The following is a 144179-nucleotide window of genomic DNA, read 5'->3' as shown; positions in this document are numbered from 1 at the left end:
CTGCTATTTTCTTACTTTTCTCGGCTAAAACCCGACGTCAAATAAAGCATTTATTTTTGCAACAAATCGGAACAACAATGATATTTTTGAAGGCAGATGTTTTTCATGACCTTCCAATTCTTTTGTGGAAATACTCCGTTTTCTACCTAAGTAGACCCCCAACAGCGAACGCAAGGTAAGTGACCTTGTCAATATCCAAACTGTGTATTTTTTTCTTTCTCTCTCTCGTTCATGTCAAACAACTGCATATTGCCATGTTTTCTTATAGGATTATAATTTAGCCACCTATTTATCAGCGGCACATATTAATTTGTGATGCATTAAAAATATTATGTAAAAGAGTGTAGAATATGAATCTATCTATCTGAATCTGTTTCGCCACACACGCAATGTAAATCAATCTACTGAAGAGAAAAGTGTCTGATAGTCAACTAAAAGTAATTTTGAATACTCTTGGTCCCGACATTCATTTTAAAATGTAAGACTTCTATTTCATTTCACTACCATGTATACTTGATTAAGGCTACCGATGTAGTTTGTGTCTGGATCTGAAAAATGGGTACTCGAATCGGAAAAAAGAGCACCTCCGTGGCTAAGCGGTTAGCGTACGCGCCTCTGGCGTGGGAGACCCGGGTTCGATTCCCGGCGAGAGCTCATGTGGTTCGGATTCCACGTTAATCAGTAGGTCCACGTCTCATATAGCCTCGCTGCTGAAAAGGGACGTTAAACTCAAAAATCAACTCATCAACTCGAATTGGAAAAAAATGAAATGAAATCTTTAAGTTTTACGTCCCACTCTTATGCCGGTTAGGCGAAAGTAGACGGTGATGATGAGTAATGAATGAAATAGTGGAATGAAGAGAGTGGGAGGAAACGGGAGAATCCCGAGAAAACCCACGCACACGGTGTTTGTCCACAACAAAGTTCACTTCGCGGGTGCTGGAATCTAAACCGGGATACTTGAATCGGATATTCGGTTCCAGAACCTAGAATCGAGAATACGGTTCTAACACTTAGGATCGGGTACCAAGTTCCAGAACCGTAAATCGGGTACCCGGGTCTGGAACAGGCCAGCCCAAAAATGTAGGTGGGCGGTAGAAGTTAGGGGGGCTAGACTGAACCATATTATAGTTCATTTGCAAACCTACCATGAAAATTTTGAGGGGGCCTCAGGGGCGGATCCACGACCGACTTCTGGGGGGGGATTTTCATATTGCTACTTTTAAGGGCTCCAAACTTTGGGATGGATTTTATTTATATAAATATATAATAAGAAAATTTCATCTTCTTGGGGGCGATCCGCCCCTGGGGCCAGTAACAATTTTGGAGGCCCGGGCCTCTAGATCCCCCGTGGATACGAGCTTGATCTGGATTCGAGAATCGGGTACCCGGTTTCAGAACCGAGAATCGGGTAAACATATTCGGAACCAAGAATCAAGTACCCGATTACATTACCGAAAATCGGGCACCCGAATATCGAGTACCCTGATCCATTATTACCCGCGATTCGAATTTATCAGGAACCGGTTCTGGATATCCACAGTGTATATTAATCTTGTATGTGTTTTCAACTACAAGTTTTCAATGAAGAGGAACATTATTTTACTTGGAAGACTTGTAGATATAAGACATAATAAAATTTGTATTTACATAGCAGCAAATGAGTTCCATTTCACAGTGAAAGTACGGTAGACTTCCAAAATGAATGAATAAAGGGATAAAGGGAAAATTAAACCTATTCTTGAAATGCTGTATCGACTTAAAAAACAAAATCATTCCCGATATCTCTCATGTTTTTGCTATTTGGATATCAGAATTAAAACTTGAATTACTAGAAAATTTCCAGCACATTGCGTTAGAGTATTATGAGCTACGATTATAACTAGGTGTATATATATATATACCTTTTAGCAGTGCTGGGTAAGTTACTTGTTAAAATGTAACGCGTTACAAGTTACTTTACTTTCTCTTAAAATGTAACGCGTTACTTGTCCCAAAAAAGTAAGTGTTACTTTACTTCGAAAGTAACGCGTTACTTTTAGATTCGAAACTTTGAATATGTGAAAAAATCTTATTACTTCAATTTTCCGCACTACTATTACTACCGCTATTATTATTATTATTATTATTATTATTATTATTATTATTATTATTATTATTATTATTATTACACGTTCTAAATCGGTTTATGTAAATGCAAGGACAAATTTATACTCGACAGCTACAGTATATGAACATTTTCATATAAGGCAACATTGACTAAAATGCCATACTGCGTTACTCGTAGGGATGGGTACGAGCGAGTTCGAGCGAGTTTTCTTTGAAATTTGATTCGACTAGAAGCAGACATCTTTGAGCTCGACCCGAGAACTCGGCTCGAAAATTTTCTCCAACTCGAGTCTAATTCGGATCGAGTTTCGAGTCGAGTCCAGTCAAATCCGTTGTGTGGTTTCGAGTACTCTCTTCAAGTGCCTTACATAGACAGTATAATTATTATCAATGATACTACTACTACTACGTGTATAAACATGAAAGATAGGCGGTTTGTATTTGTATACTAAAAAACTAGTTGATTGCCAACCTCAGTAGTCTTGAAGTCTAGGAGTCAAGGACATTGTTCACGAGCTTCTGAATTTGGGTTGAGGGTTTAGGTTGAGTATTCGGGCACAAACTTTGTTAAAAGTTATAGGCCAATAAAACTGCTCGGCTTGAGTTTAGAATTGTCAACGACTCGAGCTGCTTGGCTCACAGCTCATTCACTATCGACCCGAACCGAGAAGGAAGCCAAGCCAATAGCTCACTCAAACGAGTCGGCTAGAGCCCACGGCTCATTTGAGCCGAACCGAGCAGATGGCTCATCCCAATCAAGCCAGCTCGGGCCGATGGTTCACCCCAAGCGAGCCGGCTCGAGCCATCGGCTCAGTTGAGCCAAGCCGAGCTGAGCTTGTTATAAAAAGTCTCTTGTGGTCTCGCTATCGAGACGAGACGAGATGCGAGCAGTGTCCCCTCTTGTAAGTAACACTAAAAAAATGAAATCTTTAGTTTTACGTCCCATGATTATGCCGGTTAGGCTAAAGGAAACGATGATGATGAGAAAGCAACACTAAAAGTATTCCATATTACTGCTTAGCTTACATTTTTCATGGCTTTCGCTTTCCAGTGTAATCAGGTCATGATTTCAAAACGAGTTAAAACAAGCTGAATGAGCGAGCCATTTATCAAACTCGACTCGACTCGAAACTCTACGCCAGAAACAGTGAATCGGCCCGGAACTCGACTCGAGAATATTACCTTTGACTCGACTCGAAACTCGACTTGAATTCGAGTTGAGTTTTAGCTTGACTCCTGCCCATCCCTATCCGTTAGAAAAAAAAATCTGCTCAACTAATTATATAATAATAACAATGTTGTTATGTAAAATTTAAAATACAAAATATAGGGAAGCATTACACTACAACTAAAAAAAATGAGAACACATGAACTGTGGGTGAATCAAAACTTGAGAGTAATTCTAAAATCGATACATGTTTTTTATAGCTAGTTGTTCCAAACTCTATAATCAAGGGAACTTTAGGATACGCAAATTCATCTAAAAGAACTCTAATATTACATACCATCAAGGACGCCCATGTTGTGGTTTCCAAGGGGGGGATATAAGCGACATTTCAAATGCAGTCTCAAATTTTGCGGTAACTATTCTAAAATATCTATTGGATTTTCGATCTTCCGAAGCAAATTTCCTCTAAAGGTTGGGGGGGGCAAGCGCCCCACCTTGCTCCCCTTGATGGGCGCCCTTGCATACCATCATCATTACATCAATAAAGTAGGCCTGTGAATCAGAACACAGTTTATTCATATTAACCCCTTACTGTATATCGTTAATTATGGCACCCTAGTTGTTGATAAATATTTCCAGCAGGGGCACCACTTTACTTTTAAATTCTGTCCACCATCATCTTCAGCTTTGAAGAAAAAAGTATTCTTTCAAATGTTCGAACGATAAAATCTTTTATTCTCCATCTTTAAAAAACAACACCAATCCAAGTAAAATAGACTACATGTACCATTGCACTCGTAGTTCACTCACTGAATGTATTGATTTGGAGCTGTCAAAATCTACAAAATCTTCCAGGTGCTTGCAATCGATACACATGATTTCCCTGAGGCTGTCCTCATTTTCCAAAAACAGCAAGTGGTACTATGATCTTATTTGTTTCTTTGTGTGTCGGTGACTGTCGTTCACTGACATACGTAGTTCATGATCCATAGTTCCATTCTGAGAAATTCACTTACAGGAAAGAAACATTTGTTTCCGAAAAAAATACACATATATTGTAGTTACTCATTCGAAATGTAACGCGAAAAAAGTAACGCAAACTAGGTACTTTACTTAAAAATTTGTAACGCGTTACCGTTACAGTTACTTGGGAAAAAATGTAACGCGTTACTAGAAAAAGTTACTTAAAAAGTAACGCGTTACATGTAACGCGTTACTTGTGTTACGTTACTTACCAAGACTGCCTTTGAGACAGTATATCCGTTGCTGAAAACATTTGTCGCTGTTTATTACCATTTCTGTTCTATAGCTATAAATGCGTAGAAACGAAAAGGTTAATTTGAACAATTCCCGGCTTGTACGGACGATTAACGGAAGATGTAGAACCTATTTATGGCACTCTGCGTTGTTTGCACAAGATCGCATGTCGATCTCTTATTGTTTTGCTCTATGGGAATCAGAATTAAAGCCGGAACTGGTAGTAAATTTGAACCACTTTCGGTTGCAGTAGTGTTGTGAATAATAACGATACGTTATCTTGGGACACTGAATCGTTCGAGAAAAAAAAATTGCTATCTGTTTCTGTTTTCGTTGGTCATAAATGTTGAAACTGGAAATGACTAATTAGAACCACTTTCGGTTTGAATAGACAGTTTGCGGAAGAAATGGCGCCTACCCTTGGGATGCTGAATTGATTGTAAAATATTGCATCTCGATAGTTCTTACCATTATCGCTCTAATACCTGTAGACAGACGGACGGACAAAGCCGTTCTATGACTTCCGACACTTATGCATAACATAGTCTGGAAGTCGAATAGTAACCAGTTCGTGCTTGTGCTGCAAATTGCATGCCGTTAAATATAGTTTCTAGTGTGCTAGTGTGCTCAAATTTCGTTAAACAAATCTAATAAAGTGTACAATCTTATTGCAAATTCATATAAATCTCTTATTTTGATGAAGAAGCGTTTATGAACATCAATAAGATTTCACTAACACACTTGAAAATTTACTTTGAAAATTAAACTGATGGTTTCAAGTACTTTCAGGTTCGAATAGTAGGGCTATACATTAAAATTTTATATGATCTACTCAAATTATTCACGGGTAACGTTTATCTTCACTGATAGTTTCGGTCAAAATTAGAAATGAAGTTTACTGAACATTTTATTTCTTAGTATAAATGAAATGAACCCAAATTTATTTTATAAACCCATATCGACTGCAATCATATCGGCTTTTAAAGTAGGTCGCGTAGCTCACTAGTAGAGTGTTCATCTCTAGTGATTGAGGTCTTTGGTTTGATCCCAGTCCGCTAACTGAATTTTGTGGTGGACAAACACCGATTGCCAGGGTTTTCTCGGGGTTATCTTGTTTCCTCACCCTTACCTCATTCAACTGTTATCATCCATCTCATCATCATCGTCTCATTTAAGATCGTTGCAAAATGACGGTACATTGGAGTAAAAAAAACTACTTTTATTTTATTTTTTGAAGGATGATAGAATACTTTACACAGTAAGCAAAGCATTTACCCGTTTTATTTTATAATACTATATAAAGCTTACTAAGCGCCCCAATTGCGTCTAATAAAAATAAAAGACATAGCAAAATCTAAACAGTGGTATATTGCTAGTATTTACATGAAGTGCTTTTACTAACAGTATATTTTTTCTTTTGTTTTTATTATTGTTTTTAAGTTTGTTCCATGTTGAAACAGAAAAATTCGTTACCTTAATATCAACAAGAACAACGAAACAATGATGACTTAACGTCAATGCTAGAAGTTAGAAATCTAGGCCGCAAAAGATTAAATGGAAACGAGTAAAGCAGTGCCTAAAAGTCCTGAAGGATAGGCTCCTTAATGATCATCTTGATTTGAACCGTTATACTGATACTTTCAGCATGAATTAGTCCTAGAAGCGACAGTCCTATTAGCAACAGGGACTCTTATCTATATTATGAGCTCATTCCTTCTCCTAAAATATGTTTGCCTCTGGCGTTATTAGCGTCCGAACAACCTTGCTATGAAAAATGTACGTGCCAGTGATACTATTCGTCAAATATGTTTTCCATCTACTGTGAGTGCAAATAAAAAATATCTTAATTTTGAGTTAAATTTGACATAAAACATAAAATAACGAGATAACAGGAATATTTTCATGAAAGTGTATTCTTATGTCATTAATTATCCAACTGTTATGTCTCCTTCCTTCCAAAGCTCTGCTTTTTGTACTTAATTTAATTACTCACTAAGCAAAGCAATATATTTTATTTTCTTAATCTTAAACGCGTAACAGTTTTGCCAACTATCTACTTTTTCTAAGACTTCCTCTAGACGTCTACTCTAGACTTCCTAAGACTCTATGAATAAAATGACAAAAACATTTCAATATTAAAAGAGACCCCTTACATCTAATTGGATATTCCCAACGAATCCCACCAACTACAATGCAGTGCACTCTACACAACCCAAAAGGTAAACTCTTTAAATTACCTTCCCCTTGTTATAAGCTACCAAAACATAAATTAATTTCTTAATTTGTCTTCTCCCTTTGTTTTGACTTATACATAAAAGCTTGTTGCATAGCAATCTGTTATAATCCTTTGTAGCTAGATGAATTCTGCGAGAGATTTGTAGCTTGAGTAATGATCTCTTCGGATTTATCTCTGTACTGTATATTCTTTTACCCAATAGGAGGAAAGAAACGTACAGTAAACTTTTTGAGCATCTGGATAATTCTCTACCTTTGTGGAAACCAAAATCCGTAATAATAAAAACAGGAGCTGTTTCAAGCTTGAGGGCTGTATTTTAGGCAGTGGATGTCAATGGTTGCAATTATCATTTTAATCAATGCATTTGCGGAAAAGTGCAGGATATTGGTTTGGTAAGGCAGTACAAGAAAGACGCCGAAGTCAGATATCATATAAGAATGTGCGCTGCTTTGGCATATTTGTCACCTAATAATTGCTCTGAAGAATGAAACGCCGCCAAACAATCTTTTGTATGACAGCAAGGTTCTGAATTTGGAGGGAAAAAGAAGGAAAATGATATATAATGATAGACCACAGGATATCTTCCACCTTGATGAATACGAGTATACACTGGATGTGAAGAAATGTTTGCGGTCACTTGCGTATGTGCAAAAGCTCCAGTAATATTTTGTCCTTGTATATGTGATAATTTTGACAGAACTGTCAGTATATGCTAATGAGTGTAACTGGAAAAACTGTATTCTATAATTTTGAGAAAGACTGCTTACCGTAGGTTTCGAAGTGTGATAAGGAGCGTAGTTGATTGTACCTTCTGTACAGAGTATAGTATGTGAAAGATACAAATTCAGATAAAAACTGCAAACTATAAGTTGATAATTTTGACAAGGAGGTGGCATATGTGTATGTAGAAGTGAATAAATGAAATGAAATCTTATGTTTTACGTTCCACGGATATGCCGGCTAGGATAAAGGAGACGGTGATGATGAGAAATGAATGAAATAGTGGAATGAAAAAAGCGGGAGGGAACGGGAGAGCCCCGAGGAAACCGACGCACACGGTATTTGTCCACCACAAAGTTCACTTGGCGGGAGGAGGGTTTGAACCCGGGTCCCATGCACCAGAGGTGAACGCTCTACCACTGATGTAGAAGTAATTTTGACAGAAGATTGCTCTGTATAAGTTCTTAAGTATGATAAAGGCAGTTGCTCATGTGTGTGTATATTAGAGAGATTATTTATTCTGAAAAATCCCACTTACCGCAACTTTTAAATACGCCAACGCTATGAGCAATACGTTGTCAGTCCGAATCATGGATAAACTATGAAGGGTAGTTAAGGAAAAATATACATTACATTATTTAATGGTTTATTATTATTACTACTTGCATGCAATGCTTATTACTTACGCTTTATACTTATGAATGTAAGGAGAAGGTTACATCGTAAATTTATGATTAAGCAAGAATGTTAGGAAGAATTTACGATCCTTGTAATTGTAAAACGGCTGGAAGAAATGAGATCTCTAGGAACGTAAATTTTTCATAGTACATTTTGTTACGTCCTAATTCACACTAGCGTGAAACAAGTTAACGAAGAAGGAACCTTATGTTTTCCCATTATCTTAGCATGAACGAATAGATGACTCATAGGCCAGTTAACAGAGCGAATCGGTCACTCATAGGCAGTCGCAAGTAGGATTATACCTTCACATATAGTTAGAGGATTGGTTAATGTAAATGTTGACCATTTTACCATTCTCAACTTGGTCTGCAATACCTCTGCATATGCATTTTTTAGGTGTTCAATTTTATTTGTTAAAATCAGTTTCATAGATAAATGCGTATTATATCCTCATAGTTATAGAAGTTGTTTATAAAGTTTAGACAGCACGATCTTTTAATCACTGTAATAGAAAAGGCTCCTTTTTTGCAAGCTGCATATAATAATTTTAAGTTTGATTAAACTGATAATTCAAGAATCATATTAGTTATTTATAATGTACTCATAGTTGTAGATTATCTTTCTAAGGTTCACGTGAGATAGTCTTTTGATTACCGTAGAAAAAGCTTTCTTTCTGGAAGCCACACTTACTGATTTGCCTGGCGTGATTGTTTGTTTACTGGCATCATTCTTTTCAAATGATTTGGTGTGCAAATACGAGTCGTTCCTATTATAAGAATTGCAATTGAAGAAAGTGATGTAAGCGATTATCCACAATTTCATGAGAACGAGGTTCCAGTCCCATGACCGGTAGTCCTGACACACTATTCTGCACAGTCGGTAGCTTACCTCGACATGCCACTCAACGATCAGCATAGCGTTTCATGAAAATTGGCTCCGTAGTGGTCAATTTGCCTCTACATTTTACGTGAATCTTTTGCTCATTGTATACGTTTGGAATAGGGCAAACAGCTATTTAAGTTTTGTCAGTTTATTATGTATACATGCAGTATTTTATGTCTTGAATTCAATTTGCTTGCTGAAGTAAGTGCTCACATTTGTGCATTTTTTTAGTTTACATAAATGGCCTTTTGACTACCTTAACAAATAAGGTTCTATTTTTTTTCGACACTATGTAATTCGTTGCATTTTGCATAGGCTTTGAGGTTTATTACCGTAGTCACAAGGAGTCTACTTCACGTTTAATAGCTTAGTCTGCATATATGAACATTCTTTATGTATTAAGTTTGATTATACTTTCTAAATTAAGTTAGTTTTAGTGATGAACGTATATAATAAGTCACCTGACGTGACTGTTTGTGATTGTCTAAAGACCGATTTTCACATAATTATGTATTATTTTTAAATTGGTTAGTTGATCAAGTAGAAGTTGGAGTTACATTCAGCAGCGATATTATATAGGAGGTGGGGGCCGCGGTGGCTCAGTGGTAGAGCGTTTACTTCTGATGCATGGGCGCTCAGGTTCAAACCCTGCTCCCGCCAAGTGAACCTTGTGGTGGACAAACACCGTGTGCGTGGGTTTCCTCGGGGTTCCCCTGATTCCTCCCACTTTATTCATTCCACTATTTCATTCATTATTCATCATTACCGTCTCTTTAAGCCTAGCCGGCATAACCATGGGACCCAAAACTCAAAAATTTCATTTCATTTCATTTTTATATAGGATGTGGACCTGCAGTTTGACGTGGGATCTAAACCACATAAGCTTTCACCGCAAATTTAACCAGATCTCCGCTGTCAAAGACGCCTACACTAACCATATAACAACGAGAAAGTGGATGGAATTGATACAAAATATTAGATTGATTTGAGAAGTTATCTTCTTGAAGATTAACCATATGTAGTGTGGTAGAGTGGACTATTCGAAACCTTGAACGCTAGAAACCCATGACGGGTGGTGTTGTCCACAAGACGAAGTTTCGGGATGTTTATTCTTGGAATAGTGTCGTAAAAGTGCTTTTTCGTCACTAAAATTCCGTCTCGTCTCATCTTGTCTCGTCTCGTAAGCAATAACCTCAAATCATAAGAATTTTTCACCACATAATGCATTTACCTTATCAAGGCAATACCGGAAGTATATAAAATAATAAAGTCATTATAGCTTCCTCTTCATCTCTGGCCGTCTTTAATAGAAAAAATTAATTACTCTAATTAGTTGCTGATGAAAATTTTTCAAGGCTAAGACGCTGAAAACAGGAACTTCAATAAAATATTTCGCTCTCATCTACAGTGGTGCCATTCTAATTTAATTATTATTATTTATTGAGGGTTTTTTCTTTATTCTAGGTAAGTTAAGTGCAAAACTAAATCCAAATTACTTGTATTGACAATGGAAAAGGCAGCTACATGTCCCCTACTTAAGATTTCAGTACATCTTTCGTTATGTATCGTCTCTAAAGAAACGTTATTCTTTATTGTGAAACTTTGGTTGTCAACCTCAGAGACGTAAGAATATTAACTAACCACTTTAGTTAAATTCAGAGAAAAAGTTATTGACCGACTTTCTCTCCATAATCTTAGAAAACAAGGAAAGGAAGTTGTTTCTTGCTAGAAATTGTAATTACTCGTTTCACTTCCAAGTTAGCAGATAAGACATAGGACAAATTCCGTTAGAGCAAAGGTTCTCAACCTATGGTAAGCGTAACACTGGTGGTACGCGAGTCGATGTTGAAGGCACGTACGACATATGGTAGTATTGATTAATGATATGCTTTCGTGGTACGCCGATGGAAAAGGTTGAGAAGCCCTGCGTTAGAGGATTTAGCAGCAAGCTTTATGATTTGAAGAACCTACGGCTTCAAAGAAACAGAAACAAAAGACCAACTCTGTTTCCTATTCAGTACTATGTCCTTGTTATCTTTCATTCGATATAAATATGGTAAATGTGTAATGGACAGCATTATATCGACAGATATAAGATAAATATTTTACTAAATAGTGCTATGGTACTATTTTCAAACATGATACTAGATAAAAATACTCCATACACTTTTCCATAAATTGAAATTTTACTTAGAACCTATGATTAGTATGGTGAACAAGGGCGTCCCTAGAGATCCTTTGTAGCTATATGGTTAGCTTACGCATCATTGCTACTATGCGTAAGCTAACAATACTATGATTATTACTATATTACAGTAGCCTATGCCAGTATTTTTAAGCAGCAAAATCGTATGTGAACAGACCACTTCATATTTTTTGATAAGATTACCATAAGGCATACACGGAGAATTAATTCGGAAACGATAATACGGCATATATGTAAATTAATAATAATAATAATAATAATAATAATAATAATAATAATAATAATAATAATAATAATAATAATAATAATAATAATAGTAATAATAATGAGCTTACGTTAAGAAGACGTTCTTAGAAACTGCTCTGATCAAAGATAAAAGATTTTAAGTACTGCAGAATATTTTTTTTAAAATACTACACGCAACGACTTATTAGCAATGTGTGATTACCCAAAAAAAAAAATGAAATGAAATTTTTGAGTTATACGTCCCACGGTTATGCCGGTTAGGCTAAAGGAGACGGTGATCATGAGTAATGAATGAAATGGTGGAATGAAGAAAGTGGAAGGAAACGGGAGAACCACGAGAAAACCCACGCACACGGTCTTTGTCCACCACAAAGTTCACTTGGCGGGAGCAGGGTTTGAATCCGAGACCCCTAGCACCAGATGTGAACGCTCTACCACTGAGCCACCGCGGCCCTGTGATTAGCAAGTTTCGGGAAAAGTTGTAAATAGAAATCTACGAAGATTAAATAGAGTGCCAGACCTAGTTCTGCATTAGATATCACAACCTTTTAAGAAAAAAACAATTTAGACACTTGGACTTGTTTTGTAAATTGCCTGTTTCTAATGGGATGTATTGTTCTGTGAACACAATATCCTTGTGTTCTTTTCAATTCCGATTAATTTCAAACTTTTATGGGGTTTTAGGAACTGCCAGCCAATTTAAACGTTTCAATGACAATATGCCATATGCAGTGAGTGTTCCCCTTATCTCAAAATTAAGAAGTGAGGGAGAAGATGTGCCACGAAGCGCCTTAGGCTAAAAAAAGGAGATTTCTTCTGTAAGATAATCGTGAACAGTATCCAAATCGTGTTAAACTATGAATCACTTCTTGCTAGGAACCAAGTATTAAATACTATGACTTACAAACAACATCATTAACAAGGCAACCAACTAAGCAAGTGTTTAGTATATGTCCTCCAGTTGTTTGACATCGTGTTTTGTTTATATTGAATATACTTTTTCCTTAAAATATATAATAATACAGTGGTAGCAAGCTCACGTGAAATCTTAATCTTATGTCCGTTTGAAACTTGTGTCATATCATCGGAGTTTGTCCACCTCTAGTTGCTAAGAACGTTCCTATCATTAACCAAATATATTTTCCATTAATTTTCAGTTCTTGAATGTTCAGTTTTCGAAATTAGAACGATATTAGAACGAAACTGCCGTTATTGTAACTATATACAGAGGTGACCATCAAACATGTCAGCAGAATATTTTCCAGTGAATTGTGAAAAACCTAGGTGAATGGATAGGCCAAACGCACGACAAAAAAAATCACTATTTACTACAATTTAGGTTTGAGAATATGGAACTGCCTATGAAGATTATCCCATTTTAGATTTCCATGTAGGACATTGTTCTCTCTGTATCAGGTCATGGCATGATAAGATCAAGCTAAAATTCAAGCTAAAATTCAGATAGGAAGTTACCACTACTAAGTTTGAATACTTAAAATATCAGCCTGAAATCAATCTTGACATATGAACTTTTAAATCAAACTAATACCAAGTTGAAAGTAGCGTTGTTGTATCAAGAGAGTGTAGTCAAGCACAAAATAATAGTAAATTATCAAGATAAAATAATAATAATAATAATAATAATAATAATAATAATAATAATAATAATAATAATAATAATAATAATAATAATAATAATAATAATAAGTTTGACATATCGGGCAACTTAAAATCAAACATATTCAGACATGAACAAGTATACTATTTGTGATATATTGAATAGCTGTTTATTAAATCCATGTTAAATGTTTTGTTATTAAGGTCGTTTCTATCGTTTTCGATCATAATCATTTCTGCGTAAAATATAACATGATGAAATTCTGTGCAAAGTAATACTAAAACTATTTATCGTATTCAGTGCAAAATTTCTCCAGACGCTAGAGTCAATACTGCACATTCATTTGTTTTTTCAAGTTTTAAACTAGTGTTCAAGTACATAGTATTATTTTAGATAAAGAAATATGACCTCGCTGGAGATAATATACGCAGCATTTGGTGAATGAATGACGTGTCCTTTCTTGACGGTGGGGGGTGCAGCAGGTACAAAACTGATCCTCACAGAGAAATCAAAAGTGGAGCAACAACCACTGCCTCCTACATTCGCTCCATCGAGGAGGCGGTGGCAAGAACACATCGTATATCTAATAATTCGAAGTATGCATACTTTTAAAGTGACAATAGCTTAGTTCCCAGGCATGAGAAGACCGTGAGGCAAGATTTCGAAGAGAAAAGTTTGGGGGAGACAAGACTGATTGCTATCAGAAGTAACAAGAAGTGTCATTTTTCAAACATTTTTGAACCTCTTTTACCGTAACGCAATTAAACGTTTGTTAAACTGTGGTTTGCACATCTCAAGTAGTTCTCGAGGTCCCCTTAGTTGAATATTAGCACCAAAAAAGAAAGAGAAAATAAAATGCAGATCAGTTGTGTATCACTATAATTGAGAATCTCAAACAGGTATAGATTATACATTGAACTAATAATAACGGACGCCAAAAGGGAATGAATACTTGTCCATGAATAGGAAAATTTAAATTACTCACAGCTCATGCGGAAATTTGTAAAAAATGAAAATGAAATGACATCTTTAGTTTTAGGTCCCACGGTTATGCCGGTTAGGCTAAAGGAGACGGTGATGATGAGAAATGAATGAAACGGTGGAATGAAGAAAGTGGGAGGAAACGGGAGAACCCAGAGAAAAACCACGCACACGGTGTTTGTCCACCACAAAGTCCACACGAGCTGGGATCGAACCAGGGACTCCAAGCACCGGAGGTAAACGCTCTGACACTTAGCCACCGCACCCCCGAGCGGAAATTTTTATAGTATACAGTAAATGCATTGTAAATACAAGCCAATATCGAAATGCTGTAATCTATAAGGAAACAAATATATCACCTGAATTTATTAGGCTTACTGAAATAAATGCAGTTAGTGCGTTTCAAACATCAGTGTAATAAGATAAACACCGATGGGATATCAAAAGTCTTTACTGAAATGCAACATTATAGTGGGGTGCGATATGTCTGAAATTGCACTTCCTTGTGCATTTGTCGTTAAAATTGAACTAACACTTGATTTTTGTACTTTAGGTGATGCTTGGAAATTCTGACACGGTAGCCATTTTTTCATTCATCCAAATCCAATATGGCGGCTATCAAAGGTGGCCGCCTTCGCGAACGCACAGCGCTATCTTTAAAAGCCTATATCTCCCAAACTACTTGACTAATCTTCACGCAACAAACACCAAATTAGAAAGTAACATTTTTTAAAAAACTTGACAAGGAGTATTAATTATCAATGCAAATAAGAACGTGAGAAATAAATTTATTTCAAATTTTGAACATTTTATTATGAGTTTTCTTTATATATATATTTAAAAATAACAAGTAAGGAACTATATGAAGCAATTTGAAGCTATGCTGCGCTACATTCGGGCCACAAAGGAGGTCAAGTAGTCCCTTCACCTTCCTGCTCAAGAAGACCTCATAAAATATTTTTTGCAAATGATCAACTAAGCTACGCCAGAATGACCACTCTGTATTGTGGAGAAATGGGAAATCTGCAGAAAAGCAAGCCTGAAGTACTATTTGAAAACTTAAAAGAAGAAAACTTTTGCTTCAACAAGTCCAGTCACCCTTTTACATCGATTGACTCAGATCACGGGATAGAGCATCAGCTTAGATCACTGAAAGGGTTGCGGGAACTTTGTGCCCGGGAAATTTGCGCCCTATTCCTAACAGCGGGGAAAATGCGCCCGCTATAGATTTGTATCGGGATGTTTGCGCCCTACATTTCGTTATTATATCGTGTAAAGTAGCTTCCCCTCACACATGAACCAGACTTGTGTCTATCAGAAAAGTGAACCAAACCTGTTGTTCCTTTTTCTAGCGTGTTTAAAAGCTCAAGCAGGAAACTCTTTCCCTTGTCATTTCTTTATTATGATTATGATTATTATTATTATTATTATTGTTGTTGTTGTTATTATTATTATTATTATTATTATTATTATTATTATTATTATTATTACTTGGTAAAATTATGTAGGAAACTCTGTCCTTTATCATCGTTTGTTATTCTTTATTCAATTATTTCCCTTTTCATCCTTGTTACTGTGTGTTTATATTGCTTCCTCCTTTTCACTCCAATTCTTTGAATGTAAGCTAGACTTCTCAGACATTGAACAATATCTTTGAGCGAACTTGTTTTATATCTGTGCAGTTTTATTTTTCAACTCTGTTGTCTAGTCGTACTCGTACATATGACTTTTTCCTTCCTCCCCTTCCAAGCCGAGACAAATCCTATCATAATGAAAAGCACTGGGTTCAGCTTCCTGTTTCTGTATTTTAAGCACATAGAAATTCGGATGCTAGTTAATCCTGTTCTTGAGCTGGTTGTTCCACCCACCAACTGCATTATTTGCTCGATGCCGTTCACCTTCGCAGTTCCAGACGTAGATCAGTACATTCACATTTTGCATCCATTCGTTCACAAAGTAATCTATAAATGCTGTAACTTAATCTTCTATTGGCATAGTACTCAGTATTATTAGATAATCATCTTCAACGTATTCCCGGGAAATAATAATTAAAGTGCTTCACGTGCGGATAATTCTACAATTTCATTTTCTTTGTACTCAGATGCCAAACCTAGTTCTTGCAGTTTACGCCACAAGCATTGGCTCAAATGAAAATTGCAACCCTTAATCGTTCAATCCGGGAAGTTGGAAACAAGCGGAAAAATACACACCTCTTCAAAGTCAAGCATGATCTTTTGTGGAGCCCAACCCGGTAAACACTTCTTTGATTTATTGAAAAGGATGTCGTAAGTTCTCTTTCATTGTTCAGCAGGAAGAAAAAAGCTAGTGATATGATATTTATTTCAGTCTTCATACTGCCAACATCTGCGTAAAACGTATACCTGTACAGTTGGGCGAATTGCTTGCTGCACAATTTGAAAGTTCCATCCAAAAAGAAGTGCTTTTTTGTTTTTTTTTTTTTTTTGGTTAATGCTGCAATCGTGCCCTTCATCCAGCAATAGAAAGCTTGAATTTTCCAGCAAAAGAAGGAAGAAAGAATTGGGAAAGAAAGGAAGCAGCCTGGGATTATTATGCTAGATACCATCCCGGCATTTGCCTAGTGTGAATGAGGGAAATCCAGGGAAAACCTCATTCAAGATGACTGGCCTGAAAAAGCTGTTACACATTTTCGACCGAGTGTCCCCACCGGGAACCGAGAGCGGGACCGCTCGCACCAAAGGCGAGAGCGTTAGCGACTACAGTCTTGAATCTGGGTCTTGAAGATCTCCTCGCTCTTGTCGCCTCACATATAATTAATGTTTTTATTGAAGCTGTTGTACTCGGGAACTTCCGTCACAAAATCCAATCCACGATTAAACAGTGTACCCATTTCTTCGTGGTAGATCTTCGATAGAGACTCATCACTTTCTTTGGCTCTCTTCTTTGTTGCCTACCGTTGAACTCGAACTTCTGCTTTAGCGACGTCTGGTTGACATTTGTGTTCCGTTGACTTCTTACTTTTCCCTTTGTAACTGTTTCCTTCACTTATCTTTCTTCTCTCTCACCCACAGCCAAGTTGTTGTCTCAGTACTTTACTTCTTCACATGATACTTGAATCTTTAATACGCCGCACAGAGCTTGTCTTTCGTCGTCTCAGAAGTTGTCACTTCATCCATTATAAAATCCGAACTAAACGATAATAATAATAATAATAATAATAATAATAATAATAATAATAATAATAATAATAATAATAATAATAATAATAATAATAATATAAATTTTAGTTAACTAAAGAACAATCCATATGGATACAGTTTTTCATTATACTACAATATATACCATAAAAGTGTACTTAATGATACATATAAATTAATATACGTATATTAATATAATTAACTAAACTAACGATGCGAGTGTAATTTAATCTACACAAGGCTGTTTGGCACTTCCCAGATATCTATCCACAATCCTTACGAGTTGTTTGGCTTTTTAGGATACAAAATATAGAAAAGTAAATGTAAAGTAAGTGTAAAATTATGTCAGTAATATTCTCAAGAAAATCGACCTATATACAATATGTTTACTTGCTGGAATTATTCACTTCAAACACACCGTTGCATTAATCCGTTGTGTTCGTTGGGTTTATAATTGAGGTTTATTCTCCTCTTATGTAGTCCCAAACTATCACAATCAGACAATGAAAATAAATCACAGGTGGCACGGTGGTTAGAACTTCAAAAACTCGAATGCTGCAAAATGCAGATGAGTTAAGAACGATTTTAATTCACTGTGGTAATCCTTTTGCTGGAACAGGAGAGCTTGTAAACATCACAACCAAAGCAGTTGTTCCCGAGAAAATAAAAACAGATATTCTTCTCTGTGATGACAAGGAGAAAGAGCAAGCAAACCAATTCGTGATATCTCGACTTCACAGTTCCGCGCAGACAGTGTTTGATAAAATGAGGAAGCTTAATTTGAGGTCCTTCAAACATCTGTCGAAAAAGCTAACAAAACTGTAGCCGGTAAAATCATCAAATTGAATGATGAGAGAAGTTTGTTAGCGCGTTTTTTAATCATCTGTCGTACACGCATTGACATAAAAATGTGATTGGAGAGTTTGAGCTATCTACAATTCCTCGAGCACTCTTTGCTGCAGATGGTTCGCTCCTATTGGGCACAGTTAAAGCCACTATTATTCACACTTTGGAAGGAATGCTAGATTCACGCAACAGTACCGAGCCAGGAATTGATGAAAATTCGGAGTGTTCAAAATAAAAAAATATCATGATAATTGATGGAATGTCAGTTGTACAAAGCATGAAGAAGGCCCCGACGGTGAAAACCTGCGGTGATTTTACAACCAAATTTGTAAAAAAAAAAAAAAAAAAAAAAAAAAAAAAAAAAAAAAAAAAAAAAGTGGTTCTCACGATCATCAGACGAAATTCGCATTATATTCGAGAAGTACATAGAAAATTCCTTGAAAAAAATGCCAGCTAAGCGAAGTTTAGATACATCACTCGAGTTCCGTGTGGATGCCTCCACAAACATCTGTAATGTATCTATGAGCTATTTTCTTCCACATTCCAGCACAAAACGACATTTAACAGCATTCTTAACGAAAGAGACCATCGATTACTTCCGAAATATGTCTTCACAGAAGCAGGTAACCATTGTGTGAGAGGATTGCGCAGAAGCAGCATCAGGTCTGCTAGAAGACGAGTTGAAAAATCAGTCATGAAAAAGCGGATATACTCATTATTCTCCATTCAATTCATGCTCGAAGAAAATACTCTGACGCTCACATGACAATATATTCATCAGATTCAGACGTAGCAGTGCTTCTGTTACATTACTTTGAAGACATTGGTCCGCAAGTCACTTTTGTAGGTGATCTATAAGGAAGACGCGTAATTCACTTTTGGGATCTCTATTCAGCTCTCGGAACTGATTTGTGTAGAGGACTATTGTGAGGTGCAAGTAGCAATAGCACTAAACTATGCATACTAATGAAAACACTAACACAATAATGGTAAATAATATATGGTGGAGTGGCTAGGGATATTCAAATTACTCTGTAAATTACTAAATATGTAAATAAACTTCTTCTGCATATACAGATCCCTGTTTGGAGTGATAAGGGTGATCTCCGTTTGAAGCCGCCACTGCCACAATTGATAGTCGGTAGAGCATAACAAAATAATGCAAAAAACAAAAATCTCAGGGTTTTCTGACAACAGTTATGGTCTTGCAGCTACTTGTAAAGAGTTTCAGAATGTAATAAGGTTAATATATATATATATATATATATATATATATATATATATATATATATTTCAAACAAAGAGGTAGCAGCCTGTTACTTACTCTTTACACTCATAACTGTGTCTTTATGTTCTCTGGGCCTATTCCTTCCTGGGCCCCCATTCAGGAAGGTGGTCAGATGTACAAGAGTAAGGAGAAATGTTTCCTTAACCCTCACTCCTGAAATAAAAACATAGGGATTAGCATTCGGGTACTCACCACTCAGGAAAACAGACACCCTCGCTATACTGTTGAAAGATGGATATTTATTCCTCCTCATGAAACAATAGGTGATGGAAGGCAACACTCACCACTCTCATATTTACAACACACTTAATAGAAATTTTCTTGAAATGGTGCACCACTCACACTACGTGATATATAGGGTCTATATATATATACATTTCACACCGCAAAGATACACAAGATTTATATATTTGACACTCGAGATCTGTCTGACCTCTTAATGTGATCTGCCAAAAAGATACACAAACAAAATTTTTCTCCTCGTGTAAATGAGTTCAGTGTCTCTGACAGTTCTTGTACAGAGAGGAGGATTTGAAATAAAAAAATAAATAACACAAATTATATGATTAAATTCAAATTTATGTATATATGATGCAGTTTCCTGGTGAATCGATGTGCCCTAATGTCCATTTCACTGGTAGTCTCTGCTGTAGGAGGGGTGGACAAAACGTCTATGATGGAATCACACAAAATGGTATTTCCCACATTTCCATTCCACTGAAAGCGAATTGTTCTTGAAGGTAAACCAAATATGACGGTCAACTATGGTGATGCAACTGACCCAAGGTATGTCAGTTTAAGTTAGCAATGCTAAATGTCTTGCTATTCTCCTTAGTTAAGAGTTCAAGCAGAGACACTGTCACATAAGCGTGACAGGTCTAGTACTCTCAAAAAGAGATTGGTGCAACGATTGTACTATTCCATAACAGGAATGAAGATTAGTGCAACTGCACTGTTAACAAGCTTTGTCCGCAGAATAACTGCTACTTATAAATGCTGACACAGTCATAGCCAACTAGCCATGGTTCAGAAAATATTGTCAAAGATAGGTTAAAAAAATGATCACGACGTGGTTATCACTTTTCTGGAATATCACTGTTCTGCAGCACTGGTAGTATTTCCACTACAAATTTAATATTTATAAGCACTGTCCATTAACACAATCGTTGCCCGATCCATGACTGTCCATGTATATATTACACAGGACTCCATGGGAAGCGCTCTTCACACTGTCCTGGGTGGATACTTCTCAACTCTTGAGAAGTTTGAGGGAACTTACACACTGTAGTTTAGATATAAACTCTTCCGCGTTTAAGCAACAACTAGTCTCAACTAAGACCACGAACGGGTTATTAAACTTCACATTTTCCTGGAAAAGAATCGAGTCGCTCTTCTAAGAATTCCAGAACAAAAGGTTTGATGCCTCCGGCAATAGCTGTGTGTGGTCTCTTCACCTAGCCACACCGAAAACCAGCTTGCGTTTGCAAACCAAACATACACCTCTTGATAGGTGCTGCCACCACTGTAGAGAGCGGCAGATTCGAAAGCTTCTGCCCAAACAGAAGTCTATCACAACAACACGATAAAATTTTGCTATTTTCACTGAAATAACCACTACAAAGAATAGTTACACTTGATTAAACATACATAAATATAGTAAATTATTTACAGAATGCAATAGTATTTACAGATACAGCTGTTCTCTGCGAATATGTGTAGGAAGTCTCTTTTCCCCTGGCTTCCCTCAAAACTGTCTGCTACCAACCCATCAGCCATTACTCCAAGAGAGAGATAGAAAAATTTTTGTTATGATTAATTTTGACAATATACAAGTTCTAAATGTCTTGAACGATGGGAAACACGTTGACAAATATAGTCATGAATTTTAAACGGTCTTTCCAAGAACTGGTGAGCGTAATACGTTAATATTAATAATTTACACATAAAATAAGTCAAAATAAAATACACGTTTTCAAAAGTGCAGTGCATCATGGGAGAAATACTTAGGTCCGTCGGCTGACGGTAACGAACTTGGAGTGAAGCGAAGCCAAGAGCTTGGGACGTGTGAGATTCTTTTAAAAGGTGTTAAATCGACACCTTTAGAAATCAGAAATCTATCATGTTGACGCTAAAAACTTTATGGCTTTTGAAACAAAGCCTGGAGAGCGTTTGTAAGCAATGTTGCCACCTAGCCATTGCTATACAAGAGGAAGTTACCGGTATACTTCCTATACTCAATGTTTCATCCTTCCTTGATCATTCAGGGATTTCTCCACTCATGAGTTATCATAGACCTCACATGAAGTTTCAGTGCAGACTGATGTCGCCAAGAAAAAAATCTCTGTCCAAGCTATCTCTGTAGCCACGAAGTTCAAACTGCTATACATGAAGCAAATGCATATGATATGATTTCTCCTTTATTTAATCATATGTAGAATAGTATGTTGTCTATATAAATCCAATAATGCATGTAATATATACAATATAAAGTCCCATTACTGAGATGCACGCAAACATTAAATGATGTTCATAGCCTATAAAGGAATAAAATACATACATGAAATACAATATACATCAAAATTGTATTAATACTCTCGTATTACGCTCGGTATTTACACAATAATATTCGTAGAAGTTATATAATAATTAAAAAGAATGCTAATTACTAAGCAATTAATTTGATCACAAATTACCATATATTTAAATATTGATATGCAAATGCACTCATCTGCATTTTGATATGCAGATGAAGGAGAAGGCACTCGGCCGTCTACACTATTAAGCATCCATGCATTCACTGGCACAGGTGTTTCTGGAAAAATTGCTTTAAAAAAAACAGCATTTAAAATCTATCAAAACAGCGACAAAAAGTATTGGAGTCCTTTGCTTCTTTAAGACAGACTGTGGACCTACCAACCGAGGAAACATGCAGTAATTTAGAACGATTTGTTTGTGGTATGTACTCAACAGGCACTGACTCCAGTAGCGATCTCTCATAGTTGCGATGGCAACTCTTCTTATGGAAAAATGCCGAAGGGGAACGACTTCCACTAACATGCGCAAGTTTAAGACCTCACATCTGGAGAGCCCATGACGTGTGCCTTGTGTGGAGAAACGGTCAACTTTCCCATCCCGAAGTTCCAACCTCCAACAAACTATGGATGAAGAGAAGAACAACATCGTTTCCAGCCTATTCTGTGTTTGCAGCCAACGGCGCCGGACGCAATTTTGTTGAATGTTCACTGTGTCTGTAATACTGGATGCAATGCGTGCCGTTGCAAAAAAAGAAAAACAATGCAAAGTACCTTTCACGGAATTGTGTCAGTGTGGAGATGACTGCGAAAATTCAGCAGATCATGTGTTAGACTATGAAGGAAGTAATTATGAAGAAGAATCAGTGTAACTATGAAACAGTTTCACACTGTTTGAAGGGGAAAAATCCAGAGAGTCTTTGATAAACACTACGGTCACAAACATTCGCTACTCTACACTTAAGTCTCCACATTCATGTATTTTGCATTTTAAAATATTTTTTATAATTAGACAGTGTTGTGAATCAAGTAAATTGGCGGTATTTTTATAAATAAACATATTGATGCATATCCTACGTGCGCTAACTTTTTTCTCTTTGGAAACAACAAATGGTGCTTATTCCTGATGATGCATGTTACCATATTGCGCATAACGGCTGTTGTATAACGCTGAACAAAATACTTTCTATTTCAGCGTTATCCTAGCAAAATATATTTATAATATACAATTTAATTATTTAATTATAATATACAATTTAATTTATAATATTAAAATTCCCCACTGTTTATGAAATTTCAGCAGAAAACTGCTCTATATTTAGGGCCGGGTTCATCCAGTTAAGCAGAGAGTACAAAGTGGATGATTAATTAGGTTGTATTAATTATTTTAGCATGTTGATGTGAAGTTCCACTTTTTACATTTTATTAGAAATATTCTTAATTTGCTGTAATTATAATAACAATAAATTTGCTGTAAGTTTAATAAACATAAAACAGACTAACACCCAATTGGAGAGAAAGGAGTTTATTTTGGGTGTTAAGCCATCATGTGCCTCACGTGAGTAAACTGCCTTTAACTTTACCTACTCGTATCAAGACTTAGGTCTCAAAAAAGTAGCATATTTGAAATATACTACTACTACTAGTACTACTACTATTACTATACTACTACTACTACTAATAATAATAATAATAATATGTACGCAAATAATTATGGAATATGTATGTATCTATTTGTTATTAATGCTTTCAAAATCTTGAAAGAACTTTTGGTTTATTTTTTGTTTGTGACAAGTCTGCATCCCGTAAAACATTCATGTCCCCTAGAATAACTTGCTGGATACATCTCTAAATGGCTATATTAGTATTGTGTATATGTATTGTGTTGTATATCACGTTTTTAGTCTAGCGTTATTTGTTGATTTTTTTTCGTTTATACATGTCGATGTAGTAATTATACTGAATAAAATTTTCCTTTCAATTTTATATTTACTGCGCTTCAAATGTATACATCCCTTTCCTACATAGACCCTATTCTGTGTATTTAATGTTTATTTCCGTTTCATTGTATTATGTTCAGTTCAATTTGGCAATCTTATAAAAGTCGGATCTCTCCCTCGTAATCACGACGTTGTATAAGGACGCAAAACTCAGAAAATAAAAAAAAAATAAGGCCACGCTAACTAACTAACTCTATGGCCTATGGAACCCGGAGGTTCAATGCCGCATTCACAAAAGCTCTACACTGACTTCTATCCTTAGCTAACTGCATCCAGTTTCTACTTTGTATTCCAATCTCTGCGAGATCCATCTTAATATTTTCCTCCCATCTACGCCTAGGTCTTCCTAATGGTCGTTTTCCGATTGGTCTTCCAGTCAAGACTTTGAAAGCCTTTCTACTTTCTTCCATTCTAGCTACATGACCCGCCCACCTAAGCCTCCTATACTTGACGACCCTAACAATGTTGGGTAGACCATATAAATTATGTACATCCTCGTTATGAAGTTTCCGCCATTCCCCATTCCCGTTCCTCTTGGGTCCGAATATTCGTCTCAGGATCTTGTTCTCAAATACTTTCAGTCTATGTTCTTCCCTCAGAGTAAATGACCATGCTTCGCAGCCATACAGAACAACAGGTATAATTATCGTTTTGTATATTTTAAGCTTCACATTCCTCGACGACAAGAGATTTTGAACCGAATAGTAACACGAATTCCCTGCTTTTAGTTGACATTTAATTTCTTCGTGAATATGATTTTCCTCTGTTAATATTGATCCTAGATATTTGAAACTATCCACTTTATCAAAAGTATTATTTAATATTTTAACGCATCCATAATTTGCTGTATTCCGGTCCCGACGCACTTCCATGTATTTAGTTTTCTCTGCATTTACTTCTAAACCCATGTGCCTGCAAGCGTTTAATAGGACCTCTGCATTTCTTTCTATTGTTCTCCTATCATCCCCTATTAAATTTACATCATCAGCATATGCCATAACATGGTGAATACCGTTCAGCTGTAGGCCCTGGTTGCTATCTTTGATTTTCCTTATAGCGTATTCCAGAACGAAGTTAAATAATAATGGCGACAACGCATCTCCTTGTTTCAGGCCATTCTCGACGTGAAAACCCGTGGACAAAAATTTTCCTACCCGGACTTTACTTTGGGATTCATTTAAACATATCTTAATTAATCTAATTAGCTTTCTCGGTATTCCAAGTTAGTGAAGGACGTTGTATAATGTTTCTCTCCTAACCGAGTCGTACGCCTTTCTAAAATCAATAAATAGTTGATTTACCGGAATATTATATTCCCACTTTTTTCGAGTATTTGGCGAATGGTAAATATTTGGTCGATAGTTGATCGATTTCGTCTAAATCCGCACTGATAATCTCCAATAATTTCATTTGCGTATGGGGTCAGTCTTGCTAACAGAATATTTGACAGGATTTTATAGGATGTTGACAGAAGAGAAACGCCTCGATAATTATTACAGTCAGTTTTGACGCCTTTCTTGTGAATTGGAACAATGATTGATTCTTTCCACTCCTGTGGCAATTCTTCCTTGTTCCAGATGAGTTTGTGTATCTTGTTCCACAATTTTTCGCCTCCAGCTAAAATTAACTCAGCCGGAATTTCATCTACACCCGGTGATTTGTGTTTCTTTAATTTCTTTATAGCGGTTTGTACTTCTATTCGGTTGGGTTCTGAAATATACGGTTCTGCGGTGTGTATTACCTTTTCTCCACGCACATTAGTTTTTGGTTGCGTGTTAAGCAAATCGTCAAAGAAATCTTTCCATCTATTTAAGATGCTATCAGTGTCAGTGAGAACTGTACCGTCAGATTTCTTTAATATATAGCACAAGGTTGATAGCCTTTCTTAAATTCGTTGATTCCCTTATACATGTCCCGGATGTTTCTATTTTTACTATTATCTTCAAGTTCCTTAATTTTTGCTTTTAAAAAATCGCGTTTCTTTGTTCTAAAAGTTTTGGAAGTTTCCGGGCTGATATCTGCGAAATTTTGTGTAGTTATTTCATTGGGTTTTGTAGCCAGCGTAATTTTGCCTGTTTTCTCTTCTCTGCTAATTTTATGCATTCCTGGTCGAACCGTGGTTTGTTCCTACATATTTCCGCGTGTCCCAATTTTTCTTTTGCTGAAATTTTAATGCTATCTCTAATTTCAATCTAGGTATCCTCAACACTAGTGCACTCCGAATGTTCTAAGGCCGAGAATCTATTCGAAACTTCAATCTGGTATTTCTCTCTTACCTGGCTCTCTTCTAATTTCTTTAAATTGAATCTCTCCGTTTTTGGACAATGAATATTACCTCTATTCAACGATAACCTCTCTCGTATTATCGCTGCTACCAGGTAGTGGTCAGTGTCACAATCAGCCCCTCTAAACGACCGGACATCAATTATGCTAGATTGCCTTCTTCTATCTTCTAAAACGTGATCAATTTGATTGTGTGTTTTCCCGTCTGGTGATGTCCAGGTGTATTTATGAACGTCGCGATGTGGGAATTTTGTACTTTTCACGATTAGGTTTCTGGATGTTTCAAAGTTCACGAGTCTAACACCGTTGTCATTACTTTCCTTATGCAGACTTTCGTTCCCTATAATCGGTTTGAAAATATCCTCTCGTCCTACCTTCGCATTGAAATCCCCTAATAAAATTTTCATATGGTATCGCGGGAGTTGGCCAAATATCCGTTCCACTTCTTCGTAAAAACTGTCTTTTATATCGTCATCCTTATCTTCAGTTGGGGCATGTACATTTAAAACAATAATATCACACCAGCGTCCCTTAAGAGTAATAAAAGAAAGTCTATCAGTAACAAATTCAACCCGTTTAATTGCTGGTAATATACGTTTATGAACGAAAAACCTTGTTCCTAACTGGTGATTTTTATTTCCTTCCCCGTAAAAGAACGTAAAATTTCCGGAGTTCTCAGATCCATTTCCATCCCACCTAACTTCCTGAACTCCTACTGCGTCCATCCTGTATTTCTCTAACAAACTCATTACGGATTTTAACGCGCCTGCCCTATAAAGATTCCTAACATTCCATGTTCCAAATCTCATGTCCATTTTCTTTTGCTGAGGTCGTGCCAAGTTACCAGTCTTTATCCGAGGCTTTTGTGAATATTTCTGAACAAGTGCTTTTTTTTTACTGGATGAGGTTGTTAGCCCTACCCAAACCCCCAAGCTGGAGGACCACTCGTAGTCGGCTGTCCGCGACTGCTTATTCAGTATATTCGCAGCTAACCTCTATATCTAGAGGCCTTCTCCTCGATCCGCAACCTGAGGACGCGCCATGCCGTGGTGACTGGAACCCACCTTCTAAACTATTTCAATGGTTCGTACCTCAATACATTTTCCCCAACCAGGGTTGGGAAGTAATTAAAACGTGTTGTTCTTGAATTAATTAAAATTCTTTTAAACATATTTTTAAGTTTCTCATTCATTTCAATTAAGTTGCTTTCCAAAGGTCCCCTATATAGACTATAACCTATGAAGTCTGTGGGCACCCGTGCTACAAATTACAGATCTAAACATTCGATAAAGCATTTCATTAGTAAGTAGTTACCACAATACTGCTACGAACGTAGTAATTCCAGCAGTAACAGCTATACGTATTAGTAATAATAAAACTATTATTATTAATAATAACGAGCATGCCAACTATTTCTTACAGAAAGACTTGAATACAATAAATATATGTGTAAAAATAATGTACCTCAGCACAAAGAAAACAAAATTTATGACATATATAACTAAAACACAATATTATGTTAGTAAACACGAGGTCAATGGTGTGGAAATTTTCCCCTCTAAAAAAAGTGAAGGATCTGGGATTCACATTTGACAGGCAGTTAAAATTTTGACACCATATAAATGCTATCATAAAAAGAGAAGGAAAGGACAGCAGGTTAGGCTTTATCTTTTTTCTAATTTTTTTTCAGAACGATATAATGTGTACTTCTTCAAATTGCCTGTAAGACCTAACCTAGAATTTGATTCTGTAATATGGAGCTGTATATCTAGAACTTTGACTAACAAATTGACAGTATTCTTGCCATGGACGCGATGGTAGCGCCACAATAGATTTTTAGGTCTAGTGCCGTTTAGATCTTGTGCCATCAAATGATTTTTAGGTCTTATGCCGCCAAATGTTTTTTAGATCTAGTGCCGTTTAGATCTTGTGCCGTGAAATTAGTTTTAGGTCTTGTGCCGCGTCCCCAGTATTCTCCCTATCATGGTATCTACTTTTAGAAACGTTTGTAATTTATCAATTGTGAACACCTCCTTCGCCCTCCCTCGATATATGTAAAGATATTCTGCTACAGCGTATGACCTTCAATACTTGATGCTAGTGTCACAAGAGGTTTACAGAATTACTGCACTCAGGGCTTGTGTATGTAGGATTATTGACTGAATACATTTTAGGACTTCTGCATGTTGATTGTTTTTTAGAACCTCTGAACTTTAATACTTGTGCTGTGACAGGCACGTAGCCAAGGGGGGGGTCCGGGGGGTCCGGACCCCCCCTTCGAGACCAGAAATGAAAAAATTAAGGAAGGATAAAACATAATGAAATGACGAAAAGAAGGATCAGCGTTAAAAATTAAAAAGAAAACTACAGGAAGCTTTTGCTTACTCTTTCTTATGAGGAGATTTGTATTACTTGCAATATGGTAACGAGGTAAGCGAGATATTCTGAAAGAGTCAGGGAATTTGAAATTTCAAGAAAAGTTATGGAATTCTCAGAATTTCTGCTACTAGTCAGGGAGATTTCAAGCTTTCGAAAGCATAAGTGCCGTTGTGTAACAGCGTGGACATTTTAAATCATAATTTTTCGTCATCGCATCCTTGCAGTATCAAACATGTTATTTCAAGGACAATTTTCTATTGCTCCTTTAACCTGTCATTTGGAGCCGACAATAGTTCACGAAATAATAAAAACAAAAATTTATGTTGAAAGAAAGTTCTGTTAGCATTTGATTCAACAGAGAAAGGAACGTATATATTGTAAAACTAGTTGAACATACACATGCTTCGCACAGGGGCTGTATTTGGAAGTCAACGCCTGTGGGAGTATCACCATGGATCTCAGCGACGGCGAAAACTATGGATTTGATACTAATATCGGTCATTTTGGGCTATTTTTTACATGTCTCGATATCCACCCCCCGCTGACTCCTGGCCCGTATACAATTGTAACTAAATTTGCAAGTCATCGCTAATGGAAGTGTCACCATTGATTTCAGCGACCGCGAAAACTATGGATTTGACACTAGTATCGGTCATTTTGGATTACTTTTATACGTCTTGGTATCTCACCCCCTACGGTGACCCAAGGCCCGGAGCCGAATAGCGTGAATTTGGAAGTTAATGCGATCCGAGTTTCACCATTGATTTCAGCTACCGCGAAAATATGAATTCGACACAAATAGCTCAAGTGGTAGAGCGTTGGCTTCGCATTCGGGAGGTCGTGGCTTCGAATCCATCCTAAGTGAGATTTTCCAGGGTTTCCCTCAGTCCTACCAGGCAAATGCCGGGATGGCACCTACTAAACAGGCCCTGGCCGATACCTTCCTAAATCCTTTCCATTGTTAATGTTGTTGGATATCCAGTGTAAAATGTCCTCTGAGCTGTATGTGGTAATTGTTAAATAAATAAATAAATAAATATCGGTCATTTTCTACTACATTTACATGTCCCGGTAAACGCCTCCTGAGACCCCGCCTGGTTCGAATTTCGAGAAAAACGTTTAACTCTGGTCTGGAGCCTGGACCAAGGTATTCGTGACTAAAATTTGGTAACCCTTGGTCAATTTGTCTGGTTCCCAAACCGGTTCCGGTAAACGCCCCCCTGAGACCCCCCTGTTTCGAAATTTAAAAAACCGCTTCGTCTTGATCTGGGGCCTGGGCCAAGGTATCCCTATTCAAAATTTGGTAACTCTCGGTCCACTCGTCTGGTCCCCAGGCCGCACACAGACAGACAAACACACAAACAAACTCTTTATTTTATTTATATTAGAAGATAGTTTACAAGACAGTATTGAGTATGTACTTTTTATAGTAATTGAGGTCATAACGAAAGGAAAATTGTTATATTTGAATAAACAGGAGAAGGACGTAAATATTGTAAAATCTTTTTCAATACTTTTTTTTTATTATTATTTTGCTCGAAATTTCTTCATAGTTTGTTATTAAAATACTTGCCAACATATCCTCATTTTATTGGGCTAACAATCCAATATATGTTGATAGTAAAGGAATTTAGATTGATCGAGCTTCTGGGCCTTCAGAATTTCATGTCACTTCCCCCCCCCCGTTACGAAATCCTGGCTAAACGGACCAATATATGTTCCAGTATAATAGTTTAGAATGATCGAGACCCTTTTGTGATGACCACAATATTTCATGTCACGGACCCCCCCCTTCACGAAATCCTGGCTACGTGCCTGGCTGTGAGGCTCAGTACAGTTTTGATCTTGTACATTTTATAGCTTCGACATGACCACCATACATATTCACTTCCATATGTTCACCTCTGAACTACATCGAAGTGTTTCTTATTAGAGACTTCATTATATATACCTATCAGATCACTTCAATGAAAACTACATTGATTTTAAAATTACATGGTTACAATATGTCAAATAAAATAATTAAATACCAATAATACAAATACCCTTCTGTGCGGGAGAACCTGGGTTCGATTTCCGTTGAGGAGTTTATATAGATCTTACTCCATGTTAAGTTGTGTGTCCACGACTCATAAAGCCTCGGTGCTGAAAGGAATGCTAAATTCCAATTCAACCAATCCAAGACGATTATTTGGTGTAGAAAATTCCTCAAGCCTAAAATAAATTCGGTAGTTGGTAAATCTCTAAAGTCTTGTCTCGCATATAGATAACCCATAAGTATATGTTTTTTTTTAAAATGAGTTGGCTCCTCACTTTGGAGTCTGATAATGCACCATTATTACTCCCACTTTTTATTTTTTTTTTTACATATTTTCTTTTCAATTGAATCATACAGTTCGAACGACTTGAATAAAACAAATACACGAATTACGAAACACACGACACGGAACTTCTGAATATCGTCAGCCACCATCTGCTTCAAACTATACATATGGCTGTCTTCTCAGAGAAAATGCTTATATTGTATAGGAAAAAATATTTACAAGTGAAAAACAGGTTTTGGTGTTACCAGCGGTCAAACAGACGGCACGTCCTTATTATCATTGTTTTCAAGATAATGCGAAGCACTATCAGGAGGTCTTGCAGGTGGGGAAAGAAACCAAGAAATCTGCCTGTCTTGTTCGAGAAGGAACATCAATCATTCTGTTGGCAAATAGGGCCAAGTTTAAAACAGCTATCAAACAGGAAGAAAATAATTTTTAACTATCATGCTCTAATATTACCCTAGTGAGAAAAAGTAAAAGTAAAGAAAATATTTAATAAACACCTGGATGAATTTCGAAATGTAAATAAAATAAAATAAAATAAAATAAACAAATAAATAATTTCCGTAGTATTTTTGAAATACATCTGCCATGCTATTATATATGGAAGTTCTATCGTATTCTAGGTGCTGGACAAAGCCTAAAATAACCTTCATCAGACCAAAGTAATAATTTGAATCAGTGTAATAGTTTCAGCAGTTATCTCTGTTTTTGTCAGACATTTTCAGTTTTCTCGGAATTTAATTTACATCTTAATAAACGTCTTTATTTTAGGCGATGACGGAATACAATTCTTTTTTATTTTTACCTTATTCTATTTAGGCTAATATTGATCTAAGGGATGGTGAAGGTGGTGATTAGTGCCTTATTGTAAGGAAACATCCTAGCATTCCGCAGGTAGAACTGCGGTAAACATGAAAACCTGAGTCAGGATGATATGATTGAGATTTGAACTACGACCAACCTCCTGAATATAAACTAACGTTATATCATCTGAAGGCAAAAATAGAGAAGCAGATCATAGGGTTAGAAACATATTACTCAATAATAGTAGAAGTTTATATCTGGCATTCGAGCGTTGATCTCAGTGGTTTCGTGGTAGGTGCTCAGGTAGGCTTGGAACGGTGTCTTCTTACTTTGCCTAATTCTCATTTTGCCTAACACTTTATCAGCTGTCGATCACAGAAAAACTACCATCCACCATTTTAGATGAAATGGCAATTGCCATTACGCCTAACGATCTTACCAGAAGAAAAATATCACCCATATGGAAGATCCGGCAGTGTTTCCATATTTATATAAATAGGTGATATAAACTTATATATAACCCTAACAGCACAAGATGTGCTAAGCATGTGCCATTTAGGTGCCCCAGCTTCATTTTAGGTACCCGACACTTGGTACATATTGTATTGATGTGATAAGTATGTACTTCAGCTACCTAAAGTTTTAGGTGCTTGTTACACCTAATTTGATATTTGGGACTATATACTACAAATGTAGCATTTATATACCTGGCTCAGTTTCTCACTCTGATAGTCATTTGTTTTTATGTCGTCACTTGGGACACATATTTTTCATGTTCGGGGTACTTCCTTTAGGTGCATACTTTTTCAGATACTTATGGCACATAATTGATATCTGAAGCGACGCACGAATGACAGTCAGCTGTTTGCTGCAGCTGCAGCTGCAGCTACTGCATTTGCTGATGCGCAGTAACATGCCACGGTTTCTCGAGCTTTCTGTCCCGATTTCTCTCCTAGTATACAATCGCTTAGAAAAAAGAAGCAACAAATGCATCTAATTTTTGAGATTAATTTAAAAGAAATGACATAACTGATTAACAAAATTAAGATGAATCTTTCATACATATGTGAACAATTAATTATTTATGTAGTTAGGGTTACAGAATTGTATTTTTTAAATACCTACTGTCGCCGATTATTTGAAAGTGAATATGGAAGAACCATGAAGTAAAGAGACGTGCGTCATTTTGTTACAAAATTACATGGCGAGCAGATTTTTTTTGATCCCAAACGGTTATCGTCGAATATACAGGGTTACAAGTGCACTCTGATTAGCCAAATTAAAAAAAAAAAAAAGAATTTATCCTTCTACAAGCGATATTTTCCTCATCACCTCCGTGGCCAAGTCGGAAGGGCACACGCCCAGTAATCAAAGGGTTGGTGGTTCGCGTACAACCCCGCCTATCTTTTTCTGTTTACTTGTTTTAGGTGTTGTTTAGACTCACCTTCATGTAAACAAATTATGCATAAAAGCGATTTAACATATTTTAGAGGAGTTATTTTCGCTTACGGTATGGGGAAAAACATAACTAGAACATACTAGGTAAGTTCCCCAGGTACATGTCAGGCATGTGCCTAGGGGTGGACATAGACTGTGACTATCACTTGTCATCCATGTGATTTCTCTCTCATAGGTACATAAGGCACATACTGGGCACATTTCCATGTACCTGAGGGAACATGATAGGCATACGCCTGCTATATAATTCTGCTGTTAGAGAAAAACCCTTGTTGACAAAATCAGTGATTATCTATTTCATATGTACACATCTATTTCATATAAAAAATAACTTACATCAAATAACTTACTACAATCAGTAGAAGTAATTACTATGGAATTACTAGGACAACTTGCTGGCTGCGCTTTTTCTTTTGCTTTGGCTTACATATTTTAACTGTATTACGACATAGTGGTACATTTTTTAATGAAATAATTATACTAAATAAGTTGAATATCCTTTGAATTTTATATTTTTATCCCATCGGCTTTTATCAGCGATTTTATCTCCAATTTTGTTTTTTTGCAGCGTTACTGAACTTCACTCACATCTACACATGTTAATAGTTTGTGTAATTAGTCAAACAAGCATATTAAACGCTAAAATGAGTACTTTAAGGATAAACATTCACGGCCTTCTTGTGATATGTAGGCTTTTTGCCATATATTTTATATTCTAAACCCGTTTTGTTATCTGTTTGAATTGCAGCCGATGAACAAACACTGAAATCAACACCAGTTAACAAAGAATGAAAAAGAACTAAATAAAAGAATAACAGCGCCGTAACTTAGATTTTTCTGGGGGGTGGCAAGCATTATTTGGGCCAACTTGAAAAAGTTGGTTTTCTAATTCTTGGGCACCCTCTTTCCATCTTTCTTTTACTATTCATTGGCCCCCGGAGCCTGTGGGGTCATTAGTTACACCTCTGCTCCCGTTTCATATATTACAAATTAATTAAGGGAACAATATTGACAAATCTCAAAACCATACGAATAAATATTATTTCTAATACCCTTAATACTAGGCATTTTTTACTGAAATGAACCCACGACTCATTTTTGTTTTATTTACCTTTTGTGCGCTGTTTCGTTTATGTAATGTAGTGGACCTGTTTGATGCTTCATTTATAATTTCATGTTCGTATCGTATACGGAATAAGAAAATTTTGTCTAAAAATACGCCCCCTTGAATGGCGGGGAGCTTCCCTGTGGGACAGTTCCCCCTACTCCCCACAAGTTACGGCTCTAAAGAATCACTGGAAAATTTTCGCTTTTCTAGCTTCAATGGTTTCGCTAAAATAGTGAAAAAACTTAATTTGGAACGCTACCACAAATGTGAGTAAAATGTACGGTATAAGTATTGTATTTTGCTTTCTTACTCTATCACTGCACACTCATTGAAGCAGGGATGTACTGTATATTGTTGAGGAAATTTGTTCTTTCTTTTTTTCCTTTTTCCACTTTTTCTCATCTTTTAACATGTACCTGCAACTGTAGGCACTGCCGACAATTGTGAAGTCTCTTGTTGCAGTTAGCGTTAAATTTTGCAGTCGGTCCTTCCATAGATAGTCTTGAAGTGAAAAAAGAAAGAAGATAGAAAAGAAAAATATCCAATGTTGAACCCGAGAAATATGTTACAGAAAAAAAACATGTTACAGTTATTCTTATCAAATACCAAGGTTACAACAAATATCTTTTTTCCCACACTCTTCGTCTCCACCTTGGAGAGCAGTTTCACAGATTTTCAGAATACGTTAAAATTGGCGTCAACTCTACAATTTAAAATGTTGCTTATGAAATACCTAGGTTACAATTAATATCTTAAGTTTTCCTTTGTGTCGGTGCATTCTCCTGCATTCCTATACCATCTTCTCCAATCACTAAACATAGTGCAAGAGCAGATGAATTTTTTTTTTTTGGAATTTGGAAATAAAAAGAAATCTCTACACGTACTCTCATGCATGGTGTTTAGGCACACCTTGTGTAATATTTCGTTGTTCTGGGTTCAATGGTTTCGTTAAAATGGTGAAAAAACATAATTTGGGCATAACCGCGACCACAAATGTGAGCAAAACGTACAAGTATTGCAATTTGCTTTCTTAATCTATCATTGTTCACTGATTGAAATAAGAATATATATTGTTGAGTAAACCTTGTATTATTTTCCTTTTACCACTTTAACTCATCTAACTCGTGTATGTCAGCAACTTTGGAAACTGACGACAATTAAGAAGTCTTCTGTTATAGTCTGAGCTAAATTTTGCAGCCGTTCCTTCAATAGTTTTGGAGTGGAAAAAGAAAGAGAAAAATGTGCAATGTTGATGTCTCAAAATGCAAGATAAGTTAAAATTGTCGTCAACTGGAAAAAATACAGTTATTCTTATCAAATACTATACCTATGTTACAAATGATATCTCACGTTTTCCATTGCGTTAATGCACTCTCCCATATTCACATTCCACCAATTCCATATCCTTTTACTTAACACAATGCAGCAGTACTTGCATCTAATACAAAGGGTCTCAGAATTAATCACCTCTAATATGTCCCCAAGTTGGGAATCATGGGGTGCTGCAAAAAGGAAAGTGGAAAAGGTTGAATGACAGGATCAACGGGCTGAAAGACAAATTACGAAACGAGGAACTTTATTTTCTTATATAGACGTTATAGGAATTAGATTTCTGGGCTATCGGTATCTAAGGCCATTTATCCCGTCACGTGTATGAGGGATGACGTCCCTCGGCGAGCACACTATCCCTCCTCGGCGAGCACATGAAAGCAAAGCAAGGAATGAGGAAGGAAGGAAGCGGAATGGGATCATTATGGTTGGTACCATCCTGGCATTTGCCTGGTGTGAATGAGGGAAAACCAGAAAAAAACTCACTTAGGATTGCTGGCCTGAAAAAGCTGTTTTTACGCGTTTTCGATCGAGTGTCCCTACTGGGAATCGAACCCTTGACCGCTCGCATCAAAGACGACAGCGTTAGCGACTACGCCATGCAGGGACACATATAGATGTTATATCCTATTATGTGTATATGTGTGATTCAGAAGAGTTCACCGCGTAGAAGTGAATATAATATATCGTAAATTTGTGATGTTATGTTTTTGACAAAGGCTAACTACTGTTATGTCTGCTGTTATATGACTGTGTGTGTATATTTACACCGTATAGCTACAATATTATATGTTTAAAATATCTCTTGTTATAGTTATTTGAAATGAATATTCTGTGTTTTAGCAAACTTAATTTTTAATGTGACTAGTAATTTGGTTGATGTAGTCGAATTTATTTTTTTGTATATTTGAAATATTTTAGGATATAGTTATTTGAAATATATGTGGTATTTTTATGTAAGTTTTCGTCATTCATTTATGTATGAATATGGAAACACTGCCAGATCTTCTATATACGGACTGTTTCCTTCTTGAGATCATCCTTAGGCGTAATAGAATTAGGTCAAATGGGATTGGCATTTCACCTAAAATCGCGGTTGTGATTTTTTCTGTGATTGACAGATGATAATGTGTTAGGTAAAATGTAAATTAGGGCAAATAACGAGTAAATCGCTTGGAACACAGGGGCGGATCCAGGACCGACTTCTGGGGGGCGAAGGTGGGTTGTCATACTGCTACTTTTAAGGACACCAAACTTTGGGATGGGTTTTATTTATATATATAAAATAAGAAAGTTTCCTCTTCTCGGGGGGGGGGGAAATCGCCCCGAATGCCCCCCACCCTGGATCCGCCCCTGTTGGAACATCATGTTGGATTCTTTCTCAATGTTAACTACGTTATTTCTTTCTTTTTATCTCCTTTTAGGACTTCTACCAGTACATTGATGCTCAATTTCCTAAGAAACGAAAATAAATTAGTACTCAAAATTGGGAACAATATTGAATGAACGTTGTTTCTCAAAAGTAAGAGGAATTGAATTTAGTAAAGGGAAGTTGAGAAAGAGTACACTTGGTATACATAGAAATGCTACTTTCAATTTTGAGAAATGTAATTTCATTCATACTCGCGGAGTACTCTTACCCACTTCACATTTATTTCATTTCTCTCTCTCTCTCTCTCTGCTTTTTATTTTTTAGAAAACGTTGGTTTTAAATATTTGAGAAAAAATATATTCTGAGAAAGCAATCTTTTACTTTCTCATAATAAAATATTTTCTTACAATAATAATAATAATAATAATAATAATAATAATAATAATAATAATAATAATAATAATAATGTACATCTTGAAAGTTTAGAGCAGAATTTGGGATGATGATAAGTTTGCGACTATAAAATATTTTTTTTTCACAATACAACTTTCCTTTGAAAAGAAACGAAAGAAAGAACTTAGGAGCTTGTAAAATGTGTGATTTTATAGGTTACTACATTTATTATCCCTGATTTAAAGAGGAGCTTGTTTCCAAAATGTACTATATCACACTTGGGATTTTCTTCACGAAACAGAGAAAACTAATATGATCATTAAATTTTGCTGTAGAATAGTGATTCAATTTCATTTAGGTAAAATATTTTATAATTAATTTTACTGATACATAATTCGGTGCATACATGTACTTGGTAATTTATAATAAAATATTTTAAATTTTAGAAAGTATATATAAGTACCTTTTGGGTTTATATGTGGATATACGGTGTAGTATGTTTTGGCATAAGTAGAATTGAAATAGTATGTTTTGGTAGTAAATAGAATGAATACACTGTCTCAAAACTAAAATTATAGAAGAGGGTAATGCAAGATTATATTTTAAAAATACTTTCTTACTAAATAGTTCACTAAAACCATACACTGTGACATTAATTTTTATTACACGAGATAAATGCATATAAGTTCACAATCTATTTGTGTCGTTTACATGAATGTTCTGGTAGTGTTTCAGCACAATAGTCCCACTCGTCTTGATCACTATATTCTTCTTCCTCACTCGATAATACTAGTAGCAAAGATAACTTGCAAACCGCTTGCTGTAAGCTTGAATTGCAAGTCGGTGAAGCTTCCATCCAGCTTGATTGGAAAACGTGCAAGCATACCGCAAATTGGATTCCAGTAGTGAAGTTACAGGGGGGTACCCTTGCATTCAATGTTAAATTCAAGCTTGACGCAAGCGTTTTACAAGTCAAGTCAAAAGCTAATGAACGGACAGAGATACTGTAACTCTCTGCGAATGGTCTAAAGCATCGCTTGCAAGTACAACAAAAGGTAGATTGTATGAAAGCATGCATTTCAAGTGCAAGCGTAGAAACCCAGAAGCCACGCGCGCGCCAACTGGCCGAGAACTTTCTTGCTACAAGGGAACATTATGATATTTATTAAACTAGCTTCAAACAACAAACATATTACAGAAACAACTCGAAAAGTGTAATTGTTGACTTAAACTAACGTGCAAAACTAGTTAAAAGCGAGCACTGCTAGCAATAGGAGTGACATCAACCATAAATAATAACAATAATGTTTACTGCGTGTTGTAAGGACGTTACTAAATGCAACATTCTCAAATGAAAGCATGAATCCTTTCAGTACAATTTACAAATGAAATACTGTCACATTTCCTACTCAGAATACTTAAAAAGGAGCCTAAAAGAACTGTTTGCCTGTTTTAGTTGGATATAGTACATTTTGAGATGAAAAAAAAGACATAGGTATTAAGACAATGCAGGATACAGTACATTATGGAATGAAGAAAGAATATAGTATGTTTTGCAAAATGCAATTTCTGGATATAGTACATATTGGAACAAATGTGTTTCTAAAGTTCGATTTTAACATGGTTTCAGAGCGTTCTGATACAAATTATCATCATATTTATGCAGAAGTACCACTAATCTTTCTGTTCCCAATAAAATTTCAAATTCTGAAAAAATGGATGTAGTATCTTTTGGAGACAAGCTTCCTTTTTATTGCAAAATAAAACCAAGGTAATGCGTCTTTTCATAAATATACTTAAATTGTATAAACAAGTAGGCCTACATTCATAAAAGTGTGTAGTTTAATATTAACTGAATAAATAAAACTCAAATTGACCGTCAATCGCCCTATACTCAGGAGGTCCTGGGATCGATTCGTACGGCCAAACATCCTGACTGGGGAGTCGGAGAATATCATTAAGATCTACGCCCTGGCTACTACATTTATTATTCCGACCTAATCAGTAGACAACTAGAGATCTAAAATAATCAAAGAAGAAAAAGAAAAGAGAAACTAAAATGAACGCATCCACAGAAATCACCGACAAAATTTTCTGTCCTGATGTTTTCCATATGTTCGATTTTTCACTGGAACGTTTGTATGGTTCTTTCAATTGGAGCAACACCTATTTACCCTAATCCTTTCCCCCTTTTTTAACTTATGCTCTAGAATGAGAAATTCTAAATATTGTAAATAGTAGGCACCAAGAGGGTTGCTTTCAGTCTGAGGTAAAACTAAGCCCAACCCTGTTCCCTTCTGTGTACAGACCTACTTCTTAAACAGAAGAGTTTAAAACTGGTATTCTCAAACCATTCAAGATTGAAATACCACCCACAAGTAATACCAAGTACGCTATCACAATAAAATTGAACAACACTAATAATTAAAGACATATACTTTCAAAATATAAGATTAATCAGATTTTTATTTTGAATGTTACTTTGAATTTCAGTGATACTATACAGATGATAGGCGCTTGTATCTACGCTCAAATAGCCCTCGTGATCGTGCTTTGTTCTTAAAGTATTTCGTAACTGAAAATGCTTTTTAGGATAGTTTTCGCCGAATATAGGCCCTAGCCTATATGATTTAAAAGGGACACTCCACAGTACAGTATTTGGAAACCTTTTGTGTTTACTGCTGCCCCAAATAGTTTGTACCCGCAGAATACCTGTCCTTTGTACGGGCGCCCCAAATACTTTGTACTAGCAGAATACCTGTTCTTTGCGCGGGAAGTATAGTTTCATTTTGGACATAAAGGAGACCGTAACTGTCACCAATCAACTTAGGCACCCAAAAACTATGAATTCGACACTAATATTGGCCATTTCATTTTTTTTTTACGTGTCGCCATCCTCCCCTTAGGGACATTAATGGAGATTGAATTTGGGTTTAAACAGTATCAGAAGTGTCACTATTCATCTCTGGAACCTCATAAACTACGAATTTGATATAAAATCGGTCATTTTGTGTCTTCCCCTACCCCTCCCCAAAGTTTCACCGTCAGGTTGAAATAATAACCAGGCCCGAACCTAATCCACAATGAAAAATTGATGTTGATCGCTCGGGTGCTTCAAGAGGTATTAGTTCACATAGTCACTTTCATTTATATATGCTTAGTAATTCGTATTTTCCAACAATTGTTTCAGCGTGAACGAGGACTAAATGTTTATCTTTTCTCGTTCACACGAGCAGCCAGTTTAATATAATCTTCAATTAACTTGATTTTTAGTTAAGGTCAGATTGGATAGAAAAGGATGTTAAGTAACTTCATTTCCTTTCAAAATACGGAAAAGTCGTTCAAATTGGAAGATTTTGAATTTCCAACTATGTACTTTTAAGACAATCACACTTAACTCAGCTAAGACTCCTGAAGTGTGTGCAATTTGTGGGAAATGATGCAGTAAATTTCTACTTGCTGTTGAAAGAAATCTTTCTAACTGTAACCGAAATGAAAATTTAATTTGTTTCATGTCACAAGTTGTGTTTTATTCTGTCTGGACTTGTTTATTAAGTTCTTTTAGATACTGAAAGAGGACTACTGTGAAAACAATATTAATCTTGGGATCGTCATAAAATAATTCATAGAAGATTTCTGAAGATATGTGTGCCTTGATTGCTTCGAACACTTTCCAGACCGTTGCAAAAGCCAAGACTTAACCAACGAATATCCACAAAACGATGAGTTCTGAATATGATGCTGATAAATCATGGAACAAAACTTTTAGCATTCGTTCGTTAAGAGGTCTTACAATAAGAAAGGTTTTTAATTTAGCAATGAGATTAAAATGTTCTGAAATTTCATGAACATATTTTATTTGACTGGCTAGGTTTTCAATATGAATTAAGCAATGACAGTGAATGAAAGGAGAAAATCGTTTATCATGTTTTAAAGGACTGACAAATCCTCTGTATTTACTCACCATATGTACCAATACTCACAAGCGTCGGTATATTAATGTCGTTTTTAATTAAAAAAAATTGGTAATTCCTCTTTATATTGTTTCACCTGAAACTGGATCTAAGTCCATTAACACTGCTAGATGTAAATTATCCATACTTTCGTGGTCATTGACAGATTGCAGAAGTCCCTCTATTCTTTCACCAATACCAACTATATTGATTTATGTTTCCTTATTTATATTCACTTTCATCAGACTAATTCCAGAATAGTAACAACACTACACTTGCAGGTTACTACATCCCAAAGATGCTCCTGTTTCCTCCCATATTCTCATTCCACCAATTCTTAAACTATCATTAACTTGCCTTAATTAGCCGTCTCCCTTAGCCTAAAAGGCATAATTATGATACGCTAAACAAATATTTCATTTTAAATTTTCATTTTTTTACTATTCCGAATCTATAAATAAAACATATAATTATAGACATAGAATTCATTTCAATTTAAGTCAAACTAGCATCTATGGTGCATGCTGTGAAGAAATGGTGAAAGCTAGCGCTTATGGCCATTTTAGTATACGAATTATCCTGCCATTCTCCCGGCGGTACTGAAGATAACCGAAGTCGAAATGAAAGGATCAGGATTTCAAAATGGACTTTCAGATCGGACAGTAACGCTCTAACAATTCAGTTATGCCCACTTGGTTGAAGCCTAGAATGATTTAATAAGTCCTGAAGGATAAATGCTGAAATATACTAGATATATTTCACAAGTATTATTTCACCTCCTACGAAGGAAACCGAGCGGTCGTTGCTCAGTTGGTAGATTCCTGGTTTCACACTTGGGAGCACCTGGTACAAATCTGGTCCGGACGAGTGTTGTATTCCAGAGTTTTCCTTAGTTCCTCGAGTTGAATACCAGTATCTGCAGTAAAATGGCACTTTCTTAGCTCCCTCAACCCTTTTCCACGGCATAAACTATAGATGACAGTGTTTAAAATAAAGAATAAATTCAATTCGTACAAATGAGCTTTGAATTTTTTTAAAATAATCTCTGGAGCGCTCGTTAGCACTTTTTAGTACAAATAAAGGTCAAAGGGTTGTGAATATATGGGTAAGAACAATGAGTTGCAGTGTTGTGCCAAAACATGTTATCTTGCCTTTTCCCACTTTTTTTTAATGACACCATTATTCACCAGAGCCTGAGGAATCACTTCCTCCATCGAAGGAGTCTACAGGAAAAGCGAGTTTGCAAATAGCCAAAGCCACTTCCAATTCTTAGCCGTGGTCCGGGCAACAAAGGGACGGTGGTCTTACAGTATGAATTTCGTCTTGAGACCTCATAAGGATTAATAATGACTTACCAGTTCCACGCTCCGTACAACTTCTTTGATAATAAATTTCGTCCCTTGATAATTGATAATTGCAGTGCCATCAATGCGAAGGTCATTTTAAATGTAGCAATTTGAGCATAGTATGCAATGAAATACAGATGGACAATATAAGTCCCTCTAAGCTCTGTTTTCGTCCAAATTAAATTAGCCTAATGCTTACGTACAAAGACTGATTGCATATGTCTTATGAGGACGTGCTGCCAGGGTATACAGTTTAGAAAGAAATAGTTTACACAAGTTGAAGCCTACTTCTTCTGACGACAGAAGATGAAAATGATTTGCAGAAATTATTATGAATGTTGTGTAAATGTGAATAATTATAATTCAATAGCATTTACTGACTTGAGGATTTGGTCTACCTCTAATTTTAATATATAAGCGTTCTAATGAAAAGAAGAATGCACAAACCATTCCTTTTTTTGAAGTTGAATTGATTTTATACATTTTGTTCCCTTAAACTTTAATTCTGTATTTGTATATGTTAAGGACCTAGTCAATACCTTAAATCAAGCTGTCTCTTTATAAAGCGACAGAGTATACAGAAACAAATCATTGATAAAATAGACCTATAATAGTACTAGCTGAAATGAACGTTCTCCTCATGGGAAGAAAAAGTTTATGGGAAACGTCGTAATCACTTCCCCCTTACAATACCCTATCTATTTCAATGAAAGTATAATCATAAATATAAAAAATATTTGTTTGACATACATTATAAAACCCCTTTAATACTTTTAGTATAATTTATATTAATATGATTCAAAATCCACTTTGAAGTTGGTACCAACTATTTTCCAAAATACTTTAAACAGGTCAACATTTATCCGACACCGAAAACTATAATTTGACAAAATCTGTTATTCTTCTAATTTTACTATTCGCCTCTTCTACCACCTAGTGCCAATTAAGATGATATTAGACTAAAATAGCATTGTGCGCGTCACTGTTCATTTCAGTCCCCGAAAACTATCGATTTCACTTTAATATAAGTCAGTTTGCATTAATTTTGAATGTCAATCCTTCTATCTTCCCTTGAGTGTCCTATGCCACAATATTTTGTATATTGTCATTGAAAGACATTTGTCTACCAATTTTGGTTAAAATTGCTCCAGCAGTTTCAAGTCATGCTAGAATATACATTTATACTGTATATACACCATTCCCGAATATACATAGATGTGCAAGCAACGCTTTTGGCGCTTCCCTTGTAAATTCCCAATGCAATTGAAATGCTCATTCATGCATAACTTGGGATTAAATGTCATAACGATTGACACCTAATACCTTGATGAACCCAACCTATAGAATCGACTCAAATCTGTCATTTGAGACATTTTATGTTTCACCCATTTTCACCTCGAACTTAAACGCTTCCAGATAATTATTAATTTCAGCAACATCGAGAAGAATGGATTCAACACTACGGTAGACCGTTTTCAATTATGTTCACATATCAACCTCTTCCAACCATCCCAGGCATACTAACGGGAGTTTAAACATAGATTTAAATGGTATAGGGATTTTCGATAACCTTTTTAGGGGCTTCAGAAACTATGATTAAGATACTAAAAAGAATCGTTTATTGTTATTTCTCCTCATATGCATCCCACGAGTAATAATCTATTTGAACTTAGACTTAAACGGCATCGAAAGTGTTGTTGTTTATCTCTATTACATCCCTGAAGCTTGGACTGTAAAATAATATCCGTCGTTATCGACCATTAAGTGTGTTACTCTCTTCGATTCTCCCTAGGTGGGACAGGTGTCTTAGCCTTACTGGTGACTGAACTCAGAGGTCATCAGAATTGCTGCCTATCAATTTCGAAAACTATGGAATAGATATTAACCCAGTCATTTTCGATTATTTTTCCATTCACAATTTCACCCCTTCTCCAGGGTGCTAATAATGGTTAAAAGTGAACTTAAATAGCCTCTGGAGCGTCACTCTATATCTAAGTGACCCGAGAAACTATAGATTCGACATTAATATAAGTAGTTTCTTATCACTTTCATATCCCCTCGACTCCCCGTAGAAATACTAAGTTGGTTATGCTATCTCTATGTTGGACGTAAACGGCATTACAAATGCAACAAATGGAAACTAATGATTAGCAACAATGCAGCTAATGATTCGACACTAATATCAGTCAATTTCGATCATTTTTATGTCTCTCCTAGGAGTGATAGAGTATGTCATCTTCTGACATCAGAACGTTTACCTAGAGAGCACCTAAACTGTTACAATTCAACTTATGGATGCAGAAAACAATAGACTCGACACCAATATATTTTATTTTTAATCATATTTACCTGTCACAGCCCTCCACTAAGGAATACTAATGAATTTGGATTTGGACGCCATTGTAAGTGTTCATCTCATGGGCTCCGAAAAGTATGGATTCGACACCAATATCGACAGTTTTAATTTGTTTATACGTCACTCATCCTACTAAAATTGCACTTCCATTTAAATAGGACGCCCAATTGGAAAAAAGACCATTAGGAAGACCTAGGCGCAGACGGGAGGAAAATATTAAAACGATATCCCAGAATTAGAAATACAAAGTAGAAACTGAAACCAGTTAGCTTGGGATAGAAGTCAATGAAAGCTTTTGTGAACTCGGTATTGAATCTTCGATCTCCATAGAGTACATTGTTAGTTAGTTTATTCCTGCTACTCCCCTATGTGTGCTGGGGGGTATTACTTTCACTGGAAGATGTACTTGGACATTAAGTTCATGGGAACTGTTACCAATGGACTCCAAAAACAATGCATTTAGCACTAATATCATTCGTTTCCGATCATTTATATTTATCTCTCTTCCCACTTTCCCAAGGTGTGTACTCTCTAACCGCAGGAGTACTTTCCTCTATACTGTAAGCACTATATATATCAAGCTTGGTTGAAACTGCTACAGAGTTTCCAAAATTATGCTGGAGGCACACACACACACACACACACACATACAATCATCAACACACATCCCACACACATACGTACATTCATACATACATTTATATATATACATATATAACGATAAATCATGAAAACGCAAGGCAAATTGTATTTTTCTGTGCACCAAGACTGCCATCAATGTGATTGTGTACTAGCACACAATGAAATCGACTTCCTTCTCTAGAAAACTGAGCGCCAAATTTGGCAACGTTGCAGGACGTCAAAATGGTGGTTTTCGTATCAAGTATATCATCACTGGACGCCGAATGACGGTGTATATGCACCGGAAGCCAAATTGTAGAACTTTCGAAAGGAAGTCAAAATTATTTTGTTTTGGAGTATATTTATGAGTTTCGTGATGTACATAGTTGATTAACTGTATATACTCCGAACGGTATAGAGCTAAACATGATATAGCAAGTACAGTACTGCATTAAAAAGGGACGTCAAATGACGTTGTTTTGAATGGACGTCAAAATGATAGAATTCTGTATATATATACTTTTTGACAACTGTCCCGTCGGCAGCGTATATAGCTATAATATACGAGATACGTGGAAAAGTGCCCCTTTGGTTCAGTAGTTTGTCTGCAAGAAGGTGGGAATGAAATGCTATGTATAATGGACTCAAGCGTATAGGCAAACACTATATGCTATAAAAATAAACTTTCAAAGAAAGGAAAAGTGAGAAAAATTGTTGGGAATCGAACCCAGGTCTCCTGCTCAGTAGCCTCATGGATTCCCCTACACTACTGAATTCCTTTGATTTTCGACTTCCTACTTACTGCTCACATAGAAGTGGTATGTAGCGGGGCGATATCTTTGGAATTATATACCTCTAAAGTCGGAAACACACTTAATTGTTTGCATACTTCCACGAAACATACAAACACCAAATTTTGCATACTTGTTCGTCATGGGATGTGAGTAATGGGAAAATTCCGATATCACGAAAAAGGCGACATTTTCCATGTAAATGAAGTGTCGAAATTTTTCGTCGTTTCGAAATGCTGAATTTTAGGGTAGTTCCGCACACCATAGAAACGTCATATTTTGTCAGGCAGTGAAGCTAGGCACATAGTTTATGATAGAAAAAAGAGCATTAAAATTCGTTTTCGTTTCGCGGCGCAAATCGAAAAAATATGAAATTTTTAATGGCTGTATCTAGGATGTTGAAATTTCCAGGTAATGTTTATTCTGATGCGTAGTTTGCGAATCCACCCTTAAACTTGAAAAAAATAGTCATGTTCGGTGTAAGAAAGTGCTAGGAATGTCATAAGGGGGCGTCTAATTCTACACAACTTGTACTGTAGATATGGTGGAATCACAAAATTGCGTTCAAGTGTGTAGAGTACAACGTATGTGTGGGAAAAAATCCGAAATGTGGAAAAGTCGTCATCTTCGATTCAAAATTTCGGCTCTAAAATTTGTAACCATGAAAATTGTAAGTTGTGCTCTTGGTAGGTAAGCCAGGTTTCGCTATGTTATTAAGGACGTAGTTCAGTTTAAGTGAAGAAACAAATCATTGGAGAAGTCGCCATCTTGAATTCAAAATTGCCATATTTTTGAATTGCCTTCATTTGGACTCTTATGTGGTATATTGAGGAGAATAGAACAAACATATTTCAACGTAGTAAGTTAGTTCCCCGGTAAAGTGTCTGCTTTCTGATTAGCAGGTCTGGGTTCGAATCCCCTCAGACCTTGTTTTATCTTGCGTTTTTTTCTTATCACGTTGCTTCATTTTACCAAATAGTTCCTGTTGGCATTGCGTGAACAAAATATTTTCGTTATTACAGACATAGACGGAAAGGATATATTTATACGCTAACTGTTGAGATGGTCTCGAAACTAGCAGTATGTTCGTGTAAAGTTTCGAGACGATACTGAAGTATTTAAAATCAAACATATGTAGCTTTGGAAATGGAGATCCCCAGTGTCTCTATCGGAAGCAATGTTCAGGGGAGGGAGTATTACCCCGGGATCACTGCTGATAACTTTCTATTTGTTATTGTATTATAAACGTGTAATTTAATCTTGCCAGGGGCGCTACGAGGAGGCAGTGTCCCCCCAAAAGAGTCTGAAAGAAACATTGGGCATCATTTTCACGATATAGTGTCCATACAAGACAACAATACATTTTGTCTCGCAACAACAGTGTCTGCTTCAAACTGGAAACGATTGCAAAATATCTCTCTCCCCTTTTATGTTCCTAGTTAAGATACATGCGTATACGAAATTTGAAGTGAATACCACAAATGGAAAGTATAAAATATTAATTTTAAGAAAATGCACTCACACACAGGGACGAACGCAAGGGGTGGGTCCTGGGGGTCCGAACCACCCCCGAAATTCCAACTTTTGAGTAAATTTAGTCTAATTTTTCGGACAAGTTTAGGAATTTCAATATAAAATACACTGATATTGTGTTTGGCCCCTCCCGAAATAAATTCCTGCGTACGCTACTGCGCACACACGCTCATACACACACACAAATGGGCACCTTTTGAAAATTGTCTCGTCGGCAGCGTACATAATTTTAATATATAAGATATGTGGAAAAGTGCCCTCTCGATTTAATAGTTTTAGTTGCGGGTCCGGTTGGAGTGAATTGCCGTATATAATAAAGTCAAGCTTATTTTCAATCACCTATGCTATAAAAATAAACTTTCAAAGAAAGAAAAAGTGAGAGCAAAACTTGCTGCAAATCGAACCCATTCCTTTTGCACAGTAGTCTCACGTCGTTCCCCTACACTACTCAATTCCTTAGATTTTGGACTTCCTACTTACTGCTCGCATAGTACTGGTACGTAGCGGGCCAGCGTCTGTGGAATTATATACCTCTATAATCGGAAAAACACTGAATTGTTTGCTAACTTCCACAAAACATACCAACACCAAATTTTGCATACTTGTTCGTCATGGGATGTGAGTAATGGGAAAATTCCGATATCACGAAAAAGGCGACATTTTCCATGTAAATGAAATGTCGAAATTTTTCGTCGTTTCGAAATGCTGGTTTTTAAAGTAGTTCCGCACACCATAGAAACATCATATTTTGTCAGGCAGTGAAGCTTGCCACATAGTTTATGATAGAAAAAAGAGCTTTAAAATTCGTTTTGGTTTCGCGGCGCAAATCGAAAAAATGTGAAATTTGTAATGGCTGTATCTAGGATGTTGAAATTTCGAGGTGATGTTTACTCTGTTGCGTAGTTTGCGAATCCGCCCTTAAACTTAAAAAAATAGTAATGTTCGGTGTAAGAAAGTGCTAGGAATGTCATAAAGGGACGTCTAATTCTACACAACTTGTAGATATGGTGGAAATACGAAATTGCGTTCAAGTGTGTAGAGTACAACGTATGTGTGGGGAAAAATCCGACATGTGGTAAAAGTCGTCATCTTCGATTCAAAATGGCGGCTCTAAAATTTGTAACCATGAAAATTGTAAGTTGTGCTCTTGGTAGGTAAACCAGGTTTCGCTATGTTATTAAGGACGTAGTTCAGTTTAAGTGAAGAAACAAATCATTGGAGAAGTCGCCATCTTGAATTCAAAATTACCATATTTTTGAATTGCCTTCATTTGGACTCTTATGTGGTATATTGAGGAGAATAGAATAAAGATATTTGAACGTAGTAATTTAGCTCCGCGATAAAGTATCTGCTTTCTAAGTAGCAGGTCTGGGTTCGAATCCCCTCAGACCTTGTTTTATCTTGCGTTTTTTTTCTTATCACGTTGCTTCATTTTACCAAATAGTTCCTGTTGGCATTGCGTGAACAAAATATTTTCGTTATTACAGACATAGACGGAAAGGATATATTTATACGCTAACTGTTGAGATGGTCTCGAAAGTAGCAGTATGTTCGTGTAAAGTTTCGAGACGATACTAAAGTATTTAAAATCAAACATATGTAGCTTTGGAATTGGAGATCCCCAGTGTCTCTATCGGAAGCAATGTTCGAGGGAGGGAGTATTACCCCGGGGTCACTGGTGATAACTTTCTATTTGTTATTGTATTATAAACGTATAATTTTGATCTTGCCAGGGGCGCTTCGAGGAGGCAGTGTCCCCCAAAAAGAGTCTGAAAGAAACATTGGGCATCATTTTCACGATATAGTGTCCATACAAGACAACAATACATTTTGTCTCGCAACAACAATGTCTGCTTCAAACTGGAAACGATTGCAAAATATCTCTCTCCCCTTTTATGTTCCTAGTTAAGATACATGCGTATACCAAATTTGAAGTGAATACCACAAATGGAAAGTGTAAAATATTAATTTTAAGGAAATACACAAATACACAGGGACGAACAAAAGGGGTGGGTCCTGGAGGTCCAGACCACCCCCGAAATTCCAACTTTGGAGTAAATTTAGCCTAATTTTTGCGACAAGTTTAGGAATTTCAATATAAAATACACTGATATTGTGTTTGACCACTCCCGAAATAAATACCTGCGTACGCTACTGCGCACACACGCTCATACACACACACAAATAGGCACCTTTTGAAAATTGTCTCGTCGGCAGCGTACATAATTTTAATATATAAGATACGTGGAAAAGTGCCCTTTCGATTTAATAGTTTTAGTTGCGGGTCCGGTTGGAATGAATTGCCGTATATAATAAAGTCAAGCTTATTTTCAATCACTGCCGTATATAATAAAGTCAAGCTTATTTTCAATCACCTATGCTATAAAAATAAACTTTCAAAGAAAGAAAAAGTGAGAGCAAAACTTGCTGCAAATCGAACCCATTCCTTTTGCACAGTAGTCTCACGTCGTTCCCCTACACTACTCAATTCCTTATATTTTGGACTTCCTACTTACTGCTCGCATAGTACTGGTGCGTAGCGGGCCAGCGTCTGTGGAATTATATACCTCTAAAGTCGGAAACACACTTAATTGTTTGCATACTTCCACAAAACATACCAACACCAAATTTTGCATACTTGTTCGTCAGGGGATGTTAGTAATGGGAAAATTCCGATATCACGAAAAAGGCGACATTTTCCATGTAAATGAAGTGTCGAAATTTTTCGTCGTTTCGAAATGCTGGTTTTAATATAGTTCCGCACACCATAGAAACGTCATATTTTGTCAGGCAGTGAAGCAAGGCACATAGTTTATGATAGAAAAAAGAGCTTTAAAATTCGTTTTGGTTTCGCGGCCCAAATCGAAAAAATGTGAAATTTTTAATGGCTGTATCTAGGATGTTGAAATTTCGAGGTGATGTTTATTCTGATGCGTAGTTTGCGAATCCGCCCTTAAACTTGAGAAAAATAGTAATGTTCGGTGTAAGAAAGTGCTAGGAATGTCATAAAGGGACGTCTAATTCTAAACAACTTGTAGATATGGTGGAATCACGAAATTGTGTTCAAGTGTGTAGAGTACAACGTATGTGTGGGGAAAAATCCGACATGTTGGAAAAGTCGTCATCTTCAATTCAAAATGGCGGCTCTAAAATTTGTAACCATGAAAATTGTAAGTTGTGCTCTTGGTAGGTAAGCCAGGTTTCGCTATGTTATTTAATACGTAGTTCAGTTTAAGTGAAGAAACAAATCATTGGAGAAGTCGCCATCTTGAATTCAAAATTGCCATATTTTTGAATTGCCTCCATTTGGACTCTTATGTGGTATATTGAGGATAATAGAACAAACATATTTCAACGTAGTAAGTTAGCTTCGCGGTAAAGTGTCTGCTTTCTGAGTAACAGGTCTGGGTTCGAATCCCCTCAGACCTTGTTTTATCTTGCGTTTTTTTCTTATCACGTTGCTTCATTTTACCAAATAGTTCCTGTTTGCATTGCGTAAACAAAATATTTTCGTTATTACAGACATAGACGGAAAGGATATATTTATACGCTAACTGTTGAGATGGTCTCGAAACTAGCAGTATGTTCGTGTAAAGTTTCGAGACGATACTGAAGTATTTAAAATCAAGCATATGTAGCTTTGGAATTGGAGATCCACAGTGTCTCTATCGGAAGCAATATTCGAGTGAGGGAGTATTACCCCGGGGTCACTGCTGATAACTTTCTATTTGTTATTGTATTATAAACGTATAACTTTGATCTTGCCAGGGGCGCTTCGAGGAGGCAGTGTCCCCCAAAAAGAGTCTGAAAGAAACATTGGGCATCATTTTCACGATATAGTGTCCATACAAGACAACAATACATTTTGTCTCGCAACAACAGTGTCTGCTTCAAACTGGAAACGATTGCAAAATATCTCTCTTCCCTTTTGTGTTCCTAGTTAAGATACATGCGTATACCAAATTTGAAGTGAATACCACAAATGGAAAGTGTAAAATATTAATTTTAAGGAAATACACACATACACAGGGACGAACAAAAGGGGTGGGTCCTGGAGGTCCAGACCACCCCCGAAATTCCAACTTTTGAATAAATTTAGCCTAATTTTTGCGGCAAGTTTAGGAATTTCAATATAAAATACACTGATATTGTGTTTGACCACTCCCGAAATAAATACCTGCGTACGCTACTGCGCACACACGCTCATACACTCACACAAATGGGCACCTTTTGAAAATTGTCTCGTCGGCAGCGTACATAATTTTAATATATAAGATACGTGGAAAAGTGCCCTTTCGATTTAATAGTTTTAGTTGCGGGTCCGGTTGGAATGAATTGCCGTATATAATAAAGTCAAGCTTATTTTCAATCACCTATGCTATAAAAATAAACTTTCAAAGAAAGAAAAAGTGAGAGCAAAACTTGCTGCAAATCGAACCTAGGCCTTTTGCACAGTAGTCTCACGTCGTTCCCCTACACTACTCAATTCCTTATATTTTGGACTTCCTACTTACTGCTCGCATAGTACTGGTGCGTAGCGGGCCAGCGTCTGTGGAATTATATACCTCTAAAGTCGGAAACACACTTAATTGTTTGCATACTTCCACAAAACATACCAACACCAAATTTTGCATACTTGTTCGTCATGGGATGTGAGTAATGGGAAAATTCCGATATCACGAAAAAGGCGACATTTTCCATGTAAATGAAGTGTCGAAATTTTTCGTCGTTTCGAAATGCTGGTTTTTAAGGTAGTTCCGCACACCATAGAAACATCATATTTTGTCAGGCAGTGAAGCTTGCCACATAGTTTATGATAGAAAAAAGAGCTTTAAAATTCGTTTTGGTTTCGCGGCGCAAATCGAAAAAATGTGAAATTTGTAATGGCTGTATCTAGGATGTTGAAATTTCGAGGTGATGTTTACTCTGTTGCGTAGTTTGCGAATCCGCCCTTAAACTTGAAAAAAATTGTCATGTTCGGTGTAAGAAAGTGCTAGGAATGTCATAAGGGGGCGTCTAATTCTACACAACTTGTAGATATGGTGGAAATACGAAATTGCGTTCAAGTGTGTAGAGTACAACGTATGTGTGGGGAAAAATCCAACATGTTGTAAAAGTCGTCATCTTCAATTCAAAATGGCGGCTCTAAAATTTGTAACCATGAAAATTGTAAGTTGTGCTCTTGGTAGGTAAACCAGGTTTCGCTATGTTATTAAGGACGTTGTTCAGTTTAGGTGAAGAAACAAATCATTGGAGAAGTCGCCATCTTGAATTCAAAATTGCCATATTTTTGAATTGCCTTCATTTGGACTCTTATGTGGTATATTGAGGAGAATAGAATAAAGATATTTGAACGTAGTAATTTAGCTCCGCGGTAAAGTATCTGCTTTCTAACAAGTAAACCTTACGTTTCGGTGAATCGAGTTGCTGACTGCGACACATATGAGAAAGTAGTACTAAATGTGGTCAGTATTTCAGTGAAGTTTCAGGTGCGAAGCTCCAGGGGTTTAGGAGATACAGCTACCAGAACATCACATGGAAGTATAGAATAGTATTCATACAGTTGGAGGTAAAAGCTCTGTAAGACCTCTTGTAACTACAAAAGGTGAAGAACAAATATATGGGTACATATTAGGATTAGGGGGAAGTCATATAGTAAGGGTATACCTGACGGCGGCCATCTTGAAATCCGCCATTTTGAATTAAGATTAAGTTTTCAAAATAGGAATATTGTCATGTGATACATGATTTAAGGCGCAAATTTAATCAGAAGAACAATGGTGACGTTAATTTTGATTTACGCGCAATTGGTAAAAAGTTACAGGGAAATTAAATATTGTTGCTGCGTATGTATTAGTCCTTTACCCCACCTTGTAAATTTTGTGTTAATGATAATAATTAAATAAAAAGCAGATGGATAAATATTAGGTCTATGGTAAGAGTTGCCTTGATGGCGGCCATGTTCTAATCCGCTATTTTGAATCAGACAAAAGTTTTAAACAAAACGCATAACAGTGACACCTTATTAATAGCAAATTTTACCATAAATCCAACGGTATAACCATTTTTGCTTTATCGTTAACCAGCATTTGTTATCGCATAAACAAGTTGCTAATTTAAGGAAAAATGACCAAAGTGGAATTGAGTCATAATTGAACTTGGGTCTTTCTTCCAGAAAAGTCCTCAATTACTACAATCACTATGTAGTTCAGAAAAGAGTGCATAACTTGCACAAATGCTCTGCTCACAGTGAGCACACCTGACAAAGGCAATCGAGTTACACTTGACACATTTGTCGTTAATAATTCCGTCAAAGCAGTAGTCATAAGGAGCGATCCATTAGTTTTGTGCTGGTTAATGATAAAGCAAAAATGGTTATACCGTTGGAGTTATGGTAAAATTTGCTATTAATAAGGTGCCACTGTTATGCGTTTTGTTTAAAACTTTTGTCTGATTCAAAGTGGTGGATTTGAACATGGCCGCCATCAAGGCAACTCTTACCATAGACCTAATATTTATCCATCTGCTTTTTATTTAATTATTATCATTAACACAAAATTTACAAGGTGGAGTAAAGGACTAATACATACGCAGCAAAAATATTTAATTTCCCTGTAACTTTTTACCAATTGCGCGTAAATCAAAATTAACGTCACCATTGTTCTTCTGATTAAATTTGCGCCTTAAATCATGTATCACATGACCCTATTCCTATTTTAAAAACTTAATCTTAATTCAAAATGGCGGATTTCAAGATGGCCGCCGTCAGGTATACCCTTACTATATGACTTCCCCCTAATCCTAATATGTACCCATATATTTGTTATTCACCTTTTGTCGTTACAAGAGGTCTTACAGAGCTTTTACCTCCAACTGTATGAAGACTATTCTGTACTTCCATGTGATGTTCTGGTAGCTGTATCTCCTAAACCCCTGGAGCTTCGCACCTAAAACTTCACTGAAATGCTGACCATATTCAGTACTACTTTCTCATATGTGTCTCAGTCAGCAACTCGATTCACCCAAACGTAAGGTTTACTTGTAAGTAGCAGGTCTGGATTCGAATCCCCTCAGACCTTGTTTTATCTTGCGTTTTTTTTTTCTTATCACGTTGCTTCATTTTACCAAATAGTTCCTGTTGGCATTGCGTGAACAAAATATTTTCGTTATTACAGACATAGACGGAAGGATATATTTATACGCTAACTGTTGAGATGGTCTCGAAACTAGCAGTATGTTCGTGTAAAGTTTCGAGACGATACTGAAGTATTTAAAATCAAACATATGTAGCTTTGGAATTGGAGATCCACAATGTCTCTATAGGAAGCAATTTTCGAGGGGGTAGTATTACCCCGGGGTCACTGCTGATAACTTTCTATTTGTTATTGTATTATAAACGTATTATTTTGATCTTGCCAGGGGCGCTTCGAGGAGGCATTGCCCCCCAAAAAGAGTCTGAAAGAAACATTGGGCATCATTTTCACGATATAGTGTCCATACAAGATAACAATACATTTTGTCTCGCAACAACAGTGTCTGCTTCAAACTGGAAACGATTGATAAATATCTCTCTCCCCTTTTATGTTCCTAATTAAGATACATGCGTATACCAAATTTGAAGTGAATACCACAAATGGAAAGTATAAAATATTAAATTTAAGGAAATACACACACACACAGGGACGAACACAAGGGGTGGATCCTGGGGGTCCGGGCCACACCCGAAATTCCAAATTTGAGTAAATTTAGCCTAATTTTTGGGACAAGTTTAGGAATTTCAATATAAAATACACTGATATTGTGTTTGGCCTCCCCCGAAATAAATTCTTGCGTACGCTACTGCGCACACACGCTCATACACACACACAAATGGGCACCTTTTGAAAATTGTCTCGTCGGCAGCGTACATAATTTTTATATATGATACGTGAAAAAGTGCTCTTTCGATTTAATAGTTTTAGTTGCGTGTCCGGTTGGAATGAATTGCCGTATATAATAAAGTCAAGCTTATTTTCAATCATCTATGCTATGAAAATAAACTCTCAAAGAAAGAAAAAGTGAGAGCAAAACTTGCTGGGAATCGAACCAAGGCCTTTCGCACAGTAGTCTCACGTCGTTCCCCTACACTACTCAATTCCTTAGATTTTGGACATCCTACTTACTGCTCGCATAGTACTGGTACGTAGCGGGCCAGCGTCTGTGGAATTATATACCTCTAAATTCGGAAACACACTTAATTGTTTTCATACTTCCACAAAACATACAAACACCAAATTTTGCATACTTGTTCGTCATGGGATGTGAGTAATGGGAAAATTCCGATATCACGAAAAAGGCGACATTTTCCATGTAAATGAAGTGTCGAAATTTTTCGTCGTTTCGAAATGCTGGTTTTTAGGGTAGTTCCGCACACCATAGAAACGTCATATTTTGTCTGGCAGTGAAGCTAGGCACATAGATTATGATAGAAAAAAGAGCTTTACAATTCGTTTTGGTTTCGCGGGGCTAAACGAAAAAATGTGAAATTTGTAATGGCTGTATCTAGGATGTTGAAATTTCGAGGTGATGTTTATTCTGATGCGTAGTTTGCGAATCCGCCCTTAAACTTGAAAAAAATAGTCATGTTCGGTGTAAGAAAGTGCTAGGAATGTTATAAGGGTGCGTCTAATTCTACACAACTTGTAGATATGGTGGAATCACGAAATTGCGTTCAAGTGTGTAGAGTACAACGTATGTGTGGGGAAAAATCCGACATGTTGGAAAAGTCGTCATCTTCGATTCAAAATGGCGGCTCTAAAATTTGTAACCATGAAAATTGTAAGTTGTGCTCTTGGTAGGTAAGCCAGGTTTCGCTGTTATTAATTACGTAGTTCAGTTTAAGTGAAGAAACAAATCATTGGAGAAGTCGCCATCTTGAATTCAAAATTGCCATAGTTTTGAATTGTCTTCATTTGGACTCTTATGTGGTATATTGAGGAGAATAGAACAAACATATTTCAACGTAGTAAGTTAGCTCCGCGGTAAAGTGTCTGCTTTCTGAGTAGAAGGTCTGGGTTGGAATCCCCTCAAACCTTGTTTTATCTTGCGTTTTTTTTCCTATCAAGTTGCTTCATTTTACCAAATAGTTCCTCTTGGCATTGCGTGAACAAAATATTTTCGTTATTACAGACATAGGCGGAAAGGATATATTTATACGCTAACTGTTGAGATGTTCTCGAAACTAGCAGTATGTTCGTGTAAAGTTTCCAGACGATACTGAAGTATTTAAAATCAAACATATGTAGCTTTCGAAATGGAGATCCCCAGTGTCTCTTTCGGAATCAATGTTCGAGGGAGGGAATATTACCCCGGGGTCACTGCTGATAACTTTCTATTTGTTATTGTATTATAAACGTATTATTTTGATCTTGCCAGGGGCGCTTCGGGGAGGCAGTGTCCCCCAAAAAGAGTCTGAAAGAAACATTGGGCATCATTTTCACGATATAGTGTCCATACAAGACAACAATACATTTTGTCTCGCAACAACATTGTCTGCTTCAAACTGGAAACGATTGCAAAATATCTCTCTCCCCTTTTATGTTCCTAGTTAAGATACATGCGTATACCAAATTTGAAGCGAATACCACAAATGGAAAGTATAATATATTAATTTTAAGAAAATACAGACACACACAGGGACGAACGCAAGGGGTGGGTCCTGGGGGTCCGGACCACCCCCGAAATTCCAACTTTTGAGTAAATTTAGCCTAATTTTTGGGACAAGTTTAGGAATTTCAATATAAAATACACTGATATTGTGCTTGGCCTCTCCCGTAATAAATACCTGCGTACGCTACTGCGCACACACGCTCATACACACACACAAATGGGCACCTTTTGAAAATTGTCTCGTCGGCAGCGTATATATTTATAATATATAAGATGCGTGGAAAAGTGCCCTCTCGATTTAATAGTTTTAGTTGCGGGTCTGGTTGGAATGAATTGCCGTATATAATAAAGTCAAGCTTATTTTCAATCACCTATGCTATAAAAATAAACTTTCAAAGAAAGAAAAAGTGAGAGCAAAACCTGCTGGGAATCGAACCAAGACCTTTTGCACACTAGTCTCACGTCGTTCCCCTACACTACTCAATTTGTTAGATTTTGGACTTCCTACTTACTGCTCACATTGTACTGGTACGTAGCGGGCCAGCGTCTGTGGAATTATATACCTCTAAAGTCGGAAACACACTTAATTGTTTGCATACTTCCACAAAACATACAAACACCAAATGTTGCATACTTGTTCGTCATGGGATGTGAGTAATGGGAAAATTAAGATATCACGAAAAAGGCGACATTTTCCATGTAAATGAAGTGTCGAAATTTTTCGTCGTTTCGAAATGCTGGTTTTAGGGTAGTTCCGAACACCATTGAAAAGTCATATTTTGTCAGGCAGTGAAGCTAGGCACATAGCTTATGATAGAAAAACTAGCTTTAAAATTCGTTTTGGTTTCGCGGCACAAATCGAAAAAATGTGAAATTTGTAATGGCTGTATCTAGGACGTTGAAATTTCGAGGTGATGTTTATTCTGATGCGTAGTTTGCGAATCCGCCCTTAAACTTGAAAAATATAGTCATGTTCGGTGTAAGAAAGTGCTAGGAATGTCATAAGGGGGCGTCTAATTCTACACAACTTGTAGATATGGTGGAATCACGAAATTGCGTTCAAGTGTGTAGAGTACAACTTATGTGTGGGGAAAAATCCGACATGTTGGAAAAGTCGTCATCTTCGATTCAAAATGGCGGCTCAAAAATTTGTAACCATGAAAATTGTAAGTTGTGCTCTTGGTAGATAAGCCAGGTTTCGCTATGTTATTAAGGACGTAGTTCAGTTTAAGTGAAGAAACAAATCATTGGAGAAGTCGCCATCTTGAATTCAAAATTGCCATATTTTTGAATTGCCTTCATTTGGACTCTTATGTGGTATATTGAGGAGAATAGAACAAACATATTTCAACGTAGTAAGTTAGCTCCGCGGCAAAGTGTCTGCTTTCTGAGTAGCAGGTCTGGATTCGAATCCCCTCAGACCTTGTTTTATCTTGCGTTTTTTTTCTTATCACGTTGCTTCATTTTACCAAATAGTTTCTGTTGGTATTGCGTAAACAAAATATTTTCGTTATTACAGACATAGACGGAAAGGATATATTTATACGCTAACTGTTGAGATGGTCTCGAAACTAGCAGTATGTTCGTGTAAAGTTTCGAGACGATACTGAAGTATTTAAAATCAAACATATGTAGCTTTGGAATTGGAGATCCACAGTGTCTCTATCGGAATCAATGTTCGAGGGTGGAGTATTACCCCGGGGTCACTGCTGATAACTTTCTATTTGTTATTGTATTATAAACGTATGATTTTGATCTTGCCAGGGGCGCTTCGAGGAGGCAGTGTCCCCCAAAAAGATTCTGAAAGAAACATTGGGCATCATTTTCACGATATAGTGTCCATACAAGATAAGAATACATTTTGTCTCGCAACAACAGTGTCTGCTTCAAACTGGAAACGATTGCAAAATATCTCTCTCCCCTTTTATGTTCCTAGTTAAGATACATGCGTATACTAAATTTGAAGTGAATACCACAAATGGAAAGTATAAAATATTAATTTTAAGGAAATACACACACACACAGGGACGAACACAAGGGGTGGGTCCTGGGGGTCCGGACCACCCCCGAAATTCCAACTTTTGAGTAAATTTAGCCTAATTTTTGGGACGTTTAGGAATTTCAATTTAAAATACACTGATATTGTGTTTGGCCCCTCCCGAAATAAATTCTTGCGTACGCTACTGCGCACACACGCTCATACACACACACAAATGGGCACCTTTCGAAAATTGTCTCGTCGGCAGCGTACATAATTTTAATATATAAGATACGTGGAAAAGTGCCCTTTCGATTTAATAGTTTTAGTTGCGGGTCCGGTTGGAATGAATTGCCGTATATAATAAAGTCAAGCTTTTTTTCAATCATCTATGCTATAAAAATAAAGTCTCAAAGAAAGAAAAAGTGAGAGCAAAACTTGCTGGGAATCGAACCAAGGTCTTTTGCACAGTAGTCTCACGTCGTTCCCCTACACTACTCAATTCCTTAGATTTTTCACTTCCTACTTACTGCTCGCATAGTACTGGTACGTAGCATTCCCGCGTCTGTGGAATTATATACCTCTAAAGTCGGAAACACACTTAATTGTTTGCATACTTCCACAAAACATACAAACACCAAATTTTGCAGCCTGTGTGAAGTTGGCCCCCCAAAAGTTTGGGCTACACGAGATATTAATTGGGCCAGGAAGTACTTCATTTGGACTGTTTGGGCGAGCAACTTTTAGCGTTTGGGCTACACTGGAAACAAAGTTACAGCCTCCCAAAGTTTGAGGGGCCAACTTCACGTTAGCCTCCCAAGTGTTTGGGCTAGACGAGTTTTTTATTGGGCTGGGTAGTACTTCGTTTGGGCTGATTAAGTCAGCAACTTTTAGCGTTTGGGCTAATATAGTTTCCGAAATATGGGCTATTAAACTTTTTGAAAAGTGATTTTCCTGCTTTTTTGACGGGGCCAACTTCACTAATATGACATTTCTGACAAACATGTTTATTGGAATTTACAGTACCTTATGTCGACTAGCAGTTGAGGAAGTTTCAAGATTTGGGCTGTTATCAAAACAGAATTAGAGCTTCACAAAATTTGGGGGGCCAACTTCACGTTAGCCCCCAAGTGTTTGCGCCAGACGAGGTTTTTATTGGGCTGGATAGTACTTTATTTGGGCTGATTGGGTCAGCACGTTTTAGCGTTTGGGCTATTATAGTTTCCGAAATATGGGCTATTAAACTTTTTGAAAAGTGATTTTCCTGCTCCTTTTCTCGGGGCCAACTTCACTAATATGATATTTCTGACAAACATGTTTATTGGAATTTAGAGTACCTTATGTCGACTAGCAATTTAGGAAGTTTCAAGATTTGGGCTGTTTTCGAAACAGAATTAGAGCTTCACAAAGTTTGGGGGGCCAGCTTCACGTTAGCCTCCAAGTGATTGGGCTAGACGAGATTTTGATTTGGCTGGATAGTACTTCGTTTGGGCTGATTGGGTCAGCAACTTTTAGCGTTTGGGCTATTATAGTTTCCGAAATATGGGCTATTAAACTTTTTGGAAAGTGATTTTCTTGCTCCTTTTCTCGAGGCCAACTTCACTAATATGATATTTCTGACAAACATGTTTATTGAAATTTACAGTACCTTATGTCGGCTAGCAATTTAGGAAGTTTCAAGATTTGGGCTGTTTTCGAAACAGAATTAGAGGTTCACAAAGTTTGGGGGGCCAACTTCACATTAGCCCCAAAGTGATTGGGCCAGACTAGATTTTTATTTGGCTGGATAGTACTTCGTTTGGGCTGATTGGGTCAGCAACTTTTAGCGTTTGAGCTATTATAGTTTCCGAAATATGGGCTATTAAACTTTTTGAAAAGTGATTTTCCTGCTTCTTTTGTCGGGGCCAACTTCACTAATATGATATTTCTGACAAACATGTTTATTAGAATTTACAGTACCTTATGTCGACTAGCAATTTAGGAAGTTTCAAGATTTCGGCTGTTTTTGAAACAGAATTAGAGCTTCACAAAGTTTGGGGGGCCAACTTCACATTAGCCCCAAAGTGATTGGGCCAGACGAGATTTTTATTGGGCTGGATAGTACTTCGTTTGGGCTGATTGGGTCAGCAACTTTTAGCGTTTGGGCTATTATAGTTTCCGAAATATGGGCTATTAAACTTTTTGAAAAGTGATTTTCCTGCTTCTTTTGTCGGGGCCAACTTCACTAATATGATATTTCTGACAAACATGTTTATTGTAATTTACAGTACCTTATGTCGACTAGCAATTTAGGAAGTTTCAAGATTTGGGCTGTTTTCGAAACAGAATTAGAGCTTCACAAAGTTTGGGGGCCAACTTCACATTAGCCCCCAAGTGATTGGGCCGGATGTCATTTTTATTGGGCTGGGTAGTAGTTTGTTTGGGCTGATTGGGTCATGAAATTTTAGGGTTTGGGTCTTTATAGTTCCGAGATATGAGCTGTTATATTTAGTAGAAATTTATATTTCTGCTTCTTTTGTCTGGGGTAACATCACGAATATGAAGGGTCTAAGAATCTCGTGTTTTGGAATTAGTGTCACTTTGCGTCCACTAGGAATTCGGCAAATTTTTAGATGGGATTTGAAACAGAGTTAGACCTTCACGAAGTTTGACCACCAACTTCATTGTAGTCACTAGTGGACTAGATAATACTCTGCATGGCAGTGTTTCTCAACCTTTGTGAAACTGCGTCCCACCAAAGTCTCCAAAATAAGTCCTGCGGCCCATCACAAAAAATTACAATTATTAGTTTTATTAATTTGCCATATTTAGAACTAAGGTAAAATATAATGCTGCATACCTGAATACTCATTGGAAGTAATTGCTAATCTCAGTTTGCTGCACATTTAACATGATAAAACGATTACGCAACATGTACTTTTGTTTTGATCCCTAGAAAAGGTTCATTCATCTGGACTGTAATGAATGCTAGATTTAATACAATGAAAATGTATTCTAATAAACTAGTAAAAGTAAGAATAAAATTACTTTTGATTCATCATCTCCACTGTTTGGAAGATGCTGGAGCAAAGACGTCCAAAAGCATCTTCTCATCACCATTCAACACACACGCACAATCCACACACAGTACACTTTTAAGCATCGTTGGACAAGCCACTGTTAAGTATCGCCTGTCCAATTTTGAATTTAAAATTAATGATTTTTTAATTCTTAGTTTCAGTCACTAATTATAAATAATATTCATGCGTGATAGCCTAAGTGTTAACTAAAATAATAAATCCTTTATGTATACAACTGGAACTAAAGATGAGGAAGTTAATGAATTCGCAATGAAGTTAAGTTAAGGCTGCTGTTGCTTCCTTTTGCCCAGTTGATTGACTCTTGGATGAAGTGAAGTAACAGCCAAACATAAACAGTGAGAAAGTTGCAGCCGATTCCTTTGCTTTGTTTTGAGAACAGTAATTGCCGAAAATTCTGTTTCATACAGATATGTTGAGGAAAAGCAAAGAAGAAATGGTATTGCTCTTTCATGTATTTCTGTGTATTCTGTCCTCATTTTTATTTAGAATTTGTAAATACTCGTAGATTTGTAAAGACATTGAAGCTCTCTGTCCGATGATAATTCGGCTAACTGTACTCTTTCTTTGTATGAAAGGGATGAATGCGTATGTTCAACAAAAGGATTTATAATCCACAAATTGCTCTCCCGAGGATCTTTATCTTTAGGATAATAGGCCTACTTTTCAAATCATGAAGATGACTAGTTATTATTTCCATCATGTCAACAACATCGACTTCAGAAATAAAACTGAAGAACGATTCAAAATTTTCAAAATTTTCTTCAGAAACCATATTGAGTCAAAATTCAATTTTCTTTTTGAACGCTTCTGTATTGTTGCAGGCACTGAATGTTGTTGTTTGTGAACCTTGAAGACTTAAATTCAGTTCATTGTGGAAAAAATGTCACGCAAGCTTGCTTAATAAGCAAGCTTGGCTACCCATTCTTTGTCCTCAAGATATTGACTATAAGTGCTTTTCTTATTGCAAAGAAATAACTTCATTTCTCAATTCGTACAACCTTCTGAGAACCCTCCCCCTTGATAACCATCGAACTTCTGTATGGAAAAGATGCTGATGATTAGATACCAGTTCCTCGCTCAATAGTTTCAACAATCGTGTGCTAAAAGGGCTGTTTTTAATAAAATTAATTATTTTCACAGCTTGCGAAAGAACTGGTGTCAGTTCAGGTGTCATTTTCTTCGAAGCTAAATGTTCTCTATGTATGAAACAATGAGTTAGTATTATATCATGATTTGCTACTTCCTTTATTCTTGATGTCACCCCCTGACTGTTTATCAGTCACAGAAGCGGCATCATCGGTACACACCCCAACACAATTTTCCCAATCCAACCCTTTCATACGAACCCAGTGAAGCCATATATAGCATCTTGGTGCTAGATATAGCATAATTCACATGCATTTAGCATCTAGCATCTTGACTTTAGCATCTTGTCCAAATCTAGCATAATTTGTTGGAACAATGAGACAAGTCAGTATTTCCGCGGTTGTAATTTATTGTTGAATTCAGAGAAATGTTCAAAAATAGTAAAACGTGACTCTACAAAACGTATTTACTTAACCATAGTTTTATTACTGTCAACTGAAAACTGAATGTTTGGTTATCTGGGATGTTTCTGAGCGTCAGGGGACAGCTATATATATAGCTATATATATATATTAAAAGTAATACACTAAACTATTTTTCTATAGTAATACACTAAAAGAAATGCTTCAGGCCTGTGTCGGAAGCGGCATGTTGTGTAGATATTTCTTAAAATGTTATCCATTCATAAAACATAAATTCGACCTTCCTCCCCTATAATGTGCCATTTACCAATTTATTTCATTATCATTCCTGACCGAGTCATATTAGCTTTGTACATAAATACAGTTTAAACACTTCATTAAAATAATGAACGTAAGTAGGGGCGGGTCTTTAAAATTAGTAAGGAAAGATAATTTGAAAATCTGGCATAATTTACAAAAAAATCTAGCATAATTCAGACCCGTGTTTGGCATCATCGCGAGTCTCGAGTGTGGCAACCCTGGAACAAACGCATCCAACACATTGAAAATTTCCAAGTCTGACCTGGTAACTCACATACATTGAGTAAGTCCTCCTTTACGTTATCAACGGTAATCAATATATCGTACAGAAGAAAGTAATATACTGTTGTTGTGCACGTCTGTTGATTCGTCAAGTTGTATGTCAAAAAGAAAAAAAGAAAAAAAAAGAAAAAGAAAGAAAGAAAAAATAATTTTTAATATTTTCAATTAGTTAGGCTTCTGTATCATCTGCCATATCGGAAATTCGTCTTGAATATTATCATTTGATAGAGAGCTACTTCCTTAATTTTGTTAGCTGCAGAATGTCCTAAAATCTCATTACATACTGCTATTAAAGAAGGTTTAACGATTTCTCCAATAGAATAGGGTTTCTTGCACTTAGAAATCTGCAGAGCAACAAAATAACATGTTTTTAAAAGTACCGTATCTGTAGTTGAAGCTTAATAGATCGCCATGTTTTCCAGTTTTCAGAGCATCTTTCTTACGCATGGAAACCTCAACCACTTTGTCTTTAAAGTCCGAATGTTTTGTGTTTAAGTGTCTTAAAGACGAGAAGGCTTCATAGCTTCGTTACCCAGAGCAACAGCACAGATAACACACTGAGGCTTCGGCAAATTGTTTGAGCCGGGAAACTGAATAAAACCATGCTTTGAATAGCTTTCTTTGTACTTACAAGGGACATGCTTTTTCTTCTCTGTGTTGGATGCACTTCTGTTCTCCTGTACGTTATCTTCAGTTTTACTGTCACTGTCGACTACATTTCTCGAAGAATTTTGATCACATGCAGTTACACTAGGAACACTATCAATAGTCGACTTAGTTACTAAATATGGCAAATAAATAAAACTAATAATTGTAATTTTTTGTGATGGGCCGCAGGACTTATTTTGGAGAAGTTGGTGGGACGCAGTTTCACAAAGGTTGAGAAACACTGCCATGCAGAGTATTATCTAGTCCACTAGTGACTACAATGAAGTTGGTGGTCAAACTTCGTGAAGGTCCAACTATGTTTCAAATCCCATCTAAAAACTTGCCGAATTCCTAGTGGACGCAAAGTGACACTAATTCCAAAACACGAGATTCTTAGATCCTTCATATTCGTGATGTTACCCCAGACAAAAGAAGCAGAAATATAAATTTCTACTAAATATAACAGCTCATATCTCGGAACTATAAAGACCCAAACCCTAAAATTTCATGACCCAATCAGCCCAAACAAAGCACTACTCAGCCCAATAAAAATTACGTCCGGCCCAATCACTTGGGGGCTAATGTGAAGTTGGCCCCCAAACTTTGTGAAACTCTAATTCTGTTTCGAAAACAGCCCAAAACTTGAAACTTCCTAAATTGCTAGTCGACACAAAGTACTGCCAATTCTAGTAAACGTATTTATCAGAAATGTCATATTAGTGAAGTTGACCCCGAAAAAAGAAGCACGAAAACCACTTTTCAAAAAGTTTAATAGCCTTATTTCGGAAACTATAATAGCCCATTCGATAAAGGTCGCTGATCCAATCAGCCCAAAAGAAGTGCTATCCAGCTCAATAGAAATCTCGTCTGGCCCGATCACTTGGGGGCTAATGTTAAGTTGGCCCCCCAAACTTTGTGAAGCTCTAATTCTGTTTCGAAAACAGCCAAAACTTGAAACTTCCTAAACTGCTAGTCGACACAAAGTACTGTAAATTCTAATAAACATGTTTGTCAGAAATATCATATTATTGAAGTTGGCCCCGAGAAAAGAAGCAGGAAAATCACTTTTCAAAAAGTTTAATAGCCCATATTTCGGAAACTATAATAGCCCAAACGCTAAAAGTTGCTGACCCAATCAGCCCAAACGAAGTACTATCCAGCCAAATAAAAATCTCGTCTGGCCCAATCACTTTGGGGCTAATGTGAAGTTGGCCCCCCAAACTTTGTGAACCTCTAATTCTGTTTCGAAAACAGCCCAAATCTTGAAACTTCCTAAATTGCTAGTCGACATACGGTACTGTAAATTCCAATAAACATGTTTGTCAGAAATATCATATTAGTGAAGTTGGCCCCGACAAGAGAAGCAGGAATATCTCTTTTCAAAAAGTTTAATAGCCCATATTTCGGAAACTATAATAGCCCAAACGCTAAATGTTGCTGACCCAATCAGCCCAAACGAAGTACTATCCAGCCCAATAAAAATCTCGTCTGGCCCAATCACTTTGGGGCTAACGTGAAGTTGGCCCCCCAAACTTTGTGAAGCTCTAATTCTGTTTCGAAAACAGCCCAAATCTTGAAACTTCCTAAATAGCTAGTCCACATAAGGTTCTGTAAATTCCAATAAACATGTTTGTCAGAAATATCACATTAGTGAAGTTGGCCCCGAAAAAAGAAGCAGGAAAATCACTTTTCAAAAAGTTTAATAGCCCATATTTCGGAAACTATAATAGCCCAAACGCTAAAAGTTGCTGACCCAATCAGCCCAAACGAAGTACTATCCGCCCAATAAAAATCTCGTCTGGCCCAATCACTTTGGGGCTAATGTGAAGTTGGCCCCCCAAACTTTGTGAAGCTCTAATTCTGTTTCGAAAACAGCCCAAATCTTGAAACTTCCTAAATTGCTAGTCGACATAAGGTACTGTAAATTACAATAAACATGTTTGTCAGAAATATCATATTAGTGAAGTTGGCCCCGACAAAAGAAGCAGGAAAATCACTTTTCAAAAAGTGTAATAGCCCATATTTCGGAAACTATAATAGCCCAAACGCTAAATGTTGCTGACCCAATCAGCCCAAACGAAGTACTATCCAGCCAAATAAAAATCTAGTCTGGCCCAATCACTTTGGGGCTAATGTGAAGTTGGCCCCCCAAACTTTGTGAACCTCTAATTCTGTTTCGAAAACAGCCCAAATCTTGAAACTTCCTAAATTGCTAGTCGACATAAAGTACTGTAAATTCCAATAAACATGTTTGTCAGAAATATCATATTAGTGAAGTTGGCCCCGACAAAAGAAGCAGGAAAATCACTTTTCAAAAAGTGTAATAGCCCATATTTCGGAAACTATAATAGCCAAAACGCTAAAAGTTTCTGACCCAATCAGCCCAAACGAAGTACTACCCAGCCCAATAAAATCTCGTCTGGCCCAAACACTTGGGGGGCTAACGTGAAGTTGGCCCCTCAAACTTTGGGAGGCTGTAACTTTGTTTCCAGTGTAGCCCAAACGCTAAAAGTTGCTAGCCCAAACAGCCCAAATGAAGTACTGCCTGGCCCAATTAATATCTCGTGTAGCCCAAACTTTGGGGGGACCAACTTCACACAGGCAATTTTGCATACTTGTTCGTCATGGGATGTGAGTAATGGGAAAATTCCGATATCACGAAAAAGGCGACATTTTCCATGTAAATGAAGTGTCGAAATTTTTCGCCGTTTCGAAATGCTGGTTTTTAGAGTAGTTCCGCATACCATAGGATCGTCATATTTTGTCAGGCAGTGAAGCTTGGCACATAGTTTATGGTAGAAAAAAGAGCATTAAAATTCGTTTTCGTTTCGAGGCGCAAATCGAAAAAATGTGAAATTTGTAATGGCTGTATGTAGGACGTTGAAATTTCGAGGTGATGTTTATTCTGATGCGTAGTTTGCGAATCCGCCTTAAACTTGAAAAAAAATAGTCATGTTCGGTGTAAGAAAGTGCTAGGAATGTTATAAGGGGGCATCTAATTCTACACAACTTGTAGATATGGTGGAATCACGAAATTGCGTTCAAGTGTGTAGAGTACAACGTCTGTGTGGAGAAAAATCCGACATGTTGGAAAAGTCGTCATCTTCGATTCAAAATGGCGGCTCTAAAATTTTTAACCATGAAAATTGTAAGTTGTGTTCTTGGTAGGTAAGCCAGGTTTCGCTATGTTATTAAGGACGTAGTTCAGTTTAAATGTAGAAACAAATAATTGGAGAAGTCGCCATCTTGAATTCAAAAAATTGCCATATGGGGCCGCGGTGGCTCAGTGGTAGAGCGTTCACCTCTGGTGCTTGGGGTCCCGGGTTCGATCCCAGCCCCCGCCAAGTGAACTTTGTGGTGGACAAACACCGTGTGCGTGGGTTTTCTCGGGGTTCTCCCGTTTCCTCCCACTTTCTTCATTCCACCATTTCATTCATTACTCATCATCACCGTCTCCTTTAGCCTAACCGGCATAAGCGTGGGACGTAAAACTTAAAGATTTTCATTTCAAAATTGCCATATTTGTTAATTGCCTTCATTTGGACTCTTATGTGGTATATTGAGGAGAATAGAACAAACATATTTCAACGTAGTAAGTTAGCTCCGCGGTAAAGTGTCTGCTTTCTGAGTAGCAGGTCTGGGTTCGAATCCCCTCAGACCTTGTTTTATCTTGCGTTTTTTTCTTATCACGTTCCTTCATTTTACCAAATAGTTCCGGTTGGCATTGCGTGAACAAAATATTTTCGTTATTACAGACATAGACGGAAAGGATATATTTATACGCTAACTGTTGGGATGGTCTCGAAACTAGCAGTATGTTCGTGTAAAGTTTCGAGACGAGACTGAAGTATTTAAAATCAAACATTTGTAGCTTTGGAAATGGAGATCCCCAGTGTCTCTATCGGAAGCAATGTTCGTAGGAGGGAGTATTACCCCGGGGTCACTGCTGATAACTTTCTATTTGTTATTGTATTATAAACGTATAATTTTGATTTTGAAAGGGGCTCTTCGAGGAGGCAGTGTCTCCCAAAAAGATTCTGAAAGAAACATTGGGCATCATTTTCACGACATAGTGTCCATACAAGACAACAATTCATTTTGTCTCGCAACAGCATTGTCTGCTTCAAACTGGAAACGATTGCAAAATATCTCTCTCCCTTTTATGTTCCTAGTTAAGATACATGCGTATACAAAATTTGAAGTGAATACCAGAAATGGAAAGTATAATATATTAATTTTAAGAAAATACAGACACACACAGGAACGAACGCAAGGGGTGGGTCCTGGGGGTCCGGACCACCCCCGAAATTCCAACTTTTGAGTAAATTTAGCCTAATTTTTAGGACAAGTTTAGGAATTTCAATATAAAATACACTGATATTGTGTTTGGCCCCTCCCGAAATAAATACCTGCGTACGCTACTGCGCACACACTCTAGTACACACACACAAATGGGCACCTTTAGACAATTGTCTCGTCGGCAGCGTACATAATTTTAATATATAAAATACGTGGAAAAATGCCCTCTCGATTTAATAGTTTTAGTTGCGGGTCTGGTTGGAATGAATTGCCGTATATAATAAAGTCAAGCTTATTTTCAATCACCTATGCTATAAAAATAAACTTTCAAAGAAAGAAAAAGTGAGAGCAAAACGTGCTGCGAATCGAACCCAGGCCTTTGGCACAGTAGTCTGACGTCTTTCCCCTACACTACTCAATTCCATAGATTTTGGACTTCCTACTTCCTGCTCACATAGTACTGGTATGCAGCGGGCCAGCGTCTGTGGAATTATATACCTCTAAAGTCGGAAACACACTTAATTGTTTGCATACTTCCACAAAACATGCAAACACCAAATTTTGCATACTTGTTCGTCATGGGATGTGAGTAATGGTAAAATTCCGATATCACGAAAAAGGGGACATTTTCCATGTAAATGAAGCTTCGAAATTTCTCGTCGTTTCGAAATGCTGGTTTTTAGGGTAGTTCCTCACACCATAGAAACGTCATATTTTTTCAGGCAGTGAAGCTAGGCACATAGTTTATGATAGAAAAAAGAGCTTAAAAATTCGATTTGGTTTCGCGGCGCAAATCGAAAAAATGTGAAATTTTTAATGGCTGTATGTAGGATGTTGAAACTTCTAGGTGATATTTATTCTGATGCATAGTTTGCGAACCCGCCCTTAAACTTGAAAAAATAGTCATGTTCGGTGTAAGAAAGTGTTACGAATGTCATAAGGGGGCGTCTAATTCTAAACAACTTGTAGATATGGTGGAATTACGAAATTGCGTTTAAGTGTGTAGAGTACAACGTATGTGTGGGGAAAGATCCGACATGTTGTAAAAGTCGTCATCTTCGATTCAAAATGGCGGCTCTAAAATTTGTAACCATGAAAATTGTAAGTTGTGCTCTTGGTAGGTAAACCAGGTTTCGCTATGTTATTAAGGACGTAGTTCAGTTTAAGTGAAGAAACAAATCATTAGAGAAGTCGCCATCTTGAATTCAAAATTGCCATAGTTTTGAATTGCCTTCATTTGGACTCTTATGTGGTATATTGAGGTGAATAGAATAAACATATTTCAACGTAGTAAGTTAGCTCCGCGGTAAAGTGTCTGCCTTCTGAGTAGCAGGTCTGGGTTCGAATCCCTCCAGACCTTGTTTTATCTTGCGTTTATTTTCTTATCACTTTGCTTCATCTTACCAAATAGTTCCTGTTGGCATTGCGTGAACAAAATATTTTCGTTATTACAGACATAGACGGAAAGGATATATTTATACGCTAACTGTTGAGATGGTCTCGAAACTAGCAGTATGTTCGTGTAAAGTTTCGAGATGATACTGAAGTATTTAAAATCAAACATATGTAGCTTTCGAAATGGAGATCCACAGTGTCTCTATCGGAAGCAATGTTCGGGGTAGGAAGTATTACCCCGGGGTCACGGCTGATAACTTTCTATTTGTTATTGTATTATAAACGTACTATTTTGATCTTGCCAAGGGCGCTTCGAGGAGGCAGTTTCCCCCAAAAAGAGTCTGAAAGAAACATTGGGCATCATTTTCACGACATAGTGTCCATACAAGACAACAATACATTTTGTCTCGCAACAACAGTGTCTGCTTCAAACTGGAAACGATTGCAAAATATCTCTCTCCTCTTTTATGTTCCTAGTTAAGATACATGCGTATACAAAATTTGAAGTGAATACCACAAATGGAAAGTATAAAATATTAATTTTAAGGAAATACACACACACACACACACACAGAGGAACGCAAGGGGTGGGTCCTGGGGGTCCGGACCACCCCCGAAATTCCAACTTTTGAGTAAATTTAGCCTAATTTTTCGGACTAGTTAAGGAATTTCAATATAAAATACACTGATATTTTGTTTGGCCACTCCCGAAATAAATTCCTGCGTACGCTACTGCGTACACACGCTCATACACACACACAAATGGGCCCCTTTTAAAATTGTCTCGACGGCAGCGTACATAATTTTAATATATAAGATACGTGGATAAGTGCCCTTTCGATTTAATAGTTTTAGTTGCCGGTCCGTTTGGAATGAATTGCCGTATATAATAAAGTCAAGCTTATTTTCAATCACCTATGCTATAAAAATAAACTTTCAAAGAAAGAAAAATTGAGAGCAAAACTTGCTGCAAATCGATCCCAGGCGTTTTGCACAGTAGTCTAACGTCGTTCCCCTACACTACTCAATTCCTTAGATTTTGGACTTCCTACTTACTGCTTACATAGTACTGGTACGTAGCGGGCCCGCGTCTGTGGAATTATTTATGTACCTCTAAAGTCGGAAACACACTTAATTGTTTGCATACTTCCACAAAACATACCAACACCAAATTTTGCATACTTGTTCGTCATGGGATGTGAGTAATGGGAAAATTCCGATATCACGAAAAAGGCGACATTTTCCATGTAAATGAAGTGTCGAAATTTTTCGTCGTTTCGAAATGCTGGTTTTTAGAGTAGTTCCGCACACCATAGGATTGTCATATTTTGTCAGGCAGTGAAGCTTGGCACATAGTTTATGATAGAAAAAAGAGCATTAAAATTCGTTTTCGTTTCGCGGCGCAAATCGAAAAAATGTGAAATTTCTAATGGCTGTATGTAGGACGTTGAAATTTCGAGGTGATGTTTATTCTGATACGTAGTTTGCGAATCCACCCTTAAACTTGAAAAAATAGTCATGTTCGGTGTAAGAAAGTGTTAGGAATGTTATAAGGGAGCTTCTAATTTTACACAACTTGTAGATATGGTGGAATCACGAAATTGCGTTCAAGTGTGTAGAGTACAACGTATGTGTGGGAAAAAATCCGACATGTTGTAAAAGTCGTCATCTTCGATTCAAAATGGCGGCTCTAAAATTTGTAACCATGAAAATTGTAAGTTGTGCTCTTGGTAGGTAAGCCAGGTTTCGCTATGTTATTAAGGACGTAGTTCAGTTTAAGTGAAGAAACAAATCATTGGAGAAGTCGCCGTCTTGAATTCAAAATTGCCATAGTTTTGAATTGCCTTCATTTGGACTCTTATGTGGTATATTGAGGAGAATAGAACAAATATATTTCAACGTAGTAAGTTAGATCCGCGGTAAAGTGTCTGCTTTCTGAGTAGCAGGTCTGGGTTCGAATACCCTCAGACCTTGTTTTATCTTGCGTTTTTTTTCTTATCACGTTGCTTCATTTTACCAAATAGTTCCTGTTGGCATTGCGGGAACAAAATATTTTCGTTATTACAGACATAGACGGAAAGGATATATTTATACGCTAACTGTTGAGATGTTCTCGAAACTAGCAGTATGTTCGTGTAAAGTTTCGAGACGATACTGAAGTATTTAAAATCAAACATATGTAGCTTTGGAATTGGAGATCCACAGTGTCTCTATCGGAAGCAATGTTCGAGGGAGGGAGTATTACCCCTGGGTCACTGCTGATAACTTTGTATTTGTTATTGTATTATAAACGTATTATTTTGATCTTGCCAGGGGCGCTTCGAGGAGGCAGTGTCCCCCAAAAAGATTCTGAAAGAAACATTGGGCATCATTTTCACGATATAGTGTCCATATAAGACAACAATACATTTTGTCTCGCAACAACAGTGTCTGCTTCAAACTGGAAACGATTGCAAAATATCTCTCTCCCCTTTTATGTTCCTAGTTAAGATACATGCGTATACCAAATTTGAAGTGAATACCACAAATGGAAAGTATAAAATATTAATTTTAAGGAAATACACAAACACACAGGGACGAACGCAAGGGGTGGGTCCTGGGGGTCCGGACCACCTTCGAAATTCCAACTTTTGAGTATATTTAGCCTAATTTTTAGGACAAGTTTAGGAATTTCAATATAAAATACACTGATATTGTGTTTGGCCCCTCCCGAAATAAATTCCTGCGTACGCTACTGCGTACACACGCTCATACACACACACAAATGGGCACCTTTTGAAAATTGTCTCGACGGCAGCGTACATAATTTTAATATATAAGAAACGTGGAAAAGTGCCCTTTCGATTTAATAGTTTTAGTTGCCGGTCCGGTTGGAATGATTTGCCGTATATAATAAAGTCAAGCTTATTTTCAATCACCTATGCTATAAAAATAAACTTTCAAAGAAATAAAAAGTGAGAGCAAAACTTGCTGGGAATCGAACCCAGGCCTTTTGCACAGTAGTCTCACGTCGTTCCCCTAAACTACTCAATTCCTTAGATTTTGGACTTCCTACTTACTGCTCACATAGTATTGGTACGTAGCGGGCCCGCGTCTGTGGAATTATATACCTCTATAATCGGAAACACACTTAATTGTTTGCGTACTTCCACAAAACATACAAACACCAAATTTTGCATACTTGTTCGTCATGGGATGTGAGTAATGGGAAAATTCCGATATCACGAAAAAGACGACATTTTCCATGTAAATGAAGTGTCTAAATTTTTCGTCGGTTTGAAATGCTGGTTTTTAGAGTAGTTTCGCACACCATACAAACGTCATATTTTGTCAGGCAGTGAAGCTAGGAACATAGTTTATGATAGAAAAAAGAACATTAAAATTCGTTTTCGTTTCGCGGCGCAAATCGAAAAAATGTGAAATTTGTAATGGCTGTATCTAGGAGGTAGAAATTTCGAGGTGATGTTTATTCTGATGCGTAGTTTGCGAATCCGCCCTTAAACTTGAAAAAAATAGTCATGTTCGGTGTAAGAAAGTGCTAGGAATATTATAGAGGGCGTCTAATTCTACACAATTTGTAGATATGGTGGAATCACGAAATTGCGTTCAAGTGTGTAGAGTACAGCGCATGTGAGGGGAAAATTCCGACATGTTGGAAAAGTCGTCATCTTCGATTCAAAATGGCGGCTCAAAAATTTGTAACCATGAAAATTGTAAGTTGTGCTCTTGGTAGGTAAGCCAGGTTTCGCTATGTTATTAAGGAAGTAGTTCAGTTTAAGTGAAGAAACAAATCATTGTAGAAGTCGCCATCTTGAATTCAAAATTGCCATATTTTTGAATTGCCTTCATTTGGCCTCTTATGTGGTATATTGAGGAGAAGAGAACATCAAAATTCAACGTAGTAAGTTAGCTCCGCGGTAAAGTGTCTGGTTTCTGAGTAGCAGGTCTAGGTTCGAATTCCCGCCGACCTTGTTTTATCTTGCGTTTTTTTTCTTATCACGTTGCTTTGTTTTATCAAAATAATTTCTGTTGGCATTGCGTGAACAAAATATTTTCGTTATTACAGACATAGACGGAAAGGATATATTTATATGCTAACTGTTGAGAATGTCTCGAAACTAGGCAGTATGTTCGTGTAAAGTTTCGAGACGATACTGAAGTATTTAAAATCAAACATATGTAGCATTGGAAATGGAGCATCACCAGTGTCTCTATCGGAAGCAATGTTCGGGGGGGGGGGGAGTATTACACCGGGGGCACTGCTGATAACATTCTATTTGTATTGTATTATATACGTATTATTTTGATCTCGCCAGGGGCGCTCTGAGGAGGCGGTGTTCCCCAAAAAGAGTCTGAAAGAAACAATGGGCATCTTTTTCACGATATAGTGTCCATACAAGACAACAATACATTTTGTCTCGCGACAACACTGTCTACTTCAAACCGGAAACGATTGCAAAATATCTCTCTCCCCTTTTATGTCCCTCGTTATGATACCTGCGTATACCAAATTTGGAGTGAATACCACAAATGGAAAGTATAAAATATTAATTTTAAGGAAATACAAACACATACAGGGACGTACGCAGGGGGTGATTCCTGGGGGTCCGGACCACCCCCGAAATTCCAACTTTTGTGTAAATGTAGCCTAATTTTTGGGACAAGTTTAGGAATTTCAATATAAAATACACAGATATTGAGTTTGGACCCCTCCCGAAATAAATTCCTGCGTAAGCCACTGCACACACACGCTCATACACACACACAAATGGGCCCCTCTTGAAAATTGTCTCGTCGGCAGCGTACATATTTATAATATATAAGATACGTGGGAAAGTGCCCCTTTCGATTTAATAGTTTTAGTTACGGGTCCGGTTGGAATGAAATGCCGTATATGATAGAGTCAAGCTTATCATATACATAGGTGAGTGTCATTTCCTTAATCACCTATGCTATAAAAATAAACTTTCAAAGAAAGAAAAAGTGACAGAAAAACTTGTTGGGAATCGAACCCAGGTCTCCCGCCTAGTAGGCTCACGTCGTTCCCCTACACTACTCAATTCCTTAGATTCTGGACTTCCTACCTACTGCTCACATAGTACTGGTACGTAGCGGGCCCGCGTCTGTGGAATTATATACCTCTATAATCGGAAACACACTTAATTGTTTGCGTACTTCCACAAAACATACAAACACCAAATTTTGCATACTTGTTCGTCATGGGATGTGAGTAATGGGAAAATTCCGATATCACGAAAAAGGCGACATTTTCCATGTAAATGAAGTGTCGAAATTTTTCGTCGGTTTGAAATGCTGGTTTTTAGAGTAGTTCCGCACACCATACAAACGTCATATTTTGTCAGGCAGTGAAGCTAAGAACATAGTTTATGATAGAAAAAAGAGCATTAAAATTCGTTTTCGTTTCGCGGCGCAAATCGAAAAAATGTGAAATTTGTAATGGCTGTATCTAGGAGGTAGAAATTTCGAGGTGATGTTTATTCTGATGCGTAGTTTGCGAATCCGCCCTTAAGCTTGAAAAAAATAGTCATGTTCGGTGTAAGAAAGTGCTAGGAATATTATAGAGGGCGTCTAATTCTACACAATTTGTAGATATGGTGGAATCACGAAATTGCGTTCAAGTGTGTAGAGTACAGCGCATGTGAGGGGAAAATTCCGACATGTTGGAAAAGTCGTCATCTTCGATTCAAAATGGCGGCTCAAAAATTTGTAACCATGAAAATTGTAAGTTGTGCTCTTGGTAGGTAAGCCAGGTTTCGCTATGTTATTAAGGACGTAGTTCAGTTTAAATGTAGAAACAAATCATTGGAGAAGTCGCCATCTTGAATTCAAAATTGCCATATTTTTGAATTGCCTTCATTTGGCCTCTTATGTGGTATATTGAGGAGAATAGAACAACCAGAGTTCAACGTAGTAAATTAGCTTCGCGGTAAAGTGTCTGGTTTCTGAGTAGCAGGTCTGGGTTCGAATCCCCGCCGACCTTGTTTTAACTTGCGTTTTTTTTCTTATCACGTTGCTTTGTTTTATCAAAATAATTTCTGTTGGCATTGCGTGAACAAAATATTTTTGTTATTACAGACATAGACGGAAAGGATATATTTATACGCTAACTGTTGAGATGGTCTCGAAACTAGGCAGTATGTTCGTGTAAAGTTTCGAGACGATACTGAAGTATTTAAAATCAAACATATGTAGCATTGGAAATGGAGCATCACCAGTGTCTCTATCGGAAGCAATGTTCGGGGGAGGGGAGTATTACCCTGGGGGCACTGCTGATAACATTCTATTTGTTATTGTATTATATACGTATTATTTGGATCTCGCCAGGGGCGCTCTGAGGAGGCGGTGTTCCCCAAAAAGAGTCTGAAAGAAACAACGGGCATCTTTTTCACGATATAGTGTCCGTACAAGACAACAATACATTTTGTCTCGCGACAACAGTGTCTACTTGAAACCGGAAACGATTGCAAAATATCTCTCTCTCCTTTTATGTCCCTCGTTAAGATACCTGCGTATACCAAATTTGGAGTGAATACCACAAATGGAAAGTATAAAATATTAATTTTAAGGAAATACACACACATACAGGGACGTACGCAGGGGGTGGTTCCTAGGGGTCCGGACCACCCCCGAAATTCCAACTTTTGTGTAAATGTAGCCTAAGTTTTGGGACAAGATTAGGAATTTCAATATAAAATACACAGATATTGAGTTTGGACCCCTCCCGAAATAAATTCCTGCGTACGCCACTGCACACACACGCTCATACACACACACAAATGGGCCCCTCTTGAAAATTGTCTCGTCGACAGCGTACATATTTATAATATATAAGATACGTGGGAAAGTGCCCCTTTCGACTTAATAGTTTTAGTTGCGGGTCCGGTTGGAATGAAATGCCGTATATGATAGAGTCAAGCTTATTTTCAATCACCTATGCTATAAAAATAAACTTTCAAAGAAAGAAAAAGTGACAGAAAAACTTGTTGGTAATCGAACCCAGGTCTCCCGCCTAGTAGGCTCACGTTGTTCCCCTACACTACTCAATTCCTTAGATTCTGGACTTCCTACCTACTGCTCACATAGTACTGGTACGTAGCGGGCCCGCGTCTGTGGAATTATTATATACCTCTATAATCGGAAACACACTTAATTATTTGCGTACTTCCACAAAACATACAAACACCAAATTTTGCATACTTGTTCGTCATGGGATGTGAGTAATGGGAAAATTCCGATATCACGAAAAAGGCGACATTTTCCATGTAAATGAAGTGTCGAAATTTTTCGTCGGTTTGAAATGCTGGTTTTTAGAGTAGTTCCGCGCACCATACAAACGTCATATTTTGTCAGGCAGTGAAGCTAGGAACATAGTTTATGATAGAAAAAAGAGCATTAAAATTCGTTTTCGTTTCGCGGCGCAAATCGAAAAAATGTGAAATTTGTAATGGCTGTATCTAGGAGGTAGAAATTTCGAGGTGATGTTTATTCTGATGCGTAGTTTGCGAATCCGCCCTTAAGCTTGAAAAAAATAGTCATGTTCGGTGTAAGAAAGTGCTAGGAATATTATAGAGGGCGTCTAATTCTACACAATTTGTAGATATGGTGGAATCACGAAATTGCGTTCAAGTGTGTAGAGTACAGCGCATGTGAGGGGAAAATTCCGACATGTTGGAAAAGTCGTCATCTTCGATTCAAAATGGCGGCTCAAAAATTTGTAACCATGAAAATTGTAAGTTGTGCTCTTGGTAGGTAAGCCAGGTTTCGCTATGTTATTAAGGACGTAGTTCAGTTTAAATGTAGAAACAAATCATTGGAGAAGTCGCCATCTTGAATTCAAAATTGCCATATTTTTGAATTGCCTTCATTTGGCCTCTTATGTGGTATATTGAGGAGAATAGAACAAACAGAATTCAACGTAGTAAATTAGCTCCGCGGTAAAGTGTCTGGTTTCTGAGTAGCAGGTCTGGGTTCGAATCCCCGCCGACCTTGTTTTATCTTGCGTTTTTTTTCTTATCACGTTGCTTTGTTTTATCAAAATAATTTCTGTTGGCATTGCGTGAACAAAATATTTTCGTTATTACAGACATAGACGGAAAGGATATATTTATACGCTAACTGTTGAGATGGTCTCGAAACTAGGCAGTATGTTCGTGTAAAGTTTCGAGACGATACTGAAGTATTTAAAATCAAACATATGTAGCATTGGAAATGGAGCATCACCAGTGTCTCTATCGGAAGCAATGTTCGGGGGGGGAGTATTACACCGGGGGCACTGCTGATAACATTCTATTTGTATTGTATTATATACGTATTATTTTGATCTCGCCAGGGGCGCTCTGAGGAGGCGGTGTTCCCCAAAAAGAGTCTGAAAGAAACAATGGGCATCTTTTTCACGATATAGTGTCCATACAAGACAACAATACATTTTGTCTCGCGACAACACTGTCTACTTCAAACCGGAAACGATTGCAAAATATCTCTCTCCCCTTTTATGTCCCTCGTTATGATACCTGCGTATACCAAATTTGGAGTGAATACCACAAATGGAAAGTATAAAATATTAATTTTAAGGAAATACACACACATACAGGGACGTACGCAGGGGGTGGTTCCTGGGGGTCCGGACCACCCCCGAAATTCCAACTTTTGTGTAAATGTAGCCTAATTTTTGGGACAAGTTTAAGAATTTCAATATAAAATACACAGATATTGAGTTTGGACCCCTCCCGAAATAAATTCCTGCGTAAGCCACTGCACACACACGCTCATACACACACACAAATGGGCCCCTCTTGAAAATTGTCTCGTCGGCAGCGTACATATTTATAATATATAAGATACGTGGGAAAGTGCCCCTTTCGATTTAATAGTTTTAGTTACGGGTCCGGTTGGAATGAAATGCCGTATATGATAGAGTCAAGCTTATCATATACATAGGTGAGTGTCATTTCCTTAATCACCTATGCTATAAAAATAAACTTTCAAAGAAAGAAAAAGTGACAGAAAAACTTGTTGGGAATCGAACCCAGGTCTCCCGCCTAGTAGGCTCACGTCGTTCCCCTACACTACTCAATTCCTTAGATTCTGGACTTCCTACCTACTGCTCACATAGTACTGGTACGTAGCGGGCCCGCGTCTGTGGAATTATATACCTCTATAATCGGAAACACACTTAATTGTTTGCGTACTTCCACAAAACATACAAACACCAAATTTTGCATACTTGTTCGTCATGGGATGTGAGTAATGGGAAAATTCCGATATCACGAAAAAGGCGACATTTTCCATGTAAATGAAGTGTCGAAATTTTTCGTCGGTTTGAAATGCTGGTTTTTAGAGTAGTTCCGCACACCATACAAACGTCATATTTTGTCAGGCAGTGAAGCTAGGAACATAGTTTATGATAGAAAAAAGAGCATTAAAATTCGTTTTCGTTTCGCGGCGCAAATCGAAAAAATGTGAAATTTGTAATGGCTGTATCTAGGAGGTAGAAATTTCGAGGTGATGTTTATTCTGATGCGTAGTTTGCGAATCCGCCCTTAAGCTTGAAAAAAATAGTCATGTTCGGTGTAAGAAAGTGGTAGGAATATTATAGAGGGCGTCTAATTCTACACAATTTGTAGATATGGTGGAATCACGAAATTGCGTTCAAGTGTGTAGAGTACAGCGCATGTGAGGGGAAAATTCCGACATGTTGGAAAAGTCGTCATTTTCGATTCAAAATGGCGGCTCTAAAATTTGTAACCATGAAAATTGTAAGTTGTGCTCTTGGTAGGTAAGCCAGGTTTCGCTATGTTATTAAGGACGTAGTTCAGTTTAAATGTAGAAACAAATCATTGGAGAAGTCGCCATCTTGAATTCAAAATTGCCATATTTTTGAATTGCCTTCATTTGGCCTCTTATGTGGTATATTGAGGAGAATAGAACAACCAGAGTTCAACGTAGTAAATTAGCTTCGCGGTAAAGTGTCTGGTTTCTGAGTAGCAGGTCTGGGTTCGAATCCCCGCCGACCTTGTTTTAACTTGCGTTTTTTTTCTTATCACGTTGCTTTGTTTTATCAAAATAATTTCTGTTGGCATTGCGTGAACAAAATATTTTCGTTATTACAGACATAGACGGAAAGGATATATTTATACGCTAACTGTTGAGATGGTCTCGAAACTAGGCAGTATGTTCGTGTAAAGTTTCGAGACGATACTGAAGTATTTAAAATCAAACATATGTAGCATTGGAAATGGAGCATCACCAGTGTCTCTATCGGAAGCAATGTTCGGGGGGGGGGGAGTATTACCCTGGGGGCACTGCTGATAACATTCTATTTGTTATTGTATTATATACGTATTATTTGGATCTCGCCAGGGGCGCTCTGAGGAGGCGGTGTTCCCCAAAAAGAGTCTGAAAGAAACAACGGGCATCTTTTTCACGATATAGTGTCCATACAAGACAACAATACATTTTGTCTCGCGACAACAGTGTCTACTTGAAACCGGAAACGATTGCAAAATATCTCTCTCTCCTTTTATGTCCCTCGTTAAGATACATGCGTATACCAAATTTGGAGTGAATACCACAAATGGAAAGTATAAAATATTAATTTTAAGGAAATACACACACATACAGGGACGTACGCAGGGGGTGGTTCCTGGGGGTCCGGACCACCCCCGAAATTCCAACTTTTGTGTAAATGTAGCCTAAGTTTTGGGACAAGATTAGGAATTTCAATATAAAATACACAGATATTGAGTTTGGACCCCTCCCGAAATAAATTCCTGCGTACGCCACTGCACACACACGCTCATACACACACACAAATGGGCCCCTCTTGAAAATTGTCTCGTCGACAGCGTACATATTTATAATATATAAGATACGTGGGAAAGTGCCCCTTTCGATTTAATAGTTTTAGTTGCGGGTCCGGTTGGAATGAAATGCCGTATATGATAGAGTCAAGCTTATTTTCAATCACCTATGCTATAAAAATAAACTTTCAAAGAAAGAAAAAGTGACAGAAAAACTTGTTGGTAATCGAACCCAGGTCTCCCGCCTAGTAGGCTCACGTCGTTCCCCTACACTACTCAATTCCTTAGATTATGGACTTCCTACCTACTGCTCACATAGTACTGGTACGTAGCGGGCCCGCGTCTGTGGAATTATTATATACCTCTATAATCGGAAACACACTTAATTATTTGCGTACTTCCACAAAACATACAAACACCAAATTTTGCATACTTGTTCGTCATGGGATGTGAGTAATGGGAAAATTCCGATATCACGAAAAAGGCGACATTTTCCATGTAAATGAAGTGTCGAAATTTTTCGTCGGTTTGAAATGCTGGTTTTTAGAGTAGTTCCGCACACCATACAAACGTCATATTTTGTCAGGCAGTGAAGCTAGGAACATAGTTTATGATAGAAAAAAGAGCATTAAAATTCGTTTTCGTTTCGCGGCGCAAATCGAAAAAATGTGAAATTTGTAATGGCTGTATCTAAAAGGTAGAAATTTCGAGGTGATGTTTATTCTGATGCGTAGTTTGCGAATCCGCCCTTAAACTTGAAAAAAATAGTCATGTTCGGTGTAAGAAAGTGGTAGGAATATTATAAGGGGGCGTCTAATTCTACACAATTTGTAGATATGGTGGAATCACGAAATTGCGTTCAAGTGTGTAGAGTACAGCGCATGTGACGGGAAAATTCCGACATGTTGGAAAAGTCGTCATCTTCCATTCAAAATGGCGGCTCAAAAATTTGTAACCATGAAAATTGTAAGTTGTGCTCTTGGTAGGTAAGCCAGGTTTCGCTATGTTATTAAGGACGTAGTTCAGTTTAAATGTAGAAACAAATCATTGGAGAAGTCGCCATCTTGAATTCAAAATTGCCATATTTTTGAATTGCCTTCATTTGGCCTCTTATGTGGTATATTGAGGAGAATAGAACAACCAGAGTTCAACGTAGTAAATTAGCTCCGCGGTAAAGTGTCTGGTTTCTGAGTAGCAGGTCTGGGTTCGAATCCCCGCTGACCTTGTTTTATCTTGCGTTTTTTTTCTTATCACGTTGCTTTGTTTTATCAAAATAATTTCTGTTGGCATTGCGTGAACAAAATATTTTCGTTATTACAGACATAGACGGAAAGGATATATTTATACGCTAACTGTTGAGATGGTCTCGAAACTAGGCAGTATGTTCGTGTAAAGTTTCGAGACGATACTGAAGTATTTAAAATCAAACATATGTAGCAATGGAAATGGAGCATCACCAGTGTCTCTATCGGAAGCAATGTTCGGGGGGGGGGGGAGTATTACCCTGGGGGCACTGCTGATAACATTCTATTTGTTATTGTATTATATACGTATTATTTGGATCTCGCCAGGGGCGCTCTGAGGAGGCGGTGTTCCCCAAAAAGAGTCTGAAAGAAACAACGGGCATCTTTTTCACGATATAGTGTCCATACAAGACAACAATACATTTTGTCTCGCGACAACAGTGTCTACTTGAAACCGGAAACGATTGCAAAATATCTCTCTCCTTTTATGTCCCTCGTTAAGATACCTGCGTATACCAAATTTGGAGAGAATACCACAAATGGAAAGTATAAAATATTAATTTTAAGGAAATACACACACATACAGGGACGTACGCAGGGGGTGGTTCCTGGGGGTCCGGACCACCCCCGAAATTCCAACTTTTGTGTAAATGTAGCCTAAGTTTTGGGACAAGTTTAGGAATTTCAATATAAAATACACAGATATTGAGTTTGGACCCCTCCCGAAATAAATTCCTGCGTACGCCACTGCACACACACGCTCATACACACACACAAATGGGCCCCTCTTGAAAATTGTCTCGTCGGCAGCGTACATATTTATAATATATAAGATACGTGGGAAAGTGCCCCTTTCGATTTAATAGTTTTAGTTACGGGTCCGGTTGGAATGAAATGCCGTATATGATAGAGTCAAGCTTATCATATACATAGGTGAGTGTCATTTCCTTAATCACCTATGCTATAAAAATAAACTTTCAAAGAAAGAAAAAGTGACAGAAAAACTTGTTGGGAATCGAACCCAGGTCTCCCGCCTAGTAGGCTCACGTCGTTCCCCTACACTACTCAATTCCTTAGATTCTGGACTTCCTACCTACTGCTCACATAGTACTGGTACGTAGCGGGCCCGCGTCTGTGGAATTATATACCTCTATAATCGGAAACACACTTAATTGTTTGCGTACTTCCACAAAACATACAAACACCAAATTTTGCATACTTGTTCGTCATGGGATGCGAGTAATGGGAAAATTCCGATATCACGAAAAAGGCGACATTTTCCATGTAAATGAAGTGTCGAAATTTTTCGTCGGTTTGAAATGCTGGTTTTTAGAGTAGTTCCGCACACCATACAAACGTCATATTTTGTCAGGCAGTGAAGCTAGGAACATAGTTTATGATAGAAAAAAGAGCATTAAAATTCGTTTTCGTTTCGCGGCGCAAATCGAAAAAATGTGAAATTTGTAATGGCTGTATCTAGGAGGTAGAAATTTCGAGGTGATGTTTATTCTGATGCGTAGTTTGCGAATCCGCCCTTAAGCTTGAAAAAAATAGTCATGTTCGGTGTAAGAAAGTGCTAGGAATATTATAGAGGGCGTCTAATTCTACACAATTTGTAGATATGGTGGAATCACGAAATTGCGTTCAAGTGTGTAGAGTACAGCGCATGTGAGGGGAAAATCCCGACATGTTGGAAAAGTCGTCATCTTCGATTCAAAATGGCGGCTCTAAAATTTGTAACCATGAAAATTGTAAGTTGTGCTCTTGGTAGGTAAGCCAGGTTTCGCTATGTTATTAAGGACGTAGTTCAGTTTAAATGTAGAAACAAATCATTGGAGAAGTCGCCATCTTGAATTCAAAATTGCCATATTTTTGAATTGCCTTCATTTGGCCTCTTATGTGGTATATTGAGGAGAATAGAACAACCAGAGTTCAACGTAGTAAATTAGCTTCGCGGTAAAGTGTCTGGTTTCTGAGTAGCAGGTCTGGGTTCGAATCCCCGCCGACCTTGTTTTAACTTGCGTTTTTTTTCTTATCACGTTGCTTTGTTTTATCAAAATAATTTCTGTTGGCATTGCGTGAACAAAATATTTTCGTTATTACAGACATAGACGGAAAGGATATATTTATACGCTAACTGTTGAGATGGTCTCGAAACTAGGCAGTATGTTCGTGTAAAGTTTCGAGACGATACTGAAGTATTTAAAATCAAACATATGTAGCATTGGAAATGGAGCATCACCAGTGTCTCTATCGGAAGCAATGTTCGGGGGGGGGGGGGGGAGTATTACCTTGGGGGCACTGCTGATAACATTCTATTTGTTATTGTATTATATACGTATTATTTGGATCTCGCCAGGGGCGCTCTGAGGAGGCGGTGTTCCCCAAAAAGTGTCTGAAAGAAACAACGGGCATCTTTTTCACGATATAGTGTCCATACAAGACAACAATACATTTTGTCTCGCGACAACAGTGTCTACTTGAAACCGGAAACGATTGCAAAATATCTCTCTCTCCTTTTATGTCCCTCGTTAAGATACCTGCGTATACCAAATTTGGAGTGAATACCACAAATGGAAAGTATAAAATATTAATTTTAAGGAAATACACACACATACAGGGACGTACGCAGGGGGTGGTTCCTGGGGGTCCGGACCACCCCCGAAATTCCAACTTTTGTGTAAATGTAGCCTAAGTTTTGGGACAAGATTAGGAATTTCAATATAAAATACACAGATATTGAGTTTGGACCCCTCCCGAAATAAATTCCTGCGTACGCCACTGCACACACACGCTCATACACACACACAAATGGGCCCCTCTTGAAAATTGTCTCGTCGACAGCGTACATATTTATAATATATAAGATACGTGGGAAAGTGCCCCTTTCGATTTAATAGTTTTAGTTGCGGGTCCGGTTGGAATGAAATGCCGTATATGATAGAGTCAAGCTTATTTTCAATCACCTATGCTATAAAAATAAACTTTCAAAGAAATAAATAGTGACAGAAAAACTTGTTGGTAATCGAACCCAGGTCTCCCGCCTAGTAGGCTCACGTCGTTCCCCTACACTACTCAATTCCTTAGATTATGGACTTCCTACCTACTGCTCACATAGTACTGGTACGTAGCGGGCCCGCGTCTGTGGAATTATTATATACCTCTATAATCGGAAACACACTTAATTATTTGCGTACTTCCACAAAACATACAAACACCAAATTTTGCATACTTGTTCGTCATGGGATGTGAGTAATGTGAAAATTCCGATATCACGAAAAAGGCGACATTTTCCATGTAAATGAAGTGTCGAAATTTTTCGTCGGTTTGAAATGCTGGTTTTTAGAGTAGTTCCGCACACCATACAAACGTCATATTTTGTCAGGCAGTAAAGCTAGGAACATAGTTTATGATAGAAAAAAGAGCATTAAAATTCGTTTTCGTTTCGCGGCGCAAATCGAAAAAATGTGAAATTTGTAATGGCTGAATCTAAAAGGTAGAAATTTCGAGGTGATGTTTATTCTGATGCGTAGTTTGCGAATCCGCCCTTAAACTTGAAAAAAATAGTCATGTTCGGTGTAAGAAAGTGGTAGGAATATTATAAGGGGGCGTCTAATTCTACACAATTTGTAGATATGGTGGAATCACGAAATTGCGTTCAAGTGTGTAGAGTACAGCGCATGTGAGGGGAAAATTCCGACATGTTGGAAAAGTCGTCATCTTCGATTCAAAATGGCGGCTCAAAAATTTGTAACCATGAAAATTGTAAGTTGTGCTCTTGGTAGGTAAGCCAGGTTTCGCTATGTTATTAAGGACGTAGTTCAGTTTAAATGTAGAAACAAATCATTGGAGAAGTCGCCATCTTGAATTCAAAATTGCCATATTTTTGAATTGCCTTCATTTGGCCTCTTATGTGGTATATTGAGGAGAATAGAACAACCAGAGTTCAACGTAGTAAATTAGCTCCGCGGTAAAGTGTCTGGTTTCTGAGTAGCAGGTCTGGGTTCGAATCCCCGCCGACTTTGTTTTATCTTGCGTTTTTTTTCTTATCACGTTGCTTTGTTTTATCAAAATAATTTCTGTTGGCATTGCGTGAACAAAATATTTTCGTTATTACAGACATAGACGGAAAGGATATATTTATACGCTAACTGTTGAGATGGTCTCGAAACTAGGCAGTATGTTCGTGTAAAGTTTCGAGACGATACTGAAGTATTTAAAATCAAACATATGTAGCAATGGAAATGGAACATCACCAGTGTCTCTATCGGAAGCAATGTTCGGGGGGGGGGGGAGTATTACTCTGGGGGCACTGCTGATAACATTCTATTTGTTATTGTATTATATACGTATTATTTGGATCTCGCCAGGGGCGCTCTGAGGAGGCGGTGTTCCCCAAAAAGAGTCTGAAAGAAACAACGGGCATCTTTTTCACGATATAGTGTCCATACAAGACAACAATACATTTTGTCTCGCGACAACAGTGTCTACTTGAAACCGGAAACGATTGCAAAATATCTCTCTCCTTTTATGTCCCTCGTTAAGATACCTGCGTATACCAAATTTGGAGAGAATACCACAAATGGAAAGTATAAAATATTAATTTTAAGGAAATACACACACATACAGGGACGTACGCAGGGGGTGGTTCCTGGGGGTCCGGACCACCCCCGAAATTCCAACTTTTGTGTAAATGTAGCCTAAGTTTTGGGACAAGTTTAGGAATTTCAATATAAAATACACAGATATTGAGTTTGGACCCCTCCCGAAATAAATTCCTGCGTACGCCACTGCACACACACGCTCATACACACACACAAATGGGCCCCTCTTGAAAATTGTCTCGTCGACAGCGTACATATTTATAATATATAAGATACGTGGGAAAGTGCCCCTTTCGATTTAATAGTTTTAGTTGCGGGTCCGGTTGGAATGAAATGCCGTATATGATAGAGTCAAGCTTATTTTCAATCACCTATGCTATAAAAATAAACTTTCAAAGAAAGAAAAGGTGACAGAAAAACTTGTTGGTAATCGAACCCAGGTCTCCCGCCTAGTAGGCTCACGTCGTTCCCCTACACTACTCAATTCCTTAGATTATGGACTTCCTACCTACTGCTCACATAGTACTGGTACGTAGCGGGCCCGCGTCTGTGGAATTATTATATACCTCTATAATCGGAAACACACTTAATTATTTGCGTACTTCCACAAAACATACAAACACCAAATTTTGCATACTTGTTCGTCATGGGATGTGAGTAATGGGAAAATTCCGATATCACGAAAAAGGCGACATTTTCCATGTAAATGAAGTGTCGAAATTTTTCGTCGGTTTGAAATGCTGGTTTTTAGAGTAGTTCCGCACACCATACAAACGTCATATTTTGTCAGGCAGTGAAGCTAGGAACATAGTTTATGATAGAAAAAAGAGCATTAAAATTCGTTTTCGTTTCGCGGCGCAAATCGAAAAAATGTGAAATTTGTAATGGCTGTATCTAGGAGGTAGAAATTTCGAGGTGATGTTTATTCTGATGCGTAGTTTGCGAATCCGCCCTTAAGCTTGAAAAAAATAGTCATGTTCGGTGTAAGAAAGTGCTAGGAATATTATAGAGGGCGTCTAATTCTACACAATTTGTAGATATGGTGGAATCACGAAATTGCGTTCAAGTGTGTAGAGTACAGCGCATGTGAGGGGAAAATTCCGACATGTTGGAAAAGTCGTCATCTTCGATTCAAAATGGCGGCTCAAAAATTTGTAACCATGAAAATTGTAAGTTGTGCTCTTGGTAGGTAAGCCAGGTTTCGCTATGTTATTAAGGACGTAGTTCAGTTTAAATGTAGAAACAAATCATTGGAGAAGTCGCCATCTTGAATTCAAAATTGCCATATTCTTGAATTGCCTTCATTTGGCCTCTTATGTGGTATATTGAGGAGAATAGAACAACCAGAATTCAACGTAGTAAATTAGCTCCGCGGTAAAGTGTCTGGTTTCTGAGTAGCAGGTCTGGGTTCGAATCCCCGCCGACCTTGTTTTATCTTGCGTTTTTTTTCTTATCACGTTGCTTTGTTTTATCAAAATAATTTCTGTTGGCATTGCGTGAACAAAATATTTTCGTTATTACAGACATAGACGGAAAGGATATATTTATACGCTAACTGTTGAGATGGTCTCGAAACTAGGCAGTATGTTCGTGTAAAGTTTCGAGACGATACTGAAGTATTTAAAATCAAACATATGTAGCATTGGAAATGGAGCATCACCAGTGTCTCTATCGGAAGCAATGTTCGGGGGGGGGAGTATTACACCGGGGGCACTGCTGATAACATTCTATTTGTATTGTATTATATACGTATTATTTTGATCTCGCCAGGGGCGCTCTGAGGAGGCGGTGTTCCCCAAAAAGAGTCTGAAAGAAACAATGGGCATCTTTTTCACGATATAGTGTCCATACAAGACAACAATACATTTTGTCTCGCGACAACACTGTCTACTTCAAACCGGAAACGATTGCAAAATATCTCTCTCCCCTTTTATGTCCCTCGTTATGATACCTGCGTATACCAAATTTGGAGTGAATACCACAAATGGAAAGTATAAAATATTAATTTTAAGGAAATACACACACATACAGGGACGTACGCAGGGGGTGGTTCCTGGGGATCCGGACCACCCCCGAAATTCCAACTTTTGTGTAAATGTAGCCTAATTTTTGGGACAAGTTTAGGAATTTCAATATAAAATACACAGATATTGAGTTTGGACCCCTCCCGAAATAAATTCCTGCGTAAGCCACTGCACACACACGCTCATACACAAACACAAATGGGCCCCTCTTGAAAATTGTCTCGTCGGCAGCGTACATATTTATAATATATAAGATACGTGGGAAAGTGCCCCTTTCGATTTAATAGTTTTAGTTACGGGTCCGGTTGGAATGAAATGCCGTATATGATAGAGTCAAGCTTATCATATACATAGGTGAGTGTCATTTCCTTAATCACCTATGCTATAAAAATAAACTTTCAAAGAAAGAAAAAGTGACAGAAAAACTTGTTGGGAATCGAACCCAGGTCTCCCGCCTAGTAGGCTCACGTCGTTCCCCTACACTACTCAATTCCTTAGATTCTGGACTTCCTACCTACTGCTCACATAGTACTGGTACGTAGCGGGCCCGCGTCTGTGGAATTATATACCTCTATAATCGGAAACACACTTAATTGTTTGCGTACTTCCACAAAACATACAAACACCAAATTTTGCATACTTGTTCGTCATGGGATGTGAGTAATGGGAAAATTCCGATATCACGAAAAAGGCGACATTTTCCATGTAAATGAAGTGTCGAAATTTTTCGTCGGTTTGAAATGCTGGTTTTTAGAGTAGTTCCGCACACCATACAAACGTCATATTTTGTCAGGCAGTGAAGCTAGGAACATAGTTTATGATAGAAAAAAGAGCATTAAAATTCGTTTTCGTTTCGCGGCGCAAATCGAAAAAATGTGAAATTTGTAATGGCTGTATCTAGGAGGTAGAAATTTCGAGGTGATGTTTATTCTGATGCGTAGTTTGCGAATCCGCCCTTAAGCTTGAAAAAAATAGTCATGTTCGGTGTAAGAAAGTGCTAGGAATATTATAGAGGGCGTCTAATTCTACACAATTTGTAGATATGGTGGAATCACGAAATTGCGTTCAAGTGTGTAGAGTACAGCGCATGTGAGGGGAAAATTCCGACATGTTGGAAAAGTCGTCATCTTCGATTCAAAATGGCGGCTCAAAAATTTGTAACCATGAAAATTGTAAGTTGTGCTCTTGGTAGGTAAGCCAGGTTGAGCTATGTTATTAAGGACGTAGTTCAGTTTAAATGTAGAAACAAATCATTGGAGAAGTCGCCATCTTGAATTCAAAATTGCCATATTCTTGAATTGCCTTCATTTGGCCTCTTATGTGGTATATTGAGGAGAATAGAACAACCAGAATTCAACGTAGTAAATTAGCTCCGCGGTAAAGTGTCTGGTTTCTGAGTAGCAGGTCTGGGTTCGAATCCCCGCCGACCTTGTTTTATCTTGCGTTTTTTTTCTTATCACGTTGCTTTGTTTTATCAAAATAATTTCTGTTGGCATTGCGTGAACAAAATATTTTCGTTATTACAGACATAGACGGAAAGGATATATTTATACGCTAACTGTTGAGATGGTCTCGAAACTAGGCAGTATGTTCGTGTAAAGTTTCGAGACGATACTGAAGTATTTAAAATCAAACATATGTAGCATTGGAAATGGAGCATCACCAGTGTCTCTATCGGAAGCAATGTTCGGGGGGGGGGAGTATTACACCGGGGGCACTGCTGATAACATTCTATTTGTATTGTATTATATACGTATTATTTTGATCTCGCCAGGGGCGCTCTGAGGAGGCGGTGTTCCCCAAAAAGAGTCTGAAAGAAACAATGGGCATCTTTTTCACGATATAGTGTCCATACAAGACAACAATACATTTTGTCTCGCGACAACACTGTCTACTTCAAACCGGAAACGATTGCAAAATATCTCTCTCCCCTTTTATGTCCCTCGTTATGATACCTGCGTATACCAAATTTGGAGTGAATACCACAAATGGAAAGTATAAAATATTAATTTTAAGGAAATACACACACATACAGGGACGTACGCAGGGGGTGGTTCCTGGGGATCCGGACCACCCCCGAAATTCCAACTTTTGTGTAAATGTAGCCTAATTTTTGGGACAAGTTTAGGAATTTCAATATAAAATACACAGATATTGAGTTTGGACCCCTCCCGAAATAAATTCCTGCGTAAGCCACTGCACACACACGCTCATACACACACACAAATGGGCCCCTCTTGAAAATTGTCTCGTCGGCAGCGTACATATTTATAATATATAAGATACGTGGGAAAGTGCCCCTTTCGATTTAATTGTTTTAGTTACGGGTCCGGTTGGAATGAAATGCCGTATATGATAGAGTCAAGCTTATCATATACATAGGTGAGTGTCATTTCCTTAATCACCTATGCTATAAAAATAAACTTTCAAAGAAAGAAAAAGTGACAGAAAAACTTGTTGGGAATCGAACCCAGGTCTCCCGCCTAGTAGGCTCACGTCGTTCCCCTACACTACTCAATTCCTTAGATTCTGGACTTCCTACCTACTGCTCACATAGTACTGGTACGTAGCGGGCCCGCGTCTGTGGAATTATATACCTCTATAATCGGAAACACACTTAATTGTTTGCGTACTTCCACAAAACATACAAACACCAAATTTTGCATACTTGTTCGTCATGGGATGTGAGTAATGGGAAAATTCCGATATCACGAAAAAGGCGACATTTTCCATGTAAATGAAGTGTCGAAATTTTTCGTCGGTTTGAAATGCTGGTTTTTAGAGTAGTTCCGCACACCATACAAACGTCATATTTTGTCAGGCAGTGAAGCTAGGAACATAGTTTATGATAGAAAAAAGAGCATTAAAATTCGTTTTCGTTTCGCGGCGCAAATCGAAAAAATGTGAAATTTGTAATGGCTGTATCTAGGAGGTAGAAATTTCGAGGTGATGTTTATTCTGATGCGTAGTTTGCGAATCCGCCCTTAAGCTTGAAAAAAATAGTCATGTTCGGTGTAAGAAAGTGCTAGGAATATTATAGAGGGCGTCTAATTCTACACAATTTGTAGATATGGTGGAATCACGAAATTGCGTTCAAGTGTGTAGAGTACAGCGCATGTGAGGGGAAAATTCCGACATGTTGGAAAAGTCGTCATCTTCGATTCAAAATGGCGGCTCAAAAATTTGTAACCATGAAAATTGTAAGTTGTGCTCTTGGTAGGTAAGCCAGGTTGAGCTATGTTATTAAGGACGTAGTTCAGTTTAAATGTAGAAACAAATCATTGGAGAAGTCGCCATCTTGAATTCAAAATTGCCATATTTTTGAATTGCCTTCATTTGGCCTCTTATGTGGTATATTGAGGAGAATAGAACAACCAGAATTCAACGTAGTAAATTAGCTCCGCGGTAAAGTGTCTGGTTTCTGAGTAGCAGGTCTGGGTTCGAATCCCCGCCGACCTTGTTTTATCTTGCGTTTTTTTTCTTATCACGTTGCTTTGTTTTATCAAAATAATTTCTGTTAGCATTGCGTGAACAAAATATTTTCGTTATTACAGACATAGACGGAAAGGATATATTTATACGCTAACTGTTGAGATGGTCTCGAAACTAGGCAGTATGTTCGTGTAAAGTTTCGAGACGATACTGAAGTATTTAAAATCAAACATATGTAGCATTGGAAATGGAGCATCACCAGTGTCTCTATCGGAAGCAATGTTCGGGGGGGGAGTATTACACCGGGGGCACTGCTGATAACATTCTATTTGTATTGTATTATATACGTATTATTTTGATCTCGCCAGGGGCGCTCTGAGGAGGCGGTGTTCCCCAAAAAGTGTCTGAAAGAAACAATGGGCATCTTTTTCACGATATAGTGTCCATACAAGACAACAATACATTTTGTCTCGCGACAACACTGTCTACTTCAAACCGGAAACGATTGCAAAATATCTCTCTCCCCTTTTATGTCCCTCGTTATGATACCTGCGTATACCAAATTTGGAGTGAATACCACAAATGGAAAGTATAAAATATTAATTTTAAGGAAATACACACACATACAGGGACGTACGCAGGGGGTGGTTCCTGGGGGTCCGGACCACCCCCGAAATTCCAACTTTTGTGTAAATGTAGCCTAATTTTTGGGACAAGTTTAGGAATTTCAATATAAAATACACAGATATTGAGTTTGGACCCCTCCCGAAATAAATTCCTGCGTAAGCCACTGCACACACACGCTCATACACACACACAAATGGGCCCCTCTTGAAAATTGTCTCGTCGGCAGCGTACATATTTATAATATATAAGATACGTGGGAAAATGCCCCTTTCGATTTAATAGTTTTAGTTACGGGTCCGGTTGGAATGAAATGCTGTATATGATAGAGTCAAGCTTATCATATACATAGGTGAGAGTAGTACTCCCCCGCGTATATCTCGCCGAGTCAGCAAAAATTTCTCGATTCTGATTGGCTGAGAGAGGTCACGTGACGTTAGGCCCCGCCCACGCGGGAAATTCAAATTTTCAGGTCACGTGGTATGACGTCATGAGTCACCCTGCGGGGAAATCCCTCACCAGGGGTTTTTGAAATTTGTTCCCTTTTACGGGTAAGATGTGTGTTTCTGATTGGTTGATAGCTGTCACGTGATTTTAGACCCTGCGATATTTGAAATTCGTTCCCTTTTACGGGTAAGATGAATCCTGTACCTTGAATTTGATTGGTTGATAGCGGTCACATGATCTTAGACCCTGGGATTTTGAAATTTGGGTATCCTCTTTGATGAGTACTTTGGTACTATGATACTGATTGACTGATAGAGGTTACATGATCTTAGACCCGCTACACGGTGAACAGGTCACATGGTATGACGTCATGTTTTACCCTTGCGGGGAAATCCATCACTAATTCATTTCCTTTTACGGGTAAGATAAGTGCTTTGGTACCTTGATTCTGATTGGATGATAGAGATCACGTGATTTTAGGTCCTAGGATTTTTGAAATTAGGGTGTCCTTTCTGATGTATACTTTGGTATTACGATACTGATTGGAAGATAGAAGTCACATGATTTTAGACCCATCACACGGTGAACAGAATACGTGGGAAAACCCCTCACTCATTTGTTTCATTTTATGGATAAGATGAATGTTTTGGTACCTCAATTTTGATTGGAGGATAGAAGTCACATAATCTTACCCTCACCCCAATGCTAGACATTCAGAGTGGTATGACAGTGATCACCCTCGACCTGGATTTTTTTTTAATGGTTATCCTTTTTGGTACCTTAAAGTTCCCGTGGAGGGTTCAACCCATCCTTAAATAACCCTTTTATGGTATGATATTGTACTGAAGTTTACATTAAATATTATCGTTCTCTCTTTGACAGATAAGATGATTACCAGCTTTTTTTTTTACCTTGATGGAGATCCTGTCCTTGAATTAGTAGCCTATGTCTCTGGAAGTAACAATGGTGAAAGAGGGGTGTTGCTTGTAGATTTCTTATAACACATTGTTGTGAGTTTAAGCGATTTTTAAACGCTCAGTAAGCGCTTCATTAATGGAAACAGTGTTGCCAGATTTTTTTAACCTAAACTGCTCCGATTCTTTTCGAAACGGTTCCGCAGAGTGCAAGAAATTTTAAACTAAAAATTTTTCGAACTAAAAAATTTTAAACAAAAATTTTCAAACAAAAAATTTTCGAACCCAAAAAAAAAATTTCGAACTAAAAAATTTTGAAACAAAAAAGTTTCAAACAAAAAATTTTCGAACCCAAAAAAAATTTCGAACTAAAAAATTGAAACAAAATTTTGTCGAACTAAAACATTTTTTAAAACAAAAGTTTCGAACTAAAGATGTAAATCACATCTAAAAATTTTCAAATCAAACTTTTTATCGAACTAAACTTTTAAAATTTTTCGAACTAGAAATTGAAACCAAGTTTAAGAAAAAATCCTAAGAAATGTTTCTCCAGGAATCGAACTCAGGTCTTTCAAACCAAAGATGTGTATGCTAACCGCTTAAATGAATTCGGTTTTAATCGATCTTGGTGGGTTTCGAACCATGGTCCTTGAAAAGGATACACATATACTTTAAGAAAATAAATCTGACAGTGTAACGCTTCTCAAATCAAACTTTTTATCGAACTAAACTTTTAAAATTTTCGAACTAGAAATTGAAACAAGTTTTAGAAAAATCCTAAGAAATGTTTCTCCAGGAATCGAACTCAGGTCTTTCAAACCAAAGATGTGTATGCTAACCGCTTAAATGAATTCGGTTTTAATCGATCTTGGTGGGTTTCGAACCATGGTCCTTGAAAAGGATACACATATACTTTAAGAAAATAAATCTGACAGTGTAACGCTTCTCAAATCAAACTTTTTATCGAACTAAACTTTTAAAATTTTCGAACTAGAAATTTAAACCAAGTTTTAGAAAAATCCTAAGAAATGTTTCTCCAGGAATCGAACTCAGGTCTTTCAAACCAAAGATGTGTATCCTAACCGCTTAGCTATGAATGAATTCGGATTTAATCATGCTTGGTGGGTTTCGAACCATGGTCCTTGAAAAGGATACACATATACTTTAAGAAAATAAATCTGACAGTGTAACGCTTCTCAAATCAAACTTTTTTTATCGAACTAAACTTTTAAAATTTTCGAACTAGAAATTGAAACCAAGTTTAGAAAAATCCTAAGAAATGTTTCTCCAGGAATCGAACTCAGGTCTTTCAAACCAAAGATGTGAATCCTAACCGCTTAGCTATGAATGAATTCGGATTTAATTATGCTTGGTGGGTTTCGAACCATGGTCCTTGAAAAGGATACACATACACTTTAAGAAAATAAATCTGACAGTGTAACGTGGATTAAAATAAAATGCTGATAGACTTCTTTGTGTGACGACATAGAAGCACATATGATTGAAAAAATGCAAACGTCAGCGGATCGCATTACTTTTTGTTTTACTACGAACGTGTCAGCATGATTCATGGAAAAAAGCAAACATTGACATTCTCGTATGGAATATGAGGAAAATGAAATGTCGTCACAGTTACGACAAGTAGTGACATGATCCTGGCAGAAGGAATTGGCATCGGAATTGCGATACTAGATGTTGTAACTATTGAGAAACTTGAATGACGTCACGATCGATTGTTACACATCGTTTTGGTTCGTGATTCATGACGAAAAGCAGCGAGCATTTTGATTGGTTCGTTGTGATGTCATTTTATAAATTTCCTCGTTTCTGATTGGCTGACGGTGACATCGTTTTCACAGCGACCTAAATAAAAATCTAAATTTCATTTTTCAAATCCTACATCGCTCTCAACTATCGTGTGAAGAAGATCTGTTCTTGAAAAGTGTCTTCATTTAAGAAGCTTTACTACACCGACTTTGTGTTCATTGAATTTGAGGTAAGTTCAGTGAGATTTTATTTTTCACACAAGATTCGAAAATCATTTTTATTTTATATTTGTGGGGGTGGATCACTCATACACTGTTTTACTTTTAGTACGAAATATTTAGACTATGAAGAAATTAGTGGAATGGGAAAGTGGGAGTACGAATCAGGAACCCCCACACATTAAAACTAAGCACGATAAATGATATGGTTTAGCGTCCCTTCAGCGAGCACCCGTCGGGAATTGAACCATGGCCAGAAAAATGTGTGCGCTTAGTTTTGAAAAGAATGCATTACAAAATTTCTAAAACTATGCCTGAGAATAATATGGTTCGATACCCTTTGAAAGCATTAGCGTCCCTTCAGCTTAACGTGATATTCGAGCAACCGCCCGGGATTGAACCAGGGCCAGAGGCGTGTACGTCAATCATTTAGCTTAGTTTTGAAAAGAATGTATGATAACGCATGAGAATATTAAATTTCAAAAAAGACTTGACAGCGCTCCGATGTGGGAAAGCAAACCCCACCGAGGCTTGAACCAGGACCTTTCACGTTAGAAGCATGTACGCTAACCGCTTAAATAAAAAAAGAGTGCATGAATATTTGGTTAAAAGATTTACGCTATACAGATTTTGTTTTGACAATTACGTATGTGTAACGTTAATGGTTGATGAATCTCTTCAACTTGCAAACGCATCATTTAAAGGTCGTTGTGAGTAGAAAAAATGCTTACGCGTACTTTGTCACATCTCAGTACTGTTGAAACATTCATTCATGCATTCTTTTTTTATCACTATAGAATGGTAGGTCAGTTACATGCTGATGTAATGCTCTCGAGTTTGACAGCAATAAAACACTCATTTCAGTAACATAATTATTTAAAAAAACTTTGATTTCTAGTACATGTGCTTTCATAATGAGATTCTGAACGTCACCGCCAGGGAATCAAACTCAGGACCTTTACATGAATTGCTTAGTTAAGAATTTATCATGAATGTTATGATTTCCCGAACTAAGCGGTTAGCATACGTACCTTTGGCGTGGGAGACCAGGGTTCGATTCCCGGCGGGGAGCTCATGCGGTTCGGATTCCACGTTAATCAGTAGGTCCACGTCTCATATAGCCTCGCTGCTGAAAGGGACGCTAAACTAAAAAATCAAAAAATCAACTCAAATTCATGCTGCTCAATTCCATTTTTCCCATTACATATTTGTTTTACCGTACCTGTTTGTTTGTTTTCATTTTTAATCATGGTCCAATCGGGTTTTACTGTTCGCAATGAAATCACTCGTCATTATAGATGATTTATGTACGTTTATGTATTATGAGGTGTGCACGTCAACCATTTAGCTTAGTTTTGAAAAGAATATATGATAACGCGTGAGAATATTAAATTACAGAAAAGGCTTGACATGCCCCGACGTGGAAAGCAAACCCACCGAGGATTGAACCAGGACCTTCCACGTCCGAACCATGTACGCTAACCACTTAGCCACGAGTGCATGAATATGTGGTTAAAAAGATTTACGCTATACAGATTTTGTTTCGACAATTACGTATGTGTATCGTTAATGTTCGATGAGTCTCTTCAACTTGCAAACGCATCATTTAAAGGTCGTTGTGAGTAGAAAAAATGCTGACGCGTACTTTATCACATCTCAGCACTGATGAAACATTCATTCATTTCATGCATTCTTTTTATTACTATAGAATCGTAGGTCAGTTACATGCTGATGTAATGGTCTCGAGTTTGTTTTCCAGTATGACAGCAATAAAACACTCATTTCAGTAACATAATTATTTAAAAAAAAACTTTGATTTCTAGTACACGTGCTTTCATAATGAGATTCTGAACGGCACCGCCAGGAATCAAACTCAGGACCTTTACATGAATCACTTAGTTAAGAATTTATCATGAATGTTATCAGGTGATTAAGATTTTTCTTTCTTCTTTTCTTTTGTAGTAAATTCACGCTGCTCAACTCCTTTTTTCCCATTACACATTTGTTTTACCGTACCTGTTTGTTTGTTTTCTCCTTTTATTAACATGGCCGAATCGGGTTTTATTGTTCGCAATGAAATCACTCGTCATTATAGACGATTTAACATTGAGGGCAGAATGCTCGAAGTTCAATTTAATGCACCGATATCATACAGTAGGAACCGTAGGAACCGTAGGAACCGAAGTTCAATTTAATGCACCGTAGGAACCGATATCATACAGTATGTACACAACAGTTTCCAAGCAATGCTAGACCATTTGTTAGCCAATGTCGACGATGAGGCGATGGTTGGTTTATCGGTAATATCGCCACGGAATACGAATAAACCATTTTGGGTGAGTTTTCGCCAAGCACGAAACTTAACACTGGAAACGATGTGGGCCTCATTCGAAAGAGTGTTACAAAGTAACAATGCATTTCTTCTGCACGAACCATTCACTGTTCATTTTCATCGTGTCGATATTCCACGTGGCTACGGCGGCGGTTTGCGGCAAGGAGTACTTCAAAATGAAGAATTGTTACGAATCAAGCGAGGGATTGTACGTGTAAAAAATCAAGATTCAAGGTGTTTGGCGTTCGCCCTTGTTATTGCTATTGGCCTGAAAAAATACAAGAATGTAGATATGAAACGACATAAGCAGTATCAAAATCAGAGAAAATGTATTGTGGACGGTGAAGTCGATGCGCTATGTGCAAATGCAGGAGTGAATTTGGATCATGGTGCCAGTGTAAATGAAATTCGACAATTCCAGGCATACCTCAAAGAATATAAAATTACTGTGTATACTAGTTTCACAGGCCGTGACATCATGTACGAGGGGCCCAATGATGAAAATCGCACTCCCATAAATTTGATTTGTTTGGCTGGCCATTTTGACATCATCCAATCTTTAACTGCTTGTTTTGCAACCAAGTTCTACTGTGAAGCGTGCCATAAAAAGTATAGTAAACGCAATGAGCATGTAAAAAATTGTCCTGTAACGTGCTCCAAATGTCTACAGAGACCTCTATGCGACAAGAACCAAACGCTAGTGCTGTGTAACGACTGCAATCGTCAATTTTATGGGGAAGAATGTTTTAATAATCATCGTAATATTGTATATCATCGTGGGGAACCTATATGCAAAATGGTGAAGCAATGTACTAGATGTTACAGAGTTTATTCTTTTGTGCATACTGGACAACGACATCATGATTGCAATGAGATCTTTTGCAATGTTTGTAAGAAGATTGTTCCAGGATCCCATCAATGTTTTATGCTTCCTGATCGACAATGTTTGAAACCTGGTGTTCCTTCACTCATGCACGCAAAGAAAGCCTTGTTGATATTCTATGATATAGAATCTATGCAGGACACGAATATTGGCGATAATACGTATGTACACATTCCAAATTTATTGGTTGCAGAACAAGTATGTTACGCATGTGTTGAAAACAATAATATCCAGCAGTCTTGCAGTACGTGTGGTCAGCGCCAGCATATTTTCCAAGGAGAGGATCCAGTTTATGATTTTCTTCAGTACTTGCGGGAACGGCGTCCCAATATAAATAGGATTTTCTGCCTCGCGCACAACGCTAAGGGATACGATGGACATTTCATTTTAAAGGATATGGTCGAACAATGCCAATGGAGACCTGACGTCATATTAAATGGAACCAAGATACTGAGTTTAACCTTGAATAATCTGACATTCATTGACTCGTTGAACTTCTTGCCTATGGCATTAAGTAAATTGTCAAAAGCGTTCAATTTACCCGCAACCAAAGGCTACTTCCCGCATTTCTTCAACACCAAGGAGAATCAATCGTATATTGGACCACTTCCAGAAACGAAGTATTATGGTGCAAATGAAATGGCCGTCGAAGACAGAAACAAGTTCATGCAGTGGTACAACGATCATCGTAATGACACGTTTGATTTTCAGAAAGAAATTCTCAAGTATTGTATTCAAGATGTCAATGTACTGCGACAAGCATGCGTTTCGTTTATGACGTCATTTGAAACAGAAACCAAAGTGAATCCCTTCTTGGAGACGATCACGATTGCCAGTGCTTCTAATTTAGTATTCCGCCGGAATTTCCTTAAACCCAACACCATAGGAATTCTACCGGCACATGGCTATCGATGGAGAAGTACCCAATCGATCGCTGCAATGCAATGGTTGGCCTACATTGAGAAAACCGAAGAAAAACAAATCTTACATGCGGCCCGACAAAAAGAAGTGTTTATTGCGGGATTCCATGTTGATGGTTACTACCAAGATCCTGAGACGTTAGAGGAGCACGTCTACGAGCATGCCGGCTGTTTTTTACCACGGGTGTAAAGTATGTTTTACTACAGGCCGTAATCAGCCCATCTACAGCAATCCAGAAGACACCATGGAATTCCGTTATGAACGAACGCAAAGAAAAAATGCAAGACTGCGTGAATTGGGGTACATTGTACATGAAATGTGGGAGTGCGAATTTAATCAGTTCTTAAAACAAAATCCTGCAATGGCGACGTATCTGAAGAATCACCCGTACATGAACCGCAGACCATTAAATCCAAGAGATAGCTTTTTTGGAGGAAGGACCAATTGCGTGAAATTGTACCACCAAGTCGACGAAAAAGCGGGGGAAGTAATAAAATATTTCGATATTGTCTCGCTTTATCCTTATGTAAATAAGTGTGCTAAATACCCTGTAGGCCATCCACGAATTTATCTACAGGGTGATGAAAATATACCACCAATAAATAAAGTCAATGGTCTAATCAAAATGACGATATTACCAAGTCGCCATCTTTATCATGGTCTCCTGCCTTACCGATGTAACAAGAAACTACTCTTTCCACTGTGTGCTGCGTGTGCCGAAGAAATGAACCCAGACCCTACAGCAACGTGTACGCACAACGATCAGGAGCGATGCCTCACTGGAACATGGGTATCATATGAAATCCAGAAAGCAGTAGAATTGGGATATCAACCAGTGGAAATTTTTGAAATTTGGGACTATGACATTGAACAATATGATCCCACCACGAAAACAGGTGGCTTGTTCACGGAATATATCAATACATTTTTAAAATCGAAAATGGAAGCGTCTGGCTGGCCTAGTTCCTGTGTGACCGAAGAAGACAAATCAAAATTCATACAAACCGTCCTGGAGCGTGAAGGTATTGCATTGGATCCGACCAAAATTGAAAATAATCCTACACGAAGAAGTTTATCTAAGCTTTGTCTTAATGCTCTTTGGGGAAAACTTTCGCAAAGATCAAACTTTAGCCAGACCACAATTATTGATCGGCCGGAAGAATTTTATGAAAAACTCACTTCCCCCGACATTAAACTCCATCAAATTGTACCCATCAATGATACGATGTTGTATGCGTTCTGGGAGTACAATGAACATGTGCCTGTTCAAAATCGAAACACCAATGTCGTGTTAGGTGCATTTACAACATGTCAGGCACGTCTGGAACTGTACAAGTACCTGGAAATGTTGCAGGAACGTGTTTTATATTTCGACACGGATTCTGTAATATTTACGGAGAAGCCCGGGGAGCCAACCATTGAACCTTCAACGTACTTGGGATGCTTATCGGACGAGATGGAGTCTTATGGACCACGAGCATACATCAAGACATTTGTCAGTGGAGGACCAAAAAATTACAGCCTAGAAATATACAATCCGGATACCAGCGTCACCAGTTACATATGCAAAATTAGAGGATTTACATTAAATTACAATGCAGGACAACAATTAAATTTCAACACGCTAAAAGAAATGATTACAAATCAATGCCGTGGACAAGTCACCATCACTATCCCCCATAAAATATGCAGGACCAAAGACCATACCATCGTCACACGCAAAGAAGAAAAAATGTACAGTATCCAGTACACAAAACGTCGATTTAAAGAAATCAATTCCTATGATACGGTTCCGTACGGGTACGTTAAAAAACAGAAGATGGAACTGGAAAAAGAAGATGAAGAAGAAAAAACTGTAAATACCCAATAAGGCCGCCATTTCTTTTTTCCTTTTCCTTTTCTTCTTTCCCTTCCTTAATCACAAAGCAGCAACACCAAGAAGAAAATGAAGTACCCACAAGAGTTTATAAACCATCAACACAACCATCAGTGGAAGAAAATGCAGTTATCTCGTATCCAAGGAGGAACCTTGACCATAAAGCTGCAACACCTAGAAAAATGCAGTACCCAGAAAAAGTTCGTAAACCACCATCAGTGGATGAAATGTACCCGAGGAGGGGGAAGATGAGCCTAAGCACATCCATCATTTACGAGTAAGTTTTATTTCTCTCTTATCAATATTGACTCATTTTTACTGTTTCAGAAAAAAGAGAATTCATAAAGTAATCCGTCGTTTCTTCTTTTTCTTTACAGGATACGTCTACAACATTCAAAGATGATGATACGTCCAATATATTCATTAAACTAGATCCTGTATTTATTATGTTAATAAACATGTATAGGAAGAGCACATACTTTTCGTTAAAATACAACAAGTTGAAAAAAAATATGTTTTATTATTTCTTGAAACCCTGAACACTTGTTTTCAAATAAATGGTAATCTTGAAAATTTAAGGTGAAAAATATATCCAAGATTTGGTTTACACGATTTTGTTCGAAAAAATAATTAAAGAATTTTTTTTAGTGTCCAAAATTTGATTTTTAATTTAGTTCGAAAAATTTTTAATTTGAAAATTTTCAAATGTGGTTTACATCTTTAGTTCGAAACTTGTTTTTAAAATTGGTTCGAAATTTTTTAAAATTTTTAGTTCGAAAAATTTTGATTTGAAAATTTAGTTCGAAAGTTTTTAGTTTAAAATATTTTTCGAAAAATTTTTAATTTTTTTTAGTTCGAATTTTTTTTAGTTCGAAATTTTTTTGATTTGAAAATTTAGTTCGAAAGTTTTTAGTTTAAATTTTTTTAGTTCGAATTTTTTGAAATTTTTGTTTCAAAATTTTTAGTTCGAAAATTTTTTGTTTGAAAATTTTTGTTTAAAATTTTTTAGTTCGAAAAATTTTTAGTTTAAAATTTCTTGCACTCTGCGGAACCGTTTCGAAAAGAATCGGAGCAGTTTAGGTTAAAAAAATCTGGCAACACTGTTTCCATTAATGAAGCGCTTACTGAGCGTTTAAAAATCGCTTAAACTCACAACAATGTGTTATAAGAAATCTACAAGCAACACCCCTCTTTCACCATTGTTACTTCCAGAGACATAGGCTACTAATTCAAGGACAGGATCTCCATCAAGGTAAAAAAAAAAAGCTGGTAATCATCTTATCTGTCAAAGAGAGAACGATAATATTTAATGTAAACTTCAGTACAATATCATACCATAAAAGGGTTATTTAAGGATGGGTTGAACCCTCCACGGGAACTTTAAGGTACCAAAAAGGATAACCATTAAAAAAAAATCCAGGTCGAGGGTGATCACTGTCATACCACTCTGAATGTCTAGCATTGGGGTGAGGGTAAGATTATGTGACTTCTATCCTCCAATCAAAATTGAGGTACCAAAACATTCATCTTATCCATAAAATGAAACAAATGAGTGAGGGGTTTTCCCACGTATTCTGTTCACCGTGTGATGGGTCTAAAATCATGTGACTTCTATCTTCCAATCAGTATCGTAATACCAAAGTATACATCAGAAAGGACACCCTAATTTCAAAAATCCTAGGACCTAAAATCACGTGATCTCTATCATCCAATCAGAATCAAGGTACCAAAGCACTTATCTTACCCGTAAAAGGAAATGAATTAGTGATGGATTTCCCCGCAAGGGTAAAACATGACGTCATACCATGTGACCTGTTCACCGTGTAGCGGGTCTAAGATCATGTAACCTCTATCAGTCAATCAGTATCATAGTACCAAAGTACTCATCAAAGAGGATACCCAAATTTCAAAATCCCAGGGTCTAAGATCATGTGACCGCTATCAACCAATCAAATTCAAGGTACAGGATTCATCTTACCCGTAAAAGGGAACGAATTTCAAATATCGCAGGGTCTAAAATCACGTGACAGCTATCAACCAATCAGAAACACACATCTTACCCGTAAAAGGGAACAAATTTCAAAAACCCCTGGTGAGGGATTTCCCCGCAGGGTGACTCATGACGTCATACCACGTGACCTGAAAATTTGAATTTCCCGCGTGGGCGGGGCCTAACGTCACGTGACCTCTCTCAGCCAATCAGAATCGAAAAATTTTTGCTGACTCGGCGAGATATACGCGGGGGAGTACTGCTGTGAGTGTCATTTCCTTAATCACCTATGCTATAAAAATAAACTTTCAAAGAAAGAAAAAGTGACAGAAAAACTTGTTGGGAATCGAACCCAGGTCTCCCGCCTAGTAGGCTCACGTCGTTCCCCTACACTACTCAATTCCTTAGATTCTGGACTTCCTACCTACTGCTCACATAGTACTGGTACGTAGCGGGCCCGCGTCTGTGGAATTATATACCTCTATAATCGGAAACACACTTAATTGTTTGCGTACTTCCACAAAACATACAAACACCAAATTTTGCATACTTGTTCGTCATGGGATGTGAGTAATGGGAAAATTCCGATATCACGAAAAAGGCGACATTTTCCATGTAAATGAAGTGTCGAAATTTTTCGTCGGTTTGAAATGCTGGTTTTTAGAGTAGTTCCGCACACCATACAAACGCCATATTTTGTCAGGCAGTGAAGCTAGGAACATAGTTTATGATAGAAAAAAGAGCATTAAAATTCGTTTTCGTTTCGCGGCGCAAATCGAAAAAATGTGAAATTTGTAATGGCTGTATCTAGGAGGTAGAAATTTCGAGGTGATGTTTATTCTGATGCGTAGTTTGCGAATCCGCCCTTAAGCTTGAAAAAAATAGTCATGTTCGGTGTAAGAAAGTGCTAGGAATATTATAGAGGGCGTCTAATTCTACACAATTTGTAGATATGGTGGAATCACGAAATTGCGTTCAAGTGTGTAGAGTACAGCGCATGTGAGGGGAAAATTCCGACATGTTGGAAAAGTCGTCATCTTCGATTCAAAATGGCGGCTCTAAAATTTGTAACCATGAAAATTGTAAGTTGTGCTCTTGGTAGGTAAGCCAGGTTTCGCTATGTTATTAAGGACGTAGTTCAGTTTAAATGTAGAAACAAATCATTGGAGAAGTCGCCATCTTGAATTCAAAATTGCCATATTTTTGAATTGCCTTCATTTGGCCTCTTATGTGGTATATTGAGGAGAATAGAACAAGCACAATTCAACGTAGTAAATTAGCTCCGCGGTAAAGTGTCTGGTTTCTGAGTAGCAGGTCTGGGTTCGAATCCCCGCCGACCTTGTTTTAACTTGCGTTTTTTTTTCTTATCACGTTGCTTTGTTTTATCAAAATAATTTCTGTTGGCATTGCGTGAACAAAATATTTTCGTTATTACAGACATAGACGGAAAGGATATATTTATACGCTAACTGTTGAGATGGTCTCGAAACTAGGCAGTATGTTCGTGTAAAGTTTCGAGACGATACTGAAGTATTTAAAATCAAACATATGTAGCATTGGAAATGGAGCATCACCAGTGTCTCTATCGGAAGCAATGTTCGGGGGGGGGGAGTATTACACCGGGGGCACTGCTGATAACATTCTATTTGTATTGTATTATATACGTATTATTTTGATCTCGCCAGGGGCGCTCTGAGGAGGCGGTGTTCCCCAAAAAGAGTCTGAAAGAAACAATGGGCATCTTTTTCACGATATAGTGTCCATACAAGACAACAATACATTTTGTCTCGCGACAACACTGTCTACTTCAAACCGGAAACGATTGCAAAATATCTCTCTCCCCTTTTATGTCCCTCGTTATGATACCTGCGTATACCAAATTTGGAGTGAATACCACAAATGGAAAGTATAAAATATTAATTTTAAGGAAATACACACACATACAGGGACGTACGCAGGGGGTGGTTCCTGGGGATCCGGACCACCCCCGAAATTCCAACTTTTGTGTAAATGTAGCCTAATTTTTGGGACAAGTTTAGGAATTTCAATATAAAATACACAGATATTGAGTTTGGACCCCTCCCGAAATAAATTCCTGCGTAAGCCACTGCACACACACGCTCATACACACACACAAATGGGCCCCTCTTGAAAATTGTCTCGTCGGCAGCGTACATATTTATAATATATAAGATACGTGGGAAAGTGCCCCTTTCGATTTAATAGTTTTAGTTACGGGTCCGGTTGGAATGAAATGCCGTATATGATAGAGTCAAGCTTATCATATACATAGGTGAGTGTCATTTCCTTAATCACCTATGCTATAAAAATAAACTTTCAAAGAAAGAAAAAGTGACAGAAAAACTTGTTGGGAATCGAACCCAGGTCTCCCGCCTAGTAGGCTCACGTCGTTCCCCTACACTACTCAATTCCTTAGATTCTGGACTTCCTACCTACTGCTCACATAGTACTGGTACGTAGCGGGCCCGCGTCTGTGGAATTATATACCTCTATAATCGGAAACACACTTAATTGTTTGCGTACTTCCACAAAACATACAAACACCAAATTTTGCATACTTGTTCGTCATGGGATGTGAGTAATGGGAAAATTCCGATATCACGAAAAAGGCGACATTTTCCATGTAAATGAAGTGTCGAAATTTTTCGTCGGTTTGAAATGCTGGTTTTTAGAGTAGTTCCGCACACCATACAAACGTCATATTTTGTCAGGCAGTGAAGCTAGGAACATAGTTTATGATAGAAAAAAGAGCATTAAAATTCGTTTTCGTTTCGCGGCGCAAATCGAAAAAATGTGAAATTTGTAATGGCTGTATCTAGGAGGTAGAAATTTCGAGGTGATGTTTATTCTGATGCGTAGTTTGCGAATCCGCCCTTAAGCTTGAAAAAAATAGTCATGTTCGGTGTAAGAAAGTGCTAGGAATATTATAGAGGGCGTCTAATTCTACACAATTTGTAGATATGGTGGAATCACGAAATTGCGTTCAAGTGTGTAGAGTACAGCGCATGTGAGGGGAAAATTCCGACATGTTGGAAAAGTCGTCATCTTCGATTCAAAATGGCGGCTCAAAAATTTGTAACCATGAAAATTGTAAGTTGTGCTCTTGGTAGGTAAGCCAGGTTGAGCTATGTTATTAAGGACGTAGTTCAGTTTAAATGTAGAAACAAATCATTGGAGAAGTCGCCATCTTGAATTCAAAATTGCCATATTTTTGAATTGCCTTCATTTGGCCTCTTATGTGGTATATTGAGGAGAATAGAACAACCAGAATTCAACGTAGTAAATTAGCTCCGCGGTAAAGTGTCTGGTTTCTGAGTAGCAGGTCTGGGTTCGAATCCCCGCCGACCTTGTTTTATCTTGCGTTTTTTTTCTTATCACGTTGCTTTGTTTTATCAAAATAATTTCTGTTGGCATTGCGTGAACAAAATATTTTCGTTATTACAGACATAGACGGAAAGGATATATTTATACGCTAACTGTTGAGATGGTCTCGAAACTAGGCAGTATGTTCGTGTAAAGTTTCGAGACGATACTGAAGTATTTAAAATCAAACATATGTAGCATTGGAAATGGAGCATCACCAATGTCTCTATCGGAATCAATGTTCGGGGGGGGGGGAGTATTACACCGGGGGCACTGCTGATAACATTCTATTTGTATTGTATTATATACGTATTATTTTGATCTCGCCAGGGGCGCTCTGAGGAGGCGGTGTTCCCCAAAAAGTGTCTGAAAGAAACAATGGGCATCTTTTTCACGATATAGTGTCCATACAAGACAACAATACATTTTGTCTCGCGACAACACTGTCTACTTCAAACCGGAAACGATTGCAAAATATCTCTCTCCCCTTTTATGTCCCTCGTTATGATACCTGCGTATACCAAATTTGGAGTGAATACCACAAATGGAAAGTGTAAAATATTAATTTTAAGGAAATACACACACATACAGGGACGTACGCAGGGGGTGGTTCCTGGGGGTCCGGACCACCCCCGAAATTCCAACTTTTGTGTAAATGTAGCCTAATTTTTGGGACAAGTTTAGGAATTTCAATATAAAATACACAGATATTGAGTTTGGACCCCTCCCGAAATAAATTCCTGCGTAAGCCACTGCACACACACGCTCATACACACACACAAATGGGCCCCTCTTGAAAATTGTCTCGTCGGCAGCGTACATATTTATAATATATAAGATACGTGGGAAAGTGCCCCTTTCGATTTAATAGTTTTAGTTACGGGTCCGGTTGGAATGAAATGCCGTATATGATAGAGTCAAGCTTATCATATACATAGGTGAGTGTCATTTCCTTAATCACCTATGCTATAAAAATAAACTTTCAAAGAAAGAAAAAGTGACAGAAAAACTTGTTGGGAATCGAACCCAGGTCTCCCGCCTAGTAGGCTCACGTCGTTCCCCTACACTACTCAATTCCTTAGATTCTGGACTTCCTACCTACTGCTCACATAGTACTGGTACGTAGCGGGCCCGCGTCTGTGGAATTATATACCTCTATAATCGGAAACACACTTAATTGTTTGCGTACTTCCACAAAACATACAAACACCAAATTTTGCATACTTGTTCGTCATGGGATGTGAGTAATGGGAAAATTCCGATATCACGAAAAAGGCGACATTTTCCATGTAAATGAAGTGTCGAAATTTTTCGTCGGTTTGAAATGCTGGTTTTTAGAGTAGTTCCGCACACCATACAAACGCCATATTTTGTCAGGCAGTGAAGCTAGGAACATAGTTTATGATAGAAAAAAGAGCATTAAAATTCGTTTTCGTTTCGCGGCGCAAATCGAAAAAATGTGAAATTTGTAATGGCTGTATCTAGGAGGTAGAAATTTCGAGGTGATGTTTATTCTGATGCGTAGTTTGCGAATCCGCCCTTAAGCTTGAAAAAAATAGTCATGTTCGGTGTAAGAAAGTGCTAGGAATATTATAGAGGGCGTCTAATTCTACACAATTTGTAGATATGGTGGAATCACGAAATTGCGTTCAAGTGTGTAGAGTACAGCGCATGTGAGGGGAAAATTCCGACATGTTGGAAAAGTCGTCATCTTCGATTCAAAATGGCGGCTCTAAAATTTGTAACCATGAAAATTGTAAGTTGTGCTCTTGGTAGGTAAGCCAGGTTTCGCTATGTTATTAAGGACGTAGTTCAGTTTAAATGTAGAAACAAATCATTGGAGAAGTCGCCATCTTGAATTCAAAATTGCCATATTTTTGAATTGCCTTCATTTGGCCTCTTATGTGGTATATTGAGGAGAATAGAACAAGCACAATTCAACGTAGTAAATTAGCTCCGCGGTAAAGTGTCTGGTTTCTGAGTAGCAGGTCTGGGTTCGAATCCCCGCCGACCTTGTTTTAACTTGCGTTTTTTTTCTTATCACGTTGCTTTGTTTTATCAAAATAATTTCTGTTGGCATTGCGTGAACAAAATATTTTCGTTATTACAGACATAGACGGAAAGGATATATTTATACGCTAACTGTTGAGATGGTCTCGAAACTAGGCAGTATGTTCGTGTAAAGTTTCGAGACGATACTGAAGTATTTAAAATCAAACATATGTAGCATTGGAAATGGAGCATCACCAGTGTCTCTATCGGAAGCAATGTTCGGGGGGGGGGGGGAGTATTACCCTGGGGGCACTGCTGATAACATTCTATTTGTTATTGTATTATATACGTATTATTTGGATCTCGCCAGGGGCGCTCTGAGGAGGCGGTGTTCCCCAAAAAGAGTCTGAAAGAAACAACGGGCATCTTTTTCACGATATAGTGTCCATGCAAGACAACAATACATTTTGTCTCGCGACAACAGTGTCTACTTGAAACCGGAAACGATTGCAAAATATCTCTCTCTCCTTTTATGTCCCTCGTTAAGATACCTGCGTATACCAAATTTGGAGTGAATACCACAAATGGAAAGTATAAAATATTAATTTTAAGGAAATACACACACATACAGGGACGTACGCAGGGGGTGGTTCCTGGGGGTCCGGACCACCCCCGAAATTCCAACTTTTGTGTAAATGTAGCCTAAGTTTTGGGACAAGATTAGGAATTTCAATATAAAATACACAGATATTGAGTTTGGACCCCTCCCGAAATAAATTCCTGCGTACGCCACTGCACACACACGCTCATACACACACACAAATGGGCCCCTCTTGAAAATTGTCTCGTCGACAGCGTACATATTTATAATATATAAGATACGTGGGAAAGTGCCCCTTTCGATTTAATAGTTTTAGTTGCGGGTCCGGCTGGAATGAAATGCCGTATATGATAGAGTCAAGCTTATTTTCAATCACCTATGCTATAAAAATAAACTTTCAAAGAAAGAAAAAGTGACAGAAAAACTTGTTGATAATCGAACCCAGGTCTCCCGCCTAGTAGGCTCACGTCGTTCCCCTACACTACTCAATTCCTTAGATTATGGACTTCCTACCTACTGCTCACATAGTACTGGTACGTAGCGGGCCCGCGTCTGTGGAATTATTATATACCTCTATAATCGGAAACACACTTAATTATTTGCGTACTTCCACAAAACATACAAACACCAAATTTTGCATACTTGTTCGTCATGGGATGTGAGTAATGGGAAAATTCCGATATCACGAAAAAGGCGACATTTTCCATGTAAATGAAGTGTCGAAATTTTTCGTCGGTTTGAAATGCTGGTTTTTAGAGTAGTTCCGCACACCATACAAACGTCATATTTTGTCAGGCAGTGAAGCTAGGAACATAGTTTATGATAGAAAAAAGAGCATTAAAATTCGTTTTCGTTTCGCGGCGCAAATCGAAAAAATGTGAAATTTGTAATGGCTGTATCTAAAAGGTAGAAATTTCGAGGTGATGTTTATTCTGATGCGTAGTTTGCGAATCCGCCCTTAAACTTGAAAGAAATAGTCATGTTCGGTGTAAGATGGTGCTAGGAATATTATAAGGGGGCGTCTAATTCTACACAATTTGTAGATATGGTGGAATCACGAAATTGCGTTCAAGTGTGTAGAGTACAGCGCATGTGAGGGGAAAATTCCGACATGTTGGAAAAGTCGTTATCTTCGATTCAAAATGGCGGCTCTAAAATTTGTAACCATGAAAATTGTAAGTTCTGCTCTTGGTAGGTAAGCCAGGTTTCGCTATGTTATTAAGGACGTAGTTCAGTTTAAATGTAGAAACAAATCATTGGAGAAGTCGCCATCTTGAATTCAAAATTGCCATATTTTTGAATTGCCTTCATTTGGCCTCTTATGTGGTATATTGAGGAGAATAGAACAAGCACAATTCAACGTAGTAAATTAGCTCCGCGGTAAAGTGTCTGGTTTCTGAGTAGCAGGTCTGGGTTCGAATCCCCGCCGACCTTGTTTTAACTTGCGTTTTTTTTTCTTATCACGTTGCTTTGTTTTATCAAAATAATTTCTGTTGGCATTGCGTGAACAAAATATTTTCGTTATTACAGACATAGACGGAAAGGATATATTTATACGCTAACTGTTGAGATGGTCTCGAAACTAGGCAGTATGTTCGTGTAAAGTTTCGAGACGATACTGAAGTATTTAAAATCAAACATATGTAGCATTGGAAATGGAGCATCACCAGTGTCTCTATCGGAAGCAATGTTCGGGGGGGGGGAGTATTACACCGGGGGCACTGCTGATAACATTCTATTTGTATTGTATTATATACGTATTATTTTGATCTCGCCAGGGGCGCTCTGAGGAGGCGGTGTTCCCCAAAAAGAGTCTGAAAGAAACAATGGGCATCTTTTTCACGATATAGTGTCCATACAAGACAACAATACATTTTGTCTCGCGACAACACTGTCTACTTCAAACCGGAAACGATTGCAAAATATCTCTCTCCCCCTTTATGTCCCTCGTTATGATACCTGCGTATACCAAATTTGGAGTGAATACCACAAATGGAAAGTATAAAATATTAATTTTAAGGAAATACACACACATACAGGGACGTACGCAGGGGGTGGTTCCTGGGGGTCCGGACCACCCCCGAAATTCCAACTTTTGTGTAAATGTAGCCTAATTTTTGGGACAAGTTTAGGAATTTCAATATAAAATACACAGATATTGAGTTTGGACCCCTCCCGAAATAAATTCCTGCGTACGCCACACACTGCACACACACGCTCATACACACACACAAATGGGCCCCTCTTGAAAATTGTCTCGTCGGCAGCGTACATATTTATAATATATAAGATACGTGGGAAAGTGCCCCTTTCGATTTAATAGTTTTAGTTACGGGTCCGGTTGGAATGAAATGCCGTATATGATAGAGTCAAGATTATCATATACATAGGTGAGTGTCATTTCCTTAATCACCTATGCTATAAAAATAAACTTTCAAAGAAAGAAAAAGTGACAGAAAAACTTGTTGGGAATCGAACCCAGGTCTCCCGCTTAGTAGGCTCACGTCGTTCCCCTACACTACTCAATTCCTTAGATTCTGGACTTCCTACCTACTGCTCACATAGTACTGGTACGTAGCGGGCCCGCGTCTGTGGAATTATATACCTCTATAATCGGAAACACACTTAATTGTTTGCGTACTTCCACAAAACATACAAACACCAAATTTTGCATACTTGTTCGTCATGGGATGTGAGTAATGGGAAAATTCCGATATCACGAAAAAGGCGACATTTTCCATGTAAATGAAGTGTCGAAATTTTTCGTCGGTTTGAAATGCTGGTTTTTAGAGTAGTTCCGCACACCATACAAACGTCATATTTTGTCAGGCAGTGAAGCTAAGAACATAGTTTATGATAGAAAAAAGAGCATTAAAATTCGTTTTCGTTTCGCGGCGCAAATCGAAAAAATGTGAAATTTGTAATGGCTGTATCTAGGAGGTAGAAATTTCGAGGTGATGTTTATTCTGATGCGTAGTTTGCGAATCCGCCCTTAAGCTTGAAAAAAATAGTCATGTTCGGTGTAAGAAAGTGCTAGGAATATTATAGAGGGCGTCTAATTCTACACAATTTGTAGATGTGGTGGAATCACGAAATTGCGTTCAAGTGTGTAGAGTACAGCGAATGTGAGGGGAAAATTCCGACATGTTGGAAAAGTCGTCATCTTCGATTCAAAATGGCGGCTCTAAAATTTGTAACCATGAAAATTGTAAGTTCTGCTCTTGGTAGGTAAGCCAGGTTTCGCTATGTTATTAAGGACGTAGTTCAGTTTAAATGTAGAAACAAATCATTGGAGAAGTCGCCATCTTGAATTCAAAATTGCCATATTTTTGAATTGCCTTCATTTGGCCTCTTATGTGGTATATTGAGGAGAATAGAACAACCAGAGTTCAACGTAGTAAATTAGCTTTGCGGTAAAGTGTCTGGTTTCTGAGTAGCAGGTCTGGGTTCGAATCCCCGCCGACCTTGTTTTAACTTGCGTTTTTTTTTCTTATCACGTTGCTTTGTTTTATCAAAATAATTTCTGTTGGCATTGCGTGAACAAAATATTTTCGTTATTACAGACATAGACGGAAAGGATATATTTATACGCTAACTGTTGAGATGGTCTCGAAACTAGGCAGTATGTTCGTGTAAAGTTTCGAGACGATACTGAAGTATTTAAAATCAAACATATGTAGCATTGGAAATGGAGCATCACCAGTGTCTCTCTCGGAAGCAATGTTCGGGGGGGGGAGTATTACCCTGGGGGCACTGCTGATAACATTCTATTTGTTATTGTATTATATACGTATTATTTGGATCTCGCCAGGAGCGCTCTGAGGAGGCGGTGTTCCCCAAAAAGAGTCTGAAAGAAACAACGGGCATCTTTTTCACGATATAGTGTCCATACAAGACAACAATACATTTTGTCTCGCGACAACAGTGTCTACTTGAAACCGGAAACGATTGCAAAATATCTCTCTCTCCTTTTATGTCCCTCGTTAAGATACCTGCGTATACCAAATTTGGAGTGAATACCACAAATGGAAAGTATAAAATATTAATTTTAAGGAAATACACACACATACAGGGACGTACGCAGGGGGTGGTTCCTGGGGGTCCGGACCACCCCCGAAATTCCAACTTTTGTGTAAATGTAGCCTAAGTTTTGGGACAAGATTAGGAATTTCAATATAAAATACACAGATATTGAGTTTGGACCCCTCCCGAAATAAATTCCTGCGTACGCCACTGCACACACACGCTCATACACAAACACAAATGGGCCCCTCTTGAAAATTGTCTCGTCGACAGCGTACATATTTATAATATATAAGATACGTGGGAAAGTGCCCCTTTCGATTTAATAGTTTTAGTTGCGGGTCCGGTTGGAATGAAATGCCGTATATGATAGAGTCAAGCTTATTTTCAATCACCTATGCTATAAAAATAAACTTTCAAAGAAAGAAAAAGTGACAGAAAAACTTGTTGGTAATCGAACCCAGGTCTCCCGCCTAGTAGGCTCACGTCGTTCCCCTACACTACTCAATTCCTTAGATTATGGACTTCCTACCTACTGCTTACATAGTACTGGTACGTAGCGGGCCCGCGTCTGTGGAATTATTATATACCTCTATAATCGGAAACATACTTAATTATTTGCGTACTTCCACAAAACATACAAACACCAAATTTTGCATACTTGTTCGTCATGGGATGTGAGTAATGGGAAAATTCCGATATCACGAAAAAGGCGACATTTTCCATGTAAATGAAGTGCCGAAATTTTTCGTCGGTTTGAAATGCTGGTTTTTAGAGTAGTTCCGCACACCATACAAACGTCATATTTTGTCAGGCAGTGAAGCTAGGAACATAGTTTATGATAGAAAAAAGAGCATTAAAATTCGTTTTCGTTTCGCGGCGCAAATCGAAAAAATGTGAAATTTGTAATGGCTGTATCTAAAAGGTAGAAATTTCGAGGTGATGTTTATTCTGATGCGTAGTTTGCGAATCCGCCCTTAAACTTGAAAAAAATAGTCATGTTCGGTGTAAGAAAGTGGTAGGAATATTATAAGGGTGCGTCTAATTCTACACAATTTGTAGATATGGTGGAATCACGAAATTGCGTTCAAGTGTGTAGAGTACAGCGCATGTGAGGGGAAAATTCCGACATATTGGAAAAGTCGTCATCTTCGATTCAAAATGGCGGCTCAAAAATTTGTAACCATGAAAATTGTAAGTTGTGCTCTTGGTAGGTAAGCCAGGTTTCGCTATGTTATTAAGGACGTAGTTCAGTTTAAATGTAGAAACAAATCATTGGAGAAGTCGCCATCTTGAATTCAAAATTGCCATATTTTTGAATTGCCTTCATTTGGCCTCTTATGTGGTATATTGAGGAGAATAGAACAACCAGAGTTCAACGTAGTAAATTAGCTCCGCGGTAAAGTGTCTGGTTTCTGAGTAGCAGGTCTGGGTTCGAATCCCCGCCGACCTTGTTTTATCTTGCGTTTTTTTTCTTATCACGTTGCTTTGTTTTATCAAAATAATTTCTGTTGGCATTGCGTGAACAAAATATTTTCGTTATTACAGACATAGACGGAAAGGATATATTTATACGCTAACTGTTGAGATGGTCTCGAAACTAGGCAGTATGTTCGTGTAAAGTTTCGAGACGATACTGAAGTATTTAAAATCAAACATATGTAGCAATGGAAATGGAGCATCACCAGTGTCTCTATCGGAAGCAATTTTCCGGGGGGGGGGGAGTATTACCCTGGGGGCACTGCTGATAACATTCTATTTGTTATTGTATTATATACGTATTATTTGGATCTCGCCAGGGCCGCTCTGAGGAGGCGGTGTTCCCCAAAAAGAGTCTGAAAGAAACAACGGGCATCTTTTTCACGATATAGTGTCCATACAAGACAACAATACATTTTGTCTCGCGACAACAGTGTCTACTTGAAACCGGAAACGATTGCAAAATATCTCTCTCCTTTTATGTCCCTCGTTAAGATACCTGCGTATACCAAATTTGGAGTGAATACCACAAATGGAAAGTATAAAATATTAATTTTAAGGAAATACACACACATACAGGGACGTACGCAGGGGGTGGTTCCTGGGGGTCCGGACCACCCCCGAAATTCCAACTTTTGTGTAAATGTAGCCTAAGTTTTGGGACAAGTTTAGGAATTTCAATATAAAATACACAGATATTGAGTTTGGACCCCTCCCGAAATAAATTCCTGCGTACGCCACTGCACACACACGCTCATACACACACACAAATGGGCCCCTCTTGAAAATTGTCTCGTCGACAGCGTACATATTTATAATATATAAGATACGTGGGAAAGTGCCCCTTTCGATTTAATAGTTTTAGTTGCGGGTCCGGTTGGAATGAAATGCCGTATATGACAGAGTCAAGCTTATTTTCAATCACCTATGCTATAAAAATAAACTTTCAAAGAAAGAAAAAGTGACAGAAAAACTTGTTGGTAATCGAACCCAGGTCTCCCGCCTAGTAGGCTCACGTCGTTCCCCTACACTACTCAATTCCTTAGATTCTGGACTTCCTACCTACTGCTCACATAGTACTGGTACGTAGCGGGCCCGCGTCTGTGGAATTATTATATACCTCTATAATCGGAAACACACTTAATTATTTGCGTACTTCCACAAAACATACAAACACCAAATTTTGCATACTTGTTCGTCATGGGATGTGAGTAATGGGAAAATTCCGATATCACGAAAAAGGCGACATTTTCCATGTAAATGAAGTGTCGAAATTTTTCGTCGGTTTGAAATGCTGGTCTTTAGAGTAGTTCCGCACACCATACAAACGTCATATTTTGTCAGGCAGTGAAGCTAGGAACATAGTTTATGATAGAAAAAAGAGCATTAAAATTCGTTTTCGTTTCGCGGCGCAAATCGAAAAAATGTGAAATTTGTAATGGCTGTATCTAGGAGGTAGAAATTTCGAGGTGATGTTTATTCTGATGCGTAGTTTGCGAATCCGCCCTTAAGCTTGAAAAAAATAGTCATGTTCGGTGTAAGAAAGTGCTAGGAATATTATAGAGGGCGTCTAATTCTACACAATTTGTAGATATGGTGGAATCACGAAATTGCGTTCAAGTGTGTAGAGTACAGCGCATGTGAGGGGAAAATTCCGACATGTTGGAAAAGTCGTCATCTTCGATTCAAAATGGCGGCTCAAAAATTTGTAACCATGAAAATTGTAAGTTGTGCTCTTGGTAGGTAAGCCAGGTTTCGCTATGTTATTAAGGACGTAGTTCAGTTTAAATGTAGAAACAAATCATTGGAGAAGTCGCCATCTTGAATTCAAAATTGCCATATTTTTGAATTGCCTTCATTTGGCCTCTTATGTGGTATATTGAGGAGAATAGAACAACCAGAATTCAACGTAGTAAATTAGCTCCGCGGTAAAGTGTCTGGTTTCTGAGTAGCAGGTCTGGGTTCGAATCCCCGCCGACCTTGTTTTATCTTGCGTTTTTTTTTCTTATCACGTTGCTTTGTTTTATCAAAATAATTTCTGTTGGCATTGCGTGAACAAAATATTTTCGTTATTACAGACATAGACGGAAAGGATATATTTATACGCTAACTGTTGAGATGGTCTCGAAACTAGGCAGTATGTTCGTGTAAAGTTTCGAGACGATACTGAAGTATTTAAAATCAAACATATGTAGCATTGGAAATGGAGCATCACCAGTGTCTCTATCGGAAGCAATGTTCGGGGGGGGGAGTATTACACCGGGGGCACTGCTGATAACATTCTATTTGTTATTGTATTATATACGTATTATTTGGATCTCGCCAGGAGCGCTCTGAGGAGGCGGTGTTCCCCAAAAAGAGTCTGAAAGAAACAACGGGCATCTTTTTCACGATATAGTGTCCATACAAGACAACAATACATTTTGTCTCGCGACAACAATGTCTACTTGAAACCGGAAACGATTGCAAAATATCTCTCTCTCCTTTTATGTCCCTCGTTAAGATACCTGCGTATACCAAATTTGGAGTGAATACCACAAATGGAAAGTATAAAATATTAATTTTAAGGAAATACACACACATACAGGGACGTACGCAGGGGGTGGTTCCTGGGGGTCCGGACCACCCCCGAAATTCCAACTTTTGTGTAAATGTAGCCTAAGTTTTGGGACAAGATTAGGAATTTCAATATAAAATACACAGATATTGAGTTTGGACCCCTCCCGAAATAAATTCCTGCGTACGCCACTGCACACACACGCTCATACACAAACACAAATGGGCCCCTCTTGAAAATTGTCTCGTCGACAGCGTACATATTTATAATATATAAGATACGTGGGAAAGTGCCCCTTTCGATTTAATAGTTTTAGTTGCGGGTCCGGTTGGAATGAAATGCCGTATATGATAGAGTCAAGCTTATTTTCAATCACCTATGCTATAAAAATAAACTTTCAAAGAAAGAAAAAGTGACAGAAAAACTTGTTGGTAATCGAACCCAGGTCTCCCGCCTAGTAGGCTCACGTCGTTCCCCTACACTACTCAATTCCTTAGATTATGGACTTCCTACCTACTGCTTACATAGTACTGGTACGTAGCGGGCCCGCGTCTGTGGAATTATTATATACCTCTATAATCGGAAACATACTTAATTATTTGCGTACTTCCACAAAACATACAAACACCAAATTTTGCATACTTGTTCGTCATGGGATGTGAGTAATGGGAAAATTCCGATATCACGAAAAAGGCGACATTTTCCATGTAAATGAAGTGCCGAAATTTTTCGTCGGTTTGAAATGCTGGTTTTTAGAGTAGTTCCGCACACCATACAAACGTCATATTTTGTCAGGCAGTGAAGCTAGGAACATAGTTTATGATAGAAAAAAGAGCATTAAAATTCGTTTTCGTTTCGCGGCGCAAATCGAAAAAATGTGAAATTTGTAATGGCTGTATCTAAAAGGTAGAAATTTCGAGGTGATGTTTATTCTGATGCGTAGTTTGCGAATCCGCCCTTAAACTTGAAAAAAATAGTCATGTTCGGTGTAAGAAAGTGGTAGGAATATTATAAGGGTGCGTCTAATTCTACACAATTTGTAGATATGGTGGAATCACGAAATTGCGTTCAAGTGTGTAGAGTACAGCGCATGTGAGGGGAAAATTCCGACATGTTGGAAAAGTCGTCATCTTCGATTCAAAATGGCGGCTCAAAAATTTGTAACCATGAAAATTGTAAGTTGTGCTCTTGGTAGGTAAGCCAGGTTTCGCTATGTTATTAAGGACGTAGTTCAGTTTAAATGTAGAAACAAATCATTGGAGAAGTCGCCATCTTGAATTCAAAATTGCCATATTTTTGAATTGCCTTCATTTGGCCTCTTATGTGGTATATTGAGGAGAATAGAACAACCAGAGTTCAACGTAGTAAATTAGCTCCGCGGTAAAGTGTCTGGTTTCTGAGTAGCAGGTCTGGGTTCGAATCCCCGCCGACCTTGTTTTATCTTGCGTTTTTTTTCTTATCACGTTGCTTTGTTTTATCAAAATAATTTCTGTTGGCATTGCGTGAACAAAATATTTTCGTTATTACAGACATAGACGGAAAGGATATATTTATACGCTAACTGTTGAGATGGTCTCGAAACTAGGCAGTATGTTCGTGTAAAGTTTCGAGACGATACTGAAGTATTTAAAATCAAACATATGTAGCAATGGAAATGGAGCATCACCAGTGTCTCTATCGGAAGCAATTTTCCGGGGGGGGGGGGAGTATTACCCTGGGGGCACTGCTGATAACATTCTATTTGTTATTGTATTATATACGTATTATTTGGATCTCGCCAGGGCCGCTCTGAGGAGGCGGTGTTCCCCAAAAAGAGTCTGAAAGAAACAACGGGCATCTTTTTCACGATATAGTGTCCATACAAGACAACAATACATTTTGTCTCGCGACAACAGTGTCTACTTGAAACCGGAAACGATTGCAAAATATCTCTCTCCTTTTATGTCCCTCGTTAAGATACCTGCGTATACCAAATTTGGAGTGAATACCACAAATGGAAAGTATAAAATATTAATTTTAAGGAAATACACACACATACAGGGACGTACGCAGGGGGTGGTTCCTGGGGGTCCGGACCACCCCCGAAATTCCAACTTTTGTGTAAATGTAGCCTAATTTTTGGGACAAGTTTAGGAATTTCAATATAAAATACACAGATATTGAGTTTGGACCCCTCCCGAAATAAATTCCTGCGTAAGCCACTGCACACACACGCTCATACACACACACAAATGGGCCCCTCTTGAAAATTGTCTCGTCGGCAGCGTACATATTTATAATATATAAGATACGTGGGAAAGTGCCCCTTTCGATTTAATAGTTTTAGTTACGGGTCCGGTTGGAATGAAATGCCGTATATGATAGAGTCAAGCTTATCATATACATAGGTGAGTGTCATTTCCTTAATAACCTATGCTATAAAAATAAACTTTCAAAGAAAGAAAAAGTGACAGAAAAACTTGTTGGGAATCGAACCCAGGTCTCCCGCCTAGTAGGCTCACGTCGTTCCCCTACACTACTCAATTCCTTAGATTCTGGACTTCCTACCTACTGCTCACATAGTACTGGTACGTAGCGGGCCCGCGTCTGTGGAATTATATACCTCTATAATCGGAAACACACTTAATTGTTTGCGTACTTCCACAAAACATACAAACACCAAATTTTGCATACTTGTTCGTCATGGGATGTGAGTAATGGGAAAATTCCGATATCACGAAAAAGGCGACATTTTCCATGTAAATGAAGTTTCAATTTTTCGTCGGTTTGAAATGCTGGTTTTTAGAGTAGTTCCGCACACCATACAAACGTCATATTTTGTCAGGCAGTGAAGCTAGGAACATAGTTTATGATAGAAAAAAGAGCATTAAAATTCGTTTTCGTTTCGCGGCGCAAATCGAAAAAATGTGAAATTTGTAATGGCTGTATCTAGGAGGTAGAAATTTCGAGGTGATGTTTATTCTGATGCGTAGTTTGCGAATCCGCCCTTAAGCTTGAAAAAATAGTCATGTTCGGTGTAAGAAAGTGCTAGGAATATTATAGAGGGCGTCTAATTCTACACAATTTGTAGATATGGTGGAATCACGAAATTGCGTTCAAGTGTGTAGAGTACAGCGCATGTGAGGGGAAAATTCCGACATGTTGGAAAAGTCGTCATCTTCGATTCAAAATGGCGGCTCAAAAATTTGTAACCATGAAAATTGTAAGTTGTGCTCTTGGTAGGTAAGCCAGGTTTCGCTATGTTATTAAGGACGTAGTTCAGTTTAAATGTAGAAACAAATCATTGGAGAAGTCGCCATCTTGAATTCAAAATTGCCATATTTTTGAATTGCCTTCATTTGGCCTCTTATGTGGTATATTGAGGAGAATAGAACAACCAGAATTCAACGTAGTAAATTAGCTCCGCGGTAAAGTGTCTGGTTTCTGAGTAGGAGGTCTGGGTTCGAATCCCCGCCGACCTTGTTTTATCTTGCGTTTTTTTTCTTATCACGTTGCTTTGTTTTATCAAAATAATTTCTGTTGGCATTGCGTGAACAAAATATTTTCGTTATTACAGACATAGACGGAAAGGATATATTTATACGCTAACTGTTGAGATGGTCTCGAAACTAGGCAGTATGTTCGTGTAAAGTTTCGAGACGATACTGAAGTATTTAAAATCAAACATATGTAGCATTGGAAATGGAGCATCACCAGTGTCTCTATCGGAAGCAATGTTCGGGGGGGGGGGAGTATTACACCGGGGGCACTGCTGATAACATTCTATTTGTATTGTATTATATACGTATTATTTTGATCTCGCCAGGGGCGCTCTGAGGAGGCGGTGTTCCCCAAAAAGAGTCTGAAAGAAACAATGGGCATCTTTTTCACGATATAGTGTCCATACAAGACAACAATACATTTTGTCTCGCGACAACACTGTCTACTTCAAACCGGAAACGATTGCAAAATATCTCTCTCCCCTTTTATGTCCCTCGTTATGATACCTGCGTATACCAAATTTGGAGTGAATACCACAAATGGAAAGTATAAAATATTAATTTTAAGGAAATACACACACATACAGGGACGTACGCAGGGGGTGGTTCCTGGGGGTCCGGACCACCCCCGAAATTCCAACTTTTGTGTAAATGTAGCCTAATTTTTGGGACAAGTTTAGGAATTTCAATATAAAATACACAGATATTGAGTTTGGACCCCTCCCGAAATAAATTCCTGCGTAAGCCACTGCACACACACGCTCATACACACACACAAATGGGCCCCTCTTGAAAATTGTCTCGTCGGCAGCGTACATATTTATAATATATAAGATACGTGGGAAAGTGCCCCTTTCGATTTAATAGTTTTAGTTACGGGTCCGGTTGGAATGAAATGCCGTATATGATAGAGTCAAGCTTATCATATACATAGGTGAGTGTCATTTCCTTAATCACCTATGCTATAAAAATAAACTTTCAAAGAAAGAAAAAGTGACAGAAAAACTTGTTGATAATCGAACCCAGGTCTCCCGCCTAGTAGGCTCACGTCGTTCCCCTACACTACTCAATTCCTTAGATTCTGGACTTCCTACCTACTGCTCACATAGTACTGGTACGTAGCGGGCCCGCGTCTGTGGAATTATATACCTCTATAATCGGAAACACACTTAATTGTTTGCGTACTTCCACAAAACATACAAACACCAAATTTTGCATACTTGTTCGTCATGGGATGTGAGTAATGGGAAAATTCCGATATCACGAAAAAGGCGACATTTTCCATGTAAATGAAGTGTCGAAATTTTTCGTCGGTTTGAAATGCTGGTTTTTAGAGTAGTTCCGCACACCATACAAACGTCATATTTTGTCAGGCAGTGAAGCTAGGAACATAGTTTATGATAGAAAAAAGAGCATTAAAATTCGTTTTCGTTTCGCGGCGCAAATCGAAAAAATGTGAAATTTGTAATGGCTGTATCTAGGAGGTAGAAATTTCGAGGTGATGTTTATTCTGATGCGTAGTTTGCGAATCCGCCCTTAAACTTGAAAAAAATAGTCATATTCGGTGTAAGAAAGTGGTAGGAATATTATAAGGGGGCGTCTAATTCTACACAATTTGTAGATATGGTGGAATCACGAAATTGCGTTCAAGTGTGTAGAGTACAGCGCATGTGAGGGGAAAATTCCGACATGTTGGAAAAGTCGTCATCTTCGATTCAAAATGGCGGCTCAAAAATTTGTAACCATGAAAATTGTAAGTTGTGCTCTTGGTAGGTAAGCCAGGTTTCGCTATGTTATTAAGGACGTAGTTCAGTTTAAATGTAGAAACAAATCATTGGAGAAGTCGCCATCTTGAATTCAAAATTGCCATATTTTTGAATTGCCTTCATTTGGCCTCTTATGTGGTATATTGAGAGAATAGAACAACCAGAGTTCAACGTAGTAAATTAGCTCCGCGGTAAAGTGTCTGGTTTCTGAGTAGCAGGTCTGGGTTCGAATCCCCGCCGACCTTGTTTTATCTTGCGTTTTTTTTCTTATCACGTTGCTTTGTTTTATCAAAATAATTTCTGTTGGCATTGCGTGAACAAAATATTTTCGTTATTACAGACATAGACGGAAAGGATATATTTATACGCTAACTGTTGAGATGGTCTCGAAACTAGGCAGTATGTTCGTGTAAAGTTTCGAGACGATACTGAAGTATTTAAAATCAAACATATGTAGCAATGGAAATGGAGCATCACCAGTGTCTCTATCGGAAGCAATTTTCCGGGGGGGGGAGTATTACCCTGGGGGCACTGCTGATAACATTCTATTTGTTATTGTATTATATACGTATTATTTGGATCTCGCCAGGGGCGCTCTGAGGAGGCGGTGTTCCCCAAAAAGAGTCTGAAAGAAACAACGGGCATCTTTTTCACGATATAGTGTCCATACAAGACAACAATACATTTTGTCTCGCGACAACAGTGTCTACTTGAAACCGGAAACGATTGCAAAATATCTCTCTTCATTTATGTCCCTCGTTAAGATACCTGCGTATACCAAATTTGGAGTGAATACCACAAATGGAAAGTATAAAATATTAATTTTAAGGAAATACACACACATACAGGGACGTACGCAGGGGGTGGTTCCTGGGGGTCCGGACCACCCCAGAAATTCCAACTTTTGTGTAAATGTAGCCTAAGTTTTGGGACAAGTTTAGGAATTTCAATATAAAATACACAGATATTGAGTTTGGACCCCTCCCGAAATAAATTCCTGCGTACGCCACTGCACACACACGCTCATACACACACACAAATGGGCCCCTCTTGAAAATTGTCTCGTCGACAGCGTACATATTTATAATATATAAGATACGTGGGAAAGTGCCCCTTTCGATTTAATAGTTTTAGTTGCGGGTCCGGTTGGAATGAAATGCCGTATATGATAGAGTCAAGCTTATTTTCAATCACCTATGCTATAAAAATAAACTTTCAAAGAAAGAAAAAGTGACAGAAAAACTTGTTGGTAATCGAACCCAGGTCTCCCGCCTAGTAGGCTCACGTCGTTCCCCTACACTACTCAATTCCTTAGATTATGGACTTCCTACCTACTGCTCACATAGTACTGGTACGTAGCGGGCCCGCGTCTGTGGAATTATTATATACCTCTATAATCGGAAACACACTTAATTATTTGCGTACTTCCACAAAACATACAAACACCAAATTTTGCATACTTGTTCGTCATGGGATGTGAGTAATGGGAAAATTCCGATATCACGAAAAAGGCGACATTTTCCATGTAAATGAAGTGTCGAAATTTTTCGTCGGTTTGAAATGCTGGTTTTTAGAGTAGTTCCGCACACCATACAAACGTCATATTTTGTCAGGCAGTGAAGCTAGGAACATAGTTTATGATAGAAAAAAGAGCATTAAAATTCGTTTTCGTTTCGCGGCGCAAATCGAAAAAATGTGAAATTTGTAATGGCTGTATCTAGGAGGTAGAAATTTCGAGGTGATGTTTATTCTGATGCGTAGTTTGCGAATCCGTCCTTAAGCTTGAAAAAAATAGTCATGTTCGGTGTAAGAAAGTGCTAGGAATATTATAGAGGGCGTCTAATTCTACACAATTTGTAGATATGGTGGAATCACGAAATTGCGTTCAAGTGTGTAGAGTACAGCGCATGTGAGGGGAAAATTCCGACATGTTGGAAAAGTCGTCATCTTCGATTCAAAATGGCGGCTCAAAAATTTGTAACCATGAAAATTGTAAGTTGTGCTCTTGGTAGGTAAGCCAGGTTTCGCTATGTTATTAAGGACGTAGTTCAGTTTAAATGTAGAAACAAATCATTGGAGAAGTCGCCATCTTGAATTCAAAATTGCCATATTTTTGAATTGCCTTCATTTGGCCTCTTATGTGGTATATTGAGGAGAATAGAACAACCAGAATTCAACGTAGTAAATTAGCTCCGCGTTAAAGTGTCTGGTTTCTGAGTAGCAGGTCTGGGTTCGAATCCCCGCCGACCTTGTTTTATCTTGCGTTTTTTTTCTTATCACGTTGCTTTGTTTTATCAAAATAATTTCTGTTGGCATTGCGTGAACAAAATATTTTCGTTATTACAGACATAGACGGAAAGGATATATTTATACGCTAACTGTTGAGATGGTCTCGAAACTAGGCAGTATGTTCGTGTAAAGTTTCGAGACGATACTGAAGTATTTAAAATCAAACATATGTAGCATTGGAAATGGAGCATCACCAGTGTCTCTATCGGAAGCAATGTTCGGGGGGGGGGGAGTATTACACCGGGGGCACTGCTGATAACATTCTATTTGTATTGTATTATATACGTATTATTTTGATCTCGCCAGGGGCGCTCTGAGGAGGCGGTGTTCCCCAAAAAGAGTCTGAAAGAAACAATGGGCATCTTTTTCACGATATAGTGTCCATACAAGACAACAATACATTTTGTCTCGCGACAACACTGTCTACTTCAAACCGGAAACGATTGCAAAATATCTCTCTCCCCTTTTATGTCCCTCGTTATGATACCTGCGTATACCAAATTTGGAGTGAATACCACAAATGGAAAGTATAAAATATTAATTTTAAGGAAATACACACACATACAGGGACGTACGCAGGGGGTGGTTCCTGGGGGTCCGGACCACCCCCGAAATTCCAACTTTTGTGTAAATGTAGCCTAATTTTTGGGACAAGTTTAGGAATTTCAATATAAAATACACAGATATTGAGTTTGGACCCCTCCCGAAATAAATTCCTGCGTAAGCCACTGCACACACACGCTCATACACACACACAAATGGGCCCCTCTTGAAAATTGTCTCGTCGGCAGCGTACATATTTATAATATATAAGATACGTGGGAAAGTGCCCCTTTCGATTTAATAGTTTTAGTTACGGGTCCGGTTGGAATGAAATGCCGTATATGATAGAGTCAAGCTTATCATATACATAGGTGAGTGTCATTTCCTTAATCACCTATGCTATAAAAATAAACTTTCAAAGAAAGAAAAAGTGACAGAAAAACTTGTTGGGAATCGAACCCAGGTCTCCCGCCTAGTAGGCTCACGTCGTTCCCCTACACTACTCAATTCCTTAGATTCTGGACTTCCTACCTACTGCTCACATAGTACTGGTACGTAGCGGGCCCGCGTCTGTGGAATTATATACCTCTATAATCGGAAACACACTTAATTGTTTGCGTACTTCCACAAAACATACAAACACCAAATTTTGCATACTTGTTCGTCATGGGATGTGAGTAATGGGAAAATTCCGATATCACGAAAAAGGCGACATTTTCCATGTAAATGAAGTGTCGAAATTTTTCGTCGGTTTGAAATGCTGGTTTTTAGAGTAGTTCCGCACACCATACAAACGTCATATTTTGTCAGGCAGTGAAGCTAGGAACATAGTTTATGATAGAAAAAAGAGCATTAAAATTCGTTTTCGTTTCGCGGCGCAAATCGAAAAAATGTGAAATTTGTAATGGCTGTATCTAGGAGGTAGAAATTTCGAGGTGATGTTTATTCTGATGCGTAGTTTGCGAATCCGCCCTTAAGCTTGAAAAAATAGTCATGTTCGGTGTAAGAAAGTGCTAGGAATATTATAGAGGGCGTCTAATTCTACACAATTTGTAGATATGGTGGAATCACGAAATTGCGTTCAAGTGTGTAGAGTACAGCGCATGTGAGGGGAAAATTCCGACATGTTGGAAAAGTCGTCATCTTCGATTCAAAATGGCGGCTCAAAAATTTGTAACCATGAAAATTGTAAGTTGTGCTCTTGGTAGGTAAGCCAGGTTTCGCTATGTTATTAAGGACGTAGTTCAGTTTAAATGTAGAAACAAATCATTGGAGAAGTCGCCATCTTGAATTCAAAATCGCCATATTTTTGAATTGCCTTCATTTGGCCTCTTATGTGGTATATTGAGGAGAATAGAACAAGCACAATTCAACGTAGTAAATTAGCTCCGCGGTAAAGTGTCTGGTTTCTGAGTAGGAGGTCTGGGTTCGAATCCCCGCCGACCTTGTTTTATCTTGCGTTTTTTTTCTTATCACGTTGCTTTGTTTTATCAAAATAATTTCTGTTGGCATTGCGTGAACAAAATATTTTCGTTATTACAGACATAGACGGAAAGGATATATTTATACGCTAAATGTTGAGATGGTCTCGAAACTAGGCAGTATGTTCGTGTAAAGTTTCGAGACGATACTGAAGTATTTAAAATCAAACATATGTAGCATTGGAAATGGAGCATCACCAGTGTCTCTATCGGAAGCAATGTTCGGGGGGGAAGTATTACACCGGGGGCACTGCTGATAACATTCTATTTGTATTGTATTATATACGTATTATTTTGATCTCGCCAGGGGCGCTCTGAGGAGGCGGTGTTCCCCAAAAAGAGTCTGAAAGAAACAATGGGCATCTTTTTCACGATATAGTGTCCATACAAGACAACAATACATTTTGTCTCGCGACAACACTGTCTACTTCAAACCGGAAACGATTGCAAAATATCTCTCTCCCCTTTTATGTCCCTCGTTATGATACCTGCGTATACCAAATTTGGAGTGAATACCACAAATGGAAAGTATAAAATATTAATTTTAAGGAAATACACACACATACAGGGACGTACGCAGGGGGTGGTTCCTGGGGGTCCGGACCACCCCCGAAATTCCAACTTTTGTGTAAATGTAGCCTAATTTTTGGGACAAGTTTAGGAATTTCAATATAAAATACACAGATATTGAGTTTGGACCCCTCCCGAAATAAATTCCTGCGTAAGCCACTGCACACACACGCTCATACACACACACAAATGGGCCCCTCTTGAAAATTGTCTCGTCGGCAGCGTACATATTTATAATATATAAGATACGTGGGAAAGTGCCCCTTTCGATTTAATAGTTTTAGTTACGGGTCCGGTTGGAATGAAATGCCGTATATGATAGAGTCAAGCTTATCATATACATAGGTGAGTGTCATTTCCTTAATCACCTATGCTATAAAAATAAACTTTCAAAGAAAGAAAAAGTGACAGAAAAACTTGTTGGGAATCGAACCCAGGTCTCCCGCCTAGTAGGCTCACGTCGTTCCCCTACACTACTCAATTCCTTAGATTCTGGACTTCCTACCTACTGCTCACATAGTACTGGTACGTAGCGGGCCCGTGTCTGTGGAATTATATACCTCTATAATCGGAAACACACTTAATTGTTTGCGTACTTCCACAAAACATACAAACACCAAATTTTGCATACTTGTTCGTCATGGGATGTGAGTAATGGGAAAATTCCGATATCACGAAAAAGGCGACATTTTCCATGTAAATGAAGTGTCGAAATTTTTCGTCGGTTTGAAATGCTGGTTTTTAGAGTAGTTCCGCACACCATACAAACGTCATATTTTGTCAGGCAGTGAAGCTAGGAACATAGTTTATGATAGAAAAAAGAGCATTAAAATTCGTTTTCGTTTCGCGGTGCAAATCGAAAAAATGTGAAATTTGTAATGGCTGTATCTAGGAGGTAGAAATTTCGAGGTGATGTTTATTCTGATGCGTAATTTGCGAATCCGCCCTTAAACTTGAAAAAAATAGTCATGTTCGGTGTAAGAAAGTGCTAGGAATATTATAGAGGGCGTCTAATTCTACACAATTTTTAGATATGGTGGAATCACGAAATTGCGTTCAAGTGTGTAGAGTACAGCGCATGTGAGGGGAAAATTCCGACATGTTGGAAAAGTCGTCATCTTCGATTCAAAATGGCGGCTCTAAAATTTGTAACCATGAAAATTGTAAGTTGTGCTCTTGGTAGGTAAGCCAGGTTTCGCTATGTTATTAAGGACGTAGTTCAGTTTAAATGTAGAAACAAATCATTGGAGAAGTCGCCATCTTGAATTCAAAATTGCCATATTTTTGAATTGCCTTCATTTGGCCTCTTATGTGGTATATTGAGGAGAATAGAACAAGCACAATTCAACGTAGTAAATTAGCTCCGCGGTAAAGTGTCTGGTTTCTGAGTAGCAGGTCTGGGTTCGAATCCCCGCCGACCTTGTTTTAACTTGCGTTTTTTTTCTTATCACGTTGCTTTGTTTTATCAAAATAATTTCTGTTGGCATTGCGTGAACAAAATATTTTCGTTATTACAGACATAGACGGAAAGGATATATTTATACGCTAACTGTTGAGATGGTCTCGAAACTAGGCAGTATGTTCGTGTAAAGTTTCGAGACGATACTGAAGTATTTAAAATCAAACATATGTAGCATTGGAAATGGAGCATCACCAGTGTTTCTATCGGAAGCAATGTTCGGGGGGGGAGTATTACCCTGGGGGCACTGCTGATAACATTCTATTTGTTATTGTATTATATACGTATTATTTGGATCTCGCCAGGGGCGCTCTGAGGAGGCGGTGTTCCCCAAAAAGAGTCTGAAAGAAACAACGGGCATCTTTTTCACGATATAGTGTCCATGCAAGACAACAATACATTTTGTCTCGCGACAACAGTGTCTACTTGAAACCGGAAACGATTGCAAAATATCTCTCTCTCCTTTTATGTCCCTCGTTAAGATACCTGCGTATACCAAATTTGGAGTGAATACCACAAATGGAAAGTATAAAATATTAATTTTAAGGAAATACACACACATACAGGGACGTACGCAGGGGGTGGTTCCTGGGGGTCCGGACCACCCCCGAAATTCCAACTTTTGTGAAAATGTAGCCTAAGTTTTGGGACAAGATTAGGAATTTCAATATAAAATACACAGATATTGAGTTTGGACCCCTCCCGAAATAAATTCCTGCGTACGCCACTGCACACACACGCTCATACACACACACAAATGGGCCCCTCTTGAAAATTGTCTCGTCGACAGCGTACATATTTATAATATATAAGATACGTGGGAAAGTGCCCCTTTCGATTTAATAGTTTTAGTTGCGGGTCCGGCTGGAATGAAATGCCGTATATGATAGAGTCAAGCTTATTTTCAATCACCTATGCTATAAAAATAAACTTTCAAAGAAAGAAAAAGTGACAGAAAAACTTGTTGATAATCGAACCCAGGTCTCCCGCCTAGTAGGCTCACGTCGTTCCCCTACACTACTCAATTCCTTAGATTATGGACTTCCTACCTACTGCTCACATAGTACTGGTACGTAGCGGGCCCGCGTCTGTGGAATTATTATATACCTCTATAATCGGAAACACACTTAATTATTTGCGTACTTCCACAAAACATACAAACACCAAATTTTGCATACTTGTTCGTCATGGGATGTGAGTAATGGGAAAATTCCGATATCACGAAAAAGGCGACATTTTCCATGTAAATGAAGTGTCGAAATTTTTCGTCGGTTTGAAATGCTGGTTTTTAGAGTAGTTCCGCACACCATACAAACGTCATATTTTGTCAGGCAGTGAAGCTAGGAACATAGTTTATGATAGAAAAAAGAGCATTAAAATTCATTTTCGATTCGCGGCGCAAATCGAAAAAATGTGAAATTTGTAATGGTTGTATCTAAAAGGTAGAAATTTCGAGGTGATGTTTATTCTGATGCGTAGTTTGCGAATCCGCCCTTAAACTTGAAAAAAATAGTTATGTTCGGTGTAAGAAAGTGGTAGGAATATTATAAGGGGGCGTCTAATTCTACACAATTTGTAGATATGGTGGAATCACGAAATTGCGTTCAAGTGTGTAGAGTACAGCGCATGTGAGGGGAAAATTCCGACATGTTGGAAAAGTCGTCATCTTCGATTCAAAATGGCGGCTCTAAAATTTGTAACCATGAAAATTGTAAGTTCTGCTCTTGGTAGGTAAGCCAGGTTTCGCTATGTTATTAAGGACGTAGTTCAGTTTAAATGTAGAAACAAATCATTGGAGAAGTCGCCATCTTGAATTCAAAATTGCCATATTTTTGAATTGCCTTCATTTGGCCTCTTATGTGGTATATTGAGGAGAATAGAACAAGCACAATTCAACGTAGTAAATTAGCTCCGCGGTAAAGTGTCTGGTTTCTGAGTAGCAGGTCTGGGTTCGAATCCCCGCCGACCTTGTTTTAACTTGCGTTTTTTTTCTTATCACGTTGCTTTGTTTTATCAAAATAATTTCTGTTGGCATTGCGTGAACAAAATATTTTCGTTATTACAGACATAGACGGAAAGGATATATTTATACGCTAACTGTTGAGATGGTCTCGAAACTAGGCAGTATGTTCGTGTAAAGTTTCGAGACGATACTGAAGTATTTAAAATCAAACATATGTAGCATTGGAAATGGAGCATCACCAGTGTCTCTATCGGAAGCAATGTTCGGGGGGGGGGGAGTATTACCCTGGGGGCACTGCTGATAACATTCTATTTGTTATTGTATTATATACGTATTATTTGGATCTCGCCAGGGGCGCTCTGAGGAGGCGGTGTTCCCCAAAAAGAGTCTGAAAGAAACAACGGGCATCTTTTTCACGATATAGTGTCCATACAAGACAACAATACATTTTGTCTCGCGACAACAGTGTCTACTTGAAACCGGAAACGATTGCAAAATATCTCTCTCTCCTTTTATGTCCCTCGTGAAGATACCTGCGTATACCAAATTTGGAGTGAATACCACAAATGGAAAGTATAAAATATTAATTTTAAGGAAATACACACACATACAGGGACGTACGCAGGGGGTGGTTCCTGGGGGTCCGGACCACCCCCGAAATTCCAACTTTTGTGTAAATGTAGCCTAAGTTTTGGGACAAGATTAGGAATTTCAATATAAAATACACAGATATTGAGTTTGGACCCCTCCCGAAATAAATTCCTGCGTACGCCACTGCACACACACGCTCATACACACACACAAATGGGCCCCTCTTGAAAATTGTCTCGTCGACAGCGTACATATTTATAATATATAAGATACGTGGGAAAGTGCCCCTTTCGATTTAATAGTTTTAGTTGCGGGTCCGGTTGGAATGAAATGCCGTATATGATAGAGTCAAGCTTATTTTCAATCACCTATGCTATAAAAATAAACTTTCAAAGAAAGAAAAAGTGACAGAAAAACTTGTTGGTAATCGAACCCAGGTCTCCCGCCTAGTAGGCTCACGTCGTTCCCCTACACTACTCAATTCCTTAGATTATGGACTTCCTACCTACTGCTCACATAGTACTGGTACGTAGCGGGCCCGCGTCTGTGGAATTATTATATACCTCTATAATCGGAAACACACTTAATTATTTGCGTACTTCCACAAAACATACAAACACCAAATTTTGCATACTTGTTCGTCATGGGATGTGAGTAATGGGAAAATTCCGATATCACGAAAAAGGCGACATTTTCCATGTAAATGAAGTGTCGAAATTTTTCGTCGGTTTGAAATGCTTGGTTTTTAGAGTAGTTCCGCACACCATACAAACGTCATATTTTGTCAGGCAGTGAAGCTAGGAACATAGTTTATGATAGAAAAAAGAGCATTAAAATTCGTTTTCGTTTCGCGGCGCAAATCGAAAAAATGTGAAATTTGTAATGGCTGTATCTAGGAGGTAGAAATTTCGAGGTGATGTTTATTCTGATGCGTAGTTTGCGAATTCGCCCTTAAACTTGAGAAAAATAGTCATGTTCGGTGTAAGAAAGTGCTAGGAATATTATAAGGGGGCGTCTAATTCTACACAATTTGTAGATATGGTGGAATCACGAAATTGCGTTCAAGTGTGTAGAGTACAGCGCATGTGAGGGGAAAATTCCGACATGTTGGAAAAGTCGTCATCTTCGATTCAAAATGGCGGCTCAAAAATTTGTAACCATGAAAATTGTAAGTTGTGCTCTTGATAGGTAAGCCAGGTTTCGCTATGTTATTAAGGACGTAGTTCAGTTTAAATGTAGAAACAAATCATTGGAGAAGTCGCCATCTTGAATTCAAAATTGCCATATTTTTGAATTGCCTTCATTTGGCCTCTTATGTGGTATATTGAGGAGAATAGACCAAAGCAGAATTTAACGTAGTAAATTAGCTCCGCGGTAAAGAGTCTGGTTTCTGAGTAGCAGGTCTGGGTTCGAATCCCCGCCGACCTTGTTTTATCTTGCGTTTTTTTCTTATCACGTTGCTTTGTTTTATCAAAATAATTTCTGTTGGCATTGCGTGAACAAAATATTTTCGTTATTACAGACATAGACGGAAAGGATATATTTATACGCTAACTGTTGAGATGGTCTCGAAACTAGGCAGTATGTTCGTGTAAAGTTTCGAGACGATACTGAAGTATTTAAAATCAAACATATGTAGCATTGGAAATGGAGCATCACCAGTGTCTCTATCGTAAGCAATGTTCGGGGGGGGGGGGGAGTATTACACCGGGGGCACTGCTGATAACATTCTATTTGTATTGTATTATATACGTATTATTTTGATCTCGCCAGGGGCGCTCTGAGGAGGCGGTGTTCCCCAAAAAGAGTCTGAAAGAAACAATGGGCATCTTTTTCACGATATAGTGTCCATACAAGACAACAATACATTTTGTCTCGCGACAACACTGTCTACTTCAAACCGGAAACGATTGCAAAATATCTCTCTCCCCTTTTATGTCCCTCGTTAAGATACCTGCGTATACCAAATTTGGAGTGAATACCACAAATGGAAAGTATAAAATATTAATTTTAAGGAAATACACACACATACAGGGACGTACGCAGGGGGTGGTTCCTGGGGGTCCGGACCACCCCCGAAATTCCAACTTTTGTGTAAATGTAGCCTAATTTTTGGGACAAGTTTAGGAATTTCAATATAAAATACACAGATATTGAGTTTGGACCCCTCCCGAAATAAATTCCTGCGTACGCCACACACTGCACACACACGCTCATACACACACACAAATGGGCCCCTCTTGAAAATTGTCTCGTCGGCAGCGTACATATTTATAATATATAAGATACGTGGGAAAGTGCCCCTTTCGATTTAATAGTTTTAGTTACGGGTCCGGTTGGAATGAAATGCCGTATATGATAGAGTCAAGCTTATCATATACATAGGTGAGTGTCATTTTCTTAATCACCTATGCTATAAAAATAAACTTTCAAAGAAAGAAAAAGTGACAGAAAAACTTGTTGGGAATCGAACCCAGGTCTCCCGCCTAGTAGGCTCACGTCGTTCCCCTACACTACTCAATTCCTCAGATTCTGGATTTCCTACCTACTGCTCACATAGTACTGGTACGTAGCGGGCCCGCGTCTGTGGAATTATATACCTCTATAATCGGAAACACACTTAATTGTTTGCATACTTCCACAAAACATACAAACACCAAATTTTGCATACTTGTTCGTCATGGGATGAGAGTAATGGGAAAATTCCGATATCACGAAAAAGGCGACATTTTCCATGGAAATGAAGTGTCGAAATTTTTCGTCGTTTCGAAATGCTGGTTTTTAGAGTAGTTCCACACACCATAGAAACGTCATATTTTGTCAGGCAGTGAAGCTAGGAACATAGTTTATGATAGAAAAAAGAGCATTAAAATTCGTTTTCGTTTCGCGGCGCAAATCGAGAAAATGTGAAATTTGTAATGGCTGTATGTAGGACGTTGAAATTTCGAGGTGATGTTTATTCTGATGCGTAGTTTGCGAATCCGCCCTTAAACTTGAAAGAAATAGTCATGTTCGGTGTAAGATGGTGCTAGGAATGTTATAAGGGAGCGTCTAATTCTACACAACTTGTAGATATGGTGGAATCACGAAATTGCGTTCAAGTGTGTAGATTACAGCGTATGTGAGGGGAAAATTCCGACATGTTGGAAAAGTCGCCATCTTCGATTCAAAATGGCGGCTCAAAAATTTGTAACCATGAAAATTGTAAGTTGTGCTCTTGGTAGGTAAGCCAGGTTTCGCTATGTTATTAAGGACGTAGTTCAGTTTAAGTGAAGAAACAAATCATTCGAGAAGTCGCCATCTTGAATGCAAAATTGCCATATTTTTGAATTGCCTTCATTTGGACTCTTATGTGGTATATTGAGGAGAATAAAACCAACAAAATTCAACGTAGTAAGTTAGCTCCGCGGTAAAGTGTCTGCTTTCTGAGTAGCAGGTCTGGGTTCGATTCCCCGCCGAACCTTGTTTTATCTTACGTTTTTTTTCTTATCACGTTGCTTCGTTTTATCAAAATAGTTTCTGTTGGCATTGCGTGAACAAAATATTTTCGTTATTACAGACATGGACGAAAAGAATATATTTATACACTAACTGTTGATATCGTCTTGAAACTAGGCAGTTTGTTCGTGTGAAGCTTCGAGACGATACTCAACTATTTAGAAAGAAACATATGTAGCTTTAGAGATGGGGCAACACCAGTGTTTCTTTCAGAAACAATGTTCCTGAGGATCACAGTTAGTATTCCCAGGGGCACTGCTCATAGTTTTCTATTTATTATTCTAATATACACGTATTATTTGGTCTCCTGCGGGGGCACTCTAAGAGCCCCAAGGAGGCAGTGTACCCCCAAAAAACATTTTGGAAAAAAACATTGAGCATCATTTGCACGATATAGTATAGAGACGAGACAAAAATACATTTTGTCTCGCGAGGATAGTGTGTGCTTCAAACCGGAAATAATTGCAAACAATCTCCCTTTTTATACTGGTCGTTTAGATAGATGCGTATACCAAGTTTGAAGTCTATACCACAACTGAAAAAGTATAAGATTATAACTTTTAAGGAAATACACACACACACACACACACACACACCCACACATACATTTATATATATATATATATATATATATATATATATATATATATATATATATATATATATATATATACGCACCTTTTGACAATTTTCTCGTTGGCAGCGTATATAGTTATAATATACGGGATACGTGGAATAGTGCCTCTTTCGGTTCAGTAGTTTGTTTACAGGACCGGTTGGAGTGAAATGCGTTTTATAATAGACTCAACCTTTTAGGCAAACAATATATGCTATAAAAATAAACTTTCAAAGAAAGAAAAAGTGAGAAAAAGATTGTTAGGAATCGAACCCAGGTCTCCTGTCCAGTAGGCTCACGTCAATCCCCTACACTACCGATTTCCTTAGATTTTCGACTTCGTTCTTACTGCTCACATAATACTGGTACGTTGCGGCCTGCATCTGTGGGGAATTATATACCTCTATAATCGGAAACACACTTAATTGTTTGCATACTTCCACAAAACATACAAACACCAAATTTTGCATACTTGTTCGTCATGGGATGAGAGTAATGGGAAAATTCCGATATCACGAAAAAGGCGACATTTTCCATGGAAATGAAGTGTCGAAATTTTTCGTCGTTTCGAAATGCTGGTTTTTAGAGTAGTTCCACACACCATAGAAACGTCATATTTTGTCAGGCAGTGAAGCTAGGAACATAGTTTATGATAGAAAAAAGAGCATTAAAATTCGTTTTCGTTTCGCGGCGCAAATCGAGAAAATGTGAAATTTGTAATGGCTGTATGTAGGACGTTGAAATTTCGAGGTGATGTTTATTCTGATGCGTAGTTTGCGAATCCGCCCTTAAACTTGAAAGAAATAGTCATGTTCGGTGTAAGATGGTGCTAGGAATGTTATAAGGGGGCGTCTAATTCTACACAACTTGTAGATATGGTGGAATCACGAAATTGCGTTCAAGTGTGTAGATTACAGCGTATGTGAGGGGAAAATTCCGACATGTTGGAAAAGTCGCCATCTTCGATTCAAAATGGCGGCTCAAAAATTTGTAACCATGAAAATTGTAAGTTGTGCTCTTGGTAGGTAAGCCAGGTTTCGCTATGTTATTAAGGACGTAGTTCAGTTTAAGTGAAGAAACAAATCATTCGAGAAGTCGCCATCTTGAATGCAAAATTGCCATATTTTTGAATTGCCTTCATTTGGACTCTTATGTGGTATATTGAGGAGAATAAAACAAACAAAATTCAACGTAGTAAGTTAGCTCCGCGGTAAAGTGTCTGCTTTCTGAGTAGCAGGTCTGGGTTCGATTCCCCGCCGAACCTTGTTTTATCTTACGTTTTTTTTCTTATCACGTTGCTTCGTTTTATCAAAATAGTTTCTGTTGGCATTGCGTGAACAAAATATTTTCGTTATTACAGACATGGACGAAAAGAATATATTTATACACTAACTGTTGATATCGTCTTGAAACTAGGCAGTTTGTTCGTGTGAAGCTTCGAGACGATACTCAACTATTTAGAAAGAAACATATGTAGCTTTAGAGATGGGGCAACACCAGTGTTTCTTTCAGAAACAATGTTCCTGAGGATCACAGTTAGTATTCCCAGGGGCACTGCTCATAGTTTTCTATTTATTATTCTATTATACACGTATTATTTGGTCTCCTGCGGGGGCACTCTAAGAGCCCCAAGGAGGCAGTGTACCCCCAAAAAACATTTTGGAAAAAAACATTGAGCATCATTTGCACGATATAGTATAGAGACGAGACAAAAATGCATTTTGTCTCGCGAGGATAGTGTGTGCTTCAAACCGGAAATAATTGCAAACAATCTCCCCTTTTATACTGGTCGTTTAGATAGATGCGTATACCAAGTTTGAAGTCTATACCACAACTGAAAAAGTATAAGATTATAACTTTTAAGGAAATACACACACACACACACACACACATATATATATATATATATATATATATATATATATATATATATATATATATATATATACGCACCTTTTGACAATTTTCTCGTTGGCAGCGTATATAGTTATAATATACGGGATACGTGGAATAGTGCCTCTTTCGGTTCAGTAGTTTGTTTACAGGACCGGTTGGAGTGAAATGCGTTTTATAATAGACTCAACCTTTTAGGCAAACAATATATGCTATAAAAATAAACTTTCAAAGAAAGAAAAAGTGAGAAAAAGATTGTTAGGAATCGAACCCAGGTCTCCTGTCCAGTAGGCTCACGTCAATCCCCTACACTACCGATTTCCTTAGATTTTCGACTTCGTTCTTACTGCTCACATAATACTGGTACGTTGCGGCCTGCATCTGTGGGGAATTATATACCTCTATAATCGGAAACACACTTAATTGTTTGCATACTTCCACAAAACATACAAACACCAAATTTTGCATACTTGTTCGTCATGGGATGAGAGTAATGGGAAAATTCCGATATCACGAAAAAGGCGACATTTTCCATGGAAATGAAGTGTCGAAATTTTTCGTCGTTTCGAAATGCTGGTTTTTAGAGTAGTTCCACACACCATAGAAACGTCATATTTTGTCAGGCAGTGAAGCTAGGAACATAGTTTATGATAGAAAAAAGAGCATTAAAATTCGTTTTCGTTTCGCGGCGCAAATCGAGAAAATGTGAAATTTGTAATGGCTGTATGTAGGACGTTGAAATTTCGAGGTGATGTTTATTCTGATGCGTAGTTTGCGAATCCGCCCTTAAACTTGAAAGAAATAGTCATATTTGATGTAAGATGGTGCTAGGAATGTTATAAGGGGGCGTCTAATTCTACACAACTTGTAGATATGGTGGAATCACGAAATTGCGTTCAAGTGTGTAGATTACAGCGTATGTGAGGGGAAAATTCCGACATGTTGGAAAAGTCGCCATCTTCGATTCAAAATGGCGGCTCAAAAATTTGTAACCATGAAAATTGTAAGTTGTGCTCTTGGTAGGTAAGCCAGGTTTCGCTATGTTATTAAGGACGTAGTTCAGTTTAAGTGAAGAAAAAAATCATTCGAGAAGTCGCCATCTTGAATTCAAAATTGCCATATTTTTGAATTGCCTTCATTTGGACTCTTATGTGGTATATTGAGGAGAATAAAACAAACAAAATTCAACGTAGTAAGTTAGCTCCGCGGTAAAGTGTCTGCTTTCTGAGTAGCAGGTCTGGGTTCGATTCCCCGCCGAACCTTGTTTTATCTTACGTTTTTTTTCTTATCACGTTGCTTCGTTTTATCAAAATAGTTTCTGTTGGCATTGCGTGAACAAAATATTTTCGTTATTACAGACATGGACGAAAAGAATATATTTATACACTAACTGTTGATATCGTCTTGAAACTAGGCAGTTTGTTCGTGTGAAGCTTCGAGACGATACTCAACTATTTAGAAAGAAACATATGTAGCTTTAGAGATGGGGCAACACCAGTGTTTCTTTCAGAAACAATGTTCCTGAGGATCACAGTTAGTATTCCCAGGGGCACTGCTCATAGTTTTCTATTTATTATTCTATTATACACGTATTATTTGGTCTCCTGCGGGGGCACTCTAAGAGCCCCAAGGAGGCAGTGTACCCCCAAAAAACATTTTGGAAAAAAACATTGAGCATCATTTGCACGATATAGTATAGAGACGAGACAAAAATGCATTTTGTCTCGCGAGGATAGTGTGTGCTTCAAACCGGAAATAATTGCAAACAATCTCCCCTTTTATACTGGTCGTTTAGATAGATGCGTATACCAAGTTTGAAGTCTATACCACAACTGAAAAAGTATAAGATTATAACTTTTAAGGAAATACACACACACACACACATATATATATATATATATATATATATATATATATATATATACGCACCTTTTGACAATTTTCTCGTTGGCAGCGTATATAGTTATAATATACGGGATACGTGGAATAGTGCCTCTTTCGGTTCAGTAGTTTGTTTACAGGACCGGTTGGAGTGAAATGCGTTTTATAATAGACTCAACCTTTTAGGCAAACAATATATGCTATAAAAATAAACTTTCAAAGAAAGAAAAAGTGAGAAAAAGATTGTTAGGAATCGAACCCAGGTCTCCTGTCCAGTAGGCTCACGTCAATCCCCTACACTACCGATTTCCTTAGATTTTCGACTTCGTTCTTACTGCTCACATAATACTGGTACGTTGCGGCCTGCATCTGTGGGGAATTATATACCTCTATAATCGGAAACACACTTAATTGTTTGCATACTTCCACAAAACATACAAACACCAAATTTTGCATACTTGTTCGTCATGGGATGAGAGTAATGGGAAAATTCCGATATCACGAAAAAGGCGACATTTTCCATGGAAATGAAGTGTCGAAATTTTTCGTCGTTTCGAAATGCTGGTTTTTAGAGTAGTTCCACACACCATAGAAACGTCATATTTTGTCAGGCAGTGAAGCTAGGAACATAGTTTATGATAGAAAAAAGAGCATTAAAATTCGTTTTCGTTTCGCGGCGCAAATCGAGAAAATGTGAAATTTGTAATGGCTGTATGTAGGACGTTGAAATTTCGAGGTGATGTTTATTCTGATGCGTAGTTTGCGAATCCGCCCTTAAACTTGAAAGAAATAGTCATGTTCGGTGTAAGATGGTGCTAGGAATGTTATAAGGGGGCGTCTAATTCTACACAACTTGTAGATATGGTGGAATCACGAAATTGCGTTCAAGTGTGTAGATTACAGCGTATGTGAGGGGAAAATTCCGACATGTTGGAAAAGTCGCCATCTTCGATTCAAAATGGCGGCTCAAAAATTTGTAACCATGAAAATTGTAAGTTGTGCTCTTGGTAGGTAAGCCAGGTTTCGCTATGTTATTAAGGACGTAGTTCAGTTTAAGTGAAGAAACAAATCATTCGAGAAGTCGCCATCTTGAATGCAAAATTGCCATATTTTTGAATTGCCTTCATTTGGACTCTTATGTGGTATATTGAGGAGAATAAAACAAACAAAATTCAACGTAGTAAGTTAGCTCCGCGGTAAAGTGTCTGCTTTCTGAGTAGCAGGTCTGGGTTCGATTCCCCGCCGAACCTTGTTTTATCTTACGTTTTTTTTCTTATCACGTTGCTTCGTTTTATCAAAATAGTTTCTGTTGGCATTGCGTGAACAAAATATTTTCGTTATTACAGACATGGACGAAAAGAATATATTTATACACTAACTGTTGATATCGTCTTGAAACTAGGCAGTTTGTTCGTGTGAAGCTTCGAGACGATACTCAACTATTTAGAAAGAAACATATGTAGCTTTAGAGATGGGGCAACACCAGTGTTTCTTTCAGAAACAATGTTCCTGAGGATCACAGTTAGTATTCCCAGGGGCACTGCTCATAGTTTTCTATTTATTATTCTATTATACACGTATTATTTGGTCTCCTGCGGGGGCACTCTAAGAGCCCCAAGGAGGCAGTGTACCCCCAAAAAACATTTTGGAAAAAAACATTGAGCATCATTTGCACGATATAGTATAGAGACGAGACAAAAATGCATTTTGTCTCGCGAGGATAGTGTGTGCTTCAAACCGGAAATAATTGCAAACAATCTCCCCTTTTATACTGGTCGTTTAGATAGATGCGTATACCAAGTTTGAAGTCTATACCACAACTGAAAAAGTATAAGATTATAACTTTTAAGGAAATACACACACACACACACATATATATATATATATATATATATATATATATATATATATATATATACGCACCTTTTGACAATTTTCTCGTTGGCAGCGTATATAGTTATAATATACGGGATACGTGGAATAGTGCCTCTTTCGGTTCAGTAGTTTGTTTACAGGACCGGTTGGAGTGAAATGCGTTTTATAATAGACTCAACCTTTTAGGCAAACAATATATGCTATAAAAATAAACTTTCAAAGAAAGAAAAAGTGAGAAAAAGATTGTTAGGAATCGAACCCAGGTCTCCTGTCCAGTAGGCTCACGTCAATCCCCTACACTACCGATTTCCTTAGATTTTCGACTTCGTTCTTACTGCTCACATAATACTGGTACGTTGCGGCCTGCATCTGTGGGGAATTATATACCTCTATAATCGGAAACACACTTAATTGTTTGCATACTTCCACAAAACATACAAACACCAAATTTTGCATACTTGTTCGTCATGGGATGAGAGTAATGGGAAAATTCCGATATCACGAAAAAGGCGACATTTTCCATGGAAATGAAGTGTCGAAATTTTTCGTCGTTTCGAAATGCTGGTTTTTAGAGTAGTTCCACACACCATAGAAACGTCATATTTTGTCAGGCAGTGAAGCTAGGAACATAGTTTATGATAGAAAAAAGAGCATTAAAATTCGTTTTCGTTTCGCGGCGCAAATCGAGAAAATGTGAAATTTGTAATGGCTGTATGTAGGACGTTGAAATTTCGAGGTGATGTTTATTCTGATGCGTAGTTTGCGAATCCGCCCTTAAACTTGAAAGAAATAGTCATATTTGGTGTAAGATGGTGCTAGGAATGTTATAAGGGGGCGTCTAATTCTACACAACTTGTAGATATGGTGGAATCACGAAATTGCGTTCAAGTGTGTAGAGTACAGCGTATGTGAGGGGAAAATTCCGACATGTTGGAAAAGTCGCCATCTTCGATTCAAAATGGCGGCTCAAAAATTTGTAACCATGAAAATTGTAAGTTGTGCTCTTG

This window comes from Thermobia domestica, chromosome 4 (genome assembly GCF_964235325.1).
Source record: "Thermobia domestica chromosome 4, izTheDome1.hap1.1, whole genome shotgun sequence".
Taxonomy (NCBI): Eukaryota; Metazoa; Arthropoda; class Insecta; order Zygentoma; family Lepismatidae; genus Thermobia; species Thermobia domestica.
Note: the sequence above shows the minus strand (reverse complement) of the source record.